This window comes from Echeneis naucrates, chromosome 14 (genome assembly GCF_900963305.1).
Source record: "Echeneis naucrates chromosome 14, fEcheNa1.1, whole genome shotgun sequence".
Taxonomy (NCBI): domain Eukaryota; kingdom Metazoa; phylum Chordata; class Actinopteri; order Carangiformes; family Echeneidae; genus Echeneis; species Echeneis naucrates.
In genome coordinates, this window is record NC_042524.1 from 6,398,371 (window position 1) to 6,520,266 (window position 121,896).

A 121,896-nucleotide genomic window follows, 5' to 3' on the forward strand; every position below is an offset into this window, starting at 1 on the left:
TTGATTAAGCCTGCAGGCTATAGGAATAGGGAAATAACACCTCATCCCACACACACACACACAGACACACACTGCCTGTGGTCGTGCTGATAGCTAACTCCAGGCAGGGCCCATCTGTCTCATTACAGAATCGGGTCTCACATGAGAATTTGTATTGTTTATGAACACACACACACATTTGTGTATGACCACATCGTTGGCAGTGCTGGTAGGTTTACTCAACATCAGAACTGCTGGAGACAGAAACAGTTTGATGTGACAGAAGAATGGAGAAGAAACACAAAGAAAAAAGAAAGCGATTGTAATAACGAAACTAATATAACCACTGAGTGAATACCCTCCTCTGTCTGAGTTTTACAACATATTGTGTAATACTTTGACCCTGAAGGACCCTTGAGGCTATATGGTTTTACTGGAATGGAGCTTAACATTTGAACAATGAAGCAGTTCAGTAATGTGCAACAAGTCATGTTTCAGCTATTGCCTTTCACTATGCAGATTTGAATTTAGCTTTTTTGTTTGCATTAGCCTACAATTGTTTTGCTGTTTATACATCTGTTTTTAGTTTGGGATTCAGCTTTAAGGCAATTTGTCATTTGTATGAAATGTGATATGCAAGATAAAATTGGTTTGAAATGGCTCTTGACGGGTTCGTAAACCAGCTTTTTAAAGGACCCTTTCAGGACAAAATAGCATTTAGGAACAAAATAGAAAAAAGAAAAAAACTCTCACATTTTTATCAGCTGTTGGCACAAACACATTTCATTTCTCTCAGTGCTTGGAAGTCAGACCTGAGCCATAATGATCAAAGTAAAAGCATAAAATGAGCAAGACAAGACACAGATACTAATAATATCCAAATAACTGAACTGATAACTTAGATCAAAGCTAATGAAAGATAGTAGTAAAATAGCTATCATTGAGAGCTGGCTGCAGATTGCAGCTAAACTCAGATAACGTGAGCTAGAATCAAGTGAGCTGTATGTGCTGGATGATTGGATTAAGCTAGTAGTAATGGCTAATGTGCAATCTTCAGTTAACTTGTCCAACGCTAATTGTTTTTGTTGTGTCACGTGTATTACTGCATTTACGGTAAATCCTTCCAATAAACCACATAAGCAACTCCTATTTTTAAAAGCATCAGATTTTATTACTACAGATCGTATCAGTTACTATATAAAGATCTATAAAAAAAAGACAGAACACTTAACATCTTAAAGTTGTTAAGTTGTATGAGAAGCTTCAGCAGATTAACCGTGTGAATTCTGTTGATTCAGAGGTCACTGATGAAGAGAAGGAACCAAATAGTTTATTTTTGGTCTTTGGTCTTTCTCTGTCAGGCGGTGTGTACGCTTGCTGTTGAATCATCCTTACAAATCTCTGACTGTCTCGACTTGTCACCTACAGCATGTAAATATAGTCCAACATGGAGATTCTATAATTTTAATATCACATTCAAGGTCAAAGTTGAGATCGCATGCAACTTGTAAAAAAACCCCAAAACAAAACAAAAACAAAACTGAACCAAAACATAAAAAACCTCAAAGACAAATACAAGCAAATGAAAGAGGTAGAAGGTGTTTTAGAGAAACTGCCACCAGCTAATAAAGAGCAGTCAGTGCAGGTGAACTAAACCTACCTGACTGGATCCGGGCCTGGCTGCTGCAGAGGGAGGTCGGTGAGTTCACCGCTGAAACCTGCATCTATGCATCTAAATGTATCCACACGTCCTGTGTGTGGGTTTCTCAGCGTTATCTCGTGGTTGAGACAAAAGCAAAGACACATTTTCACAGAGAAGAAAGAACTTTAATTAAATATAGTGAAGAGTCAAAAAGTTATTTTACACTTCAAAGTTCAAAATAATAATAATAAGAAAACGTTATCATCTTTACAGTAGTTTCCTCTGTACTCTTCCCCTCCACACTGATACTGCTGATTAATGTGTGTGTGAATGATGACCACCGACATCAGCCTGAACGCAGACAAGCCTGTGATTAATGTAAGAACTGTTGCTGGACAAGTGCTTTATACTTCATACTGCCTTAAACCAAACCCTCTATTCACTCCTTCCTGTACAAGTATTTATATATGTACTATAAAAAAAAAAAAACAACATCTCTCAGCTTTAAAACATGTTTTTCTTTTAGAGACACACACTCAGACACACACATTTGCAGACACTCTCACATGTAGACACAAACATAAGAGTGGTCTCCAGACCCATGTTTGAATTTAAATAAATAGGTGGCTCATTTTTAAAGGAAAAAAATGAAGGGGAGGGGGCCAAACAGAGTATTAATAGCACAATCAAAACAAGGTGGGGGAGGGAAATGAACAGAGGACGGGAGCAGAGAGAGGACAGAAAAACCTGGCTGGGGCATGAGAAGTGACCGTTTCTTGTTGCCTTCATTATTTCATTTTCAAATCCATCACATGGAAGACAAACACACATAGTCATATTGACAAATTGGTAAACTCTACACCTAGATAATGCAACAAAATGATGCTAAAGTTAACAATAATGATAAAAACAACATTGTGTCAAAAAAATTTGAAAAACATCCTTCTGCTTTTTTTAACTCACAGATGATAAAAGAAAAAACAAAAAGAAAATAAACAAACAAACCCCAAAACCAAATAAGAAAAAAAACAAAACAAAACACCATGGCTTCTTTAAGTTTGATCAAAATGAGCACTGGAAGTATGGCTGCTAATAAACAGACACTATTATACAAAACAAATAGTCTTCATAACATTCAAATTCTTTCAGATAAAACACAATTCAAATGCGAACATATTCAAGGGCTTTTCATGATTTCTTTTCAGTTTCAGTTGTTCTTTTTCTTCACAATAACTGATGACTGCTTTAGTTACTTGAGGTTTCTGAGGCCACTGACCTCCAGCTGATGAGGAATTTTTCACCCATTTCGTCTTTTGCTTTCTGAGCAATAAGATCCGAGGCTGGAGATCCACATCAAACTTTTAGTCTGATGAGATTTTGTTCTGATTACCAAATTGTGAGTGCGTTTGTTTGTTCTGCACCAAGATAATAGATTTTAAGATAGTTTCTGTCTGTGGTAAATGTTGTGGACTTCAGTGACACACACACACAAAAACAAAACATGCATTTGAGAACAGAGCAAGCAGCAGGTGAAAAGACGCTCTCATACACAGTGCTGACAGTAGTAAATAATATCAAAACTGGCTTCTGACTGAGTGACAGGAAAATACGTGTTTGACAGAGAAACTGGGGTGTAACAATCTCAGATGTTAACGTCTTAAATAAGAGCTTTGGCAAAATAAACAACATAAATTGAATTCATTAAGACTGTTGAGCCACACATACTGAGCTTCGTGCTCAGACTGCTGGCCGGGAGAGGGAGCAGTGACTTTCACAATAAACCGCACACTGCGCATTTAAGACATGTTGCTGGCACTGCAGTGCAAAAACTGTCCATTTCCATCACCATCTTCAGTTCTGAGAAAAATGCGTGCAAGGCCAGATTTAAAATAAAAAAGTCACATAAATCTAAGGAGACTTTTCAGCACAGTAGAAGAATTTTGTGACTTGACAGTTGTTGCAGCGCAGCACTTAAGACACACCAGTGGGTAATTCTCACCATTCAAAACTGAACCAGATCTGTGGGCAGGTAACAAGGATTGGCTCTAATAACTATCTCAAAACACAGCAAACAAACAAACAAACACACACACACAAAAGGAAAATATGAATGTATCTGTTAAGACAAAACATGAAAACACTAAACTCACAACTAAATCTAAGTCAAAATGGCAGCAGTCTTTAAGACATGTTTTCCCTCTTAAAGAGGTCTGTGGCTTATTGTATGGGATCAGGGTGGATGGACGGACTTGTGGCAGAGTTGTCGGGTCACATCTTCAACACTGAAGCTGCTGTTGGCATCAAATTATCACAGCCCTGCATGAATTTATGGCAATTTTGTAGGTATCCGCCATCAAATCTGCTGCAATTCAAATGAAATGAACTCTTTCTTGAATCACCTGCAGCCTGGAAGTAAATGTCTTCGGTCCTGTTGAATGACTGACTGACTCGCTTCTTTCTCTCTGCACGTTCTGTTTGGCTGAAGGATTTGCACGCTTTTAGAAAGCGTAGCACAAGAGCAGCGGTGTAAATGTGAGTATATAAAGAAAGCTCAAAGTAAACACTGGGGTTTCGTGAGCAGCTGGAACTGCAGCATCAGTCGCAGGCGGGAAACATCTGAATCCTTCTAGCTGATTGATTCAGTGCAGACGGAGAGCTCTCAGTCTGAGTGTTCGTTCTGTTGTGGGTGGATTTGGAAAGAGAGAAGTGAAAGCGTGTGTGTGTGTGTGTGTGTGTGTGGTTTGGCTTGTCTGTGTCAGCTGGATTTGACTCTATACGAGTCCTGCAGCCTTTTCATCACCATCATCATTGTATTTACTCGTTGTAATCTTCACATTATATTCCTTCATTGACAACCAAACTTCATAAATAGAAAATCCCTCAAGTTGGATACAGTTAGAAGATGATTATCACACATTAAAGGTTGCACAAAAAGAAAACAAATCAACGATCACTCAAGGGAGGAAGTGGATTCTCTCCAAAATAAATACACTTCCAGTGTCCATGGAGAGTCATGATGTAGGCGTGGCCATTCTCCTATAAAAGCATCAAGGTGAACAAAGTCTAAACAATGTGTTTCCTTGCAAACATTTGTTCTCATACAGTTGTTTTTCTGTTTGTTTTTTTGAGTTAGAAAGGGCCTGAGTTGGGTTTGTTCCTTCAGATGAGGACGGCTGCTTCCATCCCTGACCGGAGTCTGACTTGCACCGAAATCCACCGCCAGGATCGGTGCAAATGTGCTTGGTTCATCTCGCACACAGTCGCACGCACACACACATAGTCATGTACTCACACCTTTACATGGGTGGGACGATCATTCCAGGGATTGCTGTTGGGTGGAGAAAGAGAGGGGAGGGAGGGGGGTAAAGGAAGGAGGGAGGGAGAGAGGGAGGGAGAGAAAAAACTTTTTAACACAGGGCCAAATATTTTCATCGACATAAAAAAAAAAAAAACCCTCGTAAATACATCAATATGTTTTCCCATCTGTGCAGCTGTGTGACTGCAGCGACATTTAAACATCAATAGATGAATAAATCAGTAAAACCGAGCAGGGGCACGTCATCTCAGTTGGATCTTTGTGATGCCGCTCACACACAAACACACACATTTAATTCAGCATGGGAACAGTTGGCCGATTTTACTGTACGTTTGTATGTGTGCCCAACAGATTGCATCATGGCGTGTTGTATTTAAACCCAAGGGATGGGTGTCAACATGTGAGAAGCGCCCAGCCCAAAGTGACACACGCGCACGCTCGCATGCACACGCACACACGCATGCATGCACACGCACACACGCATGCATGCACACTCCCATTAAAATAATGGTTTGATTTGGTTTAATTTCATGGGAAGTGAAAGTTGCAGAGAAAAGAATTCTTGTTGACAAAACTCAACACTGTTACACTGTTTTAGATGAACCTCCGAGTTCTTGTCTCAGCTACTCACAAACACAAACTTGCCCTGTGGGGCAGGTACACCGACAGTATAAACTGTCAAAAGAGTTGAACAGCTGTCATTGTTGATTGCTCGCTAGTAAGCAGCCAGTGTGTGATCACTGAGTGAGTGAGTGTGTGTGTGTGAGATGGTGTATATGTGTGGCTGTAAGTGGAGTGTGTTTATTTGAGCTAAGCTTTGAGGAAAAGCTTTGAGTTCCCACACCCCTGCATATGCTCTCCCTCGACACACACACACAGAAATTCAAGTGTAAGTTCACACACAGCTAAACAAAGTCAGCAATGTTGAGAAATAAATTCTATTTGCCAAATATGTGTTGGTTTTTTTTTTTTTTTTTGGTTTCTGTAAATATCCAACTTCCTGTCTTTTTTCCCAGCCAATTGGAAGACAGAAAGGAGTTAACAGGAACAGAATGGATTGAGATGGAAGGTGGATGGAAACACTGACGCGGTGGAGGATGGAGAAGAGATGTAAGACGTGCAAGAATGGGAGAAGGAAAGCCAGACATGCAAAAGGTGAGGTTCAATTAAAAGATGTGTAAACATGACATTTCTAAATTATTGACAGTTGGGAATGTAACAAGTTAACAGAGAGAAATGAAGAAACAGTTGCGCAACATACTTCAGGTGAAGGCCAGGCCTTGTAGAGAGCTGGCTGTTGAGTACTTGCTAGAGTCCACAAATGTCTGATCTGGTAGAAAGGCAGAGACGGGGACAGACATGACAAGGGAAGGGTGAAGTTTATAGGAATAGCAAGAAGAAGGAGGAGGTTAAAAGTGAAGAGAAAAAACACGAAAGAGAAAGAAAAAAAAAGTTAATTCAAAAGGTGAAGTGGTGGGAAAGGCAAACTTGGATAAAAATGTCCTCAAACAGAAGAACAGGTCATTCAGAAAGGTTAAAATGACCTGTATCTTTACATTTCAGCACAAGCAATCCATTACACATACTAAAAATCTTTTTGAGAAAAATTTCTTTTCAAGAAAATAGTAAAAGTGAATACAGTCTCATGCTTTTATATCGTGTTATGGAAAAAGTCAAGGGACGTTCATGCTCCTGACATTGACTGCAGGCTCATTTTTGATGCACTCATTCAGTTCTTTTTATAACGCACTGACATATTATTACCCATCTGTTGTTTTGGGATGAGGTGCTGGCAGCCTAGATTAAGTCTTCAGGCTCTATGACGCTGGATCTAAGCACAGGAGGTTTTTAGCTAAATGTGAAAATGATACATGTATCAAATCTATTCAGCTGGCATTGAGCCGCTGAACAGATAAATGCGGATCTTGTGATGGTAGGAAAACTTCAAGGACAACAAATCTATCAGAAATCATCCTCTGGGAACAATGACTGTTGAGATATTTCAGGTTCTGTGGAGCAGGATGTGAAACGTAAAAGGGACCGAGGAGACTGATTATTTTCATCCCCCATGTATGTGGGGAAGCCCTCCGTCCCCCTGAGCATCCTCTAACTGACTGGCTGCTGTCATGGTAAATTACCTTGGAGCCCGTTGCCGTTGGCGCTGGTACAGGAAGGCGGAGGGGAGGAGGAAGGCCTGACCACCGGAGCGAAGGCAGACTTCTGTTTAACGGCCGCCGACACCATATTGGCCGGAGAGAAGGAGAAGACGCCAGAAGAGGAGGAGCAGTTGGAGGGGAGGGAGGTGGAGGAGGCCATTGTGGGACTGGATGGGACGACTGGAAAGGTGAAGGAACAGAGAGGGAGGAGGGACGTCATCATTTAGATTATCAAAAGCTTCAAATGAAGGAAAAAAAAAAAAAAAAAAGGAATTACCAATAAGTGAGCTTGAAAAAGGTCTTTTGAGAATATATTATGTAGCCAAAACTATATCGACAGCTCTTTTCTGTTCCAATTTTGGAGAATCTCAATCGTGCAAAATACAATGATATTTTCAAGTAGAGCATCTTTCTCTAGCAATACTTCCTCTTTTAATACTACAGTATATCTGCAAACAAAAGGTCAGCAGGTCACTGTCAATGTCAACTATATATGAATGAAATGTAAGTTTGTGTGTCCACCTACTTTTGGCAGCGAGGTGTGTTATATTAAGTTTGTTTCATGAGAAGTTACAAATGAAGTTTCGACTTCCAATCTACTCTTCCCAAATCAAGAGTCCACGTCTGCTTCCAGCTCCATCAGTGAGAATAACAAACGCAACCTTTCATATTTGTCTCTATTCAGTTGCTCTTCTCTCTTTCTGTCTTATTTTTCGCTAAATAGAAAAGAGGTGGAATTAACCAACATAGAGAAAAGATGTGTGGCTGTCAGATGAAAGGCAGCGAGGGAAGGAGGGAGGGAATGGACGGAGGACAAAATGCAATACAGGCATTTGGAGAGTGTTTTGAAGAGACAGAGACAGAAAGCCCCATGGGGAAATCTCCACACAGAAGATCTGAGACGTTCACTTTTTGTCCACAATCACTGCGTGCATGTATGTGTGCGATAATTTTTATTCAGGGAGTGTGTTAGTGCGGCATGTAAGATTTCCACACATGCATGATTGTTGGATGAAGGTGTCATCTGCACTCACTAGCATAAGGCGAGTTAGCGGCTGAGCCATTGAGGAAAGTGGGCGAACCTCCCAGGTTGGTCATGCCAGCGTTGTTGGCGTAGCCGTTCATGGTGCTGGTGACTGAGGTGTAACTGGTCTGCTGAGGCGTGGAGCTAGGCACGTAACCGTGAGGAGACACACTACTGCTGCTGCGCACAAAACCTGCAGGACACACAGCGGAGCCACAGAAGTGATCCAGCACAGATCAGATGAGATTTAATATCTGTTGACTCAACAACACGTTCTGATTCGTGTAATTTCTATAACAGGAGTGCACTTTTGATTTGTCAACCAAAACAATGACAAATACACTGACTAAGCTTTGTTGTCATTTACAACCATTATTGGATATCTCTGCAAACATGTCACAACCCTGTGAGCAACCTGTGTGATATACACTACTCTCAGGTCATTGAGATCGATAATGCAAAATTACAAACTTTATGTTAATCCACACAGTGATGATTAACAGCCTTAAGGTCTCACCCTGATTGGCCTGTGAAGGTTCTGAAACATTGACGGACAGCTGCCCGGCGAAAGAGTTGACGCCCATCATGCCGGTGTGGGTGGAGCCGGAGAGCTGGGTGTGTCCTCGTGGCACGCTGTACAGAGCTTCTGCGATGTCCGCTGCACGCTTCAGGATAATCTCCTGCAAAAACAGAAAAAGACGACGTAATAAATACCATTACAGCTAAAGTCAAGCTTTCAGACTTGTTTCTCTTCCCGTGTGGATGTCGGCTCCTTACCTGGTTATTATGGGGCAAACCGTAAAGGGCTTCCACCAGGTCGGCTGCTCTCTTTAAAATAACCTCCTGAGAGACAAAGAGATAAAGAAAATTGGTAAAATGTGCTGCAGCAAACACTCGAATCTTTCATCTACTTTTTCTTCTCAGCTATTCTTGGAGACCTTGGAAAAAAGAAATCTAAATTATAATCAACCAATGAATTAGAAGAAGCTTTTAGATGCACACGATCGCACACTTTCAGGCAGAATAAGACATAAAAGTTATTTAAATCTCTCTTTCTCTTCATTCCTCCCCCCAACACACCATCATCCAACATCCATTTCACCATCTATTCACGATAAACAAATTGCTCTTCGCTCCTTTTAAAGGCAAATAATCTCCTGTCAAGCCAAGTGCTTTTATGCATCTAAATGACATCTTGAAGTAACAGGTATTGAAAATATACTCTAAAGTAAATCAAAAGTGCTCTGTAAGCTCCTCTGCTGTGCACTGCTCGTCATGTCAGACCGCATTGGTCCCAAGCTGCTCTGCGGCTGCGACAGTCCAGACAATCATTCAAAAAACATCTCCTTTTCTTCTCATATTGTGCCAAAAGGTGAAAAAGTTCTTGTGACAAGAAGAACAGGATCGGATCCACTCTCATGATAGAAGATTAATTATTCTCGAATGTGGTGATTTGTTTTGAAGTGCTCCTCCTCCACCTCGATATCTTCTTCTCTTCCTGTTCTCCAGGCTTCCTGCACTCCATTTTCACAACAATCCCTTCCTCAGTTCTTTTTATTTTCCACACCTACTAACATCTTTGCAATTCTGTCCTTTATTGTTTCTCCTCTCTTTCACTCCGGCCCACTCTCTGGCTCTCTCCCTCTTTCATTCGCCTCCCACTTCGGGGTCTAAGGTGTCTTGTTTAACAGTTAATGTGTTGTCGTTTCCACAGCGTGAGGCCGCCTGGCGACAGAGAGAAAATTACTCTGTGCTTTACAATATTAACCTGCACTGTGTGGCACACTCACACACACATACTTATGGTTGACTGCATGTGCGCTCTCCTGTGAGTTTGTGCCTGGTGGAACATATTGCCTGTGTGTGTGTGTGTGTGTGTGGATATGTGAGGTCACAGAGCCAGTCAGCAGTTTTAGTGTGCCTGTCCATGGTGCTAAATTCAATCTTTTACACATTATTCCAGCCAGGCTGGCTCTCTGTTAAGCTCTCATTATTAGACTGGTGAGCTGAGCAGATCAAACACACACACACACACACACACACACACACACACACACGCTGATGTACCCATACAGGCACACACACTCACTCACAGAAACCTGATCCTGAATGTTCAAGCAGTTCCAGTAAGGCAGGAGCTGATAAACGGGAAGGAAAGATGATCTGCTGGTAACATCATCATCATCAGGTCTGCAGGCTCCTTACACTACATCACTCAGAGCCTCGGACGATCGATGTTCCTTCAATACTTTGCCTGTTTACATCTTTCATATGCGGACATACAGCTACTCGCTTCGCCTTATTAATCTCTCTCAGGTTGCATCTGTAAATAAAAAAGCATTGTTCGTCAGATTACCTCCCACTTAATACAAATGAATGACACTCCCAGCCTCGTTGATATGAAAGAGAATAAAAGTGTTGCCGTAGTTTCGTTTCGAAACTGATTAAAAAGTCTAAAATAATCTGACTTTGACATCCTGAGGGCTTGAACTTGCGTCAATAGGACAGCCTGCAGCAACAGCAAAAATACTTCTTATTATGGCTCCAGAATTAAAGCTGTCTTCATGTGTATTTTGTGAAATTGAGGAGTAAATGCACCTGGCAGGCACCAGCCAAAAGTCAAGGTTATGTGTAACTCATCATTTAAAGTGTACTGTAGCTGGAAAAATATCTTGATGACATTTTAAACACTTTCATTGACATGTGGACATTGTTGGGGTTCTACCGGCTGATGTAGCTGCAGTTCACATCAGTAAGGATTATGTATGTGCATGATGGATGCATTCCCATCTTTTCAGCATCTGGCTGCAAAGTGTCTCAAACGACCTCCGCGGTTGATTTTAATCAGATTTCTGCCGATCATGAATGCTTTTTCTCATGCATTTGTCCTTTGTTCAATCATAAAGCTTTCCAAGTATCATATGCAGCCATATGATCTGACCATGATGCGTGAAAAGACCATAAACAAATCTCTGAAGCAAGAAGATTTTTTTTTTTTTCCAGAACTTCTACCTACAGCAAAGTCTCAATCATAAAGTCCTGTTTCTGTTAGAAAGTTCAGCGAGACGGAATAATCTTATTCTGTCAATTTTACTCCACTTTTTAACCCTGGGTGTTCATGGCATGTCAATCAATCAGTTACTTTCTGGGTTAACACTCAGTAATGATGAACTATGGCAGTAGTGAGGCAGAAACTGCCTCTGAAGTGTTTCTGTTTTCATCACAGATTCCTGCCATTTTTATTTGATTCTTCTAATTGCTGCAACCGAACCTAAATTTAAAGCTTTCATCTCTAATATCTGCCTTTTTCATCCGATCGTTCTACATTGTCTTTATCTGTTGTCAAATATTTATGGAACATATGACTGACAGGTGTCTGTCTTTTCATCTTCATGCCTCGTTAATCTAAGATTCAAGCCTTTGATTGAGTTTAACTTCTAAATATTTACCATCATCTATTCTTGTCTTCTTCAGTTAAATATGTAGACAGTCAGTCGGAGAGCGAGAGAATTGACAGATCTGTTGGCAGAGGGAAAGAATAACAGGAGGTGTCTAGGTGCTTTTACTGTCTGAGTTATGGCCATCCCTAATGTGATAACCATACATTACACACCCACCCACACACACACACACACACATGTGCACACATTGACACACATGTTACATGCATTAAGACCAGGAAACGCTGAGCAGAGTATCCGCAGGGTCAGATGTGTGTGTAATGTGCGTGTGCCAGGCAAGCACAGAAATGACACACACAAGACTTATTCCTCCCTAATGCTGGTACATTAGCCGCTTGATTCCCTTCTAATGTCCCATTAGGGATGCCGTACATGCAGGGTCACACCTTGCACAGAGATGATGTCATACTTTACATGTAGGCTAAGAGGGATGTGGGGCACAATCACTCACACACATATATAAAAGTACTGACATGTACGGACACACACGCACAAACAGCTCTTCTTCTTTGTGAGGGTGCGCGGTCTCAAATCTCACCTCCCCTCACCGGCTATGTGTCTATGTGTCTATGTGTAGAGAGAGTTTCGCAGCTTTATGTCTGTATATTCATGCATCACTGGGATTACTCATCGCGGTGATGCCAATGACATGATCTCAGTGCGATGCATGACATCAAAATGAGTCGCATAGCGCTGTGAGCTGAGTGAGTCACACAGGAAGTCCCCACTGAAATGTGGGTGACACACGCTGGTTAACCTTTCCATCATTGTCTCCTTTAACCAAAACAGCTTTTCATAAACCAAATCTATCAAACCATTCCTCAGTCTGATTTGAATAATCAATCCAGTCTTGAACCGAATAACAGATAGAAGTTTTAAGTGAATAATTATTCCCTTTAAAAATGAAATCTTCCGACTTTGTCAGTAAAAAACTGAAGCTTGTTCTTGTCATCCAGACATATTGTACAGCTTTAACTCTGTCTGACCGCACCACTTCTTAAACTGTTTGTTGCATTTCAAATAGACTTTTTTTTTTTTTTTTAAACAATCACAGACGCTGCAGAAAACAATAGAGGACGTTCAGCATATTGGCAGCATGAGCTGGTCGGTGCTTGAACTAAAAACACTATTGAAGAAATACAGTTTATTCAGAGGCATCATTTTTTTTCTTGTGTTTAAAAAAAAAAAAAAAAAAAAAAAACTGTGTAAAACTTAAGGGGACCTTTTCTCTTTTAACTTCTGTTGTCGTTCCCTTCCGTTTCACTGAGGCATCTGTGGTCTGTCCTCTCGGAGTTACCGGCAGGTGATTTGTAAACCAGACGATAAAAACTGTTTCAAGGCCAAATGTAGTTCTTGATTATTAAACATTTTCAGATTCCTCAAGGTGCTGGAGATTTACTCAAATTCACAAAGCAGTTGAGCTCTGGAAAAAGAAAAAGATCAATTTGGAAAAATCCCTCATTCTCATAATAAGGAATAGCAGACGGCTCAATGTCACTTTTTTTTTTGGTTCCCAACAGTTTTAACCAGAATAATACCAACAGTCATCAGGAGTCACTAAGCCTTAAAAGGACTACACACTCACTGTACGTGCACATATGGATGGATGCTGAAGAGATCACTGTGACACAAACTGGCAGCTGAGTACTGGTGTGTGTGTGTGTGGGGCCAGCAAAATCCCCTGAATGTTCACTGAACAATTACAGAATCAGCTGTCCGCTGGTAATCCTCTCATACACTCCACTGCTCCGTCAGCCGGTCTGTCTGTCCGTCTTCTTCACAGCGCCGCCAACAAACCCAACTCTTAATAACTTCAACAAAAAGGGCGATCGATACTCACAATGAGGCGGGCGTGTGTGTGTGTGTGTGTGTGTACATGTGTGCATTTGTGCTTGAAGCCAAAAAAAGAAAAACAACAAAAAAAACAAACCCCTAAACCCCAATGCAACACACATACACTTACAGACACACACACACAGAATGAGCATTGGCTGCTGGTGGGCAGTACTGATAAAGCTGAAGGGTTTGATGAGCCACCAGACTACACAACGATGAATAACCCAGCAATGCACAAACAAACACTATACATGGAAACGCGCACACACACAGACACCAACATGTCAGAAAGACCTTGTCCTAAAGTGAAAACATCAGTGTACGATGCAGCAGCAAAAGTCACGTCAGACTCCAGGACACGTCCACTTAAAAACTGTCAGTCATCTTTTTTTTTGGGGGGAAAGGTGTGCACTGTTAAAGTCACACAAACGGTGAAGGTGCTAGGTGGACTGGAAGAGAGGCTTCATAGTGAGGCTCCTTGTTTCTCAGGTGACGCGGGCTCCTTTTGATTATGCCATCAAAGAAAAGTTATCCCCCATGTTTGGCTCTGATGTCTGTTGTCCATCTGATACCAGATCAATGAATCTGATACCTGATCAACAAATCCAGTTCCTCTGGTTGCTCTTCTCATTCTAGCTTTGCCTGGAAATGTCGGGTGTGACATCATAGTTGCTTATTATAAGCTTGACTGCCTGTCCATGGGAAGGAGGAGAATAAAATAAATTACCAAGTAAAACAGACCCAAAAGTGCTTTATACTGGATAAGGGTCAACCGTGATATCCGCGCTTGGTTTTCAAGGTATTTATGGCTCCATTTGATACAAATTATATGCTCATTTGCTCTATTTCTCCTGACAAGCTTAAGCCACAAAAGAAAATGTTGGCCCACGCTCTGAAAGATTTTTCATTCTTTCCCCCTTAAGTTTACCACTTTAAAAATGTCAAATCCCAACTCCTCTGTGCAAATCGCTGTTTAAATGTCACATTGGATATTTTATCGTTAACAAATGTTTATGGCACATCAAGTGTCCTCAGTGTATTGCGGTGTGAAAGTCTAATAATGATACATCTACAACTAAACAATAAACCAAAAAACACTAACTACTCAAGTGGCAATCTTTTTCCACACTTCCTTCATGGGAACTGATCAATTAGATTGATCTGTTGTGTAAAATAATATCTACAAAGAAGTCTGGAGAGAAGGGAAACACTTTTAACATTTAACTGGAAATCTGAAGAGGAAAGGTACAAACATTAAATGTTCTGTGCGCCATTATCTTTAAACCTCCTGCAGATTGTGTTTGTGTGCATGTATGATGGTGTGTGTTTGTGTTCATGTCTGAAAAGGTGAAACAATCCCTCTTAATGCTCTGACTTCAGCCTTTACCAGAAGCTGGAACGCACATCACTTACGGCATTGCACACTTTGGGAAACTGGATAACACAATTTCCTGTTCTGATTTCTATGCAGCACTTATTGTAAGTTGCTCCAAACAACAGGCAGAGAAAAGCTTTTATAACATGAAATTTTAGCGCTAATAATGTCCTGGATAAAAGCATGGGATGACAAGGATGCGATGATGGTTGAGCTGAAGATTTAAAAAACCCTTCACTCTGCCCTAAAACTTTCAAATATGTCAACTTTAGGTGCCTACTTCCCACAAATGGGCAAAACCAAGATGAAAATCAACTTAGGCAGTGGTACCTGAAAAGACAGAAATGATAAGTTGAAATGCGACAACTTTTGTAAACCCGAATGACTCAGTCTGTGCAACTACAACGACGACACAGCCATGGCTGGGGAAACAATGTAGCTATGGCAAATACTGGACAATGTACAGTATGGCTTGGGTTCAGAAATGAAAGCATTTATAAGTTGGATATTTCCCATATAAAAGCGACACACTAAGGACACAGCAATTTGTCAATCAAGTGATCAGTTGTTTGGCAAACACTAGAATGGCAATGGATTTGATCATGAATCAATCTCTAGAGTCTGGAACAGAAATACCACAACATGTTTTTTTTTTTGGCTTCCAAGGACAGCTTGAAGATTGACAGGAAATGGGGGAGCGGGAGAAGGGCAATGACGCCGACCGAAACCAAACCCGTGTCGCAGATGAGGACGCGTAGCCTCCAGTTTACGGGGCATGTGATCTACCCACAATGCCACCAGCTCCCAGAGAAATCCCAAGGTATCAAACCTCTTTGGCTACCGTGCTGAATCTGAACACACTGCGCCAACAAAGCGTTTCTTACCCAATTTGCAGAAGTAGTAAGTTACAACCATGTTGTGATCAGGTGTAAAAGGTCCAAACCACAATGTAACACAAAGCAGTAAAACGTCCTTTGCTAATGAAAACTCTTATCCTTTTTCCATTATAGTGAAGCTACAATCCAACATAAAATGGAGCATTTCCAAACTTCCCAACATTACCAACAGCCACACCATGTGACCCTCATTGTTTTTCCCGTTTCACAACCTGACTATAAGTTTTATTATCAGCATTTAAACAGCTTACAGCTCATTAGTGTCGAGCCTAAAAACGATATGTGCAACAGTGTGCACTGTAAACAGTTGAAAGCAGTGAATTTTGACCATGAATTCACAAACTTCACCCACATTTAAATTGTGCAGTGTGTGTGATGCACCAAGCGCGTTCCCATGGTGATAAGGCACAATACAGTACTAATGATTGCTAACACATGTGCGGGAGCCAGGGTGTCGGCACAGCAGCGATGACTTCGCAGCATCATCACGGTATCACATCACATCCTGACCAGCGCCCATGCCTTCATGATGTCACAGCGAAGACATCCAATCCTGGATCAGCTCCAGCGGGGATGGAAACCCAGTCAAAAGCAACGGTTTGAAAGGTCATGACCCCGCCCACCCACATTAAAGTTGAACCAGGTCGGTGCAGCGAAGCTCACACACATTCACAGATTCAGACACACACACATGCTTTGAAAAGTCTCCACTGCATGTACAGATCAGCGGCGTCTGGAATCAAAGCCAATCTCATCGTTTGGTGCTAATTGTTTACATCTGCTGATGCTTTAAACACTCTGCTTGATCTCCAGCTGATAAACAAATAATCATATCTGACGTTCTGATCTTGGAGATGATTCAAACGCTCACCCTGCAAACGGAGGTTAAGCTGCTCACACACACACAAAGAGTTCAAGAAGAGGTAAAGACGCAAACCACAAGAGATTTGAAAAGACACATCCTAATACAAATTATAAACACAACGCGCTCAAAACAAACAAAACAGCAACAATTCTTTAGTTTTAAGTGTTGAATTTATGTGTGTGTCTCTGTGCTTGTTCTTTGATAGCAGGGCAGCTTGGTGCAGCTCAGCATATATCTGAGAAGCTGTAGGTTTAATCTGTAATCACTACAGTGCAGTATCTGTCTCTCTCAAGTGCCCTTGAGCAGAAGTTTCGCTCGTTCTCGGTCCACTACCTGGTGAAGGCCTCAGAGAAATGTGCAAAATGTGGATGTTGATTATTTTAGTACCTTTGGCAGCCTCTCGGGGTCCCCAGGGTGCCGAGGGATGACCTTCTGAAGCCTCTGGAAACCGTAGTCGATGGTTGGTTCATTCAACGCTACAGAAGAGAGAAACAAAAAGTGGAGAAGTGATCAAAATAAACGAGGAAACATCTTTTATTGATTACTTCAGGGAGAATTTATTTACTTCAAATAAAGATCTCCAGAAACAGGTACCCTCACCCTTAAAACAGAAGGCCAAAGAGCTCATTTTCAGTAGTCTTCTCATATTGTGCCTTTTGGTGTAACTGAAAAGTCCAAGCAATGAAATTTACCTTTCTCTCATCACTCCTGACTGGTAGCTTATTATTCATACTTGAAATAAATACCCCAAATGTACCAAATCAGCCCATTTTAGAGGGACTTAAACGGCACACCTGCAGCTTTGTATCAAGTGTTCGGTAACTTTCAGGTGTGTGATGCTTCGGTGTGAAACAATGAGGCATCACTTCTGCACGCCGGAAGACTCTGTTGATTGACAGTGTTATCACTCATCCTGTAACAGCTGATTTCTTTCCGCCAATTGGATGCAGCAGACACAAGAAGTCAACAATAATATTAATTTTCCAAGTTGTTAACTTGAAAGCAAATATTTTTGTGTTGAAACATCCAGCAGCAACAACAGCATGCAGTCAGTCAGAGTTGTCTCTGCTCCTCAACCATGTGTAAGTTTAATATTCTTTCTTTTTTTGTCTCTGTTTTGGTCTCCTCCCTCCTTCACTTTTCTCCCCAGGTGGTCTCTAACTCTGCCTGTGTGTTGGCTCGTGCTGGGCAGGCAGCATGTTTAGAGTTTTTTTTTTTTTTTTTTTTTTTTTTTTGTTAGAAACAGCTGCCTGCTGCATCTGCAAACACACTGACCCAAAAACAATGAGCTGAAAGACACTATAAATCTCAGTGGAGCTCAGAGGAAATATCCAAAAGTTAAACCCGATGTGGAACTCCGCGTAATCCATTTTTGATACAAAACTATTGGCTATAGCCACATTTGAAGAGAATTTTTCCACAATCCCGGTTGATTCCTGTCACAGAGAGGATGTTGTGGCTTGTTGGCCACTCCTTCATTTTTGCTTCAGTGCAGGGTAAACATGTATGGTAAGAGTTTCCATCAGCCTTCTCTTTGTTTCCACCATCTGCTTTGTTTTTGCACCCTTAACCCTTTTTTAATGGTGTAAATCGTGTTGATTTCCAGCAAAATCCCCAAGGTGTTTTATAAAGTAAAATACAGTAGAGGGGCAAATGGAGGCTGACCAATGAACCACAACAGGGGGAAAAAAGAGCTGACTCTTACTACAGTATTGGAAACAATGCAGTTTTTTTTCCTGAGGGGTTTCACTTTTAACTTAGTTCATCTCTTTTATTCAAAAAGACTCAGTGCGAGTGAGAGGGATTCTGTACTTGTATGCTGTGATGACACAAATAATTAAGGAGACACACGGAGGCCTTCATCAAGCTCTCCATGCTTTCAGCTGGTACATGTCTGAATCAACGGCCTGAGCTCGTAGATATGATAAACAGAGGCAGAGTCATAACATCTGTGCCAGTCAGCGGGTGGGGGGGTTGTTGACAGAGCAGAGGAGGTGACATCCCGTTTTGTGACATTTTGTCGGCTCTTCTGGGCTGGAAAAAAATTAATCTGCTCAGCATGATCTCTAACATGCCTGAAGGTGAAAGAGGTGGGTTTGGTTGGCAGTTCAGAATCTGGACTTGGAAATGAAAACATTTGTGTCTAAATAGTTTGTGTGGATTATCTTCAGTCCGAGGGCCAAAATGGCTCCGGTGAAGCTGCTGAGGGGCCAACAGAAGACGAATAGTTGAAAATGTGTGGATTTATTTTGTGATTTATTTTCATCTATTAAGCTACTAAAGCTCTGGTATCTCTTTTGTTTTGTTTTTTGTATGTAAATATTGAGTTTATTGAGATTGAGTTTATGATCAATTGCCAAACGCTTGACTGATTTGTTTATTATCTTTCAACATCATGATTATTGTATTTTAAAGGGATAAGCAACTTGGCATAATCATTTATAAATTACAGTTCTAATAATTGTTTACAATGTTAAATTCAGCAAAGACGGCTATACTACTTCTGAAAAAGACACTGCTGTCCGATGTGACTGAGATATTGAGTAAGTACATTGCTAACTTACATAGTAAATGGGGGGGGGGGGCTCAGTGGAAGCAGCCAAATGACAGACGATTTAATGCAACATGAAAATGCTCAGAGATGGATAGACCTTGTGGTATAACTAATGGGATGAAAATCATCTGCACAATAATAACACTACCAGTATTATCTTAAGGGTTTTAAAAGAACACTTAAAGTTCACTTTAATGTTGTCTCTCCCTTCTTCTACACTTTTTATCCAATCAGCATGCCAATCAACTGGAGGCTCTGAAAGCTCTGTCAGTCAGGATGATGGCTTCTAGCAATATATACGTGTGTCTGCTATTTATATGTCCTGAACATGTGTTTTCACCCCATTGTTGAAGTTGCCGATTATGTGTGTATGTGTGTGTGTGTGCACATGCACCTGTGTTTGTGTGTGTGACAGATGGACGGAGGAATAAGAGAAGTAAAAAGACAAAGACAGTGAGAAAGAGGAAGAAAAGCTCTGCGAGAAGAGGAGTTGTAGGTGTGGAGTGCAGAGGGTGTGTGTGTGTGTGTGTGTGTGTGTGTGTGTGTGTGTCTCCAATTGTGCAGCTGGAGTGATATTTGGTACTTTCCACGTCCAGCACCGATAAATGACTTGCAGCTGAATGTCTTATGAGTATTTTTTGTTTCCTTTAACACATATGTGTTTTTTTTATGTATATGCCTGTTTCATTATTACATCACACCCAATTTTCTGGTTGCTGTTTTGCCTTAAACTCTCAATTTGTTAGCAACATAACTTCATAAATTGTTATAAAGTTATAAAAATACCAGATGTTAAAATCATATGAACAATACCTCGCCATGCTCCAAGAAAACCTCACTTCCAAAACTATGTACAAATTCCAATTTTGTAATTCACATGTGATAATTACATCAACATGGCTTGCGTAAAAGGAGGTGAAGGTCAAAGATGAGAGCAGAGAATGGGAAGCAATGGATTAACAGAAGGAGAGAAAGAGTAAAACTAAAGCTAAGGTGAGATAGAGAAAAACAAAAAAACAAAAAAACAAAAAAAACCCAAAAAAAACAACAACAAAAAAAAAACAAAAACCCAACCTGAACTCAGTTATGGTTGAGAAAAACAAAACTACAAAAACATCTGCCCAACAGTCAGTCGGTGGGATATCAACTGTCAGAATTAACTGCCATTGTTGGATCCACAGTGTCTCTACATCTCTAGAGACATTTAACTGATACCGCATCTAATATAACAAAAAAAGACGCACACACAGAAGGACATGCATTCAATTTGACTGATTTTAAGTGTTTTTGATGGCTTTGAAAGTGTCTCCAACTGACCCTTTATTAATGAGACAATGTCTTTCTTAAACTGTTGTATGGAGTGTGAATGTGTGTATTTTCAGGTTAAGAGAAAAAAGTGCGTGGCCGTGAGTTCATGTGTGTTTACTTTGAAGTCAATAAGTGAAGTTTCTCAGATGATTTCTTCAGTGGTTTCTTTTTTTTTTTTTTTTTTTAGCAAAACAAAAATAGCATTAGTTATAAAAGGCATCGGTGAGGCCGGCATGGTTCGTTCACCACAGAAACACTGGTGACCCACAAATAATGAACACGAGTCTCCAAACTGAAGAAATGTTTGCTCAGAAAGGGCAAAAACTAAAAGCAGTAATTCAGTTGAGAAGGAACAGTCGATGTGCATTAAACTGTGCAGATCATAAAACAATCGGTGGAAAATGTTCAGTGTCTCATAAAGAAACATCCCCTCCAGCTTAGTGTATGATGATGATTGATGCAGCGTGTAATTATAGGTATCAAGTAATTTTTTCTTTATTTGGGTGTTTCTCAGCAGAAGTCCAACCAGAGACTCATGAGCACTGGACCATTCAGCCTGGGTCATATTCCAACAAATACACTGATTTAAGAGTGCGGCCTATAGTGTAAACTAAAGAAATCCTCCCTACTTATAAACCACCTCATGCATATACACATGCTGTCACAGGAAATGTTTAATATCCCAAGAAACATTCCCTCCAGTATAGGATGGCAATTGATACAGTATATAATTATATGTATCGAGTGGTCCAAACTGTAAGTGAACTGGCTTTCTTTAGTTTACATACTAGGCCTCAATGCATGGAGGTTGTAAATGCCTTTTGGAAAGTGAGACAGGCCAAATAAGCCATTGATCACTAGGACTTCTACTCAACAACCAGTAATCCACCCTAAGCCACAGACCAAGGTCTAGTTTCCTGAGAAAAGGTGAATTTCCACAGATGGTTTTACGTTTTCACACAGAACGTCTTAATATCAGCTGTCTGTGGTGCTGACTACACTTAGAAACAGAAAAGTTCATTTATACTATATGCATTACCGGTCAAAAGTTTGGACACGCGGGAAAGTGTGTCCAAACTTTTGACCGGCACTGCATGAAGTACAAAGTACAAGAGTTAACAATAAAGCTGCGAGAGGTTCGACTGGGACTGGGACTGCTCAGGGTTGCCGATTACTTTGAATGGGCAGCAGCTGAAGCCCTAAAAAGTCCCTCAACTTCTCAAAGTGATGTCATAATGGAATTAACATATTAATGCCGTCGTGGTGTCATATTTGCGGCCTGCCTGGTGTCATACAGCTGAATTGATTTTGGCTATATTTACTTGAAAACTGATCATCCAGAATTAGAAGCAATAGAATAGCTTTCCTATTTTCATGATGCATTTCTGTATGTGCACATATAATTCATATCTACGTCAGATTCTGAGAGAACTGAATGACCTGTTCTGTCTCTCAGCCTCTCGCTGCAGTGCAGCACCGGTAGATCTCGGCAAAGGCTACTATAATGTTTGTCAGAAAAGTCATTAGTTATCATTTGTGACAAAAAGTTGTCTGAACAGTGTTGTGTAAGAAAGAAGGTTTACTACACTATTCATTCTATCATCTGTATGCTAATGTGCTCACAATGAGTTTCTGTTGATTATCTTAGTTTAACTTCCTGGTGTGCTAACACTCACTCCTTAGCACTCAAAGTAGAGCAACATAATGGGAAGAATTAAAATTAGCAGAAGCCAAAGTGATACAAATTAATGCTTTGAGCAACATCAAAGCCTGGACAACATTTTTGCCATCCCTCCTTTTACTTGTCTCATTTCCTTAACTATCAAATAGTTATAAAGAGTGAAGTGGTAGAGCGGCCGATTTCAGTCATCACAAAAAGTAGATAAAAATGCATGAATCCCCCATGTGTGAGATAAAGGTAACGACTTATAAGGCCAGAGGAAGCCTTTGTCAACATACAACAAAAATACACAAACTATATGACCAATGCGTCAGGGGTGACTAAACCACCCCGTCACACTGTCCAGGCACCGATTCCAAGTTGAAGAGTTTTGCTAATTGTTTTCCAGCATTTTCTGCCAGTCCAGAAAAAGATAAAAATGTGCATGGATATTTTTCCATGGCAGTGTCCCAGCTGCTCACAAAAAATGTTTGAAAACAACAAACAGATCCAACTTCAGCAGACGATTTGGTGACACTGAGGCCTGAACCTGTTTCATCTTGATTCATTCTGCCACCCTGCTGCCCATGAAAGCATCTCAGTGTGAGTCCCTCCTGCTCTCCTTTACCCCCCCCCCCCTCCCCACCTCCTGACGACTCCCTCTGTTCTGCTCAGCCTCCTTCCCCCCTCTTTCTTAACTACCATTCTGCCACTTTCATCCATCCATCCGTTCTTCCATCACTCCTCCCGCCTTACTCTTCCTCCCCAGGTCCAGAGCTGCCTTCGGATCAATACTCATAGAAGTTTCATGAGGACAGAAGCTCCACTCTTGTTTCACAATAAAAATGTGAGCAGAGGAGGAACACAGGGCAAAAAAAAAAAAAAAAGAGGGGGGAGGTGGACGCTGGAGGAGGCACAGTGAAAAAGAGAAAATGCGTTCAAGCTGCATTTCCAGGATTTATTATAAAAGGGTGCCGTTTTTGTTATCATTTTTAAATAAAAAGGGCAATAAATATAATGAGACGCGGTGAGGAGAGATGAAGGGAGAGAACAGATGAAGCTGTGTGGGTGAAAGGATGAAGAGGGCTCATGTAAAAGGAGAAGAAGAAGAAAAAGAAGAAGAAGGGGAGGAGGAGGAGGAGAAGAGGTGTGGTGAGATCGATTCTCTGGCCAGCCAGCAGTTCAATACCACTGAATTATTGCTTCATTCTTCCCCTTATGAGATGAAATCTCTTTTTCTCCAGCTCCTCTTCCCTCACTGGGCTTTCTGCGTGTTTGTATATGTGTTGTGTATGTTCATGTGTGTATCTGCATGCGTATGTTTCAGTACATGTACCCTCCACTTAAGAGAGGATCAATACTTTACAATCCGGTTTTAAAAGTCCACCTTTCTTTCTGCCTTTCCCTCTCTTTTGTTTTCTGTCTCTCTTTCACAATTTCTTTTTCATGCTTCTCAGCTCTCACTTAAAGTTTCTTCTCCACAGCAGAGCTATGGATCTTATGCAGCTGCATTGATATTAAATCAGCTGTGTGTGTGTGTGTGTGTGTCCTTGTCTGTATGTAACGTCATTGTGTGTGAGACTATTTATTGATTGTCGCTTTATTGTATGTTCCTCTAGAGTATGTGATGCAAATACTTTTTTTTTTTTTTGGCAGATGAAGAAGCCATACGGCATGGTGTGTATGTGAATATATACACATGCGTGCGTGGGTGTGTGTCTGTGATAGGCCATCTGTTTACCAGACTACGCACCATCTTTCCTTCATATCTCTCTGATTTACAATTACTTTCAACTTCTGCCCCTGTTTTAAAGTGTGCATGGTAAGTTGTGTAAGACATGACTCCATGCTTGTGTTGCTCTGTGTGCGTGTGTCGCTATTGACTCGTATGTGCGTGTGTGTCTGCACTTGAGCATGTTTAATTACTCGGCACTCACACCCAGAGGCAAACACAGCAAAAGAATCTAAAAACCACGACAGCCAATCAGCTTTCATCACCGGTGACCTTTCACCCACAACTTCCAGAGAGAAGGCGACCTTGAGGTGGGGTCAGGCAACCGCGGTAACAGATCGCATTTCCTGGGTCACATGTTGAAGCGATCAGCCAATCGTGAGGTCACGGGGGGTCATCTCCGCCCAATAGGAGAGGCAGTTAGACGCCAGACGAACCAATTACGAGTTGGCTTGCCTCAGGGTCAGACCAAGATGTTTTGACTGAAGAACATTGAAGGAGGCACACAGGCAGAGAACCGTGTACCTTTGTCCAAAGAAACGGCTCCAATGAGAGAGAAAATAAAGATAAAAAAACAAAAGCAAACAAACAAAAAACGCCCCCATAGAAACATCGCAGTTCACCAAACTTTGTCAAGACATTTAAAACAAAAACAATGTTGTGGGCCTGTTTAATGGCACTTGTAACTGTTGCTCTCATTTCTTGCGCTGAATGTTGTTTTTTAGTCTCCACTCTCCAAAAAACCCCTGGCGATCAACCAATGTGGTAAAAACCATGTTCTTGCAGTTCCTTGAGTAGTACTGTGGCTATTTTTCTTTTCTTTTCCTCTCTTTGTCTAGTCAGCCAAAGTCCTCCACCTCTTTTTCTTCTTTCTTTTCTGTTGTTACATTGCGTTTCCTCACATTTTATTTGTCTTTGGGTGTAACTGGTTGCTGAAGGTGCTACATACAAAACCAGTCAAAAGGGCCGTAGATAAAACACAAAACTTTCTGCGTTTTGAACAGGAAGCATTGAAACGTCCATGAACTTGGCACTGACAGTAAAACTGACAATTTATTAATGGTTATGTTTTTTTTTTTTTTTTCATCTTCATTGATCAGCTTTAAATCTTCATCTTTATCTTTGGTTAATTACCAAGGTCATTAAATGCCTGGAAGAATTTACACAGCAGCTGTTATATTTGTCTGTCTCTCTCTGTGAATGACGTCATCATTATGGTGTGATGGAGCCATGTTGAGTGGATCAATACCAGACATCACATCATCTCAATCCATTTCCACATGTATGCAGGAACAAAATGAATACGCACACACACACACAAAGACACAAATACATATGTTCCTACTTGTCTTTTCTCTCCTCTATTGCACTTAGCAGGAAAATACTCATTCACAGTCAACAATCCGGTCAGAAATCGCACAAACATGTCTCAAACACAGAGTATGCATATGTGTATGTGTATGTGTGTGTGTTTGTGTGTGCTTAATGAGTGTGTGTTAGTAAACTGGGTGTTCTGGATGATTTCACTAATAGCTTCAGTATGGAGGCCTATAAAGAGCAGACTGTTTAATTGTAGCCTGTTTTAACGAGACTCTGATTATGGCAACATTTTAACCAGTGTGGCTCGTTAATGTTGACTAATCTACAGTCATTAGTTCAACACTGTCTGGCCTGAGAGTGAACTGCAACTCATAGACGCTATTCACACGCACACACTCACACGCACGCACTTTTCCAACAATGAAAAATTCTACAGAACTGAAGAAAAACACCACCGTACACTTGAATGACACTACCAGTCAAATGTTTGGACACACTTTCATATTCATTTGAATGAGAAAGTGTGGCCAAACCTTTGACTGGTAGTGTTTTGTACGCACACAGTTGGCCCACCTGTATATATGAACCTTCCTGGTGTGCCTTTGCAGAACTGTTTCGATTTGTAAGACAGGGTGACCTCAACAACCCCAGGAATGTGCCTTGGAGGCGTCTGCACCCGGATGGCATGAGGCGTGATCAACTAGAGGAAGAAGGATGGATAGAGTCAATACACAACAACACATTCACAATACAAAATAGTGTTGGTTTGTGGTTCTGTGTGCCTTCATCTGTTATGGCTGGAGTAAGAATTAGATGTCTGCAGCAGTTTTTGTTTTGTGTTTTATTTTATATATAGGGAGATATTCCTGCATCAGATGTAGAATATGTGTTGTGTACGGACACGCATGCAGATTAATTAAAATCCTGTAAACTATAAGTTTGTGATTGAAGCTTTTTTGGATTTTAAACTTGAGCAGTGTGTAGCTCTCTCAAGTGCAGTGGAACAAATTTTTGGCATGCCACAAAGACAAAAAATCAAGTCACTGCTATAATTAAAGTCTGATTTCCTGACACTTATACTGCCACCAGATGGAAAATGAATCATTGTATTGGGCTGTGCGACAAACAAACCATTTACAATCATATTTCAATGGATGTTTTTCAAAAAATACTTTTCAGTATTTGGCCTGTGCTTGCGAAAAAAATATGTAGGTAGGAGGGGAAAGATGCAGACAAACAGAACTTGGCAAACACAGGCAATCACTTACCACTGAAATTCTTCAAACTGCGTTTTACTCAGAATCAATAATCAGGTTGAGTGCAAATGAAACATTTGGTTGGCCAAAATCCATTAGAAGCCAGTATGGGGAACGCCAAGAGAGCTGAGTCAGTTTAAGCTGAACTGAACTGAACTGAGACTCTATACACATGTTAGTGTGTGTAAGTGTGGCTCTCAACACTGTAAACAAACGCCTCAGCTCTTAACACACACACACACATCCATCCATGTATGCCAGCATGTGCACACACACAATTCAAGTTGCTGTTGGAAGGGAGCCATGGTCGCTCGGCGCACATGGTGAGTGGAGTCAGAAGACAAATAAACATTCTGTGGAGGAGTGGCGCTGAGGAAAAGTATGATAGTGAGCTTTTAGTGTGTGTGTGTGTGTGTGTGTGTGTGTGTGTTTGTGTCAGAGTGTATTTTCGTGAGCATTAAGCCGATGGCTATCAAAATCTGCTGATTTGATCAGTATTCCAGAGAGAAAGACGGAGGGAGTACGGGTGAGGAAGGTGGAGAGGGGAGGCGGTTACATGTTAGTGGGGACTCATTAGAGAGGCAAACCTCATTTAAACAAACATCAACACACACGTACACATGATCGCACACAGTTAAGAGCCTGACCATGAGCAAAAGTATGTTTTCATATTGAATTACTTCCAACGGTCGGAGGGCAAAAACACACAGTCGAGGGGCTGAAACAACACGCAGACGGGACGCTTGCAGACTCACCTCGCTCCAAACCAGCATGGTACCGAAAATGACTTGGAGACCATCGAAGAAGTTGTCTCCTATGATGATGACTGTAGCGCCCCCCGTAGTCCACCCCTCGCTGGGGCTGATGGCCTTGATGCAGGGAGCTGCTCCTGGAGCGAGCAGAGGGGAGGATGACAGAAAACAGACTGTTAACGTTTAAGATCCATTTGAGTTATTGAGTATCAACATTCACATTAAATCTTGTCCGACAGCCATGGTTGTAGGAAACATTTGTTTCAGTTAAAGCCCCATCAAGGAGGAAAATCTGCCTGCAAGTCTTTCAGACCCCTGTTGCATCTGCACCTCATATTTTTCCTACACCACTCTTGGCTTTCGGCTACGGTCTTGATCAACACAAAACACTTGTAAACTGAACGCACTAACAATTCAAAGACTGAGTCTTTTTCAACTTGTCCTTGAGCGGCAAATGTTTCCTCTGGCAAATTATTCTGCTGAGTGAAATGAGGTAGTTCACAAAGAAAGTGCTGAGGTTTTGAAATTAAAATAGAGACATTTTTCCTTTTTAGTTTCAGCACATTTATTCGGTTTTTCAAGATTGATTTCTGAATACATGAGCGGAAAATATCACAGTAACCAAACAAAATCAGCTCTATTGAGCATTTGATTGTGGGTCAACTGAACCCTCTGAAAATTTGTATTATATCCAGTGGATGTGAGTCTAGAACTATTTATGATACACTTTTCCTGAATGTGAAGGTTTAATAATGCTAAAAAGGTGCAAAAGTCTAAATATATCTTTGCAGGACTTTTTTGATTTCAGAAATACAATCAAATCATTTCCATGAGATTCCTATTCTGTGAAAATTAAGAGACTATAACCATGTTCTGCTGTACTAACAACAATTGTAATACGATATGAAAGGAACCATGTGTTAAACGCACAGCTTTGTGTTCTTCTGTTTGTTTATTGCCTTGTTATGCCAAAAACTACTTGTCAAGGCAGACAAGATTACAGCCACTCTCTTTTTAAACCTTGATCTGACATGAACAAAACACACAGCAAAGGTTGAGTCTCATAGTACTTCAGACTGAATACAGTCAGCTTTATGTCAATTCAACACTGAGAATTGAGAGTATAAGCTCATGTGATCTAATCCAACCTCGCCAAAATAAAAGCCTGTCTATCAAAAACCAACATTTCTCTGTGTGTGTGTGACAATCAGCATTCAGCTGAAATACAATGACACCCTTTAGTCTGGATTTATTTATGAAAAAGAAGCATAATTATATTAGACCCAGCCACTCACACACATGCAGACACAGAGCACCACACTGTGTGTGTGTGTGTGTGTGTGTAGTGGGTTGGATTAGCCAGATGGAGGGGCAGGAATCACCTGATAGGATTAAACCATCAACCATCTGGTGGCCATGCTGCTCACGCTCACACACATTCATGCACATAAACAGACAGACACACTCACGAACACAAACACACTACTGCGTTACCGTGTTCTAGGTAAGACGGCGTTCCCTCCACAGGGTCGAGCCTGCGGGCCCGTCGGCCATGTTTGGAGTTGTTGTGAACAAACATGTTGTCGGACACTGACAGGACGTGTCCCTCCACGCTCACTGTAGTTGACACCACCACCTGGACCAAAGTGCGGGATGGGACAGCAGACAGTGGGGGGTGGGTTCAGCGGAGCCATGGTGGGAAAGAAAAGAGAAAAGGAAAAATGAGAAACTACAAAGTTGGGTGCGTAGAGATCATCGAAAGGAGAAGTTAAGAGTCTGAAACTGTGAAAAGCTTTTTATATGTAACCCGTTATCACTGCTATTACCATCACCCTCAACACACACTCCTAGTCACTGTGACTGCACAGTGTGTGTGTGTGTGTGTGTGTGTGTGTGTGTGTGTGTGTGTGTCTATCCTCCTCTGTTCAATAGTTCCTGATAGGTCCGGCCCTTAATTATCTCCCAAGGAAACAGAGCTGTCTTCTCTGGTTCCACTACAACAGAGCTGCACAATTAGAGGCACAGATACTGTCACACACTCGCTACTGTACAACTCTGTCTCTCTGTCCTGTCTCACACACACACCAGCAGCAATTGCACACATGCTTTGACACGCACGTGCCCTGGTAATAAATCTATCAGTATCTCTTGGGCGTCCAGTATCCCCACTGAGACTCAAGTGGTGTCTTCCTGATTGCATTCTGGCCACGAAGATAAGGAAATAATAAAGACTGCACTGCCCTAAGTCTTACTCATAACCCAACAACCTCCTCCTCCTTTCTTTTTCTCTCATTTTTCTTTCCTCTCTCTCTCACTGCATTGTGTGTATATTTATGTTCTGACAAGTCAGGGTCAGGATCTCGTGTTTCCTGTGAAGGCGCTGATAGCTTATTTACTTACACTGAGACGCACACATCCCTGTGTTTGTGTGTTACAATAACCATCAAGTTGAGTGTATTATTATGAGTTGTGTGCACAAAAGTGACAAAGGAAGGAGAGAGGGAGGACAAGCTACACAAAAGGAGGGGGGAGGGGAAGACATGCAAATACACAAAAAGAAAACTGTGAATAAAACAACAAAAGTAAAAAAAAAAGTGTTTCCTACCTGGAACCGCCTCATGTCCCGCGGGTTTCCTGCGTTCTTTAAACAGTTCTGGTTGCATTTGAGGAAAAACTTGAGGAAGAATCTATAGAAGGAATGGGAAAAGGTAATATTCGAGGTTAATGGCATAACATTAAACAGGAGTGGTACAGATTCTTTCCCTACTTTCCTTAAAGATGTGTGACTTCAAGCCCAGTGTCCAACATACAGTACAGGCGGAACCCCAGAGACAGATACAGAAATTAATATTCCATACTCCTCAAACTTCAATGTGAATTTCCTCATGGAATTTCGTTGTTTTTCGTGGATACAAGGAGTCCGATAAAACTACTGAAAATGTAGGAACGCGAGTTAATTTAGAAGAAAACATCGGCTTTGACCTTCAAATTTATTTAAAGTTCAACACAGTTCAACATCCCTCTCATGATCAGCTCTCAGCATGCTAGCCCTGGCATTGTGTTATTAAGAAAAAAGGGGGAAATGTTGATATTGGGTGTTTCAAATGGGACCATATGTCATGAATCTGTATTACAGAATAAATCAAACACACAGATGGCCATCAACAGCAGACAAACACATCCAGGATACGTTTTGGTGTGAGCCAGCTGGCTGGCCTGGCAAACCAGAAAACACAAAAACGCCGACACTCATGTTGTTGTGTGTTTGTTACATCTGCGTGTCTTACAGCTTAATAAAAACAAAGTACACAAAGCAATAAAATAGGAGTCCACAAGAGCTACAAAGATAAAGTTGAATCTCTCAGTTGTGACAACTGCACTATTTAATAGTGTATTTAATCAGACTGTGCCCACCCGTTGGATTCGTCCTAATATGATACAACCATGTGTAATTTATCTAAACTTCTCACCAGTCCGCATCACTTTCCTTCCCTTGTGGCTCTGCCTGATTCTCTCCTGTTCAAGAGATGACAGCTCTTGTACTAGACCGCCAGAACAAAGCAGAGGTGTGCAAACATGTACATGTGAGCGTATGTGTGTGTGTGTGTGATGGTGCAGCACAGCCCAGTGGCAGGTCTGAGTGTAAAACTCCGCGCTAACGAGCTCAGACTTCGTTAGTACACCGGCGCTGGGATTCTGCATGCTTAATTATCTTGACCCCCCACCTCTGGGTGACAGCCTATCACAGCAGAGGACAGCCACAGTGACCTCTGCTGACCTCCCACTGTCTACTCCTTTTCACAACACTAGCATAGCGTTAACACAACCACCCCAGCTGACCCTCCCCTGTACATCTCTGTGTAGCGGGGGAGGCTGAGAGGCTCGCAGCCCCCTGCTCATCTGCCTGAAATATGAAAAGGCTAAACAGCGGTGGGAAAAAATGTTCAGATCCTTGTGGCAAATAAATCTGTGCCTGTTTTCATTAGAAAATATTTATAAATGAATAAATGAAGTACAAAATGCGAGTGTAGTTATTGTGATAAATAGCTTATAGAGCATTAAATTATTCATGTAACAACATGGTGGTCCACATGCTGCTGTAAGTCAAACGTCTTTATATAGTGAGGAAAATTCAATTTCTTCTGAGATGCTCTGGATGAAAAGTATGAGGAAGCCCCAAATGAAAAGACGAAAGTAAATCAAAAACATACTTGCATCCTTTGGAGTCAGTTTTGTAAATAAAGCTGTTTTCTTTATAATCAGCCAGAGAAGCACTGAACCGATCCAGCAGACGGGTATCTGTGCCAAATCAGGCAAATCAGGTACTGGCACTGAAATGAAACATTCATTTTCATTTGCCGATGTCATTATAAAATTTTGCCTTTCTGCAATAATTTATTTAATCCCAGCTCACATTGGGTGAGGGTGGGGTCACCCTGGACAGGTCACCAGTCCATCACAGGGCCAACACACAGAGACAGAGACCAACAACCACTCACACTCACACTCAGACCTACGGACAATTTAGAGTCACCAGTTAAACCAAACATGATGTCTTTGGACGGTGGGAGGAAACTGGAGAAACCGCAAACCAACACAAGCACCGGGAGAACATGCAACCTAATCATACAGAAAGGCCCCAGGCCTGGGAAATCAAACCTGTGACCTTCTTATTGTGGGGAAACAGTGCTAACCACTATGCCACCGTGCTGCCTCTTTCTGCACTCAGTCTTTTGCTCCTTGGAGCTTGAAAAAAACTTGTATCTTGCACTTAATGGCCTTTCTCACTAACCCACTTTTATTTGTGACATCAATAGCACAGTGTAATACTGAATACTGTAGTTGTGTTATGTGGATTGATAAAGCATTTGCATTGTTTCACAAGGTTACAAAAGAAGTGGTGCCTTTCAGGTAGTCAAGCTACTCTACTCTAATTGCAATTTACCAAAAAGCTAGGTGTAAGCAGGTGGACTGTTTCTGCCACAACCAAACATGAGGATGACTCATCTTTAATGCTGCACTAAAAACTTGAGAGCTTCATTACTGAAGTCTCTTTTGATGCAGCCATAAAATCACCATATCAGTGTCTTAACAGAAGAAATAAATTCAGTCAGCCATTGGCTAATGACATTGGTGATCTGCCAATGATGTGCATTTTTTCATATTTCCATGTTATCCTTGACTCCATTTGTCTGTTTGCTGTCTCATTGATCACCAACAGAACATATCCTACATTTTAATACAGTATGTGTGCTGCTCTTCTCCTTTCACTTGACCCCATCTGGCCTAATCAACTCTAAAACGCTAAAAAGGCCCTGCAGCTAGACAACCACACACACACACACACACACACACAGACACACACACACACACACACACACACACACACACACACACACACACACACACACACACACACACACACACACACACCTTGTGCGAATTGATTGGTCGGTCCAGCCACTGGTCATTAAGAGGCCTCCAATTAAAGAGGGCAATTATATGAGTCTGAATGACTGTGAGGGAGGGGGGACCTTCCCCCACTCCCTTCTGTCTCTCTTCGAGTCCTGATCATGCTGAAGTGATAACAGTGCTCCTGACCTTTGCTATTTTGTGAGTATTGCATTCAGAGAGCTGACCCAACACTGGTCCTGCATGTCTCAAACACACACCCACATTAACCCACAAACACAGACCAACGAGAACAGATGAAATATAAAGATGGAAAGCAATACAAGACAATTTAGCAAAGGCTTGGCTTCTGATGACTTTTGTTTAAATATATATAGTTATGGTCTGAAAAGCACAACAATCCAATGCAACAATGCATCAAGAGCGTGCTTGAGATGGAACCTAAACTTATATAGTCCCTTCTGGGAAATCTCACTAAACTTGAATACAAAACCTTTTTACTCCACCGACCAAATCCTTTCTAATATGTTTTGCACCTTGGTGAGATACATAATATGTAATAAAAGAAAGGGTCAGCGAGAACAGCTGAATTCTGGGTCAGAGAGCTCGGGCTGTTAGCCCTGTTAATGTAATCAAACAACCTAAGATGCTAGCCTTATTTAGTCTGTTAGCAATCGTAATGTGTCTCCCCACAGCTGCATGCTGTTTTTTTAGCCTGTGAGCCATGATGTAGTAGCGAATGGCACAGTGACATCCATTATTCAGGGCCTGAGATGGCAATTACGGCTCAGAGCACAACTGACATTAATATTTAATATATTGGGCTAACACAGACCTGACAGAGTGATGGGATGGACAGGTCGTTGGGGTGTGGACAGAGACAGAAAAAGTGGACAAGATGATTCAGAACAGAGAGTGTGTGAAGAAGAAGCAAATGGTGGAGAGGATGAAGAAAGAGAATTGTGGGAGTTTGCTTCAGCCACTCTGCTGTCATTTAAACAGTTACAATGCTAACAGGGCAAGGGTGACATCCGGGGGAATTCCAGCTTTGTGTGTATTTGTATGTGTGCGTGTGTGTGCAGATGTCTAAGACTGAATGTCTGTGTCCGTTTTATTCCCTAAAGACTTGCTATTCTACTGTGCCAAGAATAACGATGCTGCTTTGGAAGAGAAAAAAAGCAAAAAAAAAAAAAAAATACATCCATTCAAACACACATACACACAAACACGAACACATTCTGGTGAGTTGTTGCTGACAGGTGGAGAAATTGCAGCGAGTCAGTTAGTGCAGACAAACTGAACAACAGATCAGTGATTTTGCAGCTCCTGCCTCCTCTGTCTCTTCTCTGTCTCCCTGCTTTCTTTAGATGTCTTATTTCACCTGCCTGCCAAGTTTCCTGGCAGAGCTTTCTGACAGACTGATTGTTTTCACTCTTGTCCTCTTTGTGCATGCGAGTGAAACGACTTGCTAAAGCCTGTGTACTGGATCAGTTACTGGTGGCATGCTTCTCAACAAAACGCCACTCAGCACGAAGAGAAGTGTTTGCAAACAAGATATATATGTGATTCACAAACCAGTTAGAACAGGATTTTATACATGAGGGCCATTTCTAATATTTTTATAATCACAGCTTTAGTGACTTCAATTTTCCAACTGATTTGTGATTTGAAATAGCTGTAATATCTAAATAATAGCAAGCGTTTCACTCTCAGTCTGTTGGTCTGTCCGACATCGACTTCCTGCTTCCTGTTTATACTGAGTGCTTGTTATTGTTTAATATGATGACATCAGATAGCGTTGCTGAGCCCGTGTCTGCTATCGGATTAGTCAAACAGCAGGAAAAACAAGGATGTGAAATACTACTACGCCCTGTATTCGGTCATTATCACAGTAATAATAATGTGATAATCTATTACTTCCTTTCAGGGGAAATGCTTGCTTTTACTTTGCCCTGTAGTGTCCGATTTAGGAGCACAGAGAAAGATTGCTGATGTGGGGCATTAATCCTGGCGCTGGGAGAGTTCGACCATCCAGCTGAAATGCAAATTTATTTTACCATTTACAACTAGATGCAGAAATCAGGGTCACTGTGGTCCATGTAGTGGCTTTAATACTAAGACGCCAGTAGTTTGGTCACATCAGGGAATTTTTGTATCCTGATAAAATTTTAAGACTAGAGACATTTAAATAATAGAAGGAAGCAATGAGGAGGAGGAATCCGAGGCAGAGGATGAATTCGTTTTACTTGCACAGATGGATAGAAATTCACTTTAGTATTGGTTGAGTAACGTGACTTTTACCAAAACTTGCATAAGATGGAAACCGCATGTATACACCCAAACTGACAGTTCTAATCTTGATAACTGCTTCAAACACGTGACACAATAGTTTGAATTGCCTGAAGGTGAACAGAAAGCTCTTGTAAAGCAAAACTAAGCATTGTTTCATCACCGATGAACCTGCTGGGAACATTCATTCTTTTCTTTTTTTTTTTTTTTTTTTTAAAAACATGTGTCCTCGTGCATACGTACAGAGCCGTGGATGAATGATGCTGAAAATAAGTAGGGGCATGAGAGCAGGGCAGAGGAGTGGTGAGGAGACGATGCCCATTTAGAGGAGAAACTTAAAGTGTGCGTGGAGGGCGGGGGCAGAGGACACAAGAGGAGCGCAAAAGAAAGAAAAAAGTCGGTGGAGGAGGGAGGGAAAAAAACCATGGGAGAGAGAAAGAGAGTTATGTGAGGGAATAAGACTTAAGAGAACTGAGCGGAGCCGAGCAAAGCGGAGTTATTTTACATAATGATGGTTGATATGCACAGAGGTAATTGATAGCTGAGCTGCAGCCCAAAACACACCCAGCTAGCTGTCAATCACAGCTCGTGTCCCTGGAGATATGCTAATGATGATGATGATGAGGGCTTAGCTTCATATTGCTATCTTTACTATTAATGCTGTCATTGTTATCATCTCTATTTAAATGACAGAGCAGGCCAGGACGGTGATAGCCTGAATGTATAAAGTCTGTACGGGGGCTCGCACTGTCTTCCAGGGCTAAGACAAAGTGAGTCTTCATAACTTGTGCTGTCGATATTTTCAGCACCGGTGCAGACCTGTTCAAGTGTCAATACGTCACTGTTAAATGTAACCGTGACACTGGTGTCATCACTTTGTGACAAGGCAGACGTAACTCAGAGTGACACACAACAATCTATGTGCTACAACCAGTAACCATTCCAGTGAAGGCTCATCATGAGTAAATGCGGCATTTCCAAAAAAAAAAGAAGAAGAAGAAGAAAGCCAACATACTCAGGTAAAGGCAAGAAAAGCTGTTGCGGCTGAATCGTCCCTGTCGATGTTTTTACTCAAACAATCTCTCCAGGTTCATTTAATTTCCAGTGAAATCTACGTTAGCAGGGTTGTGTTTTTGGAAAAAATATCAGCTGAGTAAAATACTGAGACATCAAGGATACTGTACGCAAATGTTGACACCACGGTTAGTGATGCACTGTGGTGAATCGGAAGACGTCAAAATTTAGAGTAGATGCTTTTTAAAGTCACAGATTTAAACGTGTCTTCATTTGACAAAACTACCATTTGCTGATAGAATTACATTTCAGAGGTTAAGTGTTGATAGTGAACTTGTGAGTGTTGGCCAGACAAGAAATATTCACAATTTAGAGCCTCCCTCTGCCTTCCTATGAGGCAATCTGTAGTAGAACTACACTGAATCTAAAAGGTGTTAACACAGTTATAACACAGTTATTAACGATGAAGTAAGTTAGTCTGATTTGTTTGGTGATGTCAGACATGAGCAACACAGGCAGGTGAGCTGTATGCGCCGCAGTCAGCTCTCATGTCTTTTTAAAGATTTGTTTGAGCATGCCTGTGGCTCAGTCACACACACGAAAGGCCCGTCTATGTGCTTGTGTATATATGTGAAAATGTGCACGTGAATGAGAACAGAGAAACACAGACTTTGAGTCCATTTGGGTTATACTGGTTGTCTGACTAAAAATGTCCCATTTAGATTATAAGTAAAAAAGAGCACTTTATTTAAAATGATGTGTATTCAAGATGTCCTTCACAGCATTGCCCAGGATTTTGATGTCGCTGTTTCCTTATATCCATTACCTTCAATCTTATTGTCACTGACAGAAAAATATGAAAATGAGATCCACATTGTAATTAATAAAAATGATCCTTTAACATCTGGACTGCTTTCAGTCCACAGCCACAGTGAAGTAATCTGCTCAGCTCTGACTGAGGTTAAGTGTCAAAGACCTAGTGAGATAAACATTAACTGAGTCTGTGTCTGTATACTTCACATATCAGTGACTTACTATATTCAACTATGCCTGGAAAATCAGCCAGATATCAAGGAACTGAGAAAAGCAGCCTCGTTTTCAGGTTGATGCCACTGCAGTTTTAGAATGTACGATAAATCTGAAGATTCACTCTGAAGGCCACAGATCAAGACTTTATTTGCCTTTATCGTTGCAAACTTTGTTTAATCCTTCAGAATCAGCGATGCTGCTGGACAGAAGTAACCGCTGATGCAGAGAGCCTTAATATGACATTTTCCTGGACAGTGATGTCATTGTTCGGTTTGGAATCATGATATGATTAAATAGCAACATGACGTGAGCTCTTAGTCACGGAGAGGGGGTAGGGTGCCTGTGTGTGTGTGGGTGGTTGGGGGGTCAAGAAACAGTAAGGAGGGGAGGGTTAGACGGACCAGGAGGGAGGGAGGAGGTTACTGTGGTGTATATTTTAAAGGCTGAAGGCAAACTGTTGAATTATAGATGAGAGAGATTGATTTGGGAGGAAGAGTGGAGGAGAAGAGGGAAAAATGGAGAGAAGAGGTGGAAGGAGGGACAGAAGAGGGTGGTCGGAGGGGGGGGCAAGGCTGGGAAGTGTGTGAAGGATGAGCAGCTAAAAGATGGCTAGCTCTGGGCAAAACATGTACACACACACACAAACGCATGCACACATTCGCTCACACACACACACACACACACACACACAAAGCTTACCTGAAATCGATCTAAAGCTCAGCCTTTTTATCCTTTTTACTTCTCTCTGTTGGTCTCACACAACACAAATACAGACACGCATACACACACACACACACACACAGACTCACACAGCTGTGGTGATTACATGGTAACAAGACAACAGCACCAGTGACCTGCAGGGCTGCTGGCAGACAAAGTAAAACTAACAGGACTTTCTGCATGTGCGTGCATCTGTGTGTTGTGTGCGTTCCTTTGTCTTTGGTCTTACAAATAATTCATGGGGTGTGGAGGGGTAAGAAGAGGAAGAGAGGAGGGGAAGACAGTGGTGAAGGAAGTGATATTGACAGGAACCTCTTCCTCCTCTCTCCTCGTGTCTCTTTCTTTCTCCATCAGTCACTCACTAAAACACGCACACACATATGCACGCACGCACACACAGAGGTTCCCTGCCTGTGAGATTGTCGAGGTCTCTTGCTCACTCATACTCTCTCTGGCTACTGAGGGAATAATGAGGCCGAATGAGAAGAGCATTTATATTCTTCACTGGACATAATTGATGTGTGTGTTTCTCCAGGTTGGATTTTCTTGCCCCTTGTCAGATCTGACTTTATACCTTCCTCAGAGAATTAAAATGTATACGCGTGTGTGTCTTCAGCAGAAAAAGTTATTTCTCAGACTTAAGCCTCTATTTTTTAGGGTCAAACAAACCTTGACCAACTGGCAGATCAGTAAAAACACGTGAATAGTTCTTATAACGGTCGTGTGTTGTACTGGAAAGCAATGACAAATGTCCAAGCATGTCACTTCTATATGATGGACTGATCAATGATTAACCATGAGATATACTCTACATGTATACTCCCATGTACACTGGTGTTTAATCCCTATAAAACAAAATACTAAAGATGGAGCATCCTGTGTTTGGGAGTTTCTCACTGTCCCTCTGCGTGCATTACGAGGGGACTGTGTCTAACCCCAATCTGTTACCTTGTCTATTTACAGAGATGATGTTTTATTTAGTCCCAACATCTTGGTGGGATTAAATATTTAAGAAGAAACTCACTACCTTTTATGGTTTAATCTGATCTGGACTCTCACTGTTCACTCACGCTGACCCATTTTACATCAGCGACCACATATCACTTTGACCCTTCTCATTTCTTTCCCCTTGTGTCTTTTTCACCTTCTCTTTAAGTATTTTTAGGCCAAGGTCCAGGGGACAAAAGAGATTTGCTCTGGATTCAACTGGACAGAGACTAAAGTCATTCCACTTAATGCCATGACGGGATGATGTAATCCATAATCCATCCAGTCATTATCTATACTGTTGATATGTCACGGTCACGGGTGGTCTGGACCCAATCCGAGCTAGCAGTGGGTGAGGGCGAGTTACAAGTCTATCACAGAGCCACCATGAAGAGACAAACAACCATTCACACTCACACTCAGAGTCACTTAATGTACAGCTCTCTGGACTGTGGGAGGTAAACCCACCCAGGCAGGGAGAGCATGCAAACCTCACACAGAGACCGAAGGTTCAACCCAGAACTTCCTTGCTGCCCTGTAATCCATAATTAAGGTAACTCCCAAAGGTCAATTTGTGACCTTAACATGGAGAGATGAGTAGTAAAAGGAAGGAAAGGAGGCACAAGGTGAAAGGGGAAACCGACAGGAGAAGGTGATGGAGGTGGTCAGGTTGCATTGGAGAATTTAACTCCCGCTACGTTTGTCAAACAAATTATACACCTTAGAGCTTCCTCACCTGTGCGTACATACACACACACACACAGACACAAACACACACACACACAATTCCACACAAAGACACGAACTGCCCGGGTGGCACGCATATGCCTCACCCGCTCCAAATAAGGAAATATGCATGCATTACCATAACTAATGTACGAACCACTCCATTTAATATGCTAATTCACTGAAATATTACTGAGCGCCGTCTGTTGTAAATGAATAAATTTGAATTGCAATTAGAATAATCCTTTATAATTAATGAAAACTGTCAATTTTGGTTCAGGAGTAATTTGATTAACGGGTTGATGGGGCACCAATTAAGTGGAGGAGGAGAGAAGCGGATGAAGAGAAGAGAAGAGAAGAAGCCCTTCAGATAATCTGTCCCTTCTCATGTGTAATGAGAGATTAAGATAAAACGATGTACTGTTCCTTTAAGGACATTAATTGTAAAACAAAACAGCACACATCTCTTACCTTTGTAGATATCAGAGCAGCACCAGGGGAACAGGAGGAGGCATAAAAGAGAGGAGAAAAATGATGAGAAGGGGGAAAACAACCAAATCCACAACATTACCTGTGATAAATGCTCAAGACACCTCATTTTGTTTATGTAGTTCAAGTAGCAGTGGATTTCATGGTGAACAAGCAACAATATTAGACACACTCCTAGCCCTTATTACATTTGGACATTTTTCAGGTGAGAGGGCAACCATTTAGAAAGGTGGTTTATTGAAGTAATGTCTCCCTCCCAACTATCCCACGTCCCAAAGTTCAGAGGGGTGGTCATCTCAGCAGCTCTCAGTGTGACCCCCGAGATAGCCAACGGCACTGGTGTGGGAGTCAGAGTCATCTCGGCAAGCCTTTGGTAAATTCCCACTCGCTCTGCTGTCCATGGTGTTTTGGAGAAATAAGTCTTCTCGGAAAGTTGAAATAGAATATTTTCTCCTTGCCATTTTGTTTGAAGGTAAAGCTGAAAACATTTTTCAGGGGAGATTTTAACGACAGCGCTGCCTCTGGGGAATTCGGGTGTCTGGTTTGTGTCGATCAGATGTATCACCACACAAGAAGGAGCGGACAGTGTGGTCTACATTAAAGTTCAGGTCATATTTAGGTATATGTTTTACCACACTCACTTCTAATTAGATGCTTGTATAATGTTGTTTCTGCAAATCCACCCGAACACTCAGCCTCGTGTGTCATAGCACTTCTAGTTATCATTTCTTCTTTCCTATTAGCGTGTGTTTTTGTATTTGTTGCATATTTAGATTTGGATTTGGAGCTTGCTTCCCCTTGTTTGTGCTTTGTTTGTGCAATGTGTTTTGGCCTTAGGAGCCGCCGTAGGTGTTAGCAGTGATACTACGATGGTGTCGTTGGCTTTCTAATTCACAAGCACCTCCTACCACTAATTAACCACATCCATGTTGCTGTTATTAGCTAATTACAACACTGGACACATGCCCAGCTAATTAAAGCTATTAAGTTTGTGTGTGTGTGTGTGTGTGTGTGTGTGTGTGTGTGTGTGTGTGTGTGTGTGTCTATATCGAGGCATTTGAGGAGTTAATGTTATAATGACAGAATATAATGGAGACCTGCATTGCAACAGACCATGTGACGACCCCTCCCCCTCCCAAAAAACCCTCCTCCTGTACAAAACGCTGCTGCCCTCTGTTCCCGTATCAATGGCCAAGGTCATTATGTGCGGCTGAATCATATGTTTCACTAAAGTTGCTGTGTGTTAATGGCATTTCAGCAGAGTTGCAGGAAAAAGCTTCTAATTTGGCTCATTTAGTCAACATTGTCATCCATCATGGGGAAAACACAAAAGATCCCCCCACATCCACCCACCCCGACTCGCTCCTGTTTCCTTTTTGCTTTTCTCTGCTCACCGTTGCTTTTCCCTTGACTCACATTTTGTCCTTTACAGTTCCCCCTCCCCTCTTCTTCTATTGTCACTCATTGTCTCCCCCCTCCTCACCCATCCACCTCCACTACTCTAAAACACAGATTCTTGACCTTTGCATCCTTTTGGCCTCCTCTTCTTTCCTTTCCTCTTTTCCTTTCCTTTCTTCGCATTAGAAGAGTGTGTTTTTCATCATTTGCGTGCTCTAATCCTCTTTTTATATGTCTGAATATTCATAGCTTTGTTTTCGCTTGAATATTCAAGAACCAATTAACATTCTGTTTCTGAATAATTAATGCTTATTATTTTCTCCCTTTTAAATTTTTAATAATTAAAATCTATAAGTCTAAAAACAAAGCAGGCAATTTTTTCATAAACTCTCAGTTGTAAAGTGTGGCAGCTTGTGTGTTTGTGTGTGTGTGTGTGTCATGCTGACAGACAACAGCTCAGCAACTCTCGCTTTCATCTGCAAACAGTATCCTCCTGCCACCCAACCAAGGTTTGTGTGTGTGTGTGTGTTTGTGAGTTTATTCACCCCCATGAATAAATGAACTTGTTAAAAAGTGATAAAGTGGAAGAAGGAGACAGGTTTTGCTGTCCTGTTCAAAACTACCTGATCTGGCACACACAACCAGATCAACATTCTCATGTACATAACGCTGAAAACAGTGTGCTGGATCGCCAACAACACAGAACAGAGAGAGATAAGGTGAGAGAGGAATGAAGAAGGGATGGCAGGGGAAGTGGAAGTCAGACAGAAAGATGCTACCTGGCCCCCCTTTAGTCTTATAAATACAGCTGCCTTCACAACAGACTTCATTCCTTTTAATCAGTGTCACTGCTGTGATCAAAGAAATACCACCTCCACAGAAAGAGACAGCAAGAGAGTACAATGGGAGACTCCTCACTGTGTGTGTGTGTGTGTGTGTGTGTGTGTGTGAGAGAGAGAGGGGGTAAGTGACAGTGATGTTGTCTGAGCGGCAGCAAAGCCATCATGTCTTCATGCTGTCACATAAGTGAGGTCTTCCAATACAGTCAGATTTACACTTTCTCTCTCTCACACACACACACACACACACACACACACACACTCGCTTCCCAACCAGGGTGTAGGCAATTAACCAGACAAAACAACTCACAACACTTCACAGATCAAGAACACAGAGGAAGTACAAGGGAGGAGGAAAAAAAAAAAAAACACAAAAGAAAGAGAGGAAAAGAAAGACGACACGCTGACGACAGCTCCAACTCCGAAACAAGGAGCTCCTCAGAAAAGATTGCACAGGACTAAGTGATGATTGAATTCGAAACAAATCCTCACTCCTCGACTTATCGCCATCCCTCTCTCATTCGTTTCCACGTGTACAGTAACAGACGCAATACACCGTCATCTGTTATTCACCATTTAAAAGTGCTGCATCACCACAAGGAAGAATTCCTCTGTAGGTCCATGCTGTATTTAGGTTTTTTGTATCAAATCAGTTTTACAGCACTGAGATGACGCAGGGAGACTTTTCTTTTGGTGGAGGATTTATTAGGTAAAGAGTAAAAAGTGCCTGGAAAAGGAATAGTGTTTATGAATGGTTTTTAATTACAGTGTGATTGTGCCCAAGTACCATTACCCAACCACACTGAGAGGATTATAATGACTATGGCCACTAGAGGACTTTGTCACTTCGTCGTAAACAAACGCTTTTGTCTTTATCGCAAACAGTTTATTATGACTCGCAGTAATATTTTATTGTATGTGAACGTCTGGTGGTCATGGGAGACGACATCAGGGATATTGCCCATAAATGACATGAGTATGATCTTATGACGAAGCCCTCTGTCTTAATTATGATGTCAGGTGACGTTACACCCACATTTGGAGGTTGGAGTGTTAACTTGTATTGATCGTCTGCCGTCTTCTGGCCAAACTTCAATAAAAGACGCAGACAAAGCCGCTATCAGCCCGCAGACTCATTTAGAGCAGATATTTTGACTGTGTGTGGGGCAGCAGGTAAAGCACACTTCATACTGACAGCACTAACAGCAGCTCTGTTATATCCAATCCGTAACAGAAGTTGCAAGCGTGTGGAAGTGAACCAGCATGCACGGACCTCTGAAACTGAAGCAGCTAAAAGCTATTTTATTGTTTACACCCGCACTTCTCCCACCGAGATATTTCTTTTTTTTGCCCTATCTTTAATGAATTAAATGAAGAAAATGACCCAATGTCATTACAGCCTTAAATGAATAGTTTCTCCGTTCTCTGTAATGTCCAGATGTTACTGCGTTGATGAAATATCACTGGTGATGTGTGTGAGAGTTTGCGTTCATGTGTTTGTGTGAAGATGTGGGTCTGTCTCCCAGACTATCACAAGTACTACTTCCTGTTCTGCAGTGTCCAAGTGTAAAAGAATAGCAGCGCATAAAGCACTAATTAGCTCCAGCTCAGAAAAAATAAGATTGTACAGAAGTGTGCATACAGTTTTTACATTTTTTTTTTTTTTAAATCTTACGCTGCTTAATCTTCCTGTTGTTTCCTATTTGTTCAGCTCATTATGTGATCAAAGCCATTAACATGTTTATGGAGTGGCTCTTTCATGTTGCAATAAAACACACTCAAGCAACTCATGGAGGGTTGTAAGGCGATAAAACATGAATGTAGAAGCCCAAAAGATGAAGAGAAAGTGGATTGTGTGGTTTGTGTGCGTAATTTTGTGTGTGTAGGAGGTTGGTTTGCAACTGTGAGTAAAATATGCCTCAGCCTGATGAGACTCTAAGATAACAAATAAGATGAAGAGGACAGGGGCTATTCATTCTGAGCACTTTCTGTGCATACAAACACACACATGCACACATATACATAAACACAAGCAGTAACTGTTAAATAATTCAGCATACAAAAACACACTGGAGGTAAGGTGAGGGTAAAAGCACAGCTAAGCTAGCGGGAATGGCGAGTGGCCCACAGTGTCAACAACCAATCAGGTTGGAGCACAGTGGCCACAGCGAGAGATGTGACCCCTGGTGACCCCAGACTATAATTTAGTTTTATAAACATGAATGTGATAAATGTGTGTGTGTGTGTGTGTGTGTGCGCGCGCATGCATGTGTGTGTGTGTGTGTGTGGCGGAAACCCTGAAGCTATTTAAATGTGGAGATGAATTCTTATTTATTCACACAGAATAAGAGTGAATGTGAAGACCCTAAGGGTAAGGTTCAAAACAATACGGGGAGGGAGAGAGAGAGAGAGAGAGAGAGAGAGAGAGAGAGATGAATATAGATACAAGAAAGACGGAGAAAAACAAAGATTAGAAGAGAAAGAAAGAGAGGAAAGAGAAAAAAGTGATGGAAGTTTAAAGAGCTAAAGCTGCACTCAGATCACGTAGGGAGAGGAGGTTAGAGGGGCGTAAAAGACCCTCTTTTACGATCCTAGGGGAGGGTAGACAGTCACACACAAACACACACATAGACACACACTACACAAATCACACGTCTATTCCTTCCCCCTGCCCCCAGCTCATGTGCATGTGTGTGTGCGTGTGTCCTCATGCAATATTAAATAGGCAGTATGTGTGGGTATAAAGAGTGGTGGGGCCGGGATGCAGTGAATTATATATCACTATTGATTTGCACACACACACACACACACACACACACACAAACACACGCACACACACTTTATTAGATTAAAGCTCACAGCTAAGACACAGACAAGAGCACGGTCTAATAGCAGATGTAGGGAGAAAAAATTGGTCCAGAAAAACAGTGGAACACACACGCACACAACAACATAAGACAGAGATGCAAGTAAAGAGCAGTCGAGAAGCGTCTGGTTATCACAGCACGACAGAAGAATCTCAGCCGGATGGTTTTGTGGGAAAGCTCAACATTTTACTAAAAGGTCCAGTAATCAGTGTTTTCTTATCAACTGTCAACCAAACATGCCTTTGTTGGTCACTGTTTCGGTTTTAGTGCACGTCAGCTGTTGGATCAGCATCCTCACTGAGACAGACATATCAAGCATCAGGAACCAAACAGCAGACAAAGTTCACTACAAGGTGATGAAAAACCTCAGCAGCCAAATCAAAAGCAAAGTTACACGCATATTTTCTTGTCTATGGTGTTGTTGATACTTGTTGATTTCCATTTCTGCATTGCAATATCCGGATACGGTATTTTTTACTTTTTAATTTCCTTGAATTTCCTTCGTAATGATTAAAAATAGCTTATAGTTGTTTATAGCTGTTTTCTTCTATTTACTATAAACATATTGTCATTACTGAACATGAAACACATCACTGCAGCAGCGAAAGATGAAGAAAGATAGCCAGATATTTATAGCAGCCTGAGGTCATGTTTTTATAAATGGTCACTCATCATCAGAGATTGCTTTAGATGATTATTGATTTCTATATCCAGAGCAATTGCATGTGAACCAGCTGCTTTGAAAACTATGGATGTTTAACATAAATGTGTTCGGTTATAGTTGGCGCTGTGCATGTGGTGTGAATTTGTACAGCGTAACATGAATTGGTGATGTAGGGTAGGCATTAAGAGGGTCAGGATGTATTAACTGAATTATTAGTTCAAGGCTGAAAGAGAACGAGTAAAGGAAAAGGTGCCTGGGTGGATGTTTTCAGAGCACTATGTTTAACTTTGTGGTGACGGACTGTTGGAGAAGCAAGAAGAGGAATCTGAACTTTCTTCACCTCTGTCAGATGATATTTCAGAGTTCAGGTGGTTGTGTGCACAAAGGGAAGGAAGTCAGGGTTTATACAAAGTCCTTTAAAGTGCAAAAAAAAGGTGTAATCATAACCACCAGGCACATAAGAGAAACCAAAAGCAGCAATAGTGAGTGAAGGGGGGTAAAAGGGAACACACATCAAACTCTACGTAATTAAATGGGATTTGTGGTGACCAGTTAACTCAACCACACTTCGTCCACTTGCGGTTGTGGTCAAATCTTTGGCTGTGTTACCACAGACGCCTGAATTGTGTAACTCAGTTGTGTCTCTCTCGTCCTCTGCACATAACAAGGTGCATTGTCTGATGGAAGTGTGGTTGGAGTCCATCAGTCCTCCACAGCTCCACAATCATGCTGTGTTTACTACGACACGCCCACCAGTGAGTGATTGAAGGGATTCGACGATAGTCCTCTGGAAAATTATTTCAGGTTGCCACATGAGAGCGAACTGCTGTGAAACGTGGGGTGGACTGAGCCGGCATTCGTTGATGGAGTGATGTTACTCACACAATACGCTCCCTTCACTTTCCCTCTTTGGCACAGTCCCTTCACTCCTGCCCATCTCCTACCTCTGCTTCCACTATCTAGCATTTTAATGCATCTATAGTCATGCTAATGGTCCTCAGAATTCAAAATCATTTCCTCTTTGTCCTGCTGTGCCCCTCAGCACTGATAGAGGAGTGGTATCTCTCTCTCTCTCCCTCCTTCTCTTACTTCACACTGACAGAATGTGGTTTTGACAGAGCCCTGCCAGTCTCTCGGTCTTTCCCTCTATCTGGCTTATTATGTGTGTCAGATTAAGGGAGGTGAGGAGTTCAGAGTGCTGACAGAGCAGAAGACCGAAGGGGAGAGAAGAGAAGAGAGGAAGAGAGGAAGAGAAGAGAAGAAAATGCGTTTTACATTGTGAGTAGTTGTACCCTTTCTATTCATGCAAGTTGACCTTTCCATCAGTACGTAATGGAGAGGAGAATGTCCTTTACTATAAAGGCTGGATGTTAAGTCACGCTCCTCTCTGCCCCGAGGAAAGAGGAGAACACCTGATGTCACCCCAACACAGCGAGAGGTGAGAGGGGAGGAGGCTGGGGAGGTGGGAGTGTGTGTGTGTGTGTGAATGAGGATGGTTGGGGTGAGGGGCATATGGTGGATGGATATTACGAAGGGGGTTAGTCGTAGTAGTGGAAATATATGTATAGGAGTGTGTGTGTGTCGGATGGGAGGGGAACAATATTGGTCTGCCAGTGCGGGTCATTGTAGAGAAAACATAAAACATAATCATCCATTAAAATGCAGCTTCACACCCTCCATCACATCCACGATAGAGCTTCTGCCATAAATGGTGTGTGTGTGTGTGTGTGCCTGTGTGACTGTGTGTGAGTAACTTGTGCTTGCATTTTTGGGGAAGCCAGTTTGAGTTATAGACCTTGAGGAGTAAGGACATTTTGGTCACACCTTCAAAGTGTTGCTAAAGGGTTAAGACGTGATTTTAAAGCTCAGGTTAGAATTGTTAACGTTAAACATTTAGGGTTAGATGTTTAAAGGAGGCGGGAAAGTCAGTGTACTCACAAAGGAAGAAATGCATGTTGGATGGGCATTCACTCGCATTACCCAGCTATGATAGATCAAGGTCTAAAAGAGACGGAAGACGGGATACCTGACGGTTGGGTGGTTGGTCGGGTTAGTTATAATCTCAATATGTGTAATGTGTATGTGTACAATTTCTCAGAGTGATGGGATTATATCATATCATGATATTCATTAGGATGTGAAAATGCTGTGCCATGATGCAGAATATTTACTCTGGACTCAATGTTTGAAGTTTCCATTCTCACCTGTCTCTTTGCTACAGTCTGACAGTCACTCAGAACTGGAACCTGCTATGACTTCCAAAGTTGACAAGATATAAGATATGATCTTGATCAAATATCTTGTTTCATACTGTGAAGGAAATTATGAGTAATGCAACATAAGGGCTTTTTAATGTAATCCCTTTTACAATAAATCTTCATCTTTAATTGTGTGCATTGTGTGTTCAGCTTGAGAGGAACAGCACAATTCAACGCACCACCAGAATCTGATTTGAGACTTCACTCAAAATGGTCAAAGAGTGAAGTGTAAAACAATAGACACTTTACAGCGGTTGCCATCTTGGCTCTGTGGCAGAATGGGAGGGGACCACCAAGTGTTTCATTTTAGACAACACTACCGCTGAGAATTGTGTGCACACAGTATATTACATGTGTGTACTCACTGAAGTATCCCACTTGAGACAAAGCAAGAAGTAAACTGTTGTGTAGGCTGTTAAAACTGGAGGTAACTGGATCAATCCAAACCTTTTTAACACTGTCTTTGAATAAAGATTTAGCAGAACCACAAGTACTCTGCGAGATAAAGAAGCTGGTAAACTGCTTATTGTGATATAATCAGCTGGCCAAACTGAATTAAACTGTTTTCATACGGCTCTATGTCCCCGGAGAGCAGAGTGATGAGAGTTACATTCATCTCCAAACTGAGAATCTAGGCACAACAACTTTTAAATGTCAATCAGTGAGGCCAAGCCTGTCACAAACACACACACACACATACACACAGCTTTTGCAGTGACACCATCATACATTGTAAATCTCCACTGACTGAGGGTAAGCAAGCTTCAGATGGCTCCATGTATAACTAGCTCCAGCCCAGCAGATCAGAATGGCTGGCAGTGAGCTTTCATGTTTGTCATCTGAAAACTATTCACCCTCCACTTAGCCAAGAACACAACACAAACAATAGACAGCCCGTTAACAATGTACCATTATCCAGAGCATGATGGGAGGAGGGGTGTGTGTGTGTGTGTGTGTGGAGGGGAGAGAAAGAGAGGGAGAGAGCAAGGAAAACAGCGATGGAGCAAGCGACAAAAAAAGAGAGAAGAAAGGCAGAGAGATGAGAGGGAGGATTGCAGAGAGACCAAACTGTTATTTAAACCAGGCGGCCACGAAAACATCACAATAAATAACTCAGCTGTTTAGTCTCCACCTCAGACGCTGGGGGAGCGACGGAGCACAACACGCGCCGAAAGGGAGGGAGGTGAGAGAGGGGGAGGAATTAAAGGACTTGGGGAGGGATGGAGTGGTGTAAGGAGGGAAGGAAGGATTAAAAAATAGATAAAACACATTACAAGATTGCTCTGTGGTGTCAGACTCAAAGGAGTATCCAGGATCGTCTCTCCCCTTGACTAATGAAAGAAACAGCTTCACAGTCAAGTACTGGGACGGATGCCTGCTTGCAAACACACACACACACACACGCTTACACTCTTAGCCTTTAAAAAACTACCATAAGAACATTTTTCTCATATGACAGGGAGGATTTTACTCACGTTAGCGTCAGTGTGCCTGTGCATTTTCAGCTCAAAGTCACACCTTTCTCTATCTGAACACACACACACACACACACACAGAAGCCCTTTCCTCATCCTCAGGAGAAAGAATGAAACATTGACTGCCCCTTTGACTGCACAGAGCGCTGCCTTGCCAGCCAAGGCCGTTGATGAGAGGAAAATAGTGCTAATGCAGCAAGGAAGCTGTTCTTTCCCAATTAAGCCAATAAAACACATGCTCCCCTCCTTCCTGTAACTGCCTAATAAGCCATAAACACAGCTGAACATTTATAATTCTGGCTAGTCTATAAAAAAAAAAAAAAAAAAAAAAAGCGCTTCCCATGTGTGCAGGGGTGAGGGGTGAGGTGTGTGAAGAGGGTGAATGCGCTGCAGAGCGCAGCAGCAGCAGCCCCAGCGAGCCACGGAGAGAAATCGCTTTCTCTACTAAAAGAAATATTTAGTACCTCGCTGAATTAATGTGAGAGAACGGGAGGTGGCGGGTGAGAAAAAGAGATGGAGGGGGAAGGAGGAGGAGGAGGAGGAGGAGGAGGAGGAGGAGGGCTCGGAGCTGTCTTGCCAGACCAAAGAAAATGCCTCTGTCTCTCCTCCCCCTTCCTCCTCCTCCTTCTACATCCGCCTGTGTTCAGGAGAAGCTGAGGATGCTGAACTCCCTGTAGAGATGAGATGAACACCTTTACACACACATACACCCACACCTGCAACCATCCATATATATATGGATAACTGTATGACAGTATAGATTGGAGGATCAGTGATTAGGAAAGGAGGAGAGGAAGCAGTGAAGCTGAAGAGGCAAATAAGAGACAAGAGGAGAAAAGTGAAGCCGTGAGCACTCGACAGAGGAAGAACGGTGGGAGGCAGCTGTTGATGACTGAGGATGAGAAGTAGTGAGGATGATGGGATGGGCGGAGGAGAAGCTAAAGCTAAAGGTTTTTTGTCAGCTCAGTGGCCTCCTGGATCGCGTTCGTGGCCTCCATGCTGGGCCGCCTCAGCCACTCTCCTCTCCTGGGCAGGAGAAATCATAAACACAGCATGGGATCGCCATAAAACAGTTCCTAAAAAACACATTTGCAGTTTACTGCTAAATGTAGGAGCTTTGGCCTGCAGGGAAAAACAAACTTGGAAGGATGGAGACAAAAGACGCGATGAAGGAGACAAACTGGCAATTTCTGTACATTTGCTGTCTGCCTCACTCAGTGATTTACAAAACTCTTTCTGTTACTTCTGTTACTGTTACTTAAAACATGATGCTATGAATACATATACAGTGTATTTGTACACACTGGATGTTTGCCGCTGAAACCTCTGTGTTGTAATCATGTTTATGCAATGACTTATTCATTCATTTAAATTCTTCCATATTTGTTTATCTATCAGTCAATGTGCATCTTCAGTGTTGCCGAAGCTGCGCTGCTAATTGGTTAAATTACTGGGTCACTTCTGGAGATTTATACCCACCTAACGAGAGAGTTGCGATGGGAGAGTGATGGGGAGGGGTGGAGGGGAGGAATAACAAGTGAGGGCTGGGTGTAGGAGAGGCAGTGTTGATGCACAGAAGTCTTGGCTCCAAACGTGGTTACCCCCTCCTTCCCGTTCGCCTAATTTCCTATTTGATGGCAGTCAACCACTGGCAAGGTGGCGACGGTGGACCTTCTCATTCCGAGATTCAAAACCAGAGATTCAGCATCTGATGTCTCATTAGTGACGAGCAAAGGAGGCGGTATTTGTAACAGGCTAGACCACTGTGTCGTATGTACTCACAATAATGTGAGCTAATGTGAGTTTGCATATGCTTTCCTATAAGATGCTCCATACCGTTGCATTTTCTGTGTCCAATCAGCCGCCGCAGTGACAGAGTCATTAAAATTTTCATGTGATCTTAGAAAGGCAGACTACGACCTTTGTTGTTCAGCAGTCAAACCATTTTATCTAAGTGCAGAAGCAACCTCCCTTTTTGAATAGTGTGGGATACTCACGTAAACACAAGTCTATACTGTATTCTCACACAAACACACAAATACACCAATGGAATGTCAGGGAATGCAGAGCTGTGTGTGAGTCTGTGTGTGTTTTTGTGTGTCTTTCCTGCTATTGTCAGTCGGAGATTGATACCGCCTCTCTTTACTGACAGATGATTGTCGAAGTTTCCTGAACTAATTATAAAAAGCAACAACAGTAACTCACACACCCTGTCTGCCCGCCCTCCCTGCCTGCAAGTTCACAGTCAACACAACCCAACCTGTGAATTTTTATGTCAAACAGATAAAATAGGAAACTGCCTTAAAATGTAAATTGAGCAGAAGACAAAAGACAGAGTAAGATTAGTTGTGGAGGAAACAGAACGGGAGAGGAGGCCAAGAGGGCAGACAGTGAAGGCATCAGTCTGAACTCGCCTCCTCTCGTCTTTGAAGTCAAAACGTGTCATGTCGGATTCATACATAGATAGAAGACATGCACGTACAAGGCTGAAGTGTTAGATATAAATCAACGGTGCAAAAATAAACCCATCATGCTGTCAGACTCTGCACATGTGCGAGGCGTGATGAATACGTTTTCACGGACTGGCCGTATTCTGCACAGGAAGTGGCAGCAATACACTTCCTGTTCAGATGGAAATCTCATCTGCGGGGCAAATTGCCCAGGGTGTTACCACCAACGAACACACGCAAATGCACACAAAGTGGTGCACAAATATATGGAAGAACGAGCACATACAGCACACGGACACAGGGCAGATCACCACCCAGTCTATTTCAGTTTGTCATGTATTGTCACCTGAGCCCACAGTAAATACAAACACTTTGTTCTTCGTCCAGCTCTGCTGAAGGGGCTTTCTTTTTCTCCCTCTCATTCTCTCTGTTTGTGTGTCTTTGTGTGTGAGCACTCTTTCCATACATGAATAACAACAGTCCTATTAATAAATGCTATTCTTACTCTGTGGTATCAAGTGAAAGGGCCTGGAGTTGAATCATACCCTCTGACGCACAGTGAAGATTTGTCACCACACCAATGGTCGCTTGTTTCTCTCTTGCAGCGCTGTCAATAATTTTTGGGAGTTCTGAAGCTTTCCTCCAGTCTGGAATTTGATTGACAAAAGTTTTTATTTTGGTTTCAATAATTTTGGTTTCCAGTCAGTCTGAGTTATAACATCCCATTCAACTTCAATGCTGAGATGAAAGGAGACATCTCATATGCTAAAGTCCAAGAAGGTAAAGAGCACAAATGATCAGGCGGCCGCGCTACAGTATGTCAAAAATGAAACCATCTGCAAAATCAAACATTGTTTAACTTTTTTTCAACATTGCTAAATATAAATTTGAAAATGTGCACTTAAGAATGACAAGAGCAAAATATATATAATGAAATAGAAGGATGAGGGTGTTTTTGAAGTTTCCTCTTCAATTCATTAAAGTTGAAGAGGAACTTTATTATTAAATTATAATAAAATTAAAGACAAATTGAAATTCACAATGAAATAGCGGCACTATTGTTTCCATGTCTGTCCTTCTATTTTTGAAACCGTTTGGTTGGGTTCTGCTGTCCAGTGAGGACACAAACGGAAACATTTTCTTCACATGATATTCACGTCGCAACGAAATGAAACGTGACGACAACTAGAGGAGAACCCACAGATGGATAGGTTAGTTACTGATGCTGTGGCAAACATCTTAAAAACAAATTATAATACGAGTGTAACCTATAGCGCCGACAGAATCAGACACTGTGTGATCCACAATCACGTGTAATGTGTCACCAGCCTCATGCTAATGTGCTCAGGACCTGCAGGACCAGTTGTTTACTGTTGTGTCAGACAATATCTTACATCTTAAGTGGCCCTAGAAGCAGATAAAAAAGCAAGTATATTTCACAATCATGCTAACACATTGCAGCACAAAACAGGACATAAATAAACAGCTACTCCACATGGCAGAAATGTTCAAAGACCAAGCATTAGCATACAATGTGCAAATAAATTAAAGAAATTAAATCCTCTCTCCCCATTTATGTGTGGCCGCCTGTTTGCTGCAGCAAACAAACTGATTTATCTGGTAAATAAAGTCACTACACTCTCGCTGCATCTCCTGCGATTTAACCTTAACCTTGAAGAGTGTTGCATAACAGCAGAAAACTTGACAGATAAAACACAGGCTGTTAGCACCCCCACCCTCCTCACCAAGTGTTTGACTAGACAGCAGTATCCAAACACAGGGACTCCTCACCACACTGACTTTACAAGGACTAATTACCGGCTGGCACTGAGTGCAGACAGATGGTAAGAAGAGAGAGAGGTGGCGAAGGAACACACAGGGAGGGAGTGAAAAGATATATTTTGTCGTTCAAGCTTGTGTGTGTGTGTGGGTGTTTTTGTGTACATAAGCTAATTTGCGTCAATAATTACCATCTCGCCCGCAGCAGACAAAAGAAGCGCCTAAACGTTACAAACCGATGTCTAATGCCAGTTTCATTTCTCTGCTGACAGCCTCAACATGCAGCACTTTCATATCAGTAAATCTCCTCCTGCTCTGTCATTTGTCACATTTTGACTGGGCACAATTGGCTGGACATAAATAAAAGCGCTGGTTCTCAACAGCACCAATGACCTCAATGGCAAAATGGGGGGGGGTGGGTTTGTTTGTTTTTTTTGTCATGGCAGGGCTGAAATAACCAACCCGAGTCCCCAACGGGTTGCAGGAGAACATAGTGGAACGATTATTGGATGAAGGGAGATGGTGCAGACCAGAACACAGCGGACTTGTATTTGTCAGATGAACAGACAAACAAGGTGACCATCATATTTTAATGATGAGAGGGTGAGTGAATCCGTGAACTAAGTTCTTAACGTTAACATCAGCACAGTACAACTTGTTTCCATTACTGAAGAATCTGCTAACAGGAAGAAAAAAAAAAAAAAAACACTCCAATATATTTAATGTACAACCAGAACCTCTAGATTTATATCTGGAAAAACGCAATCACACTAGTAAACCATCCTTCTTGTTCAGCTTCCAAGTGTTGATAAAAGTGGCTGAATTGTGCTCTTTTCTCAGTTTTGCTGGTCACTCTACAAAGTCAGCAGCATAAAATTGAACAGTGAATGGCATTCAGCTGAATCAGTTTCCGGACGCTGCTGAGTATAGTGGGACATTTAAATCCCTCCACCTCTGCCCGATCACATTCCTCCTCTCCACCCTCTGCGCTCTTTATTCAAACCGTCCTTTTCATCCCTCAGCTTCTCCAACACTGCCTCCCCTACACCCAGCCCTCACTTGTTATTCCTCCCCTCCACCCCTCCCCATCACTCTCCCATCGCAACTCTCTCGTTAGGGGGGTATAAATCTCCAGAAGTAACCCAGTAATTTAACCAATTAGCATCTCAGATATGCGGGTGGCACCTAAATTACGATAGTGCAGAATAGTGTTGCATGCGGCGCTGGCTGGAGAATTTACAGCCTCTCGTTACATATTCAGCCGGCATAAATCAAGCGCTCCCCACTGACACGCGGCCTTATGGGTAGGTGCAGGCCGAGGTGGAGGGAACAGTCTCAGGGACGTGAGTTAGTTAATCATGTGGAAATAAGAAGCATAACCCAGTTTCACACATACAGACACCCACACACACCCACACGCACACGCACGCGCACACACACACACACACACACACACACACACACACACACACACACACACACAGGTACATGCAGTTGTGTTTTTACCTGAATACACGCTCACACATTCTCAGCTGTAATAAACATGGAAGGTCATTCTCACTCTTCCACACACACACACACACATAAAATGCAAACACACACTTTCAGAAACAATACATTATATAAACATACACAAACAAAATAAAGTCATCATGATATTTAAAAACAATACGACACTGACTCTCAGATACAATGTTTTGTTTTAGGCTTCTCCACCGCCTTCCCTCTTCCTCTATTCCACGCACACACACACACAAACACTAAATGAGTGTTTCCGCGTGTTCATAGGCAAGACAAAGAGCACAAACAGCAGCTGCTGTTCTGTGCCAGTGTGTGTGTGTGTGTGTGTGTGTGAAGGCTTGTGTGCCTCTTGTGTTATCTCAGTGCGTGGTTTCGGCAGCAGTGCAGGGTGTTTGGTGGTCTCAGCAGTGCCGACAGCGAGTGAGTGATAACTGTAGTAAAAGTGCAGTAAACAGTCTGAGTGATAGCGGCTGTCGCTGGGGCCAATTGAGCGTGTGACATCAGGCGTGACACATCAGTGGAGAGGCACAACAGTAATGACAGCATCGCCACGCAGAGCGCTCCGGCTATCTGTTACTGCTTAGCAGCCTCCACACACACACACACAAATGAACATATAGTCACTGATGGAAGATAAATCTGCCTTTCAGCTTCAGTTAAAACCTGCAATTCTTTCAATATTACTCATAAGTCATGAATGAAGAGTGTCTGTCAGTTTGTGTGCGTGTGTGTGTGTGTTGGGGGTAGATCAGCGGTAACTCAAAGCAGGGGAATCTTAGCCAGGAGGGTTTGGGAGTAGTTAGGAAGGTGAAAGGTCATAAGCCCCGTTCCCTGGAGGAAGACAACAAACAGTCTCACTCCCAAAGGGAGAAAACGCAGACCATCATTATAAAACACACACACACAAATACACACACTATATATCACGAATCATTATAACATGTAGTCTTATAATGAGGTGGTCACCTTCTAAACCTCCTAAAAACTAATCCCCTGATGTCTCTCTCTCACTCTCACCTACCAGCCTCCCAAGAGACCTGCTGGCTGTGAGTGACTCATAATTAGACACAGGGACACAGACATGGGAGACACACACATTTAAGTGGTCCAGAGTTAGACAATAATTAATGTAAAATCCAGGACACACAGCACAGAGACTACGTTTGGAAAAAGTTAAACATTTATCAGCTTTTCACAAACAATAATATATAACACACTGTGGACTGTAGAAACCAAACGTTTGACAATCAATGTGAAGATCCTCAGAACCCAAAAGTATGTTTATGATGCACATACTCCATACATACAGTAAAATAAATGTATTCACAGTATATAGCACCAGATTTTAGGGACACTGTTGAATTCTCATAACAGACTGACTAAATAGTGACTGGTAACTCCACAGAGCCAAAAACTGATCCACATCATAAGGCCCAACAAAGCGGGACACTGTTTTTTGTGGACTTCAGCTTTTGCGTAAACAAACTAGATAGGATGTATTAATTATTGAGCTTTTAGAAATAACAGCTGTTAACTGACAAATTTTTGGAAAGAAATTGTATTAACGTGAGGAAAAATCTCTGAGCATTTTAAAGCAGCATTTAAAAAGAGTAAGAACAACTTAAAAGCACAATGATGTAGTTGTAAGATTTAATCTCTAACATGTTGGGTTTTATAATCACATTTTCAGCCGTTAATCAGTCCGTACTGGAGCAGGAACATCAGTAAATAAATCAGCAAAGCAACCTATAACGCATACCACAGTTAGTATTGGACAAGAGTAAATGCCGCATGTGGATATCACTAACGTGTTCAAATTGCTGTTAGGCTGAAACTCTTTCAGTGTCTGGCAGTGCAAGCAACAAAACACCAAGTTGTTATCACCTTTTGGCTTTCAGGGCAGTTTCTCATAAAAGCGTGCATCATGAATACGCCCAGAAGAGCAGTTATATTTATGCCGAAGCCACAGGTCATAGAGAAGAAAATGCAGATTCACAGAAATTGCTTTTCATTTTAAATAAACAACCAGATGATAGCTCTGAGTTTGACACTTGCGCTGGCTAACACCTACGCAGCGTGACCCGAGTTCAAGTGTTTCTATCGGTCTTTCTCCGCTCGGAGAGATGGAGAAGAGAGAGAAGAGGGAGAGCGGCATTTAACCTCAGAGGGTCAGACCAAAAATTCCCTGTGATCAATACGTCCAAGAAATACATGCACCCACACAGCGCTGTCAAGGAGGACACAGACACACACGGGCGCAAGTGCACAATTGCACATTACTAATGGGCACACACTAGCTCACGCACGCGCATGTGAACACACACACACACACACACACACACACACAAGCACACATGGACCGGATGAGCTGGTCTCAGCTGTGCTTTACTCTTGAGCGCAGCACTAACTGACGGCTAATCGATTAGTGCTTGATGACCTCTGACCCCGCTAGCTTCCTGTCTGACAGATTACACCTCCGCAGTTGCATAGGACTGCATTCGGCCCGTGTGTGTGCGTAGCTCGGCTTTCTTGCTTTTGCCACAGCAGAACAAAAAGAGCAGCCTCAAAGGGAGGAGAGTCCACTTTATAAACAACACACATTTGAGCATGTGTTGTCTTATTGTATGTGTAACTGTGTGTGAGGTGGGATGTTTTCATCTACAGGGGTGCAATACACACTGTTTGTTGTTGTTTGGGCGTGTGCTGTGTGTTACCGTGGCGACAAAGACAGTGTGCAGATCAGGCAGCTGAGCCTGGGAGGGGTGATACATTATGTGTGTGTGTGTGTGTGTGTGTATCTGAGTGTTAGGAGGTAGATAACAATGCCCCTCTCGGCAGGACACTGGTGCTCTCTTCCTGGCCTGTTTTGTACGGGAAACACCGCCCCAACACACACACAGACACACACACAGATATTTATACCTGTGTGGGTTACAATGACTTCACCAGCTCGCCGTACACAGACCTAACAAAGGAAAACAAGACTTCACTGTGGACCAGCGTCCCCCTAACACTCCAACACACACACACATCACAGGAGAGCTGCTGCTTGCAGACTCAGCCGTCCGTTAGATCAGACAAGGTTAGCATTTTTATTCCGACACGGCTATTAATAATGAAATGATGCATGGCTGGCACATTTACACTCTCCTCTCTCCCCTCCTCTCCTCCACTCCTCTCTTTAAATTCCTTTTTACAGTTGTACAAACTCTCCTACAGTGGGTAAACAAACTCTTTGCTCGGCCTCCCAAAACACCTCAACCACCAGTTCACTTTGTGGTAAGAGGAAAATTCCCACTCCCATCAGTGTGTCTGTTAATGTGTGTGCGTGTGTGTAGTCTGCAGGGAGTTTCCAGATAAACTAAATTTGTTTGCTTTTTAATGACAGAGCTTAAGATATTCACACACACATGCACACACACCACCAGTAACCACCTATCATGAATGAGCTGCTCTGTTCTTTTCTCCTTAATACCAGGTATGTGAGTGTGTGTGTGTGTGTGTGTGTGTTTGTGTGTTTGTGTGTGTGTGAGAGAGCGAGCGAGAGAGAGAGAGAGAGAGGCTAATGGCTGTCCAGTAATGGGTGCACAGTAAGAAGGATCTCTGTATGCAGGTACCCAAAGGCCTCCAACCGCAGTCTCATCGTCCACCAGGAGGTTATCCACATACCACACAAATACACACACAGACACACACGCATCAGCCAGTCTTTTGTAAGACAGCCAAAGAAGATGAGATCCAGTCCAACAGTAAGTTACATAATCACTCCGCAAGTCAATCAGTCAGTCCGTTTGTTGATCAATCAGCCAAGTCAGTCAGCACTGTAATGAGTCAGTCAGCTAATTAGTCCGTTAGCTGAATGGAAATGATTGATACAGATCTGGCACAAAATCATGTCTCATGTTCCACGTTCCTGACATGCAGACATCACTCCCAACTTTTACACTCTTAAATGATTTCTGATTCACTTTGTCAGGTCTACAAATCCCTGGGGTGCTGCTCCACAGCCTGGTTGCAGACCTCTGAATCGCTGCCCACATCTCTCTCTCTCTCTCTCTATATATATATATATATATATATAAAATTATATATATATATATATATATATAATTTTTTTTTCAGTGTTTCAAACAGGTCTGGTTTTGTGCTCACTGATAGAAGTTCCCCTGGTTGGAGAAACAACTGAGCCAGTCAGAGCTTTGTAGGAAGGGTTAGCATGCCAGAGAACAGAAAAGGTGATGAGTGTGGCTTAGATTGATGCATTTTGGGCAAATGGCACCAATAACAGCGCTTTAATTCAGCAGTCACACATGAAGTAAAAGACTCTGAGCGAAAGTTGCTGTAGCATTTGCGTTTACTGGAAATGAACATAACCCTTAACTCATTAAATGAAATTACTTTTTTGTGTAGGTCTAATTTTTAGTTCTGGTTTATTTATTTTCTGACATGTCTGATATATGTCAGTACAGTTAGTGGACAATAACTTCTTGTTACACCAATGTGTGTTGATTTCCCCCAGCATTAAGCTGTTACACCAATGTGTCTATGGAAGAGATCTCAGTGACTTTGTGTATATAATTAATGACACAATAAATTAAATCAATTCTAAAATTAGGTCATTTCAGCAGTGTAATGTTTTAACGGCCCTTGATAGGCTTGTTTTGTGCCATTTTTATGTCTTCCCTATTAAAATGGGCAGAAAAAATGTCAGTAAATGTGTTAAATTATAAGATTTAATTACCAACATAGTCAAGTGTCAATGTGAATATTGTCTACTTTCAATTATTCTGAGTATAAATCTACCAAACTACTCCAAGACTGTCCGACAAGCATCCTCTTAGAGTAAACGAGGCATCATATCGGCTTCGGCGGGAACAGATGGGCAAGTGTACGTGTATGTATGTGTGCTTGTGTCTATGTGTTTACATTTATGTTTATGTGTGAGTGTGTGTGTGTTTGTCGGAGAGAGAGGCCATCATGTGTTGTAGGGTAACGTGATCCCTGCATGAGTGTGTGCGTGCGTGCGTGCTGGGGAGGGGAGAGGGAGACAGGAGAAGGAAGGGAGGATGAGGGAGGTGAAAGAGGAAAAGGGGGTGTGTGCAGGGCTGCAGAGGGGTAACAGGCACACATCTGTGTGGACCCTCTCCAGCCGTAGCCCATGGCAGTTCAGTTTCCTTACTCCTTCCCAAAACACACCGACAGCAAGATTGATGGAGACAGAGAGAGTGAAGGGAGATGAACTCCTCAGCTCTCTCCTTCGGTACCAAAGAGGACCAAAAGAAAAACAGAACAGTCCATATTTCTGTGATATAGTCTCAGCCTGCGGCGCTGAGCATGAGGTGTTTGTCCTGATAAGAGATTTAAAGGCAGCTACTTTTTCTAAAACGCAAAGTCACGAAAAGCAAATTAGAGAGAAAAGTATATTGAGATAAATGAAAAGAAGAGAAAAGGAAAGAGGGAAGACTCAAACAGTACCACTTCCCCCCAATGCTGACATCACAAGCTTCTGCAGTTCATTTAGACTGCAAGTGCACAAATAATGTGTGTGTGTGTCCATTAAAACAGACAGTTAAACTAAATCAGCTAGTAATGTGAATGCCAAGCTTCTAAATGCTAAGACAGGTGCCGACTGAGATACTAAATGAGAGAAATGAATAAAACATACTCCTACACGCTCCCCCTACTCTCCCTCTCTCTCTCACACCCACTCATTTACACAGTGTCAGACACACACAAACACACACAAGCACAAACACAGTCAGAGGAGTGAATGCTGACATTAAGTCGATGGTATGAATAATTCCCAACAGTCCTCATCGCCAAGCAACCGCTGACCTTTAACACAGGAAGTGATACTGCAACGCAAAAGAAGGAGACACACACAAACTGCATAGTGTGACACCTCTTGACAAACCCAGGACTGAGAAACATGACGAGGGCCTAAGTGAAAAACAATGCTCCTCCCCAGAAAAACAACGATCTTAAACGAGCCGATTTCCACCATTAAATATCCAAAATAATAGAACTGCAATTCTATGAAAACTTTGAAGCCAGTTTCTCAGCACATTCTATTATATAAATATCTGAAGAGGACAAAGAAAGAGTCTGTCACAGCCTCAGCACGGCCACTAGACTCGACAACCATGCCAGCCGCTCTGTGAGCTGTATTTAGGCAAGACAACCCTTTGAGATGAGAGCTAATGTCAGCGAGCTCACTGGCTCACAATGTACGACACAAAAAAAGTACAGCAAACACTTGACACATGAGGCAAAAACTCTAAAACCTAACACACAATAGCAGGCAGCAGATTGTGCTGGTGCTGTGATCGAAAGACCTCGACCTGGTCATTCAGGATGACAGAGACGTGTGTGAGGCAGAGAGTGTGTCACAAGCTGAAGGAAAATCAGAGAAACAAAACAGTGTGTGGCTCCTCCGAGGAAACGGTACAAGGCAAGGCACGTTTATTTATACAACTCATTTCATACACAAAGGCAATTTAACTGATTCGTTTTCCTCTCTACACAGATCCTGACTGTTTATATTACAGTAATCTTATCAGAAACATGATTCAATTACTGATTTAAAAAAAAAAAAAAAAAAACCTGAAAAAGTTTTCTTAATGGGACAAATTGTCTAGATCTTTGTTTGGATTGGAATATGGAGACACAATTTGGTGTTGCTGTCAAAAATCTGTTGTCTCGCATGCAGCGGCAGAGACGACCCGTCTCTGAGGAATCTGGAAACATTTTCTGAAAATTGATACAAGCTTCTAGTTTCTTCAAACGCCGCAGGATGTTTTTAATGCAATGATGATAAATATGAGGCACAAACTGTCACCAAGTTCAGTGCAGCATTTAGTGTCTTTAGTGGCTACGACTCTGATTTATATTGTGAACCTTTTTATGGGGATACCAACATGGCTGATCTGAATTAGAGGACACGAAGAAGAAGAAAGGAGGACAAAAGAAAGAAAAGACGGATGAGGACAGGTCAAGGAATGAACAAGCATAATATCTTACTGTCTATTTTAGATATGTGTGTGTGCGTGTGTGTGCATCAGACAGTGACAGTTGAGCGAACAGTGACATACCAGGTTGGCAGAGATATTTTGGTAACTAGGACAGAGAGAGAGAGAGAGAGAGAGAAAGGGAGAGAGAAGAAGACAAAGGCAGAAAAGATGACGAGATCGTTTAGAAGATTCCCCCCTCGCTCCCTCTGTCACCTTTCTTCACCTCCTCTTCCTCCCCCCTCCTCCTCCAGCTGATTGACAGCACCCCCTTTTCCCCCACCCAGCGCCCTTTGATTGACAGGACTCCCCAGACTGAGGCTCTTATCCCCTGAAACAAACCCAGCTCTGCTCCTCCTCACCTCCTTTCTCTCCTCTGTGCTGAGAGAAGTAGCCACCTCTCCCTCTCTCTTTGCCTCCCCCCTTTCTCCTCCCTCTAAATGTTTCCTTATTATCTTCACCTCCTCTGCAGCCGTTTCTACATCCCTTCCTCTTTCCCATCATCTCTTCCTTCAGCCTGTGACCCCTCTTAACCCTATAGATTACACACACACATAAATGCTCACACAAGAACAAGCGCACACACACAGGGAACCCCTTAAACTCCCCAGGCTTATGTGGGCCCCTTTAGATTCGAGGAGGACACACACTGGTACCAATAACCCCCCGACACTCACACGCACAATATCACACACTTTCAAACTGCCTTCCACAAGTCTTGACACTGATCTAAGCCCTGAGCGCACACTGCCTGAGACTATAACCCCCCGTAACTACGCACACACACCACACTCACACAGCCTGAGCCTATTAAGTCGGCCGTAGAAGCCTAAACAGGCAGCGAGCTGAGCAGTGAGGTAGGTAACCCCTCAGGGCCACAGAGAGAGGGGAACCAAGTCAAAGAGGGAAAGGGAGAAAGAGAGACGGAGGGGGAGAGCGGGGGTAAGGTGGAGTAAGAAAGGGGAAGATAAAGAAGAGATGGGGATGGAGTTTGCTGAGTTCAGGAAAAAGGAGAGAGACAGAAAACGAGGAGAGATGAGGACGTTGAGTGATTGAAAAAAAAAAAAAGACAGTTAGGAGATACAAGAAGAGAGACTGAATGGCAGCTGCGCGCACACACACACACACACACACACACACTCAGAGGAGGAGAGTGGATGTGGCTCTTTAGGAGTCAAGCAGGCGTATGATAGGATATCATTGCATGTCGTTAACCCTATATTAACCCTGAGAGGCAGTGGGAGACTCACTGCACTACAACATGGATTAACTGGGCCACACACACACTCTCTTTCACACACACACATGCATGAAGAGCAAGCTGTCAGTCACACACAAATGCACACAAGGACTGATATCCTCACTGACACCATGCAATGAGCTGTCAATCAGAAGAAAACATTCTTCGCCACTTCTTCCACCTGTTTGTCTCCACAAATGAAATGTCCTTTTATTTTCCTGTAAAAGGGGACATGCTGAGTGAAATGGTTTTCTTATTGCTCAAGATCACTAAACAACGCGGTGTTCAGTCCACTGGAGATCTGGGGATTGAACACACATCTCAGTCCATCTACATGCCATAACAGTCGAAGAGGACTCATCATTAAGGTGACAAGATCCCTCACAGGCCACACAGAAAAATCCTTTTTTGCTCCTGAGGTTTAACCCGTCCACTGCACTGGCACTAAATAATAAAAGATGACATATTTCCTGTGAGCTAAGCTAAGTAGATATAGAGCTGATATATATATATATATATATATATTTATATATAGGTAGATAGATAGATAGATAGTTGTTATGGGTTGTGTGGCAGCACAGATTAAAATCACAGATAAAAACTCAGAGCATCCTGCAAAAAGCTACAGGCGGTGATATTTACCAAAAGGAGGAATATATAAGCATTGACTCTGTGGGGCGCCCAAACTCTTGTACAACACAATTTTATTTTAGCAATTTGTCAGCGTGTTGCAGTTTATTTCCGTCATTTCACTCCATTTCTGTTCAGGCGTACAGCTGCATCATAACATCGGCCTGTTTACAAGCACGAACACAGTTATAGCTCTTAGTTTGACTTTGTCTCTGTCCACATGTTTGGGTTGGACAGCACACATCCAGATGTTAGACTGAGAGGCTGTGAACCATCGCAAAGTGGGGGTTGGGGTTCGGAGGGGTACAGGAAGTATCCCACGGTATCCACGGTAACCTTGACATTCCATCCTGACCAAGTTCCCTGACATCTCCCACAATTCACTCTGCTCCTCTCTTTTAGCAATGAAACACACACACAAACACACACTAACAAGGAAATGAAACAACTCAGTTATTTTGTGTTTGAACTTCCTGTCCACGCTGGAAGTGGGCATGTGCCACAATAGCTCTGGCTGCATCCACTGAAGGAGCTTCATAGGCGGTATGCTTTGTGTCACAAAGTGATGGCATTTTTTAAATAAAAACCTGAGGTGGAGCCCTTAGCTAATGAACTAAAGTGAAGCCCAGTACTTATATTAAAAACTGCGATCCTCAGGCCCTGTCTAATGTTTACGTCCATAATATTTCACGGCCCCACGCAGTGATTCGCAGGATGGATTGCACCACATAGGATCCGCCTGTTGATGCATTTGTGATCTACAAAGTTGATGAATTTCTCAGCCACATTTGAAGGAGCCCTCTACATGCCTCTACATGCGACAGTAAAGCTGCGCAGCCACAGAACGATGGATGTCTAAAATCGCATCTGATGCTTGTGACCAGCCTGTGTCTACACTTATTTAATCTAAATGACTTATGTTTTACTAATGGACATCATCTACCATCATGAAATTAGATCATATAAATAATAAGATGGTAATCATGTTGCAGTTGTTGCAGTGACTGCTCACAGGGTATTGGTATTTATATTTATATTAGATAAATATTCATATCCCAAATCAAAGCGTTACAGTGGAGACTCATTTAGTTCCAGTTATGCTACAATTACTGTGTTACAATGATTATTCCAAATTATTAAAAATAAAAAGTAAGTTATAAAAAGCATAGTTGTTTGAATAGATGCACTTAAGTGCTTTAAGTCATGTTGATGAATCAGCTTTGTCTGCATTTGGGGAGGAATCTGTCAAGAATATAAACAATAGAACTTCATAAAATGATACTTTTTAAACGTTTTAATACGTTTACGTAATACATCTTCAGATGCTAGCACCAGAGGTGTTGAACAGTAACAGCTACCGCAACAGAAAGTTAACTAGTTCATATTTGCAATGTTGTGTATGTGCATGTCTGAACTGATGGGTATTGTCACGTCCTTCAACTGAAGCAAGCAACAAAATCCAGAGTCGAGCGGCAAAAAGAGAGAATTAGGACAAATCCAAAATAGTCGTCTGCATCAGGTCAGCAGTCACACACCATTAATCCACTAACACACATACTATGAGTGTATATCTATTACCATATATCACCTGTTCTTTCTATTTGTAGCCCAACCCAAATCCCAACCACACACACAGACAGACACACACACACACAGACAGACACACACACACACACACACACACACACACAAAACACAGTCCTTCCAGGCAAATGTATAATGGTGCGTAAACTGAGACGTCTGCGATAGCCGACAAAAGCAGGAAAATGGGGCTGTGGTGTATAGATACTATAATGTCCTGCACACTCATGCACACAATTACCTGTCCGTCATGAACCCTATTGGATTTACACATAACACACACACACAGAAGATGAGTTTTATGTTGTTTTACAGTTCACAAGTGTTTATCTAGTTCATAAGATTCTCCACACACAAATATGGAGGAAAGAAAATGAAAGGAAAGGAGGCTGTAATACTTAAAACATCTCTAAACAACACAAAGATTAGCATTTCTTTACAATATATTTATACTGGGTCAAGATAAGACCATATTTTAGTGTCAAGAGGTATTAACAATTAATTATATATTTTGACATAAGTAAAATATACAATATAAATATATATATACACTAACAGCAAAACAAGACAAGAGACAAATAGAACTGCTGCCTTGATATTTATGTTTGGAGTAAATGGATTTGATTTCATGAGAACATACAAAATCAATTCATGTATATTTGACCATTGAAAAAATTGACTGCATTATGCAAATTAAAACTTTGTTTCATTTGTGGTTTAAAAACCAAACACTACCTTTACACCTTTGACATCTGTGTTAAATCGTTGCTTTGCGGGTCAAAGCCCTCAAAAATGACTGGATGACAATGTGCTGAGAAAATTATCTTCACAGTGCCCGACGCTGTGTGCACTGAGTTGATGGGGGAGGCATGAAACTGCATATTTACTATGATCGCAGCAAAAAAGCTTGTACCATGTCTACAACCTCCACGCACTGGATTTTCTAACAAAATTACTTGAGAGTGACAATAATCTGCATAATTTCACCGCCCATCTTGTGAATCACTCACTGGCAGACACACACACACACACACACACACACACACAGAAAAAACCTACTCAAAGAGAGTTAAAACAACTGCCAAGAAGAAATCAGATTAAAACAAGGTTGGATCTCATTTCAGATTTTCTTTGTCACTTTTTTTTTTCTTTGCTCGTGACCCATTTTTCTGTGCTGCTGCAGCAGAGACTAGGAAGGAGAGAGTGATGGAAGGATAACTTCAACCCTCCATCTCCTATCGACAGGAAGAAAGAGACAGACGGGCAGGAGCATCAGTGGAAGCGACAGACAGCTCCTGTTTGTAAACAGCTTTGTATTTTGCATTACGTAGAGGAACCACACACGTGTCTGAGCACTGTTTGTTCACTCAAGTCTGACGGAGTACATAAGTGTGTCTGCATGTTTGTGCATGAGACTGAATCTGATAAATATGAGGTAGTAACTGAGCAGCTGATGTGCATTTGTGTCCCCCCTGTAATAACATTACTGAACTACATATGCATGTGTAAATAAAACGTGTGTGTGTGTGTGTGTGTGTGTGTGTGGACCTTTAATCCCTGCTGCTTTCAGTAATTCACCTCCTCTCATGAGTCCTTCTGTTTGTGTTATAAATGCAGAGCGTCAAGCCTCGAATGCTTCTCTCTGTCTGGCTTCAGAAGCCATCACTTCTATCTGAGGCGCATCTATTTCAGGACTGACAGCACATCATCCAAAACACAGAGACACTAAGCACTCCATCCCGTGCCGCCACCCAACTCAGGTCACCAGAGGCCCTCATCCAGCGTGTGTGTGTGCGCGCATGTGTGTGTATGAACGGGACACGGAGTGAGAGACAGTACCTGTCGATGATAACAGGGTCTGAGGGTGTCTCATTACGGTTTCCACAGCTCTTCTTGTCACAGCACCGACTAAAAGGGGGAAAAGAGAAAAGATGGAGCAGGGCGAAGTCAGAAAAGGGTCAGCCACAGGCATCATATAGTACAATATCTGCAGGTACAGATTCATGAAATGGGAGCGTTGCAATCTAACATTACAGCACCTTGTCTGTACTGATAGAAAGTATATGTCACTAAATTCACAGCAGCTGATTAAATCCGTCTAAAGGAGGCCAACAGGAGTTTTACAGAAACTCTGCCACGTCGAGCAGGGCTGGGCTGACAGAACAGATAAAAATAGACTTATAAGATGAGGAAAGCGAGTGTATGCAGCTTCTGAGAGAGAAATACACTGGGATGGGCCAGATGGTGAGCTGAGCTGTTTTGTGATATGCTCAAAAATCTCTACTGCTCTACCTTTGTACACACAACTCATAATGAGTTACTGTTAGTAGATGTGTGTTGTCTAGCTCCGGTCAATAGCATAACCATTCATCATCTGATGGACTTCATGGGGTAATGGATGGACAGACACATCTTGGGTGTGTGCACTGAACAACCCTATTGTGCTGTCAAGTCTGACCATCTGGTTACCATCAATTCATTTTACATCTTTTTGTTTCTTCTGCCAAACATTAAAAACAATCTTTGTGTTTAGTGTTGGCATCTGACAGCCAGCTCCTTTTTGGATCTTGTTCCAACTCAGTGACATTTCCTGTTTGGTTACACTCCAAGTCTAACAGTCTCTTTGTTTATTAGCAGGGCACAATGCACAAACCCTTCAGGTAGTAATTTAGCTAAAACAGCAAATGAACACCTAATTAAGTCCCAGGGCTCTCCCTAAACAGAAGAATTGAAGAACAATGGCGCTGTATATTATATCTATGCTGTATGAACATATGAACATTTATCCTTTGATTGTTTCCCTTTGAAATAATGTTATGAATAACAAATCTCATTGCTTTATCTATAAGATGATCAAAAAGACAGTCTCCAGAAGACTTGATAGTGCGTCTGCTTGTTTTAGATCTGAAGCAAAACCTTTTTTAGTTTTGAACCAGTAGAGGTGAATTTCCCACTTTTTATTTGAGGGAAAAAAAAAAAAAATCAGCAGTAGCTCTTTTAAAATGCTACATGAAAATTATCCTGCCCTGAGAACAGGTGAGGTTAAGGGTGGAGCAGACTACAGAGGCCTGAGCCTCAGGCGAGCAGAGGGTGGGATAAGTACAGGCATACAATAATAATGATAAAAAAAAAAAAAAAAAACCTGGCATGTGCTCAAAAATTTACACATGTACGCATTACAAGTGACTGTCTTGCTTGCATCAATTATGAATAAAGGTGTAAGCAGGTGGGTGGAGAGTGAAAGGGTGACTGTGGGATGGAAAGCTAAGACAAGAGGCTGCGAGGGAGAGAAAGGGTGGGAAGAAGAAGGCGGGAAGACGTCTCAGGTTTCCAACTGTCACAGATGGCAGAGGTGAAAAGAAAGAGACTGATATGTTACACCTTCCACATTGTCTCCGCTATCTGCTGCTCTGCCTCTCTCTCAGCTCTCCCTGTCACTTCCTCTCTGCTGCTCTCTGATCTGGGTCACTACACGGCCGTCACCGGAGAACAGCCAGGAACCAGCAAGAGGCAAAAAAAAACAATAACAAAACTGAAAACAGTCGGGGGGTGAGGGGGTGGGAAAAATGGGGAGTGGGGTGTGAGGCTGAGCAATAAGAGAGGAGGGGTACAGACGCAAGGGAGGATGGGTAAGGGTTGGGAGGGGAGGGGTAGAGGCGGAGGTGAAGGACAGAGGAGGAAGAAGAGAAGGGAGCAGAGTGGAGGATGTTATAAATGGAGGGGTGGTGGGAAGGAAACCGAGGGGCGGGATGGGGGTGATGTAGCTCTGATTTCTCTGGCTCATGCCTGGTGATCTAATCATCTGCTCTTCCCCCACATCTCCTCCTCCAACTATACACACACACACCCATCATGTCGACCTGTTCTTTCTGTAAAAATGTAATTAATATACCCAAAACATTATTTGATCAAAGGAAGCCAACTGAAGCAATTAGTCCATTCATGTATTGAGAACAGATTGTGAACAAGATTAGAAAAACGGCAAAAATTTGCAGGTTTCAGCTTTTCAAAAATGAACATTACTTTTGATTTGTCATGTATCATTGGAGGTCCAATGTCTTTGGGTGACTGTTTTAAACACTGCATGAAAACTGTCCTGTTAAGAACAGGCCATTTTAAAATGTTGGGAATAATCTTCAGATATTTTATGGTCAAAAATGTCCATCTATCATTTGCAATTTGAAGTTTTCTTTGTTGTCTCTTTGTCAGAAATAAAACAATAAATGACGGTAAATCTGATTATGTTTAATTAAAAGTCCCTAATGAGATGTTGCACATTTCAATATTAACATAATCCTCCTTTAAAAAAAAAAAGTAACTGAGCTTTCTCTCCATGTTAGATAGATAGAGATGGATAGGAAAACAGGAGAAACAGCTCAGTAGAGTCTGTTGTTCATTTTGGAATAAAATATTTCAATCTGGTTTCCCGGCAGGTCAGTGCGGTGGCAGCTTGGCTGGGAGCATATGGCTAATAGCACCACCATGACAATGAGCCACACGGATTAATGGATGCCCTGAGCTCTTTGTGTTGTGTGTTCTACTTTGTGTGTTGTTGGTGAGGCCCCCGCTGCAGAATCAGCATGTGAGAACACGAGGCAACAGCCGTAACTTTGACCTCAACAGCTGCTGCAGACGAGCAAACTGTTCACGCTCTTTGCAGAAGTCGTACTTTCTGCACCGCTGCCGCACCGTTGTTCCCCCAGTGGGAGTGTTTGAACAATCCTGCAGGACGGATCTAAGGTGGAGGCCCCTCCACTGTACAATTTCATGTATGCTGTACATGTAATGCAAAACAGTTAAATCATGTGTGCAAGTCATGCGCCACATGATGAACAACAATAATTTTAGTAAAATCTGTTGGCAAATACAATTTATTCATAAATTCTTTGCAAATCACATCAGAATTTCAATAGGTTTAGATTTCAATGGGCAGCTGAACTGCCTGAGGAATATTCAGCGAGCTATGGAATAAAATATTAGTGTGCCTGATTTCACGGTTTAAATCCCTGCTTGTGCATACAGATGAACCCCAATTTATATTGTTACACTTAAAGTTGTTCAGTGACAAGGTCAGGGAATAAAGAACAACTTAATTCATGTGCTAAATTTGAATTTTTATAAGTGGTGTGCACGAGCGAGGGTGCATATACGGACCCCTTTGTGAGTACACATGTGTGGTTGTATGTGTGTGTGGGTCCATAGTTATATTTTATAGTCAGACTGTGGAGGAAGGCCCATTTGTTAGCCATGAAACAACAGGAGGGTTCAGATTGACTAATGAGTTTCTCTGTGTCCTAATTAACCAGGCGTCAGAGACACACATACACACCACACATGCATCCACACACACACCCTCAATTGTATAGGATAGGTTGGTAAAATGCCCCTATAAATAGAACTCTTTCCTCCCAACCTACTTACGAAGAAATTCATCTTTAGATTATAATTAAAGCAACGACTGATAGCTAAAACTCATCTTCCTCAACAGATAAGGATTCATGTGTATGGGAACGTGTGGCGGGGGAGGACATGTGGGGGGGTTAATGAGGATGACAAAATAAGAAATGTATTGAGCACAGAGAGGTGACTGGTGAGAACTTTGTGAAGATGAACAGATGAGCAAAGTGTGCTGCAGAAGAAGGAGAGAACGGGGGAGAGGAGAGGAACTGATGAAAGGTGTGTTACAGTCATCTTCACCTGCACATGATCTCATGTGTCAGCAGCACTCTGCACATCTCCGGGTTCTTGTCTTGGCCTTCATAAACAATCGGCTGAAAGAAGAGAGAGACACACAAAAGAAAAGTAAAAAACACTTTGAGAGCCAGTGTAACAAAATATACACGGAACACAAATCCAGCTGATAGTCTTTAAGCCAATATTCCCAGTTGGCTCATAATTGGCCCATAATCACAGCATTAAACAGCACATCTTGATGTGTACCACATTTGATATAGACACCATTTACCATGTTGTTGTCATCCAGTTTAACTCCCAAAAATCGTTATATTTATAGAATAGAGTCAGAAACAGCCCTGGTAACAAAAAATGCTAATCAATTCCAGCTGGGAATTGTAGTTTTTACCATACGTCACTCACACAGTTGCAGCTCTAGAGAGTTTGTACAGCAGCAGGAGTTTGTGCTTGGACAACAGTAAAGATCAGGAATGATAAGACAGTTGTTCATATTCTTGTTAGAGGCGACAAAGTTATGGTGTCGCATGTTTTTAGCACATTGTGCTTGATACCTGTGAGATGAGACAATGATATGTTGGACTGAGGGGGAAAACACACTGACAATGTGAATCTCTAGTGTTTCTTTCTTTTACTCTGCTTCTCTGATACACCTTTATTTTCTTCCATCAGGTTTTGGCACTTCCCACTTCACCACAAGGAACGTGCAGTTCAGTAATAACACCTCCACATCATTTACACGCACACTCTCACACCCAATCTGTCTGCAGAGGGCATCTGACACCCTCCATACACACCTTATTTGAGAAAATCCGCAAAATATATTTTATCTCATCTGCTCACGTGCTGATCAGGTGAATTTCTGAAGTGAGATTTCGCCAGGAACAAATTTGTGTATTCACAGAATGGTGGACACAGTTTCTGCCCCTGAAAGGGCCTTAACCCTGCTTCAATTACTCGAGATTTCAACAAAGCACAAGTCCCACGTCACTAAGCTACCTGCCAATCAATACACACCGCCTGCCTGTCTTTGGTCTAATCCAGTCTGTTTGATCTGCTGTTCCACACTAGACCGAGTTTCACAGAGTGACAAGTTCACTTTTCTAACAGAAAAATGAAGAAGTCCTACTGTCCTCTTTGATGGGTCTTCATCTGAGGTTCCCGCATCCTGCTGCCCCCAGAAGAAATTAAGGTTCTTTAGCTGATTGAAAGTTTAGCAATTCAAAATAACATGCAACAACATGCTGGTACTGTATGTGTAAAAACAGGATTTATTCAGACGACGCTCAGATGATCCAAACTCATCCATCATACACACTTTCTGTCTAACTATGACCAGTAAAGGTTATAAAATGTCAACCAATATTTGTACATTCAAGAACTAAAAACTGACTGATTTCACTTCTCTTGTGATGCTCTCTGTTTCGTTTCATTTCTGACACCATCTATTTAACAACAAGACTCAACATTTACTGGAGTTACTGCAGTTACTGGAGAGGTCAGTCGTTCGGAAAAACTGAATTGTCATGATGCTGTGCGAAGAAGCACATAGGGCACAGAGGGGATGTCTTCAAAGTAAAAATACTATCCAGCTTTTCCTGTCCCTTCAGGGACCTCAGGGTGAGCATGCCCCATATGGAGAGTCAGCATGAGATGTAGAAGCTTTAGCCCTAAATGGCCCTCAGAAAAGAGCTTGGAGCTCCTCAGCATGAACGAGTCCACTACAATGTTATAATCTTCTGTGCATGTGCATATTTTTCAACTGGAAACATACTGAAAATGTATTGATATGTACACCTGGAGGCTGAAGGTGTTCCCGATGCTTCTAATGGGGGCGCACGTCTGCTCGGCGCTGGCGAGAGCGTAATATGAAAGAAAAATAACCAGAGCTCAAAGCAGGAAGTGCAACTCCAGGTAGCCAGAGCTGCAGCTAAGCTAACATTTCCAACAGAGCAACTTTTATCACAAAAGCAGAGGAGAGGCTGAAATGCAGTGTCAGTCACACGGGAAGTGAATTCATGTAACCAAAGAAACAAAATAAACAGGTATCCAGACTGAAAACAGTTTAAGTGGCTTCAGCCAAAGCAAAGAAGCTCCTGGTAACACAACACTGAGGTCGATCCAACGGCCAAGACATCTGAAACTGTTTCCCTCAACCCCTTCCATCAACATCTCAACTGTAATATTTTCCCTCCATTATGGTTTAATGACAGCAAATCTGAGTGTGGGAACATTAGGAAAAGATAGAACAGACAGAATTTTTTTTTAGGGGAAATGTACTTTCTAAGCCACAGTTCTGTCTATGATTAGAGCTGCTCACGGTGCCATGGGAAAAGAGTGGGCCTGGCAACTTCCTCTGAACTTGCTTCCTACCCTGGACAAACATGCATCAGTGTCATCCGAACCTCTCTTTGCTTTGCTCCTCTTTGCGCATTTGCTCTTTTGTTCTTTCTCTCTCTCACTCTCTCTCACACGTGCACCTTGAGCCAGGTGAGTGCATTTATCTTTTCAAACAGAAATAGGCCAAACGTAACTCTGCTTTCTTCCAAAATCAGAGAAGAGGTCGATAGCAGTCCAGGAGGAGGATAGATGTCTGTTAGCAGCAGGAGCTGTTCAAAAAAAGTGAAATATGATTTTTTTTTTTTTTTTTTTAAGTACAGCAACAAAAAATACTAACTATGGCTGCAGATTTATTATTGTTATAATTGTTATTTTCTACACAGGTACAGTAAACTAAAATGAACAGGTCCCTTTTCTAAATGATGGCAGTATCCAGTTGTTTCCCGCCTCACAAAGCTTTGCCTGATGGATCAACATCAAACCAGCTCTGCTTTGTTTGGACTGCTGCACTTTCCTGCATCATGATACTTCAGACATCGTGCATCATCAAATGTTGCCACTCACATAGAAACTGTGTGAAGTTTCTCACTCTCTTGCTTTGAAACCTGAGCCACCTGGAGATCCAGGCAGGAAAAAAATCCACACAATTAACACAAAGTACAAATAACATTTAATCCACCTTCTTTGTCAGTAACACCCTCTCCCCACCCGGCCATCGTTTGTCTCAGCTTCCTTTTCAGGTTGCCACTTCATCTTCTCTGCTCCTTGCTTTCATTTGCCTCTTCCTCCTCCGTCTCCTCCCTCTCTCCACCTCACCAAGCCTTTCATGCAGCATCTCCGCCACTCTCTCCTCCACCTTTGAAGTAGCGTGACATGCGCGGCATGTAAACAAGGAGTTGTTAAGCAGGGGAACACACTTCCTCCTGCGTTAGTGTCAGGTCGGCTCGCAAGCAAGTGATCCGACAGGGCCGCACTGACAGATGCTTTATTCTCTGGGAGAGAGTCACGATCAACCGAAGCCACGCTTCTTAAGGAGGGGAGGTGCTCTGCTCCTGCATTTAACACATCAACGCTGGCCCATCCAGCCTTCACACACAAAACAGGAAAACGGGCTGAAATAGCAGAATAACAGAAGTAGGTGCCAAACGCTGGAGTAGATTTAACTTTCCTGGCAGGAGAACCACTATCAGATAAACAGAATCAATCTATGAGCCAAGTAACACCAGGCAGGAGTGTGCAGCCTGATTTACTGATAAGCAACCAAAGCTGGAAATGTGTACCCGAGATGCCCCATCTGTAATATCTGGCATTATATAATGAGGTGTTTATATAGTAACTGTGATGGAGGACAGACAGAAAAAAATCATATTTGAAAACAGAGAAACCACTTCCTGCCAAGCTGCTGCTCCATTAGTTCCTGTGACGGTGAAATCGCTCATTGAGGGTTAAATCATTGGTTTCTGGGAAAAAAAAAAAAGTGTAACATGTCTCTGGGGTTTACCATCTATATTTTGAGATAAATTTCTATCTTCAGCACATGCTATTAGTACCTGAACCCATCGTGCCCATTTAATTTGTCAGCTTTCAGAGGTGGAGTTTTTCATCGTTGAAATAAGTGACAGCTGTGATACTATTACAGCCGAATTAGAACCAGGTCCAGTGTCAGTCAGCTGATCTCAGTGCGTGAAGACTTCTAATCTCTGATGGCCGTGGGCTCATGGGAAAGCTTGATTATTTCAAGAGAAATACTGATTGAAAATATATTTTGCTCTTTTTGCTGCTCCTTTTTTTCCCCTGAATGTGAAGATAGATGAAGCAAAGTGCTCAAGACACAGATGTGTGCCATTATGCAGTGATGTTGGGTTTTAGAAAACCTATGTTTAAACCTCTGCCTGAAACTGTCTGAAACTGAAGGAGAAGTCACTTTTGCAGGTCGATTCTTTCTACAAGTGTTTTATGGCTAATGTCAACACAAGAATTGATGTAAAAGATAATTATAACAGCATCCCTTTACTTGTGTTTACTTTGTGTCTGAATTTCAAATTTATTTTTTTGTTTTGATTAATTAAGTTCCACTCATTTGGGTTTTGAGTAAAACCGTGAAGTAAAGATAGGGTTAGATAGGGCGTGTGTGTGTCTCTGTGGCCAACACATCACTGACTGTCGAAGCTAACCACACACCTGTTTATGCTTGACCACGTGTTATTGTTCCGTTGCTCTACTGCAGGGACACGAACGCAAACATGCTCTCAGCAAATCATGCTTTATTGCTCCTGTGCAGTTTTGAATAAGCGCCTGTACACATCTAAACATGATCCCCAACGTATATGCCCCCACCCCAAACTACTACAACACATTTCAACACACTCATACAACACAAGCATGCACAAGGTGCAGCATAGACCTGCCTGCATCCTACAGGGAAAATCTAATTTTCCTTTAAAATAGAAAAAAAGTAATAAATAAAAACAGACTACAGTAAGCATGAAAAATGAAAATGTATCTTTAAAGTTCTCTCTTTTGTCTGAATCTTCCATTGGAAGGAATGCCAAACTGCGCATGCGCACGTGTGTTCGCATGTGTGCGTGTGTGTGTGTGTGTAGTTTGCTGTCACCCCACCAAGATCAAGCTAAACAGTATCATTAGGGGACAGTGTGGTCCCCTAATCCTGCCAGGCAAACACACACACACACACACACACAGTACGTCGCACAGCATGCCAGCAGCAATGTGAGACTCTATCTGTGCATGGAGTCACATTATCAAGCGTTCAGTGCATAGCATGGCCTCTTGGCTGACTGACACAGACACACACACACACGCACACAGTGCATTGCACCGGACAGAAAGTTCTCACTGTGAAAAAACAAAAGCCAAAAAAGTATCTATTCCAACCGTTTACCTGCGTAACATCCATCACTAATACTGTCTGTCATGTGTGGTTCATTTTCTGTCTCTCTCTCTCTCCTAATTCTTCCTGCTGCTCTCTCTATCAATGTCTTATGAAAGTACATATAAACAAAAACACAAACATTAACATAAAAAATGGGATCTGATCAGAAAATGCTCTCTACTTGGCAGACCAAATCCCAGAGGTGCCATTATATCTTTCCACTTCCTACTGTGAGCAGCAGAATTACGCTCCTGTTCCTCAACAGCCGCTCGCTGCCTCCTCACTCTAATCACAGCGAGAGAAGTACAGGCAGAAACGCCTAGAGCCATGCAGTGTGTGTGTGTGTGTGTGTGTGTGTGTGTGTGTGTGTGTGTGTGTGTGTGTGTGTGTATACCCCCCACACACCTACACACACATTCTGGAAACACCCACCTACAGAATTACACGTGCATAAACACTCATTTTTGTGCGTTTGTGTGTGTAAGTACATGCAGATAGAGGCGGGCGGCAGAGTACAGGCAGATCAGTGGAGCAGCTCAATGTCAAAGAGGTAACAGTAGAAGTGACAGACAGTACATGTGTGTGTGTGTGTGTGTGTGTGTGTGTGTTTACCTGTTTAGTCATGGAGTCTATGAGTCGAACATAAAAGTCCTGCTCTGTTCTGATGCCTTTAGGGAGGAAGACAAGGCAAAAAAATAATCATAAACCTTATATAGATTTTGACAACAAAGCAACACACAAAACTACACTGAAAAACATGTCAAATTAGGTAAACACAGGAAAGTGATCGGAGAGGGAGAATGAATGAGTTTAATTATTCCTGGCTGACACAAAAGGGAGCTCCCACAGATTTGTTGGTGATGCAGAAAAAACATATTTCAGAAAAATCCGAAAAATTAAATCAATTTCTAATTTTTTTTTTTTTTTTAAATCATCTCTGCTATTTTATTTGTTAAAATCTGATAAATAAATTTTGTTTTCTAGGTCTCAAATAATTTGACAGGTGAAACAATATCAGAAAGTATATGCTAAGCAGTCTTTGGGTGAACTGCTCACACACGCAACAAGACACAGCAGCTTCGCTGTGAGCACTCACCAGCCAAAAGGGTTGAGCAGTTCACACAGTGAAAATTCATGTTACTCAGCGCCTATGTTTCATTTTACTGTCATATTAAGTTTGATTTATTTATATAATTAAAAGGTTTTCACATATTTCAAATTGATGGTTTTTTTATCCTCTGAAAACTGTGATTTTCGATACTCAGAAGCCATTAGACTCTCCTTTCATGCCTCATAATGATGTTAACTATTGTTGGCTTCAGGCTAAAATCATCTGCAGCTCTCAGCCAATATCACTTGCAAAGTCCATTTCCACAAGCTAAAAGATATTCAAGTCAATAACCACAGTTCACACATTGCACAGTGTGCCCCATGCCCACATGTCTGAATCCCAGAGGAGTCGGGATGTTCCTGCCAGTTGATGCTGTTTCCCTCTCAGGCCTGAACACCACAATCCGCAGCCACCACAACAACTCAGCTCAAACTGTCAAATCTTTCACGTCAGGATAAAGTAGCATAATAATCATTTTTCAGATAGTGACCGTGACAAAGCCACAGAGTTTGGCTCTCGTCTCCTGCAGTAGTTGCTCCATAAAGGTGACATTTATCCAGAAATCTTCCAAATTGTATGAGTGAAATATCAAACAGGAAGTTTGGGCAGCATGTTGGCCCTTTGCACAACAATAATTTTATTCATCTCCTCTTTAATATGTGTTATTCTATTACTGCAGATGCAAACAGCCAATCAAGCTGATTTTGGGAAATGTATTTGAATAAGTGTTGCAGTGTGTGTTTGTGTGACAAGCTCCTCACTCACCGTTACTGTAAAGAAGCTGCAGCCGGTAATGAATCCCGTTGTTGGTCTTCTCTCCGCTCATCTCCTTAACACACACAACAAACACTCAGCTGATTATTGAAATATTGGGATCTTTTTTTTTTTTTTTTTTTTTTTTTTTTAAGCCCCGCGCTTCACATTGAGGCCTGCAGAATATGCAGAATCCACCGAAGGAGTGAATTTAATTCCTCACGCCGGTCATACATTAAATAAACATAAGATTTATGTTCACAGCGGATATATTAAAGCGGAGCAGCCCTGTAATTTCTCCATGTATAATCACGGTGTTATTGTGGCTTTTTAATTCCTCTTTAATTACTGCTTATGTTTGCGGGGCCAAATAAATCCAACAGTAAATTCTGCCGCCACATTTGGTCTCATTTAAACTGTGTCATAATTGATGAGGAGAGCGGTCGACCCGTCGTTGTTTACACAGAACAAGTGGTTGTGTTTCAATTGAGCCGTGAATTAAAACAATTTAAACTAGCACAGAGGGTTTATTTTATTTATTTATTTATTTATTTTTTACCAATGCATAAATGAATCGAAAATATTAGAGCAGCTGTACTATTGGTCTTAATCTGTCTCTTACACTTGTGTTAAATTCTCAGTAATAATAATAATAATAATAATTTTAATACTAAAAATACGTTAATAAGTTATGTTTTTTTTTAATGTTACATCCTGATATTAAACATTGACATTTTGTTACAGACCACAGAGGATTTTCAGGCCTTTCCCAAACCAAAATGAATCTTCCAGGATACTCGGGTTTGTGCACCGACCTTCTCCTTCTCGATGAAGTCCACAAAGTTGGTCCTCTCGATCTCCACCGGCTGACCCTGCCGGTCGTACAGAGCCAGGACGAAGTGGAAGAAGTTGGACTTCCGCAGGTTGGAGGGCGGCTGCTTCTCAAAGTGAGCCCGGGCCAGACCCACTCCACTGCGGACACACAGGCGTCAATGAGTCGGTGTTGGGAGAGTGGAGGAGGATAAAGTTTGAACTTTGTGAAAGACAACAGCGAGAGTAAATCCATTTTTTATTTTGCTCTGTCTAACACGAAACATGTTTATCAAGTCGGGGTGTTGAACAGAGACTATTAAATTATTAGATAGAAATATATATGTTAATTTAAAAATGATAATAAAGTAAATAGAAATAGAAGTAGGTTAGTTTGACTGGGGGTCGTTTTTCATAATAATCTGCTCAACATTTATCCACCTTCACATTACTGAGTCTGTTTTTTTATTCCACTTGAGAACAACTGTGAGTTTGTTTCAAAAAGGGGATGATGGACAGACTTTTTTCTTTTCTTAGTTTAAGGCTGTTCATTCATTTGTTTTCTCAGTTTCACACTCATTTAACTCGGCCAACTATGTAGAAATTGACCTGAATGTGTGTTGCATTAAAATTGTGTGTGTAATCAAAGTGTTGTGGGAATTATTCTGAATAAGAATTATTTTCCTTTGTGATCATAGCAGCAAGTTAAATCCAGATTTCCTCCTCCCAACAGCAGCCCCATGTCCTGCACAGGGGGCTGTGAGGTCCTGCCAGAAATATCCCTTTGTTTCCATGTTTTGTTTTGGTTTTTTTTGTTTGTTTGTTTGTTTTTTGGTAAATGAAGGAGGGCGGTAGTGTCTCCTCCAGCCGGGCAGAGCTCACCTTTGGGCGGCCGTGTTGGCGTCCAGTACGCCGCCCCCCTGCATCCAGCCCCGGACAGCGTTCATGCTTCCCAGCGGCTCCTCCTTCAGGCTGCTGCCGCTTCTCTGGATGCTCTCCTGGATCCCAAACATGAACAAATCTCCGGTGGTCGGTGCCTGGGTCTGTGTTTGTTCCCCGCCTCGCTGTGCACTTGTTCTCCTGATCTCTCACCAGGATCTCCAGGCGGACTGACGCTGGTGCGCTCTTGGCTGCTGCTCCGTGCGCCTCGCTGGAAACCAAGCGGTGAACTCCAAATTCCTTTAATTCTTGTCCTGAGGAGGGAGTGGGTGCTAAAAGGGAGGGGGCGTCATATCAGAACAGTAGTATCCAAAAATGTCAGTCACTTTAAATCGCCAGCTGGACGTCAGGAAGCAGACTGAGCCAGAAAGGTGCGAAAAGGACGCTCCCGGTGCGCTCTGAGATCCACACTTGAAGCTGTCACGGAGGAAAGAGAGATCACCTAGCAGCCATATCAGATGTCATCACTGACTGATCTTCCTTCTCCCCCTTCGGCCCGCCGGTCCGGAGCAGCGCTGCTTCTTGGCGGATGACTCCGGAGCTCTGGACTCCGCTCTCTCTCTCTCTCTCTCTCTCTGTGAGGGAAACGCTTTGTGATTCTTCCCAACGGACTCTCTGAGAACCAAACACGGGCTTCTCCCGCCCCGCGGGGAAGAGGGAGAGGGAGCCAGTGATGGGAAGGGAAAGAGGGGAGGGGACCGGAGGAGAGGAGGGGAGGGGACAGCACCGGAGGAGAGGGGGAGATGGAGACGCCCCCAACAAAGACGACAGCAGAGCCGAGCCCGGTCCGCCCCGAGCTGGGACCACGGAGCTCCCCGTCCCCCTCCGCCCTGTCCTCGATCGAGGGACCCTCAAGGGAAAAAATGCTTCTATGTAAACGTGATAAACTCTTGGTGCGCTGAAATGGAGCAGAAAGTTTCATTATGTGTCCCCTGGAGTCCGGAGACAGAGTCTGTCTCAGGGGGACATGGGGAAGGTGGACATGTCTCTGCTGTGGGCCTTCACTCTTTTAGTTACAACAAACAGGATCATTATATTAAAAACATCCCATTTGCATTTAAATGTTTATAAAACAAGCGGAAAAGTTAATGCATTCGAATTAATGTTATTATTTTTTATTTCTCCACCCTTTTTGTTTTAATCCTACAGCAAAACTAATTTCTGTCACATTAACCAAATGAACTGCTGGTCTCTGCCGCACAATGAGGAGATGAGGTGGAAAACAATAGTGTGGCTTAAATATAGTCTGTTAGGCCCATTAGACTATAGCAGCCGCAGACACTTGCTGAATCTGATCTGAAACCTCAGCCTGCACATTTAGATCTAAATTTTATTTAGAGCGGCTGCTTCTGCTCCAATATAAAAGCCGTATTTCACCGTCTCAACATGTCCCTGCTCCCCATTGTCTTCCGTAGGCTCGGTTATTGCAGGCTGCAGCGCCGCAAGACACACAAACTAAAGTGACAATAACAATAATTAGCTCAAAATAACAATGAACATAATTGAGGATAATTGCTACCAGATTTCACTGCTTTGTCTCAGCCCCCAGCACCATCTGTTATTTGAAACTATTTATCACAGAGCCGAGAGGGTCTCCAAACAAAAAGCAAATATTAACAGATAGATCCGTGACTTGCCCCCCCTTGCTGTGTTTTTTTTTTTTTTTTTTTTTTTTTTTAAATACAGCGACAACGTATTGATCCATCGAAGTGCAAAAGGTCAACAACTTTTGTATTATTCAGCTGGCTGTGCAAATGACTGGCAGGGCGAACTGGCGCAGTTCCAGCCTTTAATTCCCAGAGGTTATTGAAAAACGCTCTTGACCTTGATTATGGAGAATAAGAGTCTTTTATGCTCCAGTTTCCTGCTTATGGAGGAAAGAGAGACAGTCGCGGATCAGCTCCTATAGGATTTAACCGAGTCCACAGCTGAGGGAAGAATGGGCCGACATGTGAACGGAGGAGTTTGGTGTTTGAATCGATCGGAGGGGGTTTGAAGTGTGTTTGTCCAAAAGCATTGAAGAAAACATCAATCTGTGCATCTTATCTCAAATTAAAGTCTCAGACTTATTAGTAATTTAGTTGAAGATAAACGAAGTTCTTCAAATCTTAATGACTTTTTTTTTTAAATATCAAAATTTTGCAGTTTTGAAAATACAAAAATTGTCCAATCGATCCGCCAAAACTGCGCCGATTTTTTTTTCTTATGCAAATTAAAACTTAAGTTTTCTATAATTTGGTGGCTACGACCATTCAACTGCAAAGCTCTGAAGTGTTACAAAGTGACAAAATGCAACAACTTTCAAGTTCAATTCAGCCATTTAAACCAAATGAACGTTAAAATGACAGTTGAAGAAAAAAAAAACGAAGAAATAATAATTAATTAAAGGAACTGATTAGGGTGAAAGATGAAGGGGCTCTTTGAAGAAAGAGGAACAAAATGTCAGATTAAAGAGACACAACATCATTTTGGAGGACAAACCCACCACCACTCTCTGGTGCCTTCGTGCAGCTGTGGGACGGACTCGGTCCCCGGTGTGTTTGTCTCCTCTGTGGCCCTTCTTCTCCTGGATCGGCTCCCACCGTCTTAAAAACAACACAACAGCGCCATCAAGTGTCTGACCGGTGCAACGTCAACTAAACGGCCACACACACCTGATCCACCACCAATCTATCAGAGCTGACTGTAATCACATTAATCACAAGTCAAAAGGTAAACACAGGTCACGCTACTAATCTACTTCTGCCTGCACGTTCACTGCATATGCTGTAAATCTAAGAAGCTCGGTCACATGAATGCAGGGGCTAGAGTGGATGGTTCATTTTATTTCCGACATTCAACTTTTGTAAAAAAACAAAACAAAAACAAAAACAAGGCAATGCCAGGCATAGAATCCCGAACCAACCATGGAGCAGTTTAACAGAGTACGACTGGACTCAGTCAGGTTTTGCAGAGCATGGTCCTGTATCTGTGTGGAAAAACTGACAATAACATAGCAGAAACTCAATTCTGTATGGAGTGTCAGTATGAGCAGGCTTATTTTGAGGTAAATCTCAACACATCTGTGAGTCAGAGGCGACTGTATTGGACCGCAGCAAAAAACCTTGTCTTTTCCAAAATGCATCAGACAATAAATGTGAAGTCAGAGAGCTTCGTGGCAGCTGTGTAGTCCATTTCTGTATTTGCTTAGATGTCCACTACAACATAATCATGGTTTTGCAAAGCACTATGGTAAACTGAGTCTCAGGAACATCTTGATTTCAGGGACTTAACTTATGCTGAGCATGTAAACCCATCTCTCTCCTGGCTGGTCAAAGGTCATTGGAAATTAATCTATTTCTCTGGCGGTATTAATATTTCAGGATAACACGCACTGGTATACTGGCACATTGCTTTGTTTTAGTAATATTCTATCTGGGAGTCAATCAGAAAGATACTTTAAGTCACATGAACAGTGCAAGGATTGATGGGAAATGTTTCATTTTACAATTTTAACACATACTAAAGCTCTGGACAGAGTGCAGGGGGAGGAATGGAAAAGTGATGCAGCTCAGTGAGGAACTGATGCATTTGTTTGGCACTTCAGCTCAGACAAATAACCTCAGTCACTAATGCATTTTACATGTGGTCAGGCCAACAGCTGAAACCTCAGAGATGCGCTGGAATGCAAATGATTGCATTTCAAGATTCTAAATAAAATACTGAATGCCAATAAGGTTAGATGATATAAGCAAACATTAGATACTGAGTTTATATCACCAGAAAACCTTTGATGGTGAACCGCCCCGCTCTGCATTTAAAAATGTCACGGTTCAGAGCCTGGAGAGAGACTGCAACAACTGCATATCGCCATCATGGAGTATAAACTGAGCAAATACACATGAAACCAACAGCTGACAGGCTTCTCTGACAGTTATTCATCACTTATTGCTGCAATATAAATCCACATACAGTTGCCAACGACCATTATCAGCATCTGTAGCGATTCAACTTGTAACCTGCAGGTGATGCCTCTGCAGGATGCAATTGAAATGCTCAACCATAAAGACTAAATGTTTATGAAGCAGTTCAAATCTTTGAATCAATTTGAAGTGCTTGGTATTAAATCAGAGTCCGAGGAATAGAGTTAACAATAACAATGAGAAGTCGTTCAAGAATACAGTAAGTCCTTATGTTCACCCTTCAGGAGAACATGTGCAAAATTCTTCAAACTCTACATTTCATTTCTTAAAAAATAAAATAAAATAAAATAAAATAAAATAAACACAAATAATTAAACTGCATTGGCCAGGTTTGATCCTACATTGATCATGTATTCATGCCCAGTCCTGTAGCCAATGCTTCCCAATGCCAAGAATAAAGTCAATCATAGTAATAAGACCTTTAGTAATAGTGGTATTAAGTAATACTGTTGAGGGTTATCTATTGCATCTCCTGTCCGTCTGCGTCATGCTGATCCCACTCCTCACAGTAGAGGGCACTAGAGTGATCACACCAGCTTGAGGACGCGTCATACAGACTGGAGGAGTAGCAACACTGGCTGGTCTCAAAGATCTGGGCTTAGTTTCCCCAAAGCCTCTTCACCAGGAGTTTGTCTTTGTTCACAGGCAAGTAAAGAAACAAAGAACACTGAACTGCTGGGAAGCTTTGGGAAACCTTGAGCCTTGATCTTGATCTTGTTTATATATCAACACTCCTCTGGGTTAATATAGATGCCACACAGAGCAACACTTATATACATTACACACAAACAGATTGGGCTGTTTCCTTGTACCACAAACACATCAGAGGGTATTTGGTTGCTGACAGCCACAGAACAGCTTTGGAGCATTGCTAGTATAAATGACATTAGTGCAAATGCAACAAAAGAAAGAGAAAGACGTGGCAGAAAAACATTGGTAGCAAGGTTAGAGCACACTGGGGACAAACAAAGAAATGCTATGGTATCAGTGGCAACGTGCAGCTCCACATATATGCGTGCATCAGGACTCAGCATTCTCATGTTTTCAATCACTCTGACTTTTTAACAAACACATACATACGCACTTCTTTCAATCCTGTCACATTTGCTGAGCACAGGAGTTGAGTGATTGTGTCTGTATGTGCATGTACATACTAGCATGTATTGGGGGGGGGGGTGAGCGTGGAAAGCTTTCAAACGGCTGAATTTGCTGGTTGTAACATTTCGTGGCGTGAAGTGACTGAGCAGCAGGGTCATGATGGTTTTAGAAAACACAGCAGGGTGCTTGATTATGATTGGATGGAGCAAAGCGATTGGATCCTGCCATGAAAGAGTCAGTTTGCCTTGGGGCGGACTGTTTCAGAAGGAGGATGAGCGTGGATAAGTACCAGAAATGAGGTGAAGCTAATGACAACAAAGTTTGGGCTCCTTGCCGGCTCTGTGGGCAAAATTACACTCCACAATGCTGCCGGTTCAAATACAAACTGTGCTCTCTGTTACAGTTTATCTACCACCTCTGTCTTTCTCTCCCCCATTTTCAGTCCATCTGCACTGTATGCTGTCCAATAGAGCAGTAATGTAAAAATTACCTTAAAAATAACATCTCTTTAACAATAATACAAAAGTTTGGCGATGAGTACAACTGTTTTTGCTGGGACCAGCCAAACAAGTTAGATTCAAATATTGAAGCAGTATAATAGAGAAGGATTGACACATGAAATTAATTAGTTCCTCCATGTGAACCCATTGATTTGTTCACACTGTTCAACACTTGACTAGACGCCACCATGTGTCCTCTGCTTAGCACCAGGCTTCAGATCATGTGATGGCCTCAAGAATTAACATTCAGTCTGTTAATGCTTAGTATTCATTATTACACATAACTTCTGTCATCCAACAGTGAAACCCAAAAATATTTATCAAAACCGATGAAGTAATTTGGAGACTATGAAACATTAAGACTTAGTCACTGTTTAAAATGCAACCATCACGTCTCGATAGTCTAGCAAGGCTCTCAAAACCTAATTCCTCATGAGCTCATAGCACATAGAGGACTACAGCAAAAACCCAAACATTATGAAATGTATAGCCATGAGAGTGACTGCAAAAACAAAGGCAAGGCGCGGGAGCAAACATCTCATGAAAAGTTTGGGTTTGAAATAAAGACAATAGCATAATTTTTTTAACAGAACCGCCAATGTGGGTATTAAATCAGTCCTGGATTAAAATCAAGGAAAAAGATAAAATGACTGACGTTATACTTCAGGATCATTCAGGATTTCACATTTCATGGAGATGTAGACCTCCCAGTTACATTTGAGATGAGATCACTGCTTTCGTCATTTGCATTGAGTTTGAATGCCCCCCTCCCTCCAAAAAAAAAAAGGATGCCTACCATAATGAAATCATTGCTGGCATGAGGTAAACTCTGATTTACATTTACTGTTTCAAGATAGTTGTCTAAAATGGCAACGCCTTGTGAAGTTGGGGTTATCTGTAATTTCTCTTAATTCAAGCTGATGAATATTTGTTTCGAGAGCATTCTGGATTTTGCTCAAAATTGAAAGAAAAGGTTTTGGTGTGGAATTAATGACATGATGGGGTGGCCAATTTCTAGAGTACAGGCAGATTGAGTGTTTGCACATGCAGGCATGTATGTTCTGTGTCATCAAGGAGGGGTTCAGAGGCTGTTTGGAAGAGGTGACTGTTCCTCAGACGGGTAAGTAGGCTGGTCAGGCTGTGATGATAGAACGTAGGATGACTCCTGGCTGTCCACTGGGCAGGATGGGTCAGGCTCCAGTTCACCATGGGTAATCTCTGCCTGGGTCTGTTGCTGTGAAGGTGAGGGGTGAGAGATGCCTGCGAGAGAGGTCTGTGAGAGAGTTGAAGGAGATGGGGGTATGTCCAACGTATCAGACAAAAATGAGGACGACGTAGAGGGATGATCTGTGGCCGACTGGTTCTGTAGCGAATCAATCAGAAATGGGGAAGAAGAAGGAGTCTTCACGTGGTCTTGGGAAGCTGTGAGGACCCCAGTAGAAGAGGAAGAAGTTTCTCCAGCTGGAGTGTCAGGTCCTTTTTCTTGCTCCTGCTCTTGTGTTCCCTCCATCTTTCTATCATCTGGAAGAGCTTCATCTCTCTGCTTCCTGGCTGTGGCTTCTTCCTGCCCTGCGGGACTCTGATTAGCTGCAGGGGCATCTTGGTTGGGAACACTAGCAGCTGTCGATTGGCTCTTGAGTTGCGAGTGGCAAAGAGGACATGTCTCCTGGACATAAAGCCATTTCTTCAGACAGCCAGCATGGAAGAAATGACTGCATGGAGTAATCACAGCTGTGTTCATGTCCTGGAGGGAATTAGCACAAAAACACATGTTTCGTTCATTTCAAGACCTTTTCGGTCAATGATAACATGCATCAAATACAATTTTACACAAGCCTAACTTTAATGTGAACCATGCAATTAGTTCCTCAGCTCATACCTGGTAGCAGATGGCACAGATGTCATTGTACTGCTCCAGCTGTGTGTTGCTAGCTGTGGGGAGGCTTTTGATCTTGTTTACAGCATCTCTCCTGAGCAGGAAGCTCTGCCAGCCCAGCTGGGCTCTGAGCCAGACATTATAGTAAGAGTGGACCAGTATGATGGTGCTTCCCATCACACTCCACTCCCCGAATACTGTCTCTGACACACCATAGCACACCACACACACGGCAACCTGAAAGGGGGGAGTCAGTGATAGTTAAGTAAGAGACACTTATCCTTCGTCTCATGTGGTCATCTTACTTGCACTTACTTTTAAATACTGTTTTTGTGAACACTTACCAGGAATTCCAGCAATCGATAGGTCCCATTGACACAGTAGATGACTTCATCCATATTTTCCACTGGGGCCTTACGAAACTCCTCCACCATGAAGAGAACATAGATCAGCAGAGTGCCAAGAACCTGGGCAAGACAGTGGAAAAGCGGTTTGATGTAATTCCATTCAATAATGATTAAATGTTAAATGTTGAAATTACCGTAATAATACTCTCAAATAATAATATTGAAAACAAAGAACTGTATTTCGGTCATTTAAATGTGCGTATGTGTTGCTATGTGCTTGTTTGTTACCTGCAAGGAGGTCAGGATTGATGAGGAGATGATGATGAGAAGCCAGAAGTCCATGTGGAAGAACTGACAGATCATATAGGCCATGTAGGCTGGAAAGATCAGCAGGAACAGACACAGGGACACTGCTCGGAAATGCTTCCACAAACTCCTAAATAATGGAAAGGGAAGAAAATAAAAGCAAAGACACACTTGAAGTCAGGATTCATTTGTTATTTTGCAAAATATTTCATTTGTGCTCCTTTCACATATATCACATTATATAAGATTACTTGAAACTCACTCAACAGGACTTTGGCATTACTTTAATTTTGTTTTTTAACATTTTAACAGCACATATTCATTTGTTTTATATGGCTCTTTGAAAATCTGAAATATATAAAAGGGGAAGAAAAATGCACGTAAAAATAAACGTGAGTTTAGAATCATTAAAGACTCAATGTTTGTTTATCTTACTTGTCTCGGGATGCTCCGAGAGCCAGGACTATCGGGTCTGCTATCTCCAACATGGACTGTAGGATGGAAGCAACAACAATGAAGAGGATGATTGAGAGGAGGAAGGCTCTGTGGATGACCTGCAGTTCAATGAGGCCAGTCTGGACAGCAAGGATCAGCAGTGTGATGCCTTCTGTCATCCCCCTGCATAGACAAACAAGCCCCAGATACTTTTAAAAGTGAAAATACTTAAACGGACACTTTATACACACCAATAGAGAGAGAAGTGCAGAAAAACACACACATTGACTGACCTGTGCATGGTATTGTCATTCATAAAGGCTCTGTAGCCTTGCAGGTAAAATTTGCAGAGTGTGAGCACCCCCAGAGCAATGAAGGAGACAGTAAATACCAGACCCAGAAGGGAGTACGGCGTACTACAGCATTCTGCAATACTGAGGAAAGGAATGGGGAAAGAGCATGTGAGAGAAAGAAAGTGAAGGTGACGCTTATAGAGAACTTTGTTAAACCGAAAAACCAAAAATAATTAATCAAGGTTGTGTGGCGTTTCTGTTGGATGCTGAGATAATTACATTATGCCATCAGTAGGCTACACCATTATTTGCTCAAGGTAAATTAAAAAAAAAATATTGGCATAGTGGTTTGGCTGCTGTAAAAGCCTGTGATACACAATCTGTCACGTCCCTCACAGTCTAATTTGGGGTTTTATACTTTTACCTGGTGAGAAAGAGGAAAAGGAGCCTCTCCCTTGAGGTAGGCTGGTCCCTGGTGCTGAAGTAAGAGTAGATTTGCAGAGCAAACAGCAGCAGCCAGAAACACATGAAGAGGACAGGAAGGACCAGCTGGTTCCATAGAGACATACCCAAAGCCAGGAGTCCGTACACTTCAACCACCTGGGGGACAGAGATAGATATAGACAGAGATAAAAAGACAAGAGATGGAGGTAATTGGGACAAAGGAAACGCAGCATAAATAGTCACGATAAAGACATCTCTCGAGACTACTATAGCTGAAGCCATGCAATAAAACCTGAAAAAGCTTGCAACACATTAATAGTTTATTACCTGAGCCAGCTCCCTGTAGGCTGTCTTCGCCAGGTTATATGGTACCAGTAAGTTAGAAGCCAGGAAGTAAATGACCTCCAACCCAGTGAAGATCATGGAGAACTTATTGATGAAGACAATGGTCTCCAATGGAACCAGACACAGTCTGGCAACCAAAGGGAGAAGGTGAGCAGAAAAAAGCCAAATCCTCTTGGTTTGCATCACGCAGGAACACAGCGTACACACTACCAATTGACCTAAAAGAGGATTCATAGAAATGTACAAAAAAGCCGTCATATACATGAATGCACACACAGTTTTGGAACTACTGACAAACAATTTTTGTGCAAGAGACTCACACGAAAATGCAATATGACAAAAATATGACAATTGCAAATCATTTGTCATATTTTTCTAAACTTCAGATCAATGTGCATGATGCATTGGTCTCTCATCATGCATATTGTGCAAGTGTGTCTTCATGTATTGGTCTGTAATGTTATACCTATGAGTGCAGTGGTGAATCTGTTCATAGAGAGAGGTTCCAAGTAAACAGGTCCTTCATAGCCAGACTCAAGTTCACTGCGGACATAGTCCCTGACAAAGACAAGTCAAAAACTCAATTTATATATTGACTTTGGCAAAGATATAGTGCATTATACAGTCAGTGCTAACTAAAGGTTATGGTGACCTTGTAAAACATAATGAAAAATGATTAAGGACTTAGTTATGTTCATGATATAAAAATCACACATTTTCAACTATTCTGGTAATGAGTTTGATAGAGATCGAATGCCCTCCTGTCCACACAATCAATTATCATAACAATGCCTCTTTAAAGTTTATTGACATTTACAAGTGCGTTAATATTATCGTTTATGACACACACAAAAAATATTCTTGTTGAGAAATGCAGGTATCCTGCACCACAGTGAGCTTTCTACTGTACTGTACTCATTCAAACAATGACATGACACAGTAGAGGACAGACAAGAGAGGGGAAAGTTGGAGAGGCCAAAAAGCACTGCTCCAAGCTGGGCTGGGTCCGAAACACGTTCTGCATTATTGGATGAAATCATCTGCTAATATTCCATGATTGGAGCAAAAGCAACAATTCAATTTTCATACTTATCAGCCAAAATAAGGCAGCCTCTGACATACATGTCTCCAAAGGCTATGTGTGCTTACCTTGAGACTTGGTGACCAGCAAACAGCAGCAGGGCTGTAAGGACGTACAGGTACAGTTTAACCAGGTGCTGACGAGGCAGAGTCAGGAGCACTAAGCTCAGGATGTAACCTGTAAGACACACAGTCGCACAAAAGAAAATGTGCATTAAGAATGAAAATATACATCTTGTGAAAGCATTGATAATGGCTCTTGTGTTTAATCCTTTCAAATTCAAAAGTCATATAGTAAGTGTGCACGTGTGACAGATGTCTTTTACATAGCTGCAGAGAGCTATTTTTGATAGTCAATCAAACAAACTGGTGCCAATAGGCTTACAGTAAAAATATTCTACTACCTGAAACTATGTCCAAAAGCCTCCTCAGTGCATAGTAACACCTACTTATGCTGCCTCTCTCTTTTTCAGTATATCCACCCACAGCACACATCAGCACATACCAAGCCCATTGGCTCATTAAGCAACAGCAGCCAAGCCTAACACTGCACAAGCACATAGACATGTAAAAACACACAGAATATTCACAAAGAAATCTTGATACTATCACAGTGTTCTCTGAACAACACTGTTAACACCAGACTTTGTTTTGTCAACTTCACTTTCACATCAAACTGACAGTCAGTGCTTCTGTGTCACTGGATGTGCACCAGTGGCTCCCTGTGGTAGACAGTCCTTGTATTAAGTTTCCATTATCTTCTTTTGGCAATCCGTCTCAAGGATTTATTGCAAGTAGTGCATTCTAGGATCATAGTCTTGTTCAAAAACAGACTGCTGTATTTTAGTTAATGAACAAGACCTTCTGAAATGGTTTGTCATGACTTGGGTTACATGATTGATGAACAGTTGGGACAGACATATTCTCAAATTCAGAGTAAAGTGAAAATGACCAAAAACAAAGCTGTTAATAAACCAGCTAGTAGAGTTCATCCCTTACCGACATTCATCACAGAGACTTTTGCGTGCTTGTCTGTCAGACTGTCAGCAGGATATGTGAACCAGTTACGGATTTTGGCAAAAATTGATTGATAGCGGGCTTGGATGACACCCAAAACGACAATTTACAGCAAGTAACGCTACAAAATGAGGATTAATATGTGTCAGTATCGACGCTAGCCCAATAGACAGCTGCATTTTCGACATAAGGAAAAACTGTGATTGGTTAAAAGATGTGTATTTTAGCTACACTGTAAAGCCATTTTGGAGTAAGCAGGCGGACAATCAGTTAGTATGGGAATGTGGAAAGCCAATGAAAGCCTTGTTGGTGTCTTCCTTCTATTTATCTGGGAGTGACAGCACAATTCTCACTGACAAAGGCAGGTGAAAAAAAACTGAAGTGTAACGGAAACTCAAGAAAAGTAAAGTAACAGTTGAGAGCTTGTAAAAGAACCACACAGCTGGAGCAGAGAGCACTGGTTTGAAGCTGCATCAATTTTATATATACCAGAGTTAAATCAACAAAGTGGTCAAACTACTCTTGTTGTCATGCTAAACAGTCTCTCCTGAATATCCTGATACTAGCATGCACCAACTCGTGGCTTACAGACTACTACCACTTGTGACTATTTTGAGTGACCAGCCTGGGTTCAGGGAGCTGACATTCTTATTGTAAGAAAGAAATTGTGAAAATATAATCAAGATAAGTAAAACAATAATTGTTGACGCTTGCCTTACAGAAGCCTACAGAAGATAACCCTGTCAAACACAACATCTATAGCAGGTCATCACACCTTGAATGACAACGCTGTACAAACGGCTACAGCTCTTTATTATAGACATTATGTTATCAGATGTAGAAAATGCTATGAAGTAAAGACATAGAAAGCATTAGTATAGTGTGTTTGTTCTGTGCTAATCCTAAGTGATAATACAGGGGGGCTGTATTTGTATTGAAACAGCCTGTGTTTGTGTGTGGCAAAGCAACACTAACCTACGTAGTGCAGGTAAAGCGCAAGGTATTTGTACTGAAACAGGGGATTGTTGGAGAGGCTGGAACGCTGGATCTTCTGGAAGAAGGAGCTGACATCCCAGCGGTAAAGGACATCCAGCAGCATGATGCTGGGAACACGCAAACCCACATTGAGCACCGCCTCAACACGGTCCTTAACTGCCATGGCCTCAGGTGAACTTCTGATTGGCAGGCAGAACTGGCCACTAAGACGGGATGTTTACAGTGGGTGCACTGCAGTGAAAAAGAGACATCACAGAAGCAATTTAATGCAGTTCTCTATCAAGGGACATCACACAGCAAAGACACACAAAGGAAGTTTATAGGGAAGGAGGTGAGCCAAAGAAAAAAAGAATAATAAATTATTACATATGATGCATTATTACAGGCTGAAGACATCCTTCTTCATATAATGAACCTATGTAGTCAGTATCTGTGTAGTCTGAAAATTGAGAAACAACCACAGTTGCACTGTGTCACCTGGTTTGGAAACTAAAACTAATACTCCTCTATTAACAAAACAACAGCAGGCAATACTTTTAAAACAGAGTTAGAAGAACCTAAAGCTTTAAAAGAATTTATATCAGCATAAAACTAGTTTTGGCAAACACTAGTCATAGAGGAACAGGAGATACTTACAATTTTACTGTGAACAGTAAATTTGATTATAGAGGCAATATAACCCATGACAGTTAACCTTGAGGTTAATATGTACTAAGCTGTGTATTTGAATAAACTCTGCATTTTCTCACTTAAACCACAGTCACATACAACTTTATATTAAAAATTGAATACTGCTCATTTTGGACTTAGTTCTACAAGTTGGTGCTGAAACCTAAGCTGATGAAATGAATACTTGTAACAATTTTGGACAGTACATGTTTTGTGTGTACAGGGAGATGAGCTTAACTGTTAAGTTAACAACACTAAATACAAGTGCAACTCGTTTGTTTGCAGCTTGTTCCCTTTTGCTCATAGTACTTCTCTGCTGCTTAGAAAGGAATGTAGGAAACATGATCCTGGGAAAACATCAAGTCTGGAAGAGGATGCAACTGCTGCACAGTTGTTCCAGTGACAGACAAAAAGACCTGTGTGATTAAATAGAAAACGGTTTCACCCACTACTATGATCTGCATAGTAAAATATAACAGGCAATGATAATTCAAAAGATGATTATATGGAAATTAATCCAGGCAATTCTGTTTGCTTTCACACACTAACCAGCTGCACATAACTTAACATAAACACTGAAAAGGCAACACTACAATTACTGTGACTCATTTTGTAGAGCGTGAGCAGTTAGTCACACAAATGCACAAAATCTAGACATCAAGCTCACTGGCTTACAGTATTGCTCAGCTGCAATGAGATGTATACCTTTGTAAAGGTCATGATGTCATAAATACTGTTACCTACCAGTGTTAAAAAAAAAAAAAAATTGCTACTTCTTGCTACTGTGTTGGAGTACACAATAGCTTGGATATGGTTCATCTTTACACAATAAGAGCTATGTAATATTTCCTCTTCACTCATGATTACTAATACAGAACCACAATTATCTGATGAATGTGGGAAAAAAAACACCTATAAATCAGTCACTATTAACCAAGTGCTGCCATTCTTAACTTGCAACAGAGCTGGAGAAACAAAAAGTTACATTTCAGGAAGCAAGACATTGTCATCTGAATACCAAAAGTGTTCAACTGCAAAGCAACTCAGCTCTTGTCATCTTTGAGGAAACTCTTAATTTACAACCCTGCCGTTACAACATTTGATCTGAGAAGCACAATAAAATTATATTTCTCAGTCAGGATGGGGTTTCCCAGGCAAACAATTATAAAGATAAAGTTTGATCGTTTAATCTCAAGCTTTTCCTGCGGCAACAAGTCACCTACACATTTCTCATACACGCCACTTCTTTAAAAGTCACCAAGAGTGTTATTCCCATCAGTGGATGCCCCTGTACACCGGGACGGGATCTTGTTAACTTACATAACCGTGAATTCATCACGACTATCACTGGCCAGAGTGAGATCACTTCGCAGAATCTGAGCCATCGGGGCTTATATAACGCAGTCTGTCTACCACTGTATTTTTATCTGTCCTAATCCGGCAGACTCACTCTATGGTGAAATTGCATTTTGTCCAAACGGATGCTTTGATGAATTTACTCGTTTAAGTAAAAAAAAAAAAAAAAACAGGCGCTGTGAACATTGCTGTTGAGTGAATGCGGCATCAGTTGTGGTACGCCATGAACTCCAGTAACCCCGCCGTCTCGACGGAAGAAAATGATCACCGAGCTTTGCCACAAAACGCCGCACCGCTGTGCTAACCCGGGCCGGTCTGTAAATTAGTACAGGCAAAACCAACTAACGGCTTCGGTTTCTCCGGTCCAGTTAAAAAAAAAAATCCATCTGAAAGAGCGTGCAGAGATGAAGAGCTGCATCGAGCAGGCAGCAGGCACAGCGCCAACAATTCAAGCTAACCTCGTCAGCTAGCATCGCTGCCACTTAGCTACTGTCAACAAGCGAGCTCACATCAAAACGGGAGAGGAAAGACACCTAAAAGGTTATCTCAGCCCCGATTATGGTACTTTACACTCGTCCACAATGGTTCCCATAACACTAAAAGCAGACACCGCAACCATAGCGTTGGGAATTAGCACAAATTGTTCCCCTGCTAGCTAGGAAGTCCAACTGTATGCTGGCTAACGAGCGGACTATGGCGCCCGGCCAAGACTTACAGTGGGGGAAAAAAAAAAGAGAAGAACTTACATTTGAGGGATGATGTCTGAAATATGTACAACAGTTTCGGTGTGCTTTTCGGGTCGAATATCGACCATCTTAACTCGGCACCGCCCGAGTTAACGGTCCTGACGATGGAAGCGCCTCACGCTGAAATGATGCGGCCCATCCGCTCAGCTCACCTCGCAGCCATTATCCCCAAGTACCGAGAAGGATACACTGAGCATGCGCAGTACAGTCTGTCCCATTCGGATTGTGACTCTTTCGGCCGTAATTTTGTTTTACAAGCGATGGAAAGTTATGATACTCTGATCAACTGTTGACAGAGGTGAACTATATTATATTAAATTATATACAGCATATAATATAATTTACTATAATAATATTATTACGTTAGTCCCAATTTTTGCTATTAAATCAATGAATCGTTTGTTATACCACTAATAATAATTATTAATATTATTATTATCATTATAATCAGGAGGTACTGCTGCAAACCATGATCTCCTCGGATTAGAAAATTCTTTATTATTCAACTGTTTCTTGAATTGTATCTTACTCAACAAAAAAATCCCTTCAATCACTTAGCACCGTTTGGCTAATATTGAATGCTCTATCCCTGGTTTTTCTGTTCAACCCACAGTCACTGCTACAAATTTCAAAGTTCACACACTATATTGCACTTTCTCCTGTGGTGAGCAAATTCCTCCGTCCTCATACAACGTGACTATCAAAGCGTACCATCCAACTTCCCCGTTCGCTCAAATGTCAAGTGAGACCGGAACATACTGAGGAAAACTACAAGTGAGGCTAAAAACAGCCCGCGTATTTTATTCCACAAACAAATATGTCATTGCATCCAACACTCTCCTCTCTCAGAAAGTCAAAGGAATACATGTGTTTTGACTGATGAGCGAGAGACTGAGATATGTGTGTCTCCCTATAATCCGTTTTTAACCAGGTGGAACTAAGCACTTACCATCACAATGGGAATCATTAACAGCAGCTGAATTTACAAAATAAATAGATAGCTACTGATAAGACACGCAGATAAACAGACACAAAACAAACACACTCATACAAACATTCAAGCTCCCTCTACAGCTATACTATCTGCATACATGGAAAAATAGTCAAATGTTGACTCCACGAATGAATAAAAATGATAATAATAATAATAAAGAACACGTCTCACTGTAGATTCAGTAACTTCCTGCGAACTGTTTTTGGAAGAACAAACAAACTAAATATTCAAAGACACAATCAAAAATTGTTTACTTTGCTCACTTGGGTAAATCTTCATATTAGTTAAAAGTTTGTCAAATATATTTTTTTGCTAACACGTTTTAATTTTAAATAAATTAATTCAGTTGAACTGACATTAGTTGAATTAAGCTGAATCCTTCTTGCAAAATCTCTGAAAAAGTGTTTTTTTTTTATAATTTGATGTGTGATTTAACAAAACTTAAGTAATGAGATAATAATGGCAGAGAGGTTTGTCAACATCTGTGAACAGACACCTTGGTTTTAAGGTTAAAAAGGAAAATGTCATCAGAGATTGTTTCTAGTTATGTATCCAGTTATTTTATTTTATTTTTTAATTGCAACTTTGGTTATCCAATTGTTTTTATGATAGCAGATACTTTTACTAACTGTGATTATAACTCTCTAACTAATCTCTAAAGTGGTTTCCAACCAAAGGACCACCTGAAGGGTAACAGGTAAATACAGAAAGGTGAATGAAAAAACAAAAGTCTAAAGAATTTACATTTCTTAATCTAAACAGAATAATGTTCACAGTATCAAGTTTCCATACATTATACATTTAAACAATAACGCAATTGTAATTTATTAGAAACAAAATTTCCTCTCTTTCCTATTCTACGTGATTTCTCAGTTTGATTTTGGAAACTTCCGTTAAACAACCTTAATTAATCTTTCAAGAAATGATCACCATGGCAACGAGGCTTTTGTTCCTACGTCACTACCGGCAGAATTCCGGACGCCAGGAAGAGCAGAGCGTGCTCCTCTCGATGAATGAAACTAAACAGCAAACTTCATTCATTCATTCAACTTTCCGACGAAACTTGACAGCGTCTGGCCAACATTACGTGTTACCTCGCTTGACCAGGTAAGGATACTCAGACCACATAGCTTGGTAGGCTAATGTTAGCTAGTTCCACTGGTTACCGCTTTACATTGCAGCTAGTCAGTGTTAGCCACCTCATGCTAAAAATATGAAGACCAGGGTCTGTCAAAGTGTCTGCACGGATTAGGTGGCCTTTGGCCATTGTGTCTGGAAATAAACAGCCGAAACAACACATGCTTAACAACAGTGATGTCATGTTTTGCTCTCGGTGTTTCATTATTAGCTACTGTTTTGTGTTTCCTGACGCCTCTCCTGTTACTTTGCCTATCCCCCCTCTCTCTGCAAGGTGTACGTGTGCATGTTTGTTAATGTACTTGGAAATATTAGCTTGAAAGCGTGTGCGCTTGTCTCTACGTGTGCATACCCAAATCCAGCTGCAGCCGAGTGTGTGTGTGTGTGTGTGTGTGTGTGTGTGTGTGTGTGTGTGTGTGTGTGTGTATGTATGTGTGTGTTTGTGTGTGTAAAGCGTCTGCTTGAGCCATGTCAGTGTCCGTGATCATAAAGTGGGGAGGTCAGGAGTACTCCATCAGTTCTCTGTCTGAGGAGGACACAGTGATGGACCTCAAACAGTCCATTAAGACCTTGACTGGGGTGCTGCCAGAAAGACAGAAACTACTGGGACTCAAGGTCAAAGGTGAGAGGGCATCTGTGATCTAAGCTGGGGGAGCCAGTGTTAATAATACCACATGATAGCCAAACCAGCTGGACAAGAAATCAGGACTTTTGCTTTTTTTGCCAGAATTTTTTCTCTTGGGAGAAACATAGTTTTTGTCAAAGAAATCCATTTGTACATTTACCCAGGCATTGGCTATGTGAATCCACATTCATAACCAGCTGATGTTTTATATGTACAAACATTCATTCAGTCCTCAGTCTGCTTTATTGTCAAATTTCTCAACCTGTTGGCAGACTAAACATTATTTCTAGTTATCAATGTGGGGTTTTGAATGTCTCTCCTCTCCCTCCCTTGCTTCTTTGTCTGTTGTATTCCTGCACCAAGGTAAACCTGCTGAGGATGAGGTGAAATTGGGCTCCTTGAAGCTGAAGCCAAACACAAAGATCATGATGATGGGTACTAGAGAGGAGAGCTTGGTAGGTGGCATGATGACAGAGGAATTAACCAATTCCAAAGATGACGAAGACACCAGAAGTCTCAGTATTTCTTTATTCATTGGATGTTGTTGAATATTACCTTGCTTGACCAGTACACATGTATTTTGTTTTTTGAAGGAGGAGGTTTTAGCCCCTCCCCCAGAGAATGATGATGTGGTCAATGATTTTGACATTGAGGAGGAGGTCATTGAAGTGGAGAACAGGTTAGATATCCGTATGTGTCTGTGGATATAAATCTGTGAGGAGGCTTATGGGGATATATTGACATTCATGTGAAAAACAATATTGATTTCTTCAGAGAGGAGAACCTGGCTAAAATTTCCCGCAGAGTGAAAGACTATAAGGTGGAGGAGCTGAATCCTCCCAGAGAGGGGAAGAGGCTCCTGGTACTGGATGTGGACTATACGCTGTTTGGTGAGTCAATGTTGTGCTACAATATTACTTAATTAACGCTCAATGAGAAATTGTACCTAAATACTTTATTTCAATTTTTTTCTCTTTATTTTTATGGGCTGACGATTTGACTGATACAAAATATGATTGATTGATTGATATATGATCTGTATTTCACTGATTCCTGCCATAATTGTTGGAACTAAACGTTGTTTTGTCAAATAGAGATCCTCTTTTTTTGCTTTTTGGTTCTAAATTAAGCTAGATTTGAAATATCAACTGATGCCTGTACTCTGTTGATTTAGATCACAAGTCATGTGCAGAGACGGGTCAGGAGCTGATGAGACCGTACCTACATGAGTTTCTAACATCTGCCTATGAGGACTATGACATTGTCATCTGGTGTATGTTTCTTCTCTTCTTTTCCTAAATTTTTTTCCTTGTTTGTAATTGTTCTTTTTCTCTCTTTTTTGTCATGTTTATGTTAATTATTTCTAATTCTCTTTGTTCTGATCCCCAGAGGTTTCTGCTTGTGGCATGTACAGTTTACACATCTGCTTTTTCTCTTTAGCTGCTACCAGTATGAAGTGGATTGATGCCAAAATGAAAGTAAGTTTTACGCTTGTTCATTGATTAGCTGTTTTCAGAAATATAATTCACACCTGGTGCCATTGGTTTTCTTACTGCACTGTGCCATTCTTTGCCAAAAGGTGGCAGTGTCCATACATAAAATACAGTATATGTTTTCATGCCTTTTATCCCAAGAGGAACAGAAGATAATACAACTATGTGTGTGTGTGTGTAGGAGCTGGGAGTGACCGACAATCCCAACTACAAGATTACATTCATGTTGGACAGTGCAGCAATGATTACAGTGCACACCCCTAAGAGAGGAGTGGTAGAGGTTGGTGCACACAGACACACAAACACAAACATCCTAAAAGAAAACATTGGTTCTCTGCTGTAGTCACACGTGCTAATTTAGGTTCTATTTGTGTTAGACTCAACTCTTTTTAAAAAAACAAAACAAAACATGAATTTAGTCAGAATCACTTGATATGAATTAGGATAAAACTAAGGAAAGTGTAGCATGAATTGTAACAATAAAAGAAGGCTGCATATGGCACCATTCTTTCCAAGAGACTCAGCCAATGAGATTTAAGAAGGGCCACACGCAAACATGGAAATCATCATTCACTGTCATCGCTGACTTTGTGAGGTTGAATTGCCTGAGGTTTGAAGAGAATTGTCCGAGAGGGCGACAGCACTTTGATTTCCTGGTTCCAGGTGAAGCCGTTGGGTGTGATATGGGGGAAATATGAAGAATTTTACAACAGGAAGAACACCATTATGTTTGACGACATTGGACGAAATTTCCTCATGAACCCACAGAATGGACTGAAGGTTGGAGGCCAGATTTACTATTGGAATTTTGAACACACCCTCTTGTTCCTCATCGTTTCCCTGTGTTCCAGAACTTATTTTGTGTGTGTGTTTGTATGTTAGATCCGTCCTTTCATGAAGGCCCATCTTAACAGGGAGAAGGACAAGGAGCTGTATAAACTGGCTCAGTACCTCAAAGAAATCGCCAAACTTGACGACTTCACTGGACTCAACCACAAACACTGGGAGAGGTGGGCACATGCATGCTAAACAGTAATAGAAACAATGACATAGTGTTAGTGAATGAGCATGTTTGTAGTAGTTAGAACTGGCATGTATATTAAAGTAATAAAGAAAGCAACATATATTCACTAAAAATATTTGTGTGTGTGGGTGGGTGTACAGGTACCTATCTAAGAGGCAACACCACTGAAGAGAGGCCACATCCTCAGCAAATACAAGGGCTGGATGCAACCATCCCTTAGTCTTGTTCTCATTTACATACACACAAACTCTTACAAGTCCTTAATTTCAAACCTTCATATAAATGCTACATTAATCCTGCAGCTGCCAACACTCAAAAGCTCAGGACTAAGATGGGCTTCCCAAATGAATTATATTTGCATGCTATCTGTCTCTCCTGGATGTTGATTTTTATTATTTTTTTTTTTTTTCCAAAATATTGTTGGCATTTATGACAGTAACAAATGCAGTTACCGCATGGCAGCTGCAGTGTGTGTTAAAAAACTACTTATAGGTTTGAGGCCACATGCCACAATCCACCATGACCCACAAACTCGTGTCAGTCAGAATCTTAAAATACATCTTGAAGTTCACAGTAAGATGGCACGTGAAAGTACTTGTACTTTCTTTTACGCATTGGCATACACTGCTGTGACTTTGAGGGAATTTGAGCTGTCACCTAAATCTTAAACACTATTTTGACTGAGTGAATGAGAAATTCAATAGGAAGAGTGCATATACACACTATACAGGTAATGCTAAGTGTTGGTAACTCAATTTTATAAAAACTAGTGAAGAATTCAAGTGGAACATTGGAGTTGCAGGACATGTTGAGAGCAAAGTCTGGGATCAATCCATGTGGCTGAACATGAAACAGATGCCAGTAACCTACACAATTGGACACATTATCATACACAATAATCTTCAAAGCTCAAATGGTTGAGATCAAGACTGGTTGTGACTGAAATTTCATCAAAATAGTTGCTGGTAGCGCAGGTTTCGATGAAAAACTTCAGCCATTCATTTTCAGGTGTACGGAGGGGACCAGCTGGAAACAGGCCTGGGATGATGCACGTGCACACTATGTGCACATAGATAGTAAAGTTTACAATGTTTCCTTTGCATATTTGCCCAGAAATGTTGTTTGTGCTCCAGCTCTGCTGCATTGCTGGACACAGACAGTGATTTATGTAAAGGATGAACTGTATTTTGTTTTGTTTGTTTATTTTTTTTTTATGCAAATGTGATTAGTGTATGTTGTTAAGAATTTTTATTGAAATGAACAAATTGAGGATGAGGGATGATGATGAGAAAATCTGAGAGCACAAAAGATGCATTTGTGGGGTTTTTTTTGTTTGTTTTTTTTTGTAGCTTCTGAAGTTAATGTTTGCACTTATTGTCAACATTTATTTGAAGTCATGGATGAAAAAGGGAAAGGGCAGGGTAATGAAACAAGTTCCCCTTCCTTGCGAACAAGTGGCACCAGCTGCTCTTGGAAACATTAGGAGTGTGATTTTTCAGGGGATGTGTGGTTTACAACTCTCCTGGACATTCAGCTCCTTTTCATTTCTTGAGATCTGCCTTTTCTGTTCACCTCATCATATCCCTGACATCCTGGCTGTAAATATGACAATAAACCTTTTTTGTACTTAAATTGACTGTTTATTATTACATGCATTTTATGAAATGGGTGATGACAGAGTATTGATATACCAAGGTTTGCAATTTTTCATCAGTTTATTTCCTGTTTTTAAAGTTAATGTGAGATGTTTTGCATAAAACAGTTAAATATCATGTTTAATTTATTAAGCAATGTTAAATTGGGTTTTGAAGAGTTACAATAGTAATAAATGTACCATATCAAAATTAAGTGCTTCAACAGTATGCTTCAGGTCCATAGATATACCTTGAAGAAGTGATGAATAAATACTGTACATTCACTGTCAAGACATAGCGGTCTTTGCTTTAAAAAATCTTGTAAAAAACAGTATATGTAAAAGGTTCTTCAGATTCTTCTATCCAGATTTTTTTTTTCTCTTTTTCTCATGGCTGCAGTCAGGTTGAAAAACTAGCAGGTCACCTGTTTTTTGTCCACTCTGTAATGAAACAATGAAGATCTCATTATTTGAATGAATTATAGATTGTAACACTAATGTCATCCAGTTGGTAACAAATCCAGTCAAAATTACTTGCAAGTCCAAGTGATATACTTACGTGCAGTGGCTCCAGGGACTCCACGGCCCTTTGGTGTACTTGTCCCGTGCTTGCACACAGAAAACATACCTTTTGGGTTTGATAGTGACTTCATAGCTAGTTTTTTCAGTGATGTCATTCTGGGAGGAGAAAACATAGGAAAGACGTGGTCAAAATAGAAGTAAGCAAATGATTATTTACAGCAGCTAAGAATGCCTTGAGTCTTATTTACATCATGCATCTTTTTGTTACCTGTATGTGGTCACGGCTGTTACAGGAATTGTGAAGGCTGACAATCTTGACCTGAAATTCTAGGCCAAAGAAGCTGCCAGGGGTCTCCCAGGAGTCGGGGTAGTTCCAGGTGAACACCGTCCCCTCACTGATCTGCAGCTTTGAGAGTTTTGCTGGCCTCACTGAATAGGAGATAGAGGGATGGGGCGAAAATGAAGGGAAACAGCAATGAGGAGAGAGATGATTGACTGCAACCATAAGCAAGATGAGACAGTTAAAAATAAAATACAACCGCATAATCTCAAATATCTAGAAGTGCTAGTCAAACAGTACAGTGTCTTACCAATCTCGCTCAAGTAGAAAGCCTTTGTGTAAGCCTCCAGACGAGAGTAGCTGTGTATGTAGATGGTGAGGGAGATGCGGTATTGTTCCTCTTTGTATGGGCAACTGATATCTTCACAATGAACCCCTGACCCGTCAGCGTTCAGCTCACACGCTATCTTTTCCAAATTACTGGAGACAAGGAAAAATCTGTTGGTGCAATTCTATCTAGACAAGAGTACAGTATAGTCCTTGTCCATATATATTTTCAGGAGGAATTACTGTTGATATAAAACTATGCTGATGATGCAGCTGCTCTGAACTGCTGAGGGAGAGAAATTGTTTTGTGCCCTCACCGTTCAGCCTTCACCAGGAGCACAACAGCGTTGGATCTGGACTGGGATCTTGTCCAGGTGCAGTCAAAAGCACCTTTATAGTTGGGTGCTGAACAGTGGATGTGACCTAGAACAGAAACACAGTTAGAAAAGCTGTTCTTCCAGATTTTCAGAAAAAAAAAAAAAAATTAATCAGACACAACTAGGTACAGTTTTTTAATTTTACAGCAATTATTTTTGAAATATCACCATTAAATGAACAAAACCTCCCATCTTATACTTTGGATGTTAAATAATATTTTTCCATCCCTTTGTTGGCTTTCTTGTAAACATTGTGTTGTTTAATAACTTTTCTCCTCCTCCTATTCAATTCTCTGCGTCCCCAACGTCTGTTAACTTTTGAGGGTTGTGTTGTGCCCATCTGCACCATCTTTCTTATCACAGTCATTCAGTGACATCCATCCTGTCTGTTCCAGGGAAACACTTTTTTCTATGTTCAGTAACACAACAAATCTGTATCACTCTCTGTTTGTCTTCCCTCTCCCCGCTGCCTGACACTCTGCCTCTGACTCTGTTATATCTCACCTTCCTCAGTGGATCTTTCCTCCAGTATGACTGTCCTGTTATCTGGGTCTAGCTGGACCAGGATCAGAGTGTGGTTGAGGTATTCTCCATCAGGACCAAGGTGACAAGTGAAGTTTCCCCCTCTCATTTCTTCAACCAGAACCCTAACCTGGTTCCCCTGCAGAGGTGGATTCAGCTCCATGCCTGAGACATGAGTCAATTAAGTAACAATGTCAAAGTGTCATTAATGCCTTTTTTTTTTTTTTTTAATATTAGCTGTTTTGTACTTCATTGTATTGTAAGCACCAGTAGAATTATAGATGAAATCTGTAAAACCAATAACAGATGCATTACCATCTTTCTTCCAGAACACAGGCTGATTTTGATAAGCTTCTCCACATGTCAGAGGGACATACTGCTGGCTGCCTAGATCATAAGGCACCTTCAGGACCAGAACTGATTAAATGAAGAACAAACACACACACATTTATATAAATACATACAGTTACCACATGGGAAGTGAGGAGAAAATGGCAAGAAAGCAAAATATTTGGTTTGATGGAGGGGTTACCAACCATTATCCATTAGAGTCTCTATATTTTCTTCATGGCTGTCGGAGTAGGCGCAGCACAGTACCGCACACAGGACTGTGAGAAACAATGTACTCATCTGGAAGAGAAGATAACAAGTCAGTGTAGCAAAGGAATGCCATGACAGGAGAGAGCAGATTTATTTATGGTACAGCTAAAGCAAAAAACATTTTTCCTGTTTTTGAGAATGCCCACAAATCTTACCTTGACAAATTAATGTAAAATTCTCGCTGCTGCTGCTGCTGCTGGTGACAGCGGAGTCCAGGGAAGTGAGGTTTGTTCTGAATTCAGCCCGCTGTGGCTGTATTTATGCACAGCAGTAAAAAAAAAAACGAAAAACCCAAACAGGAAGTTCTTTTCATGTTGTAATAATCACCTGAGAGTAAAAAGGCACTAGGACAATTTGAAATCAGGGAGGAGGTTTGACCTTACTTTAAGTAGAATGTTTTGATATGACTCTCATCTTTCTTTCAGCCTGATTCACTCAGTCATGAGGATATTAACAAAAGTGCTTTTCATATTTTACCATGTTCCCTTGTGACATATTGTGTGACAGTGCACCCACAATGTGAGGGAAGTCAGGACTATCAATGAGACAGAAACCCTGGAAAAGGGAACTGGAGAAGTGCTGTACATAACAGTGTGTGGTAGTGTGATGGTGCATCACTGGAAAATCAACAGGTACACGAGTAAATCATCAGAGTTCTTAGGAAAAAAAACAATGAAAGTAGAAAAAAGTAATTAGGATGAAATAAAAGGGATAGAAAAAACTTCAGAAGACTAATTAAAATAATTCTGTGAGCACACTGCTGTTAAACTAGGTAGAGACACCATTTGTACACAGCACATTGGGAAGTTACCTCTGGAGAAATATGATTTATAGAGGAGTTACTTTGTTCTCATACAAAGGCAAACATTGAACGTCACTGTGGTTGTGCCATTGTCTGTCACATCATTCTATTTACAGATGTCATGCTGAGAAGACTCCTTCCCCGTCACACCTTTTGCTTTTTAAATTACTTTGTGTACTTAATAAGATGCTGTCTCATTTTTTGGACGCAGTTGTTTCGTGTCTCAGAGAAGTAAAAATTACATGGAAAACATTGTAACCCGGAACAGGTGTCATTCATTCATTCATTGGTATTTCACACACACAAAAAAAAAAAAGGCCGCATACCTGCTTCACATGAATGAAACTGACCACATACTACATCCACTTCCTCTCTGCCTGTTAATAATACACATCTTCATGGGCACATTTATCCAAGTTGGTTACTGATGTTCCTTCTTGCTCTACCCTTATACTCAAGAGCGCAGTTTACACAGTTATATAATAAGTGATGGATGGAAAGCTTGTTAGCAGCCAAGCAAGTTTCTCATTCCATCACTGGCGTAATGACTGATTTCTCACTTATTCTCAAGCCTCACTTCTCATTTAAACACAATGCCTCGTGTCTTTAGAAGGCCTCTTTGCATCATCATGTTTTTTTTCCTCAGGAATTTTTCTCTGCTCTGCTTTGCTGGGATGTGATTTAATAGGAAGTTGAATAAGGAGAGGAAGAAATCAAAGTTAAAGGGAAGTTGAATAATCCAATATTTTGCCCAACCTTTAAATCAGATGTGCAGTTATTTAAGGCTAACATTATCCTTGATGTTTTGGTTATATATATATATATATATATATATACATATATATATATAAATCAAATATTCAGTTTTAAAAGGTGATTTGAACAGATCATTTTTGTCAGTTGAAACTGAAAAAGGAGACAGCTCAAGGAATAGAAACAATGATCAACTTTAATTAAAAACATTCTATTCTTAATCAAAATATGCAACTGTGTTTCTGATGTCCATCCTTTTCCCACATGAAGTGCAGTTGTGTCTCGATCATTTGAATATCCATGCACACAATTATTCACACCCATATACACACCGGCCGACTACTGAATGCATATCACGACTACCATGATTGTTCCGTGAAGCAGAGTGGAATTAAATATCTAATTCAGTCACACATCTGTAACCTCTGGTGAAGATGGAGGATTGGTTTGCTAAGTAGACATACATATAGAAAACCATTTTACAGCTGATAGCATACTGAATTAATCCCCAGGTGAAGAAGTGGTGATTGAAGATTTGATTCGCAGCTAATTATGAGTAAATGAATGAATAACTGTCATGACTGTTAAATGGTATCCCTTCCTTTCTTAAAGATGTTTGTAATGAAAATGTTGTACGTATAACCCTGTCGCCTCATTAACAGAAATCTGCTGACTCAGCTTTGCCAGACAGCAGAACTTGAATAGAAACTGAAACACAGAACACTGAAACATCTGTGTTGCTAAGTAAACCCTTTAAGCCATCTCACACGTCTCTTTTTGTTGTTTGGTTTCCATAGGAATAGTTAAAAAGACTTCAAAAGGTCAAAATTTTAATGCGTAAAACCAAAAGCAGGAGTCTTTTCTCAATTCAAGAGTCCTTTTGCTCCAGCAGACAGCCAACCTTGGCCCCGAACAGAGCCCTTCTCAGCAAAACCAAGAGAAGATAGAAGAGAAGATTGAGAAGAGTAGAGTTGGGGAGAGAAGAGAAGAGAGTGCAAGACAAAAGAGAAAAGTCAACTTCCATTCTTTTTTCTCCCTTGTTAATGCCAGCTCCCCTCCTGGCTGTCAGGTTTGGGGGGAGTTAATTCTCCACTGGCGTGGGCTCTTGGGACAATGCCGCCACCCCCTCCACTGCCACTGACCCAGACGCTTCTGATACATGTCCTTCTGTAGTTACTGGCTCTGGTGGTGGGGGCTGGCTGAGAATGACTTGCACTACGTAGTCCCTGGAGATGTTGAGTTGGTCCAGGCGTAGTCTGTCTGTCAGAGGCCGACCTGAGAAAAACCAGCGCTGGGTTGTAGCAGGCACGCCCTCCTGACTCTGTAGACGACGCTTCATCATGCCCACTGTGTCTGTGGAGCGGACTGCCAGCCGGAGGTCGTGACCTGTGGATAGCCGCAGCCGAAGCTGGCACTCCCCTCCTGAGTCTGGGTCACTGGCACTGCCTGTAGATGGGTCTGCTGCCCCCGAGTCTGGATCTGAACCGTCAGGCTCATCAGAGCGCTCTTCAATCATGTTGACAGGCGGAGAGAGACAGTAAACCGGCAGCTGGTATCGATTCCCCAGTTCATCATAACATTCAGTCAGAGCTCCTAGAAGAAAGGTTTGGATTGTTAACAATTTAAATTTAAAAGCCCTAAACTCTTTTCTGATTAGCTGACTGTTTTCTGGGAATTTCAAGGAAAATATAGCATGTCACTTGAAAAATTCATAATTTTATTTATATACTGTCATGGTGGGTCCTGGGCATCACAAAGATCCTGATGGCAGGCGACGTATATATATATATATATATATATATATATATATATATATATATACACATACATATATGTATACATATATACATATATAGATATATAGATATATATAGATAGATAGATATAGAGAGAGAGAGAGAGAGATTAGATAGCTAGACAGATAGATGTGTGTGTATTATTAGATGGTTGATAATGGGTAATAATTTCCAGTTTATATTGTATTTATATATATATATAAAGCTTTGAGGTCTAAGTCTTATGACTTTTTGTTACCTTTATTTCATATCGAAAGACTTGATCACAATCACAAAATGAAAGTCAGAAGTGTTTTCCGTCGAAGTAAGATAACAACCAGTTCACATTTCACAGCAGTGAAATGAAATGGAGAAATGAGAGTCTGACGTTGAGGGAAGCGCACAAGTGGGGAATGTTAAATGCTGGACTTCTATAAAAATAAAATGGAATCATCTCACTCATCTCACAAAGCAAGTGTGAATCTGATACAGAGACTAAGGGGCTATTGGAAAGAGAGGGAAATAAATCATGGGGGTACCCCAAAGGTCCTGAAGGGGATTTTAAACTGGTCCCCCCGCAAAAAAGTGTTTGAAATGAAAAGTTAGTAATGGTGACGAGAAAAACATTAGAACCACATACACTATGACCGCAGTGGAAGCCCTATGCTCCGGAGACTCTTTTTCATTAGTAACACTTCAAAAAGTCACGGCATTGTATTATACTGTATGTTATGAGTTATACTGAAAAACAAGCCACTTAAAAGAGACCAGTTTTGTTGTACGAGTTGAGGCTGAGACGAGTCAATAAAAACCTGCATGATGATGGTCCTGATGATGGCTGCTGTGGTCAAGGTGAGAACGTTGAGGTCGTGCCATGCTGTTTCTAAAACCACTTTCTTCACAGTTCACTTGGTGTGAACTCCACAAATTTGTTCAACCCCACAACATGTAGGAGAACTACAACAGCATACGCAGTCAAAGAATGTACTGACATCAACACAGTGATATGTTTTAAAGATATTAAGGCTCTCTGTTGTTGCCGGGAATCTAGCTGTAATAGGAACATGTTCAAGTAAATCTGATGAGATGAGATTCTTCAGCAGATACGGCAGCTGATGTGTGCTGATCTTTCAGCATTCAAATGTGTCAATCTGCCTCACAACTGGTTAAAGTAGAAATGCTTTCAAAACCTGGCAGAGACAGACAGACATTTCTAAAGGTTATTATAAACACAAGTAAGCATGAAAATAGTTCACAGACAATGCATGAATATGTTTTTGATATAAATGTCTACATCTGTAAATCTCACTTGCTTTTTTCCCCCCTCATAATTTGGCTCCATGTTGGTGTTTTGTATTTCAGCTGCAGAATGCTGATTGATTCCAGCTGGTGTTGATGATATTGAATGTGAAATTTCATTATAAAACAAGAATTCAGATAGAAAAACATCCCTGCGTGGCAACGATTACATTTGTATCAAAGCAAGAAAATGAAAAAACTAACAAAAAACATTAACATGGAAAATGGCTTCCTACTGCAGTGCTGTTTTGCATTGCCACCCATAAATGGGTAACATATATAATGACATAATGAATACAATGATTTGATTCGCCTTCACATAGACACTTTTGATGACAACAATCATTAAAAATGACTGACTGATGCATCAGATTTTAAAAGCAGAAATGTTTAGTTCCAATATTTGAATGGCAACAGAAATTTGGTGATAAACCTATTTCCCTTCTGAGGGTAGTTTTTGTAAATTTAAGTGAAACATTACACTTAGAAAATAGCCTGTCAGGACACTTGAAAGCTTCTCCCATTCATGTCCTTTCAGAATGATATGCAATAACTTTGGTAAGCCTGCAAATTTGACTCCAGCACCATCATCCAGTCAAAGTAAGATTTTGTTCAAAATGTTTCCTTTCAAATGCTGTTAAGTCATAATCAAATCAACTGCCTACTTCACTTTGGCATTTTAGGAATGCTGCTGTGATTACATGACCAACCTTTAGCTCAAAATACTGCTGTGACTGAGTAAAGGCCGCAGAGCTGTTACCACAGACTCACGTTTAACTGTTCAACCGAGCGGTATTCTGCTTCTTGTGCTCCAGAACTGGATGAGTGGCATGACTTTCAAGATAAAGATTGTCCACTCATGTCTATCAACTTACTATACAGATTCTTCCCTGTAGGATCTAAACCTTGACAACAGTTCAATTACAGTTTACGTATGATCTTTTAAGTACAACAGGTGAATAACGTCTGAAGTGATGAAATGTCGAAAATACAACCACATTTCACACAGCTGCTTCGAGATGCTTTCCTTTATTGTGATGCAAAAGAGCAAAGCCTTAAGTTTTGAGTGGTGAAAAGCGATTTGTCTGCTCTTTGTACTGAAGTGGCGGATGGGAGCAATAGTGACATCAGGTCTGGGGAATCTACAGCTGCGGCCCAGCGGGCTGTGAACTGACCTGGCCAAACTACTGAGAGGAATGGAGCAAACACAGAATACATTCACACTCACAAAACATATTGGTTGGTTACAGATACTCCCAAATATGATACAGATGAAGATGTTGAACATTTTTAGACCTTCAGCTTTAGCATGGCTAATTCTGTCAACTTTTGATTTCCTGCTCACCTGTGAGAAAAAGAGGCAACCAGCCATGCCCTCAGAAATAACATTAAATAAACCGTAAGGCTAACAAAGATACTGCTTCTACCATGTTATTTACTGACTACAAATCTATAGTACCCATCACAGTGTGGAAGTGTGGAATGGTAGAACAGGCCATCCTTGCATGGACACAGGCATGTTTTGAATCAGAACAGTCTTATTAGAGATTTGGAATTGAAACAGTCTACTTTCACTAAGAAAGAAAAAGTGCATCTCTGGACTCTTACGTGAAATCTGGAGAGACAGAGGGAAATGAAAATGCCACCATTTGGACAAAACACAATACCTTGTGAAACTTATGACAGCAACAGCATTTCAGCACAAATAGGTAACCTTTCATTTTCTCAGTTGAGGAAATATGACGCTGAAGTTATGTGAATAAGGAAAAAAATAAAAAATAAAAAAATAAAAAAAAGAGCGTGACGCACATCCATAAAACACAGAGCCTACTGGAGCAGCTTATAATTATTGTGTTTTGTTGGGCTTCCAGAATCTGTCAATTCTATCAATATATTCAATTAAAATGCTCTCGGGTGTGTTTTTGAAGATACCCGACCTTTGCTATGCTTATGTGGGTGATTACTTCATTAAATCCTACTTTCAGAAGGCCAGAGCCACTCCTCTTTTCATTTATTATTTACCCATTCATTCTGCAGTACATTCCTGCTAATGGCTTAAGTCTGAACCCTTAAATGCACTCACTGAGATACACTTAGAGGTTCTTCAACTCCTTTTAACTGCAGGGTGGGTTCTGCAATGCTTGCAATGACCACATTATTCATTAAGAAATCAATTATTGTGTGAGGCAGCAAAAAGAACAGGACAGATGCTCCTCACCCAAACATAAATGAACAGTGATGCGTAGCCCATTTTGGCCTGTCAATGTCACATGAAACTACAGAAGAAGTAGAGCGCACTTCCCGGAGTTAGTCCTGTACAATGATCCTGCAAAAAGGCATATTTCTTTTATTGTGTTTTGGGCCAGACATTCTAGTTTGTTTAGTTTTTCAATAGGTGTGTACAATAGGTGATTGACGGCTTTCTCCCTCGCACAGGAAGTAAAACAAGTCTTTCCTATTCGTGCTTTGACTTGCTCATTTAATGTGGGGCTTCCGTCTTTTTGCCAAGCTATAGAGACAAGACGGATTTTTACACCAAAATCAAATCATGTCTTATTTTCCTTCCAACAACAACTAAATCTAATGGATGTGGATGTTGCACATGTATTAATAATATGCATTTAAGCATGTTTATTAAACATCAACTATGGATTGTCAGTGTCAGTTAAGATTTCTTTAATTAGATAAAAACTAAATCTCCAATTGGCTTTGTAGCATTCACAACAGCTGAGTTCAAGCCTAATTTCTCTTGAGATCTTGGGAAAGGGGAGTTGAAATTCTTTAGTTTGGTAATCATCAACTGCAATGTCCTCCAAAGTCCACCCAACTTCTTTGAGAGCGAAACAAACACTAACTTCTGTAGATATCACTGAGGAAATGTGTGTTACCGTGTGGCAGTGTGATGCTGGCCCCGTCGAGGATGGCCTGAGCCAGCAGGTGGTCATTGCTCTCAAAGGCGCTGGCTGCAGCCCGCAGCGCATCCCAGATCTCCTTCCGGCCCTCGAATGCTGGCGCCGTGTCCCAGAACTCATCTCTCTTGCTGCGCAGCTGGCCTTCAGTCATCGGGTAGTCACTTTTCCATTTAGGCCGCTCTCTCTTCAGGGGCTGGTTACGCCCGAGAGCCACTGGGAGGGAGGAAGAAGGAGGATGTCAGGGTAGATGAAAAAGGCAGAAGCAGAGGGGAAAGATTAAAAAAAAAAAAAAAAACAACAACAAAGAATGGAAGGAGCCAAGGAAAGCAAAGGAAACGAGAAAGGAGGAATAATCAACATTAAGAAATAATAAAATCTGAAGAAAAAAAAAACAAACAAACAAACAATCAGGGATTTAAAGAAGAGAAAGTGCAGGTAAAGAAAGGTAACAGTCACCAAGACAGAAGAATTCAAAGGAGTTTGAAATAACAAGTAGGGATGGAGGCAATATAAAGAGTGAGAATTTATCATTAGCCTTTTAAGATGCAGCATGCATGCGCGCGCGCACACACACACACAAAGCAGAACTGAAACTGGAAATGTTATGTTACTAAACCCAGTTAGAGGTTTAGGGTTAAAGGCATCTAACATCTGGAGCAGAATAGCTGATGAACAACACCATCTGGATCACTGAAGGGGACAACAGCTACAGAACGGTGTGTACACGTGTTGTATTTAGGTGTGCGTGTTTGCAGAGAGAGAAGGGGGGGAAGAGGATAACAGATCAAGGTGTTGCATTACACCTACTGCTGGTGCACATACATGTACCTGAGTGATCACATGGTGCAATCTGACAACACCAACCTTCAATGGACTGTTTATAGCCAGTAAGGCCCCTAACGGATGGCTTACCCTCATTTTTACCCCATTTGTATTTGTATCACATCACATCGTTCACAGGAGTTAGTTGCAGCAGAAAACAATATTTTGTTGTCTTAAATATGTAATGAAACAATTGAACTACAGCACCTAAATGAGTGACTTTGGAGCAGTGGGACAGGATCAGACAGCACTGGTGACTGAGGGGGGAGTTGAGTGTTGAAGCAGTAAGCTCAAACAGTATATACACATGAATGGATTTTATGAGGTTTTGTAAAATATCTGCAACAGATAGTATTAACTGAAATGAAAAAAGATTATGCAGATTAAACATATTCTGAAATTTGTCACATTAAGAAACTACATGTATTACTTCCTGTTTATAGACTTGTGTCTTATAGCCAACCAACTGCTCGGACATGTGCTTATGTTCCCGAATATTTTCCAGCTGATACGACTGCCTGTAATGTCCGAATCTGGCCTGCAAAACATAAACCCTATTTTACTGTCTTAGTCCGCAGAAATCATCAGAGATAAATGTGTGTAGCAATTTTATATAAAAAAAATGACATCCTTTCAGGTAGACCTGGTTATGACATCTTTGGTGAAAGCAGATAGATGTAGTGTTCAGGGCTAATTGCCTTGTCTCTGTCAGGATCAAGCAACGTGTCAAGTACCCAGACTTAAGATGCATCTGTTTAACAGTAGGAAACCTCTTATAAAGATAAATGGATAAATGATGAGATAAATGGATGTCTGAAATGTGTGTGCAACAGGACAGGTAGGAAGTCAGGGAGATACTCAAGAAAGTAATAAGAACAGATTTGCAGGCAAAGAAACTGAAATCAAGGACACCGGGCTGTATCCTAGCCCCCAGTGTGCACCCCAAACCAGCTGTATCTCCCCAATTTGTGATTAAAAATAACTCGCTGGATGGTAGCCGAACCCTTCCTCAGACCAGACACACCATGAAACTACGCTGCAACGTTGTCTAGAGCAGTACTTCTCAAATGTTGGTACGTGAGATTTTTTAAAAATATATGTTAAAAATAGCAATCAATTCAAAAGCCCTTAAAAATGGTTTAGGGTGCGTTTTTTTTTTATTTATTTACACTTCACTGAAGAAAGGTTGAGAACCACTGCTGTACAGCATCTCATCTTAATACCAAATTTTCAAAAACCGCATATAATCTGATCTCAATCACCAGTTCACTTCTACCCACAACCCTTTGTGCATGTCAGAGATAGCTCTCTTTTCCATATCGTTGCTGTCAAAGCTACACACAAACCTAAGTGCTCTTAAACATTAATCTTTTTTTTTTTTTTTTTTTACCTTACTCCAATCCACCAGGAATGGATGCCCCATACCAGTAATCACTTCAATGCAATATTACTTATTGCTCAGTAAATACAATAAACCTGCAGGCTCTGCTCTCGGTCGATGGGCAGCATGTTGTTGCTCTCAAATACATAAACCACAGTGTCACAAACACACACACACACACACACACACACACACACACACACACACACACACACACACACACACACACACACACACACACTTCCTTTCACATTGAGCTGCAGCAGCCTCCAAGTTTTGACCCTCCAAATCACTTCACCGCTCTGAAACGAGCCTCAACATCATCGTTGAGTCAACGATGAGGAAAACAACGATCTGAACGATGGTCACAAGTGCAGCTTGTTTGAATAAAGCAACAACTCAGAGCCTAATTTAACACACACACACACACACACACACACACACACACACACACACACACACACACACACACACACACACTTTCTACCATGCTCCCATCGCCGTCTGTGACCCATATTTGTTATGCAGGGAAGCTAGCCGGCTAACCAGGCTAGGTTTTAGCCGGCTAGCTCCGCAGAACAAAGGGAGGCAGGAAATATCTCCCCGATCGTGAAGCACCGAGCGGCCGAGGCGTCATGTGCCGCCCGGAGGCCCGTGGTGTGTGGGGGGATACCCGGGCAGAGCTGGGGAAGGCGGCAGGGAAGGGGACGACCAACCAGGGCAGCATGCAGAAAGCCTAAGGGGAACCCCCCCTTCCTCCTCTGGACTCACACACACACACCCCCTCCATACATATATATATAAAACAACAACAACACCAAAAACACCCCCTCCTCCCCCCTCCTCCTCCTCCTCCTCTTCCCCCTCCAGAGATAGCAGACACCGTAAATTACCTCCAGTGCCGTCCGAGTTCTCGTTCAAGCTGGCCGAAGAGTCGTGGTGGCTCCCCACACAGCCACCCATGGATGTGTCGGCAGAGCAGCCCGGGCTGGTAGCTCTCACCCCCCCCGGCCCACAGCTACAGCTACATCCACCAGCCCCCTCTCTCTCTCTCTCTCTCTCTATTTCTGTTTCTGTTTCTCGTTTTTCTCTCCCCCCTCCCCTTCCCTTCCCTTCCCTTTCCTTCCCTCCCCCCCGTTGTCCCCTAGTTTCCTCCTCCCCCCCTCCCTCTTCTCTTCCTCGGCTCAGCAGGCATCATCCTCACCGTCTGTGGAGAAGGCTGAGAGAGAGAGAGAGGAAGACAAGGTGACCGAGGGAAGGGATGAAGGAATGGAGGGAGGACAAAGGAGGAGAGGTGGATCCTCTTTGGATCACAGAATAAACTCTGTTGGTGTTTTATGTGCTGGATGTGTGTTCACTGAGGCTGTCTGCTGTCCTGAAGAGGACACATCAAGTTACCCCCCCACACACACACATATCTCCCCTTCTCCCCACCATCACTGCTGATGGGCCATGTGGTCCGCATTTTGATAGACTGATCTATTCTTTTCTCTTTTATTCTGTCTTGAAGAGTAAAGTTGCCCATTTCTCCTTTTAGATGCTTTCATGGATAACTGTAGGTGCACTACAACTACAAAAAAGTCCATTGTCAAATTAATTTATATTGCTGTTCTATTGTATTATAATATTTTCTCTTCCAACACAGGACCTTTATTCATTTTATTGTTTCCACAAATGTATCAGATTTAAAAACACCTATTTCCTGATTTTCACATCTGTTCTGTTATGTTCAGCATCTCTTCATTGTGTCGTAATCTTCTCTTTCTGTAGCGAGCAGCTAAACTCGCTTTATTCCTGCATCCAAATGCTGCAATATTACACCAGATGAGCACACTCGTGGCTGCTCACTATCTTTAGGACTGTCCTGAAGACTGAGACTGTCCTGAGACTTGAGTGTAATTTGACACACTGGTGCACACACACACACACACACATACACACTCGGACACACACGTCTAAGTAAAGACACAACAGCAATGGGATAGCCAGGGTAAATTTACAACAAAGCTGTCTGGAATTACATTTATTTCCAATTGCTAACTGACAGTAGACTTATATGCATAAGAATACCCTTTTCTGACTGTCTGATGTAATAAGATGTAACCTGTTAATCAGATCACTGCATATCTGTGATCAAGGTCACAACAGGAGATCCAGCAGAATCCACTCAACTGTCTTATATATGTAAATATTTATTCAGGATGGAGATGTTGAATGCATGTTTGCTTTTACACCTGCAAACCCACATTGTTATGAACGTGACTGACTGAAGGCCCGGGGCTGTCGGTACAACACATGTACAAAGTGGAACGATCATTTGTGAGAATTATAGTGACCTTAGGTGACCCTATATCATAATGAAGACTGCAAATTACCCACAAGGTGTCACCAAAGCATTTTATCCGCACAAATGCTAATAAAGTTCGATTCTGTATCATATATAAATATGATACATTGTTACTGAGACAATTTAGAAATGTTGTGAGGCTTTTTCGCTTATAGTCAATTACAAATATAGTCACATGAGACATCTTTAAGCTTTTGAAACATAAAAGAAAAGAATAAATGATCACGGTCCGACTTGTACACAACTCAGCCAGTAGATGGTGCTGCAGAATGAGTTTTGCTGTTGGTGTTTTGTGTGTTGGCCAAAGAGAGAGAGAAAATTTGCTCTGCTCAGTAAAGTATCCACCGTTTTGTGTTTGGAAATTCAATAAAACAGATTAGACCTGCTGTAATTTCTTAGCTGAACTGCATTTCACACTACAACACCTTTTATTTAGTGATCATGTCTGACACCGACCATTTACTGCACTCTTAAGTTGAAGTATTTGGTACAAATCATGCACTTAAAAAGAGAAATTGTGGATACGAAGAGTCTGATGTTCAATAGGTGGTGTCTGGAAACAAGAAAGCAGATAATTGCAAATGGCCACGGTGTTCACTCTGGCAACTGAGACAATAATTGCTCAGCTGTCTCTCCTCTACAGGCAAATAACCATCAGACAAAGGGCGTAAAAAAAAAAAAAAAAAAAGACTTTTCCAGACAATGAGCTGCAGTGTTTTCTTCTCACAGACTTTTGTAGTTGCTCTTCTTTATCTGGTACTCTCTGTAATCGCTGCTGCTTCCCCTTCCTCATCTTTTCTTACACTGATCTTGTTCATCAGCATCATGCCTTCCTTCTGCCTCTTTCATCTGTCCACCAGAGCAGCTGACACAGAGGTTAATAGGCTTGTCATTGATTCACGCTCGACTGCACAGTTCGTGCACTAGTCCAAAGTCTGTGCCCTTACATCTGTCCCATTATCTGTCTGATGCCGCCGTTCAAATTGTCTGTCCATTTGAAGATGTTCAACAGCCCCATCTGTGTTGAAGATAGGGCTGCGGGTAGGTCCATTGATTTACTGGTTTCCATCAAGCACTACCCCCAAGCAATATAACCAGAGAACATGTTTGGCGGTGACGAGAGAGACTGAGCTCTTTTAAATGCATTCGCATCCAGCTGTGTGTAAAGAAGGACGGCAAACAGCACACAGTTGATTGTCCTTTCATTGATTTGCTATTACCTGCTTCTTCGTGCCAACTGCAACCCCCACTAATTCCCCAGTGTGTCACAGGTCCTTGATAAGAGATCGAGACACAGGAAAGGATGGAGACAGAGCGACAATTCAGGTCAAGTTTCCCCTGGGGGTAAAAGTGCCATTCAGCAAATGATGCTCTAAATGTAGCCAGGACTGTGTGGCCACTGTGTTTTGCCTTTTACCATTTAAAATTTGACCTTAGTTAGCGGTTTCATCTGTCATCACTGTGTTGGTCGCAAAACAAAAATGGGGTTAATTCCTGCTGCCCTCAATGCCATGAATGATTTACATGAATATCCTATTTTGTGTCGTATGTGTAGATGTTTTATCTGCTTTGACAGCAAAGACGCATTTTAATCTGGAATATAGACAGGCTTCTCTCGAACCTAAAGATTAAATCAACTTTATTCCCCTAAAAGGATTACTGTTGAGAGTGCGAACAGAGTAGCAGTGCGACGGGAGATGTTGATGGAAATACAATGACCTCCTGACATACAAAATACATTAAGCTGACAGCAGCAGCAGAAGTCTGTTCACCGAGGTGGTCATCAATAAAAACTTCTACAATATCTGTGTCAGAATCCATCCACTTAATAACCGTTTTTTTCTGTGAGGAATGGGAGCAGCATCAAGTTGTCGGGATTGGCTTTGCAGATGGAGAAACAATTTTAAGCTTGTTTGGGTTTAGAGTGTGGAGGTTCCAACCACTTTTTGCCAAGCTGGGACAAATCTTTGAGGAGTATCCAAATATCCAGACTTGCTTATCTGACACAGAACAAAGATGTGTTTATTGCGAAAACACCAGAGTTCTCTGAAAAGAATTTGAAATTTAATTTTTTGTGCAATCAATCAATCAGAACTTTATCCCACTTTGAACTGCGGCTGCAGAAGAAGTAAATGATTCAACAACGACAGTAGCTCTTTGTCATAAAACCATAGCAGATATCCAATTCAGACAACCCCAGTACTAATGCATCAAAACAGCCATAATGAAACCTTATTGCGGGGGGAGGGAGAGAGGGGGTGGAAGTGGGGGACATGTTGGAGCTAGAGTTGACCTTCTTACTAATTTTGGGCATTACTGCTGCGGTACCGGTGGCTTCGTATATCTTTTCATTCCATTGTCTGCCTTTCCTACTTTGTGTGTGTGTGTGTGTGTGTGTGTGTGTGTCCGTGCATGCACATGCACAAGCCACATACACACACACACACACACACACACACACACACACAGCAAAGCCCTCACAGAGATTTGACTTGTTATGGTAAAGCTCAGTCACATGATGTGTGTCTTCATTTTCTCTCACCACCTATTGCTCCATTTGCTGGACAAAGACAACCATAATCTCTCTTGATGTAAACCTTTACACTGCACAAAGTATCAGCAACAAGGTCGGTTACATAACTTCACTGCACATGGCTTTTCATTTAGGAGAGTGGTTTGTTTCAAGGAGTGAGTTCAGCAGTGAAGTGCTAACCTGGGGCGCAATAAATTATTGTGTATGATTCATCCTTGTGTTCTTCGACGTTTGTGACCAAAAAGGGACATAAATGTCTGAGCCGTTGGCCAAATATACACCAAGGCCCAGAAAATACCAGACTCAAAAGTATTTAAAAGTAATAACATTTCATAAGTTGTAGTTGTGATCCACATTATGACGAAACTAAAAGAATTATGACCAACATCAATGACACACTCGGAGATTTTTGCTTTTGTGTTTGCTGCTGAATGAAATATATCAGTTCAGCTATTGAATAGATTTCCATCAATTTTACATAGAATTTTATGACACCAATAGGATACTAGTTTAAATGATCTGCCTTTCTTTTTTTCCCTTTAGCACAGTTAACAGTACGTCACTGGTTTTTACTTACGAAATGAGACATCTCTCAACGACTGTTAAAAAATATGGGCACAAACTTGAATCACACTGACTGACTCTGTCCCTGGCCCAGCCTTGAGGCTCATATTTGTTGTTTTTAAGATGTCTGCCATGGATTGCCAGATATTCATATACCTGTCATAATAGTTCTTAGTTATAGTGTGCGGTTAGTGATTTCTCACTTGTTTGGCTTTTTACAGAAAACTTACTTTAAAAACACATAAACTTGATACTTGACTATAAAAGAGAACATTTATTTTCTGTCATTCAGGCCATTTCAGTTTGTCTGCTAAAATGTTACTTTGGGACAGGACCTCAGTAGCTACAGTATCAAAGTCAAATCCACCACCCAGCCTTAATTCGGCATGGAGGTTAAATCAGGTTTTGCAAAGATACAACTCGGAGGAGTTTTGCCATTTGCAGTTCTAATGTGTTCTTTCATCACTTCTTGGTTGTTTGACTTTCCCAGAAGGTACCCACATGATCAGGAGATATCGCCCTGATCAGCTCAGCTGCAGGCGCCGCCAGACAAAAGGGGGGCTTATGTCTTATTACAAAATCTTAAACTGAACACAAATAGGGAACATGCACATCTTGATGACTTTTGAATGGCCCAAGATTTAGTTTTTTTGTTGGTTTTTTTCCTCTGCGATTGCAATTAAAAGAGGGGAAATTGGATCAGAGGCAGTAGAGCTAATGCTGAATCACAATGGGGAAAATATTTCTGTACATTTTTTGAATTTCATGAGAAAGGTTGAAATGCAGCAACCAATATGTATTTTCCTTCCTTCCTTCCACAGAGTAAATCAGCTTTTCTGCTGACTTGTTTATTCTCTATCTTTTGGATGAATCCAACAGGTTTTGGCAGCGCTTAAAGGTCAATTAGCAGCATAATGAAACAAACCAGCTGAGTCTCCTATTTGACAAGGGAGGCATTAAACAGATACTTTGCTAACTTGTAGTTTGGTGCAAAACTTCTGAACATTTTCAATTTTCACTGTACTTTTTCTGAGCACTGATTCACATGATGATGTTCTGCGTGTCTTCATGTCCTTTGTGTACGTCCATTATTCCTCTTCCTTATGCATGTTTGCATTGCTATTGTGTGTGTCACAGCTGGATTGCCTCCAGGCAACACAGCAATGTGATCACCAAGTGAGCCGGAGACACCTCCATGCCTCGTTTAGATTATTTGGTAGCAGCGTGAGTCAAATTAGATTTTTCTGTCAGAGTTGCTGCTTAATGCATCTTGGCATGATTGAATAACACAAGTCACAATGAAACGACAGCCACAAAGACAACCTCAGCCAGCCCACGTGAATTAAAGTGGCTTAATCTTTCTTCTCTTGGTTGGCGAGGCGCTCAGTGTGCCTGGCTAAGAAGGTCTTTAAATGATGATCTAATCCCAGAATAATTAGATTTAACGATGTCATGTAATTTGATCCTGTTAACATGCAGTGATAGTATGTTGGCTTCTTATGAATAGAGCCAGTGTTTGAGTTGGAGACAACAGTGGTACTATGTTGACATCATCCAGTGAAAGCAATATCTGAGGTAAGTGTTGTCTTTTTTCAGTTCATATAATCACATTTAAATTTAATGTACAGCGTTTCCCTTTGATTGAAGGTCCGATGTCTGT

At 41.5% G+C, this 121,896-nt stretch overlaps 5 protein-coding genes across 13 annotated transcripts; 1 reads left to right on the forward strand and 4 right to left on the reverse strand.

Moving 5' to 3' along the window:
• Positions 1–1,796: 1,796 nt before the first annotated feature.
• Positions 1,797–80,626, reverse strand: LOC115053906 (transcription factor COE1-A-like). Of its 8 annotated transcripts, none has more exons than XM_029518782.1 (17): positions 79,988–80,626; positions 79,111–79,267; positions 78,308–78,368; positions 77,044–77,099; positions 71,205–71,278; positions 67,347–67,415; positions 29,738–29,819; positions 28,627–28,768; positions 27,136–27,269; positions 25,698–25,824; positions 16,938–17,026; positions 8,895–8,960; positions 8,635–8,797; positions 8,128–8,310; positions 7,076–7,273; positions 6,199–6,267; positions 1,797–4,949 (listed from the first exon to the last, which is right to left on the reverse strand). In XM_029518782.1, exons 1-16 carry the CDS (start codon positions 80,116–80,118, stop codon positions 6,200–6,202), a joined length of 1,800 nt encoding a protein of 599 aa, XP_029374642.1. In that variant the 5' UTR covers positions 80,119–80,626; the 3' UTR covers positions 1,797–4,949; position 6,199. The 8 variants fall into 8 exon arrangements, with proteins under 8 accessions (XP_029374642.1, XP_029374641.1, XP_029374647.1 ...); XM_029518781.1 differs by having other exon boundaries at positions 78,308–78,371; XM_029518787.1 differs by lacking the exon at positions 6,199–6,267 and having other exon boundaries at positions 7,076–7,169; positions 8,132–8,310; positions 27,136–27,263; positions 78,308–78,371.
• Positions 80,627–82,849: 2,223 nt separating this feature from the next.
• Positions 82,850–95,676, reverse strand: LOC115053860 (RING finger protein 145). The gene is made up of 12 exons (XM_029518708.1): positions 95,515–95,676; positions 92,723–92,974; positions 90,800–90,908; positions 90,117–90,208; positions 89,633–89,868; positions 89,286–89,461; positions 88,862–89,002; positions 88,569–88,751; positions 88,116–88,263; positions 87,825–87,947; positions 87,484–87,717; positions 82,850–87,348 (listed from the first exon to the last, which is right to left on the reverse strand). Exons 2-12 carry the CDS (start codon positions 92,904–92,906, stop codon positions 86,686–86,688), a joined length of 2,289 nt encoding a protein of 762 aa, XP_029374568.1. The 5' UTR covers positions 92,907–92,974; positions 95,515–95,676; the 3' UTR covers positions 82,850–86,685.
• A 1,806-nt stretch (positions 95,677–97,482) lies between these two features.
• On the forward strand, positions 97,483–102,377 carry ublcp1 (ubiquitin-like domain containing CTD phosphatase 1). Of its 2 annotated transcripts, none has more exons than XM_029518710.1 (11): positions 97,483–97,615; positions 97,920–98,267; positions 98,634–98,725; positions 98,864–98,949; positions 99,045–99,160; positions 99,445–99,543; positions 99,711–99,748; positions 99,945–100,043; positions 100,427–100,543; positions 100,646–100,773; positions 100,928–102,377. In XM_029518710.1, exons 2-11 carry the CDS (start codon positions 98,114–98,116, stop codon positions 100,953–100,955), a joined length of 957 nt encoding a protein of 318 aa, XP_029374570.1. In that variant the 5' UTR covers positions 97,483–97,615; positions 97,920–98,113; the 3' UTR covers positions 100,956–102,377. The 2 variants fall into 2 exon arrangements, with proteins under 2 accessions (XP_029374570.1, XP_029374571.1); XM_029518711.1 differs by having other exon boundaries at positions 98,100–98,267.
• Positions 102,378–102,488: 111 nt separating this feature from the next.
• Positions 102,489–105,269, reverse strand: il12bb (interleukin 12B, b). The gene is made up of 9 exons (XM_029518709.1): positions 105,204–105,269; positions 104,985–105,078; positions 104,764–104,865; positions 104,431–104,613; positions 103,867–103,972; positions 103,533–103,702; positions 103,211–103,371; positions 102,980–103,098; positions 102,489–102,861 (listed from the first exon to the last, which is right to left on the reverse strand). The coding sequence occupies exons 2-9, from the start codon at positions 105,076–105,078 to the stop codon at positions 102,834–102,836; spliced, it is 963 nt and encodes a 320-aa protein (XP_029374569.1). The 5' UTR covers positions 105,204–105,269; the 3' UTR covers positions 102,489–102,833.
• A 1,520-nt stretch (positions 105,270–106,789) lies between these two features.
• Positions 106,790–115,856, reverse strand: ubtd2 (ubiquitin domain containing 2). The gene is made up of 3 exons (XM_029518713.1): positions 115,686–115,856; positions 112,566–112,802; positions 106,790–108,196 (listed from the first exon to the last, which is right to left on the reverse strand). The coding sequence occupies exons 1-3, from the start codon at positions 115,753–115,755 to the stop codon at positions 107,685–107,687; spliced, it is 819 nt and encodes a 272-aa protein (XP_029374573.1). The 5' UTR covers positions 115,756–115,856; the 3' UTR covers positions 106,790–107,684.
• Between the last annotated feature and the right edge of the window lie 6,040 nt (positions 115,857–121,896).

Bases quoted from the DNA above. Each gene is read 5' to 3' on its own strand.
- LOC115053906 (XM_029518781.1), bottom strand. From the start codon at position 80,118: ATGTTTGGGATCCAGGAGAGCATCCAGAGAAGCGGCAGCAGCCTGAAG. The intron at 79,268-79,987 runs GTGAGCTCTGCC...GTGTGTCCGCAG, and splicing joins GCCAACACGGCCGCCCAAAG to TGGAGTGGGTCTGGCCCGGG. The intron at 17,027-25,697 runs GTGGGCCAACTG...TCTCTTCTGTAG, and splicing joins AGGAAGGTTCATATATACAG to CGTTGAATGAACCAACCATC.
- LOC115053860 (XM_029518708.1), bottom strand. From the start codon at position 92,906: ATGGCAGTTAAGGACCGTGTTGAGGCGGTGCTCAATGTGGGTTTGCGT. The intron at 89,462-89,632 runs GTAATAAACTAT...TCTGTCCCCCAG, and splicing joins CCTACAGGGAGCTGGCTCAG to GTGGTTGAAGTGTACGGACT. The intron at 88,752-88,861 runs GTCAGTCAATGT...TTGTCTATGCAG, and splicing joins AATGACAATACCATGCACAG to GGGGATGACAGAAGGCATCA.
- ublcp1 (XM_029518710.1), top strand. From the start codon at position 98,114: ATGTCAGTGTCCGTGATCATAAAGTGGGGAGGTCAGGAGTACTCCATC. The intron at 98,950-99,044 runs GTTAGATATCCG...TGATTTCTTCAG, and splicing joins GTCATTGAAGTGGAGAACAG to AGAGGAGAACCTGGCTAAAA. The intron at 100,544-100,645 runs GTTGGAGGCCAG...TTTGTATGTTAG, and splicing joins ACCCACAGAATGGACTGAAG to ATCCGTCCTTTCATGAAGGC.
- il12bb (XM_029518709.1), bottom strand. From the start codon at position 105,078: ATGAGTACATTGTTTCTCACAGTCCTGTGTGCGGTACTGTGCTGCGCC. The intron at 103,703-103,866 runs GTGAGGGCACAA...CCTTGTCTCCAG, and splicing joins CTCCTGGTGAAGGCTGAACG to TAATTTGGAAAAGATAGCGT. The intron at 102,862-102,979 runs GTAAGTATATCA...GTTTCATTACAG, and splicing joins AGTCCCTGGAGCCACTGCAC to AGTGGACAAAAAACAGGTGA.
- ubtd2 (XM_029518713.1), bottom strand. From the start codon at position 115,755: ATGGGTGGCTGTGTGGGGAGCCACCACGACTCTTCGGCCAGCTTGAAC. The intron at 112,803-115,685 runs GTAATTTACGGT...CCTCCCTCCCAG, and splicing joins GAACTCGGACGGCACTGGAG to TGGCTCTCGGGCGTAACCAG. The intron at 108,197-112,565 runs GTAACACACATT...CCTTTCTTCTAG, and splicing joins CAGCATCACACTGCCACACG to GAGCTCTGACTGAATGTTAT.